This window comes from Brassica oleracea, chromosome C8 (assembly GCF_000695525.1).
Source record: "Brassica oleracea var. oleracea cultivar TO1000 chromosome C8, BOL, whole genome shotgun sequence".
Classification (NCBI taxonomy): Eukaryota; Viridiplantae; Streptophyta; class Magnoliopsida; order Brassicales; family Brassicaceae; genus Brassica; species Brassica oleracea.
In genome coordinates, this window is record NC_027755.1 from 37,932,620 (window position 1) to 38,057,556 (window position 124,937).

At 35.0% G+C, this 124,937-nt stretch overlaps 27 protein-coding genes, 3 non-coding genes and 3 pseudogenes across 35 annotated transcripts; 13 read left to right on the forward strand and 20 right to left on the reverse strand.

The window, feature by feature from the left end:
• Positions 1–1,223: 1,223 nt before the first annotated feature.
• LOC106308291 (fucosyltransferase 6-like) lies at positions 1,224–4,513 on the reverse strand. The gene is made up of 3 exons (XM_013745441.1): positions 4,413–4,513; positions 2,920–3,064; positions 1,224–2,833 (listed from the first exon to the last, which is right to left on the reverse strand). Exons 1-3 carry the CDS (start codon positions 4,503–4,505, stop codon positions 1,386–1,388), a joined length of 1,686 nt encoding a protein of 561 aa, XP_013600895.1. The 5' UTR covers positions 4,506–4,513; the 3' UTR covers positions 1,224–1,385.
• Positions 4,514–7,486: 2,973 nt separating this feature from the next.
• Positions 7,487–9,917, reverse strand: LOC106311028 (annotated as a pseudogene).
• A 4,748-nt stretch (positions 9,918–14,665) lies between these two features.
• LOC106311005 lies at positions 14,666–15,300 on the forward strand. The gene has a single exon (XM_013748232.1). The coding sequence runs from the start codon at positions 14,717–14,719 to the stop codon at positions 15,158–15,160; it is 444 nt and encodes a 147-aa protein (XP_013603686.1). The 5' UTR covers positions 14,666–14,716; the 3' UTR covers positions 15,161–15,300.
• Positions 15,301–16,167: 867 nt separating this feature from the next.
• Positions 16,168–20,478, reverse strand: LOC106307305 (phosphate transporter PHO1 homolog 3-like). Its single transcript, XM_013744222.1, has 11 exons — positions 19,721–20,478; positions 18,781–19,138; positions 18,654–18,702; positions 18,233–18,304; positions 18,016–18,145; positions 17,818–17,938; positions 17,461–17,719; positions 17,090–17,386; positions 16,736–17,017; positions 16,507–16,643; positions 16,168–16,415 (listed from the first exon to the last, which is right to left on the reverse strand). The coding sequence occupies exons 1-11, from the start codon at positions 20,349–20,351 to the stop codon at positions 16,316–16,318; spliced, it is 2,436 nt and encodes an 811-aa protein (XP_013599676.1). The 5' UTR covers positions 20,352–20,478; the 3' UTR covers positions 16,168–16,315.
• Positions 20,479–24,365: 3,887 nt separating this feature from the next.
• LOC106307424 (phosphate transporter PHO1 homolog 3-like) lies at positions 24,366–29,876 on the reverse strand. The gene is made up of 12 exons (XM_013744379.1): positions 29,193–29,876; positions 28,215–28,584; positions 28,089–28,137; positions 27,929–28,000; positions 27,703–27,832; positions 27,492–27,612; positions 27,118–27,376; positions 25,632–25,736; positions 25,339–25,530; positions 24,976–25,257; positions 24,759–24,895; positions 24,366–24,649 (listed from the first exon to the last, which is right to left on the reverse strand). Exons 1-12 carry the CDS (start codon positions 29,812–29,814, stop codon positions 24,550–24,552), a joined length of 2,439 nt encoding a protein of 812 aa, XP_013599833.1. The 5' UTR covers positions 29,815–29,876; the 3' UTR covers positions 24,366–24,549.
• Positions 29,877–32,572: 2,696 nt separating this feature from the next.
• LOC106310227 lies at positions 32,573–33,398 on the reverse strand (annotated as a pseudogene).
• Positions 33,399–38,122: 4,724 nt separating this feature from the next.
• On the forward strand, positions 38,123–40,267 carry LOC106307554 (fructose-bisphosphate aldolase-lysine N-methyltransferase, chloroplastic). The gene is made up of 6 exons (XM_013744539.1): positions 38,123–38,629; positions 38,714–38,742; positions 38,887–39,098; positions 39,183–39,305; positions 39,381–39,785; positions 39,878–40,267. The coding sequence occupies exons 1-6, from the start codon at positions 38,151–38,153 to the stop codon at positions 40,085–40,087; spliced, it is 1,458 nt and encodes a 485-aa protein (XP_013599993.1). The 5' UTR covers positions 38,123–38,150; the 3' UTR covers positions 40,088–40,267.
• Positions 40,268–40,544: 277 nt separating this feature from the next.
• On the forward strand, positions 40,545–41,551 carry LOC106312516 (transmembrane emp24 domain-containing protein p24delta7). The gene is made up of 4 exons (XM_013750071.1): positions 40,545–40,820; positions 40,908–41,117; positions 41,193–41,269; positions 41,341–41,551. Exons 1-4 carry the CDS (start codon positions 40,614–40,616, stop codon positions 41,483–41,485), a joined length of 639 nt encoding a protein of 212 aa, XP_013605525.1. The 5' UTR covers positions 40,545–40,613; the 3' UTR covers positions 41,486–41,551.
• A 32-nt stretch (positions 41,552–41,583) lies between these two features.
• LOC106312515 (probable serine/threonine-protein kinase drkD) lies at positions 41,584–44,438 on the reverse strand. The gene is made up of 11 exons (XM_013750070.1): positions 43,855–44,438; positions 43,689–43,763; positions 43,317–43,433; positions 43,084–43,178; positions 42,839–42,959; positions 42,666–42,745; positions 42,530–42,589; positions 42,326–42,447; positions 42,157–42,242; positions 41,962–42,077; positions 41,584–41,888 (listed from the first exon to the last, which is right to left on the reverse strand). Exons 1-11 carry the CDS (start codon positions 44,170–44,172, stop codon positions 41,762–41,764), a joined length of 1,317 nt encoding a protein of 438 aa, XP_013605524.1. The 5' UTR covers positions 44,173–44,438; the 3' UTR covers positions 41,584–41,761.
• Positions 44,439–51,474: 7,036 nt separating this feature from the next.
• On the forward strand, positions 51,475–54,357 carry LOC106311762. Its single transcript, XM_013749035.1, has 9 exons — positions 51,475–51,576; positions 51,764–51,875; positions 51,988–52,341; positions 52,415–52,501; positions 52,567–52,836; positions 52,930–53,047; positions 53,121–53,616; positions 53,712–53,834; positions 53,917–54,357. Exons 3-9 carry the CDS (start codon positions 52,068–52,070, stop codon positions 54,025–54,027), a joined length of 1,479 nt encoding a protein of 492 aa, XP_013604489.1. The 5' UTR covers positions 51,475–51,576; positions 51,764–51,875; positions 51,988–52,067; the 3' UTR covers positions 54,028–54,357.
• LOC106311763 (probable WRKY transcription factor 4) lies at positions 54,344–56,827 on the reverse strand. The gene is made up of 3 exons (XM_013749036.1): positions 56,192–56,827; positions 54,936–55,720; positions 54,344–54,866 (listed from the first exon to the last, which is right to left on the reverse strand). Exons 1-3 carry the CDS (start codon positions 56,615–56,617, stop codon positions 54,617–54,619), a joined length of 1,461 nt encoding a protein of 486 aa, XP_013604490.1. The 5' UTR covers positions 56,618–56,827; the 3' UTR covers positions 54,344–54,616.
• Positions 56,828–64,163: 7,336 nt separating this feature from the next.
• Positions 64,164–67,839, forward strand: LOC106311761. The gene is made up of 3 exons (XM_013749034.1): positions 64,164–64,612; positions 65,065–65,264; positions 65,357–67,839. Exons 2-3 carry the CDS (start codon positions 65,067–65,069, stop codon positions 67,634–67,636), a joined length of 2,478 nt encoding a protein of 825 aa, XP_013604488.1. The 5' UTR covers positions 64,164–64,612; positions 65,065–65,066; the 3' UTR covers positions 67,637–67,839.
• Positions 67,840–68,036: 197 nt separating this feature from the next.
• On the forward strand, positions 68,037–69,077 carry LOC106310529. The gene is made up of 2 exons (XM_013747761.1): positions 68,037–68,150; positions 68,241–69,077. The coding sequence occupies exons 1-2, from the start codon at positions 68,116–68,118 to the stop codon at positions 69,049–69,051; spliced, it is 846 nt and encodes a 281-aa protein (XP_013603215.1). The 5' UTR covers positions 68,037–68,115; the 3' UTR covers positions 69,052–69,077.
• A 1,988-nt stretch (positions 69,078–71,065) lies between these two features.
• Positions 71,066–73,878, forward strand: LOC106312155 (probable inactive purple acid phosphatase 2). The gene is made up of 2 exons (XM_013749558.1): positions 71,066–71,856; positions 72,411–73,878. Exons 1-2 carry the CDS (start codon positions 71,161–71,163, stop codon positions 73,668–73,670), a joined length of 1,956 nt encoding a protein of 651 aa, XP_013605012.1. The 5' UTR covers positions 71,066–71,160; the 3' UTR covers positions 73,671–73,878.
• An 87-nt stretch (positions 73,879–73,965) lies between these two features.
• Positions 73,966–75,450, reverse strand: LOC106311009 (putative SNAP25 homologous protein SNAP30). Its single transcript, XM_013748239.1, has 5 exons — positions 75,009–75,450; positions 74,833–74,926; positions 74,415–74,542; positions 74,231–74,328; positions 73,966–74,150 (listed from the first exon to the last, which is right to left on the reverse strand). The coding sequence occupies exons 1-5, from the start codon at positions 75,387–75,389 to the stop codon at positions 74,051–74,053; spliced, it is 801 nt and encodes a 266-aa protein (XP_013603693.1). The 5' UTR covers positions 75,390–75,450; the 3' UTR covers positions 73,966–74,050.
• A 1,168-nt stretch (positions 75,451–76,618) lies between these two features.
• Positions 76,619–78,796, reverse strand: LOC106307476. Of its 2 annotated transcripts, none has more exons than XM_013744446.1 (3): positions 78,695–78,796; positions 77,967–78,126; positions 76,619–77,870 (listed from the first exon to the last, which is right to left on the reverse strand). In XM_013744446.1, the coding sequence occupies exons 2-3, from the start codon at positions 78,112–78,114 to the stop codon at positions 76,861–76,863; spliced, it is 1,158 nt and encodes a 385-aa protein (XP_013599900.1). In that variant the 5' UTR covers positions 78,115–78,126; positions 78,695–78,796; the 3' UTR covers positions 76,619–76,860. The 2 variants fall into 2 exon arrangements, with proteins under 2 accessions (XP_013599900.1, XP_013599899.1); XM_013744445.1 differs by having other exon boundaries at positions 76,619–77,873; positions 78,695–78,786.
• Positions 78,797–78,959: 163 nt separating this feature from the next.
• On the forward strand, positions 78,960–80,526 carry LOC106307685 (protein KTI12 homolog). The gene is made up of 2 exons (XM_013744703.1): positions 78,960–79,140; positions 79,407–80,526. Exon 2 carries the CDS (start codon positions 79,429–79,431, stop codon positions 80,335–80,337), a length of 909 nt encoding a protein of 302 aa, XP_013600157.1. The 5' UTR covers positions 78,960–79,140; positions 79,407–79,428; the 3' UTR covers positions 80,338–80,526.
• A 361-nt stretch (positions 80,527–80,887) lies between these two features.
• Positions 80,888–80,960, reverse strand: TRNAA-UGC. Its single transcript has one exon. It is a non-coding gene; the product is annotated as a tRNA-Ala (tRNA).
• Positions 80,961–81,412: 452 nt separating this feature from the next.
• On the forward strand, positions 81,413–82,334 carry LOC106307849 (PLASMODESMATA CALLOSE-BINDING PROTEIN 1-like). Its single transcript, XM_013744922.1, has 4 exons — positions 81,413–81,514; positions 81,597–81,836; positions 81,902–81,938; positions 82,024–82,334. The coding sequence occupies exons 1-4, from the start codon at positions 81,463–81,465 to the stop codon at positions 82,145–82,147; spliced, it is 453 nt and encodes a 150-aa protein (XP_013600376.1). The 5' UTR covers positions 81,413–81,462; the 3' UTR covers positions 82,148–82,334.
• Positions 82,335–82,685: 351 nt separating this feature from the next.
• On the reverse strand, positions 82,686–82,758 carry TRNAA-UGC. The gene has a single exon. It is a non-coding gene; the product is annotated as a tRNA-Ala (tRNA).
• Positions 82,759–83,112: 354 nt separating this feature from the next.
• On the forward strand, positions 83,113–84,139 carry LOC106307848 (PLASMODESMATA CALLOSE-BINDING PROTEIN 1-like). Its single transcript, XM_013744921.1, has 4 exons — positions 83,113–83,278; positions 83,359–83,601; positions 83,668–83,704; positions 83,794–84,139. Exons 1-4 carry the CDS (start codon positions 83,227–83,229, stop codon positions 83,999–84,001), a joined length of 540 nt encoding a protein of 179 aa, XP_013600375.1. The 5' UTR covers positions 83,113–83,226; the 3' UTR covers positions 84,002–84,139.
• A 223-nt stretch (positions 84,140–84,362) lies between these two features.
• On the reverse strand, positions 84,363–85,579 carry LOC106307847. The gene is made up of 2 exons (XM_013744920.1): positions 85,461–85,579; positions 84,363–85,367 (listed from the first exon to the last, which is right to left on the reverse strand). The coding sequence occupies exons 1-2, from the start codon at positions 85,490–85,492 to the stop codon at positions 84,521–84,523; spliced, it is 879 nt and encodes a 292-aa protein (XP_013600374.1). The 5' UTR covers positions 85,493–85,579; the 3' UTR covers positions 84,363–84,520.
• Positions 85,580–85,892: 313 nt separating this feature from the next.
• On the forward strand, positions 85,893–88,815 carry LOC106311906 (pentatricopeptide repeat-containing protein At3g22470, mitochondrial-like). The gene is made up of 2 exons (XM_013749234.1): positions 85,893–87,917; positions 88,531–88,815. Exon 1 carries the CDS (start codon positions 85,948–85,950, stop codon positions 87,856–87,858), a length of 1,911 nt encoding a protein of 636 aa, XP_013604688.1. The 5' UTR covers positions 85,893–85,947; the 3' UTR covers positions 87,859–87,917; positions 88,531–88,815.
• A 62-nt stretch (positions 88,816–88,877) lies between these two features.
• Positions 88,878–92,444, reverse strand: LOC106311905 (factor of DNA methylation 4). 2 transcript variants are annotated; one of them, XM_013749231.1, is made up of 7 exons: positions 92,343–92,444; positions 90,451–91,657; positions 90,179–90,360; positions 90,019–90,087; positions 89,672–89,950; positions 89,380–89,589; positions 88,878–89,289 (listed from the first exon to the last, which is right to left on the reverse strand). In XM_013749231.1, the coding sequence occupies exons 2-7, from the start codon at positions 91,649–91,651 to the stop codon at positions 89,053–89,055; spliced, it is 2,178 nt and encodes a 725-aa protein (XP_013604685.1). In that variant the 5' UTR covers positions 91,652–91,657; positions 92,343–92,444; the 3' UTR covers positions 88,878–89,052. The 2 variants fall into 2 exon arrangements, with proteins under 2 accessions (XP_013604685.1, XP_013604686.1); XM_013749232.1 differs by lacking the exon at positions 92,343–92,444 and adding an exon at positions 91,734–91,995.
• Positions 92,445–93,402: 958 nt separating this feature from the next.
• On the reverse strand, positions 93,403–94,929 carry LOC106309341 (F-box/FBD/LRR-repeat protein At1g13780-like). The gene is made up of 3 exons (XM_013746375.1): positions 93,982–94,929; positions 93,759–93,899; positions 93,403–93,666 (listed from the first exon to the last, which is right to left on the reverse strand). The coding sequence occupies exons 1-3, from the start codon at positions 94,924–94,926 to the stop codon at positions 93,403–93,405; spliced, it is 1,350 nt and encodes a 449-aa protein (XP_013601829.1). The 5' UTR covers positions 94,927–94,929.
• A 1,362-nt stretch (positions 94,930–96,291) lies between these two features.
• On the reverse strand, positions 96,292–99,333 carry LOC106312584 (annotated as a pseudogene).
• Positions 99,334–102,790: 3,457 nt separating this feature from the next.
• LOC106312586 (cell death abnormality protein 1-like) lies at positions 102,791–104,992 on the forward strand. Of its 2 annotated transcripts, none has more exons than XM_013750155.1 (2): positions 102,791–102,895; positions 104,365–104,992. In XM_013750155.1, exons 1-2 carry the CDS (start codon positions 102,838–102,840, stop codon positions 104,919–104,921), a joined length of 615 nt encoding a protein of 204 aa, XP_013605609.1. In that variant the 5' UTR covers positions 102,791–102,837; the 3' UTR covers positions 104,922–104,992. The 2 variants fall into 2 exon arrangements, with proteins under 2 accessions (XP_013605609.1, XP_013605608.1); XM_013750154.1 differs by lacking the exon at positions 102,791–102,895 and adding an exon at positions 103,872–103,967.
• Positions 104,993–105,279: 287 nt separating this feature from the next.
• On the reverse strand, positions 105,280–107,108 carry LOC106312585 (F-box/FBD/LRR-repeat protein At1g13780-like). 2 transcript variants are annotated; one of them, XM_013750152.1, is made up of 4 exons: positions 106,969–107,108; positions 106,040–106,840; positions 105,829–105,969; positions 105,280–105,740 (listed from the first exon to the last, which is right to left on the reverse strand). In XM_013750152.1, the coding sequence occupies exons 2-4, from the start codon at positions 106,835–106,837 to the stop codon at positions 105,438–105,440; spliced, it is 1,242 nt and encodes a 413-aa protein (XP_013605606.1). In that variant the 5' UTR covers positions 106,838–106,840; positions 106,969–107,108; the 3' UTR covers positions 105,280–105,437. The 2 variants fall into 2 exon arrangements, with proteins under 2 accessions (XP_013605606.1, XP_013605605.1); XM_013750151.1 differs by having other exon boundaries at positions 105,280–105,743.
• A 1,145-nt stretch (positions 107,109–108,253) lies between these two features.
• LOC106312582 (F-box/FBD/LRR-repeat protein At1g13780-like) lies at positions 108,254–110,124 on the reverse strand. Its single transcript, XM_013750150.1, is given in 5 exon segments — positions 108,254–108,404; positions 108,406–108,708; positions 108,779–109,042; positions 109,044–109,876; positions 110,006–110,124. Coding segments are annotated over 4 exon segments (1,407 nt in total). The 5' UTR covers positions 109,863–109,876; positions 110,006–110,124; the 3' UTR covers positions 108,254–108,383.
• Positions 110,125–110,389: 265 nt separating this feature from the next.
• On the reverse strand, positions 110,390–112,371 carry LOC106307840 (F-box/FBD/LRR-repeat protein At1g13780-like). Of its 2 annotated transcripts, none has more exons than XM_013744911.1 (3): positions 112,233–112,371; positions 110,976–112,078; positions 110,390–110,876 (listed from the first exon to the last, which is right to left on the reverse strand). In XM_013744911.1, the coding sequence occupies exons 2-3, from the start codon at positions 112,062–112,064 to the stop codon at positions 110,574–110,576; spliced, it is 1,392 nt and encodes a 463-aa protein (XP_013600365.1). In that variant the 5' UTR covers positions 112,065–112,078; positions 112,233–112,371; the 3' UTR covers positions 110,390–110,573. The 2 variants fall into 2 exon arrangements, with proteins under 2 accessions (XP_013600365.1, XP_013600364.1); XM_013744910.1 differs by having other exon boundaries at positions 110,390–110,879.
• Positions 112,372–116,972: 4,601 nt separating this feature from the next.
• Positions 116,973–120,547, forward strand: LOC106312496 (probable inactive purple acid phosphatase 1). Its single transcript, XM_013750043.1, has 10 exons — positions 116,973–117,176; positions 117,265–117,467; positions 117,534–117,625; positions 117,704–117,770; positions 117,835–117,957; positions 118,036–118,128; positions 118,206–118,547; positions 118,624–118,829; positions 119,258–119,693; positions 120,124–120,547. Exons 2-10 carry the CDS (start codon positions 117,285–117,287, stop codon positions 120,427–120,429), a joined length of 1,848 nt encoding a protein of 615 aa, XP_013605497.1. The 5' UTR covers positions 116,973–117,176; positions 117,265–117,284; the 3' UTR covers positions 120,430–120,547.
• LOC106312498 (ninja-family protein AFP2-like) lies at positions 120,509–121,691 on the reverse strand. The gene is made up of 2 exons (XM_013750045.1): positions 121,112–121,691; positions 120,509–121,046 (listed from the first exon to the last, which is right to left on the reverse strand). The coding sequence occupies exons 1-2, from the start codon at positions 121,689–121,691 to the stop codon at positions 120,697–120,699; spliced, it is 930 nt and encodes a 309-aa protein (XP_013605499.1). The 3' UTR covers positions 120,509–120,696.
• Positions 121,692–123,694: 2,003 nt separating this feature from the next.
• TRNAT-CGU lies at positions 123,695–123,766 on the reverse strand. The gene has a single exon. It is a non-coding gene; the product is annotated as a tRNA-Thr (tRNA).
• Positions 123,767–124,937: the final 1,171 nt, after the last annotated feature.

Below are 124,937 nucleotides of genomic sequence, written 5' to 3' on the forward strand. Positions count from 1 at the left end.
TTTTCCAGAAAAACTTAATTTTACGTTTTCACGGGAAAATTCGATTTTGAGGTTTTGGGGAAATACTCGATTTTGATTTTTTGGCGGGAAAACTCGATTTCGAAGTTTTGACGAAAAACTCGATTTTGCGTTTTTGGAAGGAAAACTCGATTTTGTTGTTTTAGTTGAAAACTCGATTTTGCGGTTTCGACGGAAAATTTCGTTGTTCAGTTTTTGGCGAGAAAACTCGACTTTAAGTTTTTTTTGATGAAAAACATTATTAAATATTGTATAATAGTTGTGTGAATCAAAATAAAAAGGTTAGAATTTAAACCCTGGTCCTATTAGGGCCAACCCTATTTGAACCCTGTTTAAAAAATGAGGGTTAGGGTTACAAATGGGTTTGCAGGGTTAGGGCTAACCCTGTTAGGTTGAGCCCATATTAACATCCCTAGTCATATAGGAAGCTTATCATAAGTTTATAGAAATTAGAGACATGAACATTTCACTTGATAGGGTTTGCTACAACGTCGCATTTGATGCTTTGATTAAGCTTCACAAAGTCAAGGAAACTATAGAATTGTTGCTAGAGCCTAGGGATGAAGGGATGAAATAGTAGCTCCTGACTTTAACAGGTGGTTGCTATCTACAAGGTAGATGTGACCAAGCCCTTGATTTGACTATTGAAATGGAATAAAAATGTAAGACAAGTGATATTGTTACATACGACGTACTTCCCGGTGGATTAGCTAGGAATGGTTACGCAGAAAATGCTTCAAAATCCCAAAAGCAATGGAAGATCGACATGTAAAAGCCCACTCGTTACACACAACATGGTCACTGAAGACTGAAGAGACGGTCTACAGTACACCATGCTATATTACAGATCAAGAGATTCGAATCTCAACAATAATCTATGAAAAGCTCAGGTGACGATGTGGAGACACGGTTAGTTATAGGTACGTACACAGTATACTGAAAACAGAGTCCTCTGTTCATCAGTTGACAAGAAAATTTAAGATCTGCATGAGTGTAATGAGGATTTGTGCTCAATGTTCATGTAAATACACTTATTCATACAGTGATACAAGTATCATCAGTGCTTCACTTCTTAAGAACGAAACAGGTAGAGCCAGAGAGAGAAAAATACAAAAACAGAACCGCAGCTTTGCTATGCTTGAGAACAGAGGAGCCGCCATAAAGGTAGAAACTTTGTTTATAAGTTATCACAAAAAAATCTGGTTCTATGCATTAAAATATTGATACAGAGGATACAATTACGTAAAATATTCTATCAAACATTTAAATAATTATTAATAGACAAGAATCAAAAGATAGATAAACAATGATCCTCTGTTTCAGTAACTCAAAATAATCCAATGAAATAAAAGCTAAAGAACGAACTACTACAACTCATCAAACAGCTTGAGACCATCATTATCACGATCCTCACAATGCTTCACAAACGGAAGAACCTTCCCCGAGTCAGTTCCCCAATCAGCATCACACCCATGAGACGGTGAAGTAAGATGACAAGGCTCAATCGAAGTAGACCGAACACACGGCGGATCAGGAACCGAAGCATCCCTCGGCTGATACAGCAACCAAGGCTTTAACCCTCCGAGACTATGAGCAACGTATCCAAAAGTGGACCTCGCGCTCGTGACAACGTTATCAGTTAAACTCAGAAGATACATCTCCGTTAAAGCCTTTTGGTCGTGAATCTTCTTGTCTGTTTGTTGATACCTCTCTCCACTTGGCTGATAAACTTTGATGACCTCTCCTCTCGAACTATCTTTGTTCGAAAACATGTTCCTCAAACGATCAGAGTACTCTGGATACAGAGACGTGACAAGAACCGCTTTAACTTTCTGACTTTGAGTTACATTAACCTCTTGTGTAACCACTACTTGAGGTAGTAGCTTCTCTCTTTGCGTACAGGACAAGACCTGGTCCATGACGTTTTGTAAATACCCCGCGCCGCCGCTGAAGACACGTATCTGAATCCCGAGCCTCTCGTCAGCTCTAGCTAAGTGCGCCTTGTAGTAACTTGTGATCATACCCCAAACTTCATTCGTCGGGTGGTAAATATACTTAGCCAAGATATGAAACACTGCTTCTTTCCGCGGGAAGAGCTTCACCAGTTCTGTCTGAAAAGCTGGATTAAACCATAGAGATGGGACAAAGTAGACGTTGGCCTTAACAATCAACCAAGGGACTTTATCGATCAGTGTTTGGTCTTTCGGACAGAAGAACATCTTGTCTTCATCCCTTGAATCGTGTAGGATATGAAGATAGAGATGCGGCGGGGTGGAGTTCGCGGTAATGGCGTGATTGTTTAACATCGTTCCGTAACAACGAGAGTATCCCTTATTGTATCCATCGATCTGCCTCGTCAAGGGGAAGTCACGTGGGAGCAACCACGAAGTACCTGGAAACGGCTCGCAGAAGAGGTCGCTAATGTCTTTGCTTTGATCAACGAGAACGACTCTCTCTGTTAATAGCGCGTAGAGGAAGACGGATGCTAGAGTTAGTATTCTGTTTCCGAGACCGTAGACCGCGACCCACACGATGTATTTGCATTCACCTACGGTTTTGTTTGCGTAGTTCTTGTCGTTATGACCAATAAGATTCTTTGTTGCTTCTTTGTAAGCTTGTGTCCCAGGACCGCAACGCTTGTGGAGCTTCTCGTAGCTTCTTAGCTTGGAGATGAGATACTCGGAAGGCTTGTATGGAGATGGCTTGCGGTACAAGGATGATTTATAGTACCTACTCACGCAAGAGCGTTCGTCGAAATCCGATGTTAATAGCCCTCCTAACAACTTATCCTGAGGTGTTTTGGATTCTTTTGAACCTATTAATCACAAGAAAAATTAAAATAAATATAAGTTCAAGAAAAAAACATATTCAAAAGATTAAATTGTCTTCTTGTGTGTTTACCGTTGATTGTAGCGTAAAGAAGTTGGTCGTTGAAGTTGTTTGGGGGTGATAGTAAGAATATAGAACCAATGAGTACGCTGGTAAAGATGAATGTTATCATAAACTTCATCTTCAACCCCAAAGTTTTGAGAACATCGCTGGAGATCTGAAACAGGTGATACATTGTTGACTTTACTTTGATCAGTTATGGTCAGAGATGCTTCAAAAGGAGTTATATATATATATATGTGTGTGTGTGTGTGTGTGTGTGTATATCTTACGTCTACAACTCTTATTAGTGATCCAAAGTGGACGAAGCATGATATTTATTAATAAAAGTTTGAATATTCTAATGTGTCATTGTTATGTTGTGCCCATCAACAAACCCCGAACGTGACTCAAGTTTTGTTTAATGCATATAAAGTCTTCTTATTCGATCTATACGAATCATCAAGTTGTATAGTGGATTTAACAAACAAGGAAATGGCCAATGAGAGAATTGTTTTGAATAATCAACAAGAGCTGTAATTTATTTCAAAAACTTGGAATCTATACAATACATCACATGTCATGTATTATTATGTGATCTTTGATCTTTTCTGTAATCATGAATTATTGTTGAATTGACAAATCATATTCATTTACTTATTCAACTAATAATAATCTTTGGCTCAGATGCGCAAGTTCGCGTTGTTGACTGAGAGAATATAAAAAGTAAACAAACTTGATAGGCCAAAAACGAGTTTCGAAGAATTGCCTAACTTGAGCCTTCACATATCAATTCAATAGACCATGGTTTTTCTTAATGCTTTTACCATTTGACAACTAGTATTAGAAAAGAGATCCCTATTTTAAAATGATGACTTTTATATAGTATTTCTAGAGAAAACTTACCGCAACTACCGTAAAATAAAATAAAATTTATTACACATGAATTTTTAATTTGTGATGAAATCTTAATGCATGTACCATGCAAAACTTATATATTGGTTTTTTAGTAGATTTCGTTCTCTGAAAACAAACTACTCCTAAAACCAAAATAAATAAATAATTAACGACCTCAGCAGAGTCGTTACTCTGTAACCAACGGTTTGAAACAGAAAATCTGAAGCAGTCAATATAAAACAATTGTTGACACTGGGCCTTTAACAACTGGGCCCAAAATTAATAGGTACAAGCCTAGCCCTTCGTGCCATTTAACCAATCGAAATCAACAATTAAACCAGCCTCAAAACTAAGGTTTTCACTTCACCTAATAGATTATCACTTTTAAAAGGTAAAACATATTTCAATAAGTGAATAAAATTTTAATATTTAGACATCTAAACTAAGATATCACTTTTAATTCATATTTCATGCAGACTTTTATTAAAATAGATTTTTACTTTTTCTTAACTGATATTGTTTAAACGTATGTTTTAGGTATAAAGACAGTAATTATATATTGAATGTGAGATTAAATATGAACAGAGAACAAAAGGTATAAACGTTTAAATATTTCATAACGTACGTACCTTTATGAATTGATCATATGTTGTTGGTTGAATTGATCTTTGATAATATGTCCGTTCTCCATCATATGAACCAGATGATTGTTTGGAATCCATAGTGTTCATCAAACAACAAACAAATAGAAAAGGAATTTGTTCAAAAAGAAAATGTATTTTTTATTGAAAACACAAATAACTTAATAAACAATGATGAAGATAGTAAATCATGTGTTTAGTAAAAAACACTATTTAAAAAAACAAGAAAAACCAAGACAAAAGAAAAGAACAGAATACCAATAACAAAAAAGAACAAAGAGGTGAGTAAACAAAAGAGCAGAGAATTTTTTTTTGAAAAAATTTGGAAGAGCAGGAAGTTTTGGCTTAAACAAAGAGAGAGAGAGAGAGAGAGAGAGAGAGAGAGAGAGAGAGAGAGAGATTAAACTGAAACGCTCTTATATACATACACACGTATTAAGATTGATGTTAATTAGATCTCAATATGCTGTCGAAAAAAGAAAAAGATCTCAATTTGCTAAAACATGTTACTATATTTTAATAACGTCGATTAACAACAAGTAAGGTAATATTGACTATTTTCTAGGACCAATGTAATATGCCTATTTCCATATTTTTGTTAATATATATATACACACTATAATATGAATCAATATTCACTAATTAATATACCAATTGATTTCTATGGAATTGGAATCAAAATGTAGATTTAATGTTGTGACTGTTGACTATTTTTATAATGACTTTTCCGTATTTTTAGTAAATACAAAAATATCCACGCAATGCATGCAAGAAATTTAGTTATGAAGGGTCAGAAAGGGATATGTTGTTACTTGTTATAGAAAGCTACGCTTAAATTAATCGCGTCAAATAAGCGTTTACTCTATATCAAATATCAGTCAATTAGGGGGATGTATTCAACCGAGAATTTCAGGTGATTTGTATTAAAATGAAAAATCCACTGTTATTGAAACATGAATTTTAAAAACTCATTTAAAATTCACTGTTATTGAATTTGACATTTCTTAAAGTACTCTGAAATCCACTGTTATTGAAAATATTTTAAGTTGTGGAGTTTTAAAGTTTTCATGTGATTTTAGGGTGTTTGGGTATGATTTCTTAGTTAAAAAAATTAAAACTCAAATCTCATAGTTTTAAGTGATATTCTAGAGTAGTTTAACAAAAATCACTTAAATCTCTGCAACTTATTAAAATCATCCAAAACCCCATTAAAAATCAAATGTTAAATTGAATACACCCCCCTTAGTCTTTTAAAACCATACAATAAAACAAATAAAATCCCGATGATTCATGGGACTTTCCTATGAGACTCTGATTGTTTCCGCAGAAAGAACATCTTAGTATAATCCCCATGTCATGGAGAATATGAATATGAAGGTGCGATGGGATTGTAATGGAGTTTATAGCATGATTCTTCAACTCTGTTTCCCAGCCCACGCTGTGGCACTCACACCATGTATTTGTTGGGCCTAATTATTAAGCCTAATGGCTCAAATAATATATGGCAAAATGTGAAAATGAAATGGGTCTATGGATTCTTATAAAAAGCTTTGTTGGCTTTAATGAAATGAATTTAACAACATCCCACATTGGTTGGGAGAGTTGATTTTGAGGAGTATATATATGTCTCCATGACATGAGAGGTTAAACAGCTCAGAGGAAGAGAGCTCCCCACGCGCGCCGCCGCCGCCGTCCGGCTGGCTTGGGCTTGGGCTTGGGCTTGGGCTTGGGCCTTGGGCCTTGGGCCTTGGGCCTTGGGCCTTGGTGGAGGGTCTCCGGCCCGATAAGAATATTCTTTTTGGACCAAGTTAAGCTCAACGTTTTGCCATTTAATTCCCGAAAAACGACATGCATTTTATTTTAAACAACACGTAGTTCGTTTAAAAGCAACACGCTGTCTCTCTTCTTGACGATAAGTTTAAACGAGAAAAGATCTTGCGGAGGAAGTTTCGTAACGCCTCGTCTCCGAGATCCATGGCTCGTCTTTTCTTCTTTATAAACTCGTCTCCTCCTTCATTTTTCTTTAAGTTTTTACGCAACAAAAAATCACCAGATCCCTCAACGTAAGTCTAGAGAGTGTTTCGTAGAGTTTATAGTTCGATAGGGCGATCACGAGTGAGACGTGATTCGTCTGCCATGGTTGTATCCTGGGACTCTATATTCGTATAGTCCCGTCTCACTAACGGAGCGAATATTTTGAGTTAAGGAAAGAGATCATATCTCGACTCCATGTCTCTTGGCGAATACGATTTCTTATCGTTCTTGTATTCGTCTTTTACATTCGTTTATTTCCTTAACATCGCTTTTATTCTATCGTTTATGTCAGTCCGGTTTTCCGGCTTTTACAGTATTCGCATAATTCACCATTAGATCTGCTTGCATAATCCTCGTTGCCATTACCAAGATGCTCTTGTACTCTTTTGTAAGCATCTGTTCCTGGACCGGGCGCTTGTGAGTCAATATCAAATAGCTTATGAGAGATGAGATATTGAGAAGCATTGTATGGTGATGGCTTGCCATACAAGGAAGAATGGTTCCTACTTTGATTCAGTTAATATATGTAGGGGCCCATATATGTATGTGTGCTTAGATCTAAGTTGTGATTAAAGTTAACAAAACTTTGCTCTAGAAATCTTGTATTATTGTGACCATCAACGAACTCCAAAATATTTTTAAAATTCACTAATTAATTATTCTGATTACAAATACAAAATAAATTGTTATAAATCAATGATATTATTCGATTTGGAAGATCTTCTTTATCTGTAAATATAAGTTCCAGTCTGTCATAACTCATATCGAAAATGCTTTAAAATGACCAAATAAAAACAACTTAGACAGTGAAGCATCTTCATTTGTAATTGACACCATAGACTATTTAGACTTAACATAGACAAATTGTAAACATAGACAAAATCATTTACATTCTAAATGAAAAGCAAGCCAAGATATATGGTCAGTTTATTTATATATATATATATATATTACAAACTTTCCTCTGTTTTGTTTACTTGTGCATATGATATTGTGATCAGTCGCCTTTACATACAATCAATATTCATAAAAAACTCTCTGTTTCAACTTTCAATAGAATAAGATCTATAACTCATCTTTGGTACCATCAAATAGTTTAACCCCATCATGCCTAGTATCCTCACAATGTCTTACAAAGGGAAAGACTGTAGCCAAGTCAATTCTCTTTTTGTTCTCACATCCATGACTCGGAGAAGTAATGTAACAAGGCTCCATGGATACAGCACGAACACATGGTGGATCAGGAACTCTGCCACTAACTGGCCGATAAAGTAACCATGGCTTCAACCCTCCAAGACTATGAGCAACATATCCAAACGTTGACCCTGCGCTTATGACAATGTTATCAGTTAAACTCAAAAGATAAATCTCGGCGAGAGCCTTTTGGTCGTGTAGCTTCTTGTCTGTTTGCTGAAACCTTTCTCCACTTGGCCGATAAACTTGCACAATGTCTCCTGTAGAAGTTGGTATTTCCCAATACATGTTCTTTAGGTTGTTGGAGTACTCTGGATGCAGAGATGTGACAAGAACCGCGTTAAGTTTCTTGCTTCTTGATGTATTACTGACTTGTGTAGCTAATTCAGGCAACAGTTTCTCTCTTTGTGTGCATGCAACGATCTGGTCCATCAAGTGCTGTAAATAACTAGCTCGTCTGGTGAAAACACGTACTTGGATCCCTAGTGTTTGGTCTGCTCTTGATAAGTAAGCATCGTAGGATCTTGTGACCATACCCCAAACTTGATTCGTGGGGTGAAAAAGATACAGAGCCAAGTGGTAGAAGACGGTTTCTTTCTGCGGGAAGAGCTTCACTAGTTCGGTCTGAAAAGTTGGATTAAACCATAGAGATGGGACAAAGTAGACATTGGCGTTGACAATCAACCAAGGGACTTTATCGATCAACGTTTGATCCTTTGGACAGAAGAACATCTTATCTACATCCCTTGAATCATGTAGGATATGAAGATATAGATGTTGTGGAGTTGAGTTGGCACTAATGGCATGATTATTCAACATTGTTCCGTAACAACGAGAGTACCCCATATTGTAGCCATCAATATGCTTCATCAGTGGAAAGTCATGAGGGAGTAACCATGAAGTACCTGGAAACGGCTCGCAGAAAAGATCACTAATGTCTTTGCTTTGATCAACAAGAACGACTCAAGAGAGCATAGAGGAAAACCGAGGCAAGCGTTAGTATTCTGTTTCCAAGCCCGAAAGCCGCGACCCACACAATGTATCTGCATTCACCAACAGATTTGCTTGCATAGTTATCATCATCATGACCAAGATTCTTTGTTGCTTCCTTGTAAGCTCTTGTTCCTGGACCGCAACGCCTGTGAAGTATCTCATAGCTCCTTAGCTTAGAGATTAGGTATTCAGAAGGCTTGTAAGGCAAAGGCTTGCGATACAAGGAAGACTGATGCCTACTCAAGCAAGAATCCTCATCGAAATCAGCGGTTAAAATCCCTCTTAGTAGTTTATCCTTAGGTTCTTTGGAATCCACTATCACTACAACAACAAAATCGAAATATTTAAGTCCAAAGGAATCATTCTGTATAAGAAATCAAAACGATAAATGACCATATACCGTTGACTATAGTGCCAAGAAGCTGGTGTGTGAAGAAGAGGTCTGAGAATGATACTAACATCACCGACCAGAGTACTAAGCAAGTGAAGACTTCATTGGAGATCTGACATAGTTGATGATACATACTGACATTTCAATGGACTTTTAGTATCAATTGTTATAAATGAGTTATCCAAGAGTTCAAAACTCTTATTGTGAGTTAATTCAAAGAAACGTGTACGTCTATACATATTTTTAATGTTTCTGCTGTGAAAATCGACAAACCGTGAATACAACTTTTTTTTTTGAATGATTACTTCATGTACATGTTACGATAACATGATATGAACTAACAATTTGTTTGGTTGTCAAAAAAAAGGAAACAGTGTACTGTTGATATTTCCACTAGTTATAATCAAATTCAACCGACTCACAAACTGTCTAAATGAGAAAGCAAAGGGAAAACTTTTTAATTCTAGCTTTTAGCAAAAAATAAATAAATAATAATAAATAATTCTAACGAAATTGTAACTACCATGCATGCAATACAATGAAATTGTTGCGTAAGTTATAAATCTTTTTGATAATTGTATAAACATGACACCAAATTTGTTGTTCATCATCAAAACCTAGGGCTGAAGTTAAATTCAACTTAAACTAAAAACACTTTATTATTCTGTTAAATTTTTGTGAAAGTAAAATCAGGTTTTATAATTATCGCAGCAAATTAATAATGATGCAAAAATTGGAAAAAGGGAAATTGTTATAAAAAAAAAAATTTACTCAGATTAACTCTAATCTTTTACTTAATTACTAGTTTAACCTTGTGTAATCAATATAATCTAACACTAGGTAATAATCCGCGCAGCGCGGAATGTGATTATTAGTTTCATTATTTTTTAATAAGGAGACATTAATCTGTTTAATCTGGATATCAGTTCGGTTTTAGCTTGTTTTTAATCACATAACTATAACTATCATTTTAAATTAGTATTTATTTGGTTTGTTCGGTTAAAATGTTTGATGTTTTTGTTTTTTTTCTGTGATAATAAAAAATTATTATTATTTGTTTGTTTTCATGTTATGAATCTTACATAGTTGTGATGTCGAACCAATGGTTTCATATTATAGTTTCTAAACAGATAATAGTTAAAAAAAAGAAAAAAAAATTATTAAGACAAATCATTTTGCTACAGTTTGGTCGATAGTGAAAGAAGCATTAAAAATAATATTTTAACTTCCAAAAAATTAGATATTTCAGTTGTAGTAAATACTTAGTTATAACGTGTTCACCTCAATGTGCACATGTATGCGTATGTAAAAATATATAAAGATGGTTGATAAATATATAAAGATACTGTTAATTAATATTAAATGACTTTTTTTCAAAATAATACATGAAAAATAAAATTATTAAAATAAAATTATTTAAAAACAAAAATATTGTAAAATTTATATAAACTATAATATATAACTTATATATAATTCCTTAAATATATGTATATATATGTGCATATAACGGATCAAATTAGATATTCGTTCCTATAAATATTGATATTTGTGATTTGCTTTTTTTTTACGGATATTGCATTTTACTATTTGATTTGGTTCGTAGAGTAACAGATATCTGGATTTTTCGGTTCGAATCAAAACGAATAACGAATCGAATCAAAATTTATGAATAATTTGTCCAGCTCTATTCGTAGACGGTAAAAATAACGTAAAGAAGAACCAGTCATATGAGTTTTATATTAAAAAAACATAAAGTACATAATGTGAACATATTTATGTAGAGTTTGGCTGAGAAACTCTCTACATGGAACATATGTACATAAAGACAATTAACCCTAATAGTTCTTCTTTACTACAATTTTGCCATTATTCATTTAATTCCTTAGTAAATAAAAAATTAAAACGGTGAAAAATAATTGAAACCCTAGCCATAGTCGACCGGAATAAGAAAAACATTCTGAAAACAAAACCATTGTTTCGTCGAAGATGCTAATTTTTAAAATTGCCGGCAGTTTAATCTTCTTCCTCCGAGTAGTGTCGACTTCGCCAGTGGGAGGGCCTCTTGTTATCTCCGCTGTCAAACACTCCGACGACGAGAACCACCATCTCTTCACCCGTCAATTACGTCTGTCACTCCATGGTTTCGAATCTGTATTTCGTTTTCCTCCGATTAATAAATTTTGTTTTCTGGAATATTGAAATTTCCATGGAGTTTGGATAGCTTTTGATTTGGTGTTAAGTGTTATAGATCAGAATATTTGTTACAACAACGAATCATATGCATCTCATACTTGATTATGCATTGTTCAATGATAGGTACATGATAATTTTTGGATAGTTGCTTGTATAGAGTTGATGCTTGGTGGGTTCTTGTAAGAGAATGAGTGTAACAAGCACTTCTCAACTGTATAGTAGCTCAACTACCACTCGCTTTTGTACTAGAACTGCGTGGTAGCAATTTTTTTTTGTTTTTCATTGTTAGATATGGCTTCTTCTAGCAGTAAGAAAAAACTATCTGTTCCAGCCGTAAGAAAAACTATCCGCGTATATTCTACAGTAAATGAAAAGTTCCTAGGAACATGAGCTATTATAGCTATTTGTCATGATGATTCTGTCCATCATGAGTGATATGGTCCCTGGTACTGTTTAGAAAAAGAATGAAAAACAATTCAGATATGGTCCCTGGTACTGTAGTATTTAATACCATAAAATACATTGATTGTCTTGCGATTGGTTGCACATTTAAAGGGTTACGTGACGAAACCATTCAGGATCTTCGACGGAAGCTAGCTGCTGAGATTTAAGACGCTGTTAGAGAACCTCGAATCATTCATTTATTTCTTGATTCACCAAAGTATTACGTTCAGTTTTAGATTCTCTTAGTGAATGTATAGTCTTATTTGCGCAACGTGAATTTTATTAGTGAATGTGTCTTATTGCGTAAATTGAACGTTTAGTATCAAAATGTGTTTCAGCTACAATTTGAAGTTGGAAAAATGATTGCTGACTCCATGAAGTATTGGCATCACATGGCTAATCATGCAAACTAAACAAATGTATATCTAGCTATGCGAAGTATATGTTATGCATGACAACATCCATCAATTTAATGATGTTATCTGGTTAACATCACGAGTTTAATTTCATTCATCCAAAAACTGATGTAACTGTCAGAAACCGTTTAAATATCTCGTTTCATCAATTAAAACATGATCAATCGGACCGTAATTTAACTAAAATTAGATTTTATCCAACGTTTTAAAGCATAGGAATATTTTTAACAAAATCTAATTTACAAAATCAATATGTTTAAACACTTTTTGATAAGTAGTGTTTTATATTTTAGTGTATTTGAAAACTATATAATTAAATTATTTTTATTTATATTAACTATATTCTTATTTGACGTCAATTTATTAACTTTCACATTTTATTTGTTTAAAACTTATTTGATGTCAACTTAAACCAATCTCGCATATATAATTATTAATTATATACTTTTATGAATAAAAATAATCTAAGAATAAGAATCTAATATGAAAGTTTTACTAAGCTTAAATGAATGCAATTTTTGTTCATAAAAATATAAATAATATAATTCATTAATTTAATTGATTTATGTTAAACAAATAAAATGTTAGAATCAGTAAATTGACATAAAATAAGTTTTATAATAAAAAATTAATCAAATAAGTATATATCATACAACTAATCAAATGAATTACAGAAATATCTGTTAAAAGTTAATTAAAAAAAATAAATAATTAAAAAACAAAATTAAATAATATCTTATATAACTTTCATATTTAATATAAATAAAATAATACAATTATATAGTTTTCAAATGCACTAAAATAAAAATGTTAAAACACTATAACTACTTACCAAAATTTTATAAAACATAGTGATTTTGTAAATTAGATTTTGTTAAAAACATTCTTATACTTTTAAAACGCGGGTCAAAATCTAATTTTAGTTATATTACTGTCAGATACATCATATTTTAATTGATAAAACAGGAGATATAAATGGTGTCTCACATCCACATCACTTTTTAGATGAATGAAATTAAAATCGTGATGTTAACTACAGTGAAACCTCTATAAATTAATAATATTGAGACTACACCAAAACTATATTTTTTTATTAATTTATAGAGATATTAATTTATCGATATACTAACTGAACCAAAAACTCAATTTGTGACTATAAAATTATATTATTTTATAGAGATTTTTAGTGTATATTAATTTATAGAATATTAATTTAAAGAGGTTATACTGTACATAACTTCATCAAATTGAGGGATGTTGTCATGCATAACATATACTTTGTGTAGCTAGGTAACATTAGTTTAGTTTGCATGATTAATCATGTGATGGCCAATATTTCATGTAGTCATCAATCATTTTTCCTTTGAATTTCATCATTATCGTAAGGCCGTATGTTCTGATTTAGAATTTTTCCGATTTGGTTTATTGACTAGAGTTACTAATTATTGTTACATATAACCTCGTTCAATTATCTCTGATACTTGGAGTACCAATACCGAACAAAAGTTTTAACTCGCAAAGTATATAAAAACAGAAAGGCACGTGTGAGAAGAAGAGCTAGAAGAGAAACAAAGTAACTCTCAAGAAACAGAACATGAAAGACAGAGAAATGTTCATTATAGAAGTGGAACAAATCTTTGTTGTGATATTTCCTAGAACCGGTGAAGCTTAGCATTATAGAAGTGGAATAAGCGCTCCAGAAGTATGAGCTATAATAGTAGGGATGACAAAGAGATATGATGCATTGCTTACGTGCTTCCGGTGCTGCGATTGCTTAAGTTTTGGTTACAATTTGGTTTACTTATTTTATTTCGGTTTATTTAATTTAATTTGTTAGTTAGAAATATTTTGGTTTAATTCAATTGAAATATGTGTTTTAAAAAAAATCAGAATTTAATGGTTAAATCTGGTTTTCAATAACCAGTTCGGTTAAATAAAATTTAGTTAATTTGTGGCCAAAGAATTATTAGATCTAGCAAAAGTAAACAAAAATCTGTCAAATTGTAATTAAATCTGTGGTCAAAAGATAAACAAATCTATCAAATTCATATTAAATCTGTCAAAATTAAGTAAATTGGTGGTCAAAAGATAATATATCAGTTAAAACTCAAATAAATCTGTTAAAAATAGAAAAATCGGTGGTCAAAGAGAACAGATGTATCAAAGCTTACATAAATCTGTCAAAAATAAGTAAATCTGTGGTCAAAGAAATTAAATCTAATTAAATCTGTAAATATTTAATAAATTTGTGACCAAACATGGCAGATATATCAAAAAAAAATCTGTAGAAATCTAATTAAGTCTATAGAACTTAAGATAAATATGTCGCCAAAGAAAAATAAAAAATAAGTTTGTGGCTACCTAAAATGTGGACAAAATAAATCTGTGAATAATGTCATTTTCGTAATTATTATTTTTGATAATAAAAGATTTAGGGGTAAAATAGGTATAAAATTTAAACTAGTAATTAAAATAAAATTGGGGTCATTCTAGTGATGAACTGATGAATTAGGGTAATTCTAGTAATAAAAAAAAAATTAATTTAAAAGGGTTTTAGAGGGGATTTTAACGTAGAAGCTGCGTTGGCCACCAAATCGATTTCAGTTACGATCTCTGCTGAGGTAACAATGGTGATCACGTCATCAACGGAGAATGCAACCGATTCCAAGCCTCCATCAGAGAAACTCGGAGATTCGTCAACCGTTTGGATAGATCCGGTAGAATCCGGATCCCCAAAGGGAGAAGAATCGGATCAACCAAAGGAGGAAGGAGAGTGCGTGTTCTGCGTGTTCATGAAAGGAGGCGGCTGCAGAGAACCATTCACGGCGTGGGAAGTGTGCATGCAGGAAGCTGAGAAGAACAAGGAAGATATCTTCACCAAGTGTATGGAAGTCAATAGTGCCTTGTTTAAATGTATGGACGCTCACTCCGATTATTACAAGCCCATTCTCGCTAACAAAGCTGCTGCAGAACAGGTGAAGGAGGAGTTTGAAGCCGAGAAGAAGAACAAGGTCGACCAAGAGGAGATCTCTGAAGAGGAAGTGGCTGCGACGAAGCAAGCTCAGGGATAAAATTTGTAATGGCCCTTTTGTTAAAGTTTGTTTATTTAAGTGATTAAAGTTTAAGACCATTGATGGATGGTGATACTGATAATTTGATCTAAAGGTCATTACTTTTGTTAATGCCCATGAACATTCACTCCAGTTGACAACTTTGGTTCTTTTGTGGTTTACTATCATTTGAATGTGATTTGGTGCCTGATGAACCAGTCAAGGTCTGATATCTTTTTTGTTAAAGCTTACTTGTTTGATTATTTGTAATGGCCCTTTTGTTAAAGTTTGTTTATTTAAGTGATTAAAGTTTAAGACTGATAATTTGATCTAAAGGTCATTACTTTTGTTAATGCCCATGAACATTCATTCCAGTTGACAACTTTGGTTCTTTTGTGGTTTACTATCATTTGAATGTGATTTGGTGCCTGATGAACCAGTCAAGGTCTGATCGTTTTTGTTAAAGTTTTACTTGTTTGTTGTTTCACTTTGTCTCATCCGTAGCTGTTATCAGCCTCCATAGAATATGATTATTTGGTTACCTTGATTAGTCATGTTAACTCATATATTATTAGTTCAGCTTTGGACAATGATGTTTATGAGTTAGCTGTTAGCCGCCTAGAATAACTGACTTATTCTTTTGTTAGCTTTGATCTGAAGATTCTTTGATTTGAATGAGAGAATTCAAAGGCCAGCATTGTCTCTGGTTTACCTTTGTAACTATTTTTCATCAAAAATTAAACTAGGATCAAAGTCGGTTCAAATCAGATTAGAGCAAAAAATTGAGCATAAAGAATCTCATTCTCAAAAAAAAAATCTAGTTTGAAAACTCATCTCATTCTCTATATCTTTTCTATTTTCATGATTTTCTTGTTATTGTTATACGACTTCATGCAAACAAGTGTCAGAGTTGTTTTCAAAAATAAGGCGCAAAGGGGATTTGACCAAAAAATAGGCACAGAGGGGAATTGACCAAAATAAAATAAAAAATAAGGCTCAAAGAGGCAAGTTGAATATAAAGAAAATAATCAGGTGCAACTGAACTAAATAGTAAATAGTTTGAACTTTGACAAATAGTCTAATACTATTATGTTTTTAATACGATTTAAAAGATGAGATTGTGTAAACAGCTTGATGGACTTTGGTGGCTAAAGAGTATATATACTCAATGAAACTTTAATCATCTTTGTCTTCATCTTCATCGTAGTTGAATGGTAGTGGAACAGACTTAAAGGCTCTGTATTTCCCAACATTGTTCAAATGCTCATTTTCTAATCTGTTTTCCACAAACAAACAAAAAAAAAAACAAAGTGTTACTAACACAATCTGTAGGATCAGTGATATGAGTTTTGAAGTATTTTTCCGACCTGAAGAAACTCCATATACCACGACGAATAATCTCAAGACTAGCAACAGTGGTAACCATCGTCTGTCTATGCATGAAGGAGAAGTTGAAATCAAGAACCGTCTGAATCCACGCAAATCTCAGCAGGACATTCAAAATCTAAATACATACATGTTCTTAAAACATCAGTTGCTATGAAACAGTTTTGATGGAATGAATATTCTTTTTTTTTTTTTGGTTTTGAGACTCACCATGGCGATGAAGTATACTTTCTTTTGAGGAATGATGAGCTTATCTCGAAGCCAGCGGTTTTTCGATGTCCGGTTAAGAAGACCCCAGTCATGAACAAAGTCCCAGTAAGTAGAGAATATAGCAGCTGCAGCTGAGGAGATAGCGGCTACCATCCTCCAAGCGATATCACCTTTATGGAAACTGTAAGCAGTTCTCAAGCAAACGGCTACTATAGTTAATAAGTACTTAAGTCCATTGTACCCTTGCTCCGGGTTCTTCTCCTCAAACAGCCGTCGCAGGCACTGCATTGAGTACATGTTCAGCTATTGAATGAATGCTTAGAGATGTTGAACTTTAATTTCCTTTGGAGATACCTGAAGGAGGCGGGAGACATAAGGGAGGACAGCAACAATGAACAAGAAACTGTTGTACAAACTAGTGTTACAAGTGTTCTTTCTGTGTCTGAAGTCTCCCCAACCATAGTAACAAACATAGAACTCGATGCTTCTAAGAGCTTGAACTTGGCTAGTAAACTGATCCGCCAAGAAGAAATCAGGCAATGTTACCTTGTAAAGAGGAGCGGCGAGGCAACGAAACACACAAGCGAGGAAGAAGTAGCGACTTGATCGGTAAAAGAAGTTGAATGGCAAGACTAGAACCAAAAACATGGCCTGCCAAAGTGGAAAATATTATTATGCCATTTTGTTAGTACAAACTCCACATTATCCAAGGTTTTAGAACTTACAATAAGTAGGAAAAGAGGAAGAAGTTCAGTTAATGTTTGATAGCCTTTGGTTTTGGGGTCTGCCTCCATGTCAAGATTGGCAAGAACACAAAGCAATGCAAAGACACCAATGGTGAAACCCACAAGCAGGACTTGTATGTAACCAAGTTCAGTGCCTTGCTTGAACCCAAATATGAAAGAATAGTTTACTTTGTAACGCCTCCAATAGTATATATTAGCAGCATACATTATTATGTGCAGCACGATAAACCCGAACAAGCTGCAAAAAACATCAGAGAAGACAACAACAATAACAACAACTAAGCAAACATCGTTCCATTTTTTTTTTTTGAAAAGCAAGTTTACTAAACTTGTTACCTATAAAGAGGGAACATAGTATTCATGTACTGCTTCTGGCCATCCCCCTGCAAGAGATTTCGGGTGCGGATGATCGCGACAAGAGCCACTATAAGAGAGAATACGCATCCAGCAGAGAAACCTGAAAACAGTATTCTCATAAGCAAATCACAAAGTTTGAACTCCAAAATCAAATGATGCCATATTCTGTTTTTTTACCAGTGGCGAATGTAATTCTGTGTCTCTCTCGTTTCGCTTTAGGCCGTAGAATGTTCATTCCTTTGGTTCGATTAGCATTTGCAAAATGCTTTATGAATGTGGCTTCAACACGCTCCATGAGTCGCACAACCTGAAATGAACAGAGGATGATCCAGAGAAGATCAATACCTAGAGAACAGAAACAAGAGGACTTGAGAGAACTAAGTAAACCTCTTACATCATCAGAGCTTCCAAGGTATGAACTATCAACCATTTTCATGTAATGCTTCGTTGCTTCCCTTGAAGTTATCTATTAAACACATTTCAGTTATATAGTACTCCCTCAGTTTTTTTGTTTTTTTTATTTGATGTTTTGGCTTAGTGCAAGAAGATTAAAAAATATATATTCTTTTAAAAAATATTTTTTTAAAATATAATTTTGAAATCATTTAACCAATTATAAAAAGATAGTCAAATTTTATTGGTTTGACAGTTTCCAATAAAGTTAAAAAATTAACCTTAAAAAGTCAAAATATCATATATTTTGAAACAACTAAAACGATCATATAATATGAAACTAACTGAGGAAATATATAAAAACCCTTCTTTTTTTTGATCAAAAACCCTTCAAGAACTCAAGTCAAAGTCTCAAATCTTACCTTATCATACTTCTTCAATACCTTCAAAAATGCCAATACATTCAAGAAACTGCATATACATAAATTCAAAACCAATCAATCAAAAATAAAAAGAAAATCTTAGTCTTACAAATAAACATATACGCACCTATAACTCTTGAGAAGCCTCAGCTTCTGATAAAACACGATGAAAGCGTGCCTCAGCTTCTCCTCGACTTTCATCAGATTCTCTCTGCTGAACTTTAAGTCGGTCTGCTTCGGAACCTGGAGAACTCCTTTGATGGTGGAACGAGGCGTCTCTATGGTGTTGTTGATACTCACTCGATCAAGAATATCTAACGGAGCTGGTCTCACTGCTCTCATCCTGGTCGTCTTCACTTCATTGACTGATTCTCTGGCTGCATTGTCTTCTCCTTGTTCTTCTTCTACATCATCTTCTAGTTGTTCAGCTCTGCTCGACGCTCCTTCCTGTATTGCCTCCATATGAGCTTGACTTCGAACTTTCACTACAAATTTGAATGTCGGTCTGGTAAGTTAGGTGACAATACGATTTAATGAACCGGAGCTTAATCAGAACCAATTATAATCCGCTTTGGATGTAGTGGTTTACGCTGACCGGTACAGTACAAAGCTAAGAGTAAAGTTATAGTACTCCTTATTTTTTTTCACACATATTAATATTTTTATTTATATTTGATAATTAATGAAAAATAGAAAACTAAAAAAATTGATAAATATATGCATTAAATTTAGAATGACACTTAAAATAAAATAAAATAAAATTTAAAATCAAAATGAATTTTAATAGGAAACAAAGTATTTAAGTAGTCCAAAAATGAAACTAACAGAATTCAGTAGATCAATTAATTCGTGGTTTACTGCTCGAACCGGGGAAAATTGAACCAATTCAAGTCCGGTTTTGTAGCAGATTGGGACGAAAATAAAATAACCGGTTTAGTACTATCAGATTTGATGTGACCGGACATAAAGAAACCTTTAAATTTTTGTCGTTTTCTGTCGGGAAGTGAGTGAATGAGTGAGTGAGTTAGGTGGAATAGTAGAAAGGTGAGTTGTGTATGATTGCTTACTGGACTTAGCTCCGGCCGGAGTAGAAGCGGAGAGAGTAGCGGCGGAAGTAGCGATATCGGAAGCCAAACGGCTGATCTCCACCGTCCGTTCATCCCATCCCCACCCTTCTGGATTCTCAACTTTGACACGAAACGCTATCAAAGCGTCCATCTGTTTGTTAAGCACCACCGCTTCTTTCAACACTTCTTCAACTTTCTCTTTGTAAAACTTACTCACTTTGTTGAACTCGTCGTCTAGTCTCCGGAAAAACACCAGCTCGTACTCTCCTCCTTCCTCCGCGGCCATCAGAAACGTCGTCTCGCAACCGCGATCCGCCGTGGTGTTCACAAGAATCGGCCCCGTAGTTGTAGTCGTCGTTAACTGCACCCCTTCCTCGACGTCGTGAGAGTTGCCGTGTCTTTGTCTTCTTGAAATTGAGACTAAGCCGCTAAACGCGCGGTAAAGTGTCATATTCCGGTTTAGTCCTTCACCGCCGAGGTGATTCTTGGCGCCACCACGTGGAGCTGCATTGTTGGTTCTGCGTTTGAACCGGATGATTTCTTTGAGCAGGGTTTTGAGAAAGCCGTAATCCATGTAAGCTTGTTGCCACTCTGGCACCATCTGAGATGAAAACTCCTTCCCGAACTTCATTTCGCTTCTTGTCGCTAATCTATGTACTTAGTTTTTTGTTTAATGTTTGGTTTATGTCTTGTGTTTCTCTGATGAGGACCAGAGCACTCATGTTCGTTTATATATACACCTAGGTCAAGGAGAGAGACTGAGACAACGAGAGTTGTTATGATTAATTTAACATTTGTGTAATTTAATTATGACTCTTTTTTTTTTTTGCAAAACACGATTTAGTTATGATTAAAAAAGTTTTATCATAATAAGAGTGCTTTATAGCTTTTCATCATCTTTATTGAATTCTTGTTAACGTGTATTCAACTTTAGAGCGCGTGAGGAATTATATGTTCATATATAGGTAAATAATATTCGATTTTTATTTTTACCATCAGTTATATATTTAAGTTGTCAGGAATACGAAGCCGAGCATTTCGTTTAACAAGTTTTCTTTACAGTATAATTGCACCATCGTATTTTCGGTTAAAAAATCACGTTGATCTTGAAAAAGTAGCACAAAAATTCAAAATTTTTTAACATATTCGATTTTAGCTGAATCCATTAACCACTATCGTCTCTTTATTTATATATTCATAGTGGACGACCCTAGTCTCATTCTTTCAAGACCCATATCATATACCGGCTAGAGGTCAATGTTTAATGTCTTTTATTTGGTAATTGTCATTTCAAAAGCAGAGAAATCAATTTGAATAAGTCCTTGATGAAAATGATTACATGCAAGTAATTCATTGTGGAACATCGAACATATCTAATTATTTCATATAACTCTTTGTAACAAAAACAAATTAGTTACTTGATATCACTCAAATAACGTTGTACGTTTTACCAAAAAATAATGTTGCACGTTTTACCAAAAATTAAGGTTGCACTGATCTTTTCTACGTAAAAACGTACGTACGTGCAAAGAAAAGAAGAAAAAAAATCATGTGATACAATACGACCCGGGAGTTACAATTCATAGAATCACTCTGAGATTTTTTTTGGTTAAAACCTCTGATATATGCGACAAGAATAGTTATCTGTAAGACTGTAAGATCAACACTGATTGTAGTCCTCGAGTGATGGATATTCATCGACGGTAAAGCCAACTCACAATGTCCATCATCTTTAGTTGCTTATCCCTTTGAACCTATAATCTAGTTTCATTGTATATTGAACCATTGGTTTCAGTATAAATGATGAACGTACGAGAGATGTAGTTTGTGTTCGTAAACATCTCTATATATATATATCTATAATACTATTTGAGAAATTACTTTCTCATGTGGCGCATTCACGTTAATTTTCACGGTAGTTAATTACCATGATATCTTTAATGAATTTTTAAGCACATTGTTATCAAAAGAGAACTATCTATAATAAAGCCATATTTTTATATTTATAACTATTTTATATATTTATAACATGTGATTTAATAGATTTTCCTCACGTAAATTACATATTAACTTAATTATTATATTATAATGTGGGTGACCTATAAGCAATTTACATATTTCCTCATACATTAAACAATTTGTTTATTTTAGTTATTTTCTTAATAGAAAAGGAAACTATGTTTAGTTAGTAAGGTTTATAAGGAAGCTAGAATTATACAAATTATCATTTTTTCTTATTTAATTACCTTTTTGTTATTTTCTGATATTCAATTTTGATATATTTTTATAAACCTAAGGTGATAACCATACAATTTTCTACGATACTATACTTCTTCCTTTTATCAAAAAAAAAACTTCTTCCCTTTCTAATCAATTTTGATATATATTTTATAAACTTAAGGTGATAACTATAAAATTTTCTACGATACTATCTACTTCTTCCTTTTATCAAAAAAAACTTCTTCCCTTTCTAATCAAACTTTATATATGTATATATATATCTATATGTAAAATACTGTTTGAGATATTATTATTAATTATTTTTATTTAAATTTTTGTTATATTTGTTTCCAATTCACCTTATCATCAAAAAAGCAATATCTTTATAAATATGTAAATAATACTTTATATTTAAAACATATATTTAGTAAAAACGAATTTTCTATTATATTGCTCAACAAAAAATTTAATAGAAAAGGTTAATATCTTCAAAAACGAATTTCCTTTTATATAACTCAAAATGAATTTTCTACATCAATTTTTATTATTTAAGGTATGTAAATGATAAAAAACGATTTTTCTATAAATCAAAAGAAATATAATATAAAAGATAATATCTTTAGTATGAAAATTATATCTAAACCCTATAATTTAATATAAAAATATATTTTATATTATATATAAAAAATGTATTATTCAAAAGGAAATGTATTTAATTATGAATTAATATCAATGTATAACATGTTTAATGGAAAAAAATCCTAAATCACGTTGGTTAAATTAGTTTTCTAATTATGATAAAAAATATCTATATCATTAATAAAATAAATATATCAAATCAGTCGGAAATTGTTTTAAGATATTAAAAAATATAGATGTACAATATCTAAAATTTAACTTTATCCACTAAAAATCATGTTTTACTCTGTAAAAACCACATTCATCGTCTTTGTTGTAGAAATCTACTCATCTTTGAATCGATGAAAATCAAAGTGAATATCATAAACAACTATATAACTGAAGAAGATTTCAAATAACTCAGTTAGCTACACATTTTATCAAGTCATAACTTTTGACTTGTAACATCGTCATTTAAGGGTTTTAATACTTATAATGTTTTTTACTCCGTCAAAAATAAGACTTCAGTTTAGTATGCGGTGCATACAATTTTCACTTAGTGTTGTCTTCACCAAAAAAACAAATATGTTGTTTACAAAGAAGTTTTCTTAAATATTAAGTAGATTTAATTGAGTTTATGTTAATGTGTAACTTTTTTATTGTAAGGTTATATTTTAAATAATGCAGTTTCAGACTGGTCTTAAATAATATTTTTTTATTTTTGGAATTTTATTAGTTAGAAATTTTATAAGTGATTATAAAATTTCAACTATTCAAAAACTCCAATATAAACCCAAAATTAAAAACCATATAAACAATAAGAAACTAATTGCACTAGATTAAAATCAAACTAGAATTTTAGAAACAAATATCATCGCAAAGTTAAATATTCTTTAAAATCAAACACATCAAAACATCACAACTTAATAACTCAAAAAATATGTAAAACTAAACAAAACAAAATTAAATATTAATAATTGTTGCAATTTAGTTTTTTCATAAATATTCATTCGGCGTATATACGCGGGTGAATCACCTAGTATATATATATAGATGAATCATAAACTATAAGTGCACAAAAAAAGATGAATCATAAACTATGATGTTTAGTTTTGCTGAACAATCGTGAGGTAGATAGCTATTTGTTATTCAAAATATTGGAGTGATCAGAATCAGTACAGCAGTCATCTAGAAACAAAGAATTATCGGGGGATCTTTCATATGTAAATAAATACATAAAATATGGATGTGTGTAAAATATTCGAGTTGACCGTTAATATATAGACTATTAGCATAAGATTTGACTATTCGAGTTTCATCAACCATTCAAACACGTATATGTTCGTGGGAAATAGTTCTTGAATAAATTTAGAAAAGACTATTAATTAATTGAATAGTAACCCTGTTAATTTGACTATTTAATGGTAATAGAAAAATATTGAAAGTCTAAGGGTAATTAGTTAATCGTTAATAAAAAAGGTTTTGTTGATCCACTTTGACCATATTTATTAATTGAACATTCAAACACGCATATGTTCATGGGAAAAAAATAAGAAAGAAAAACTGAAAAATCAGGAATTTTGTTGACTAATTCCATTCCAGGATCACCCATAGTATTGGGTGGACTATGTGAACTACCACGACGAATGATCTCAATACTCAGACTAGAGGTAGAACCTTATGTTTATATGTTTAGAAAAAAAAATATATATTCCTCTGTTTCAAATTAGTTGATCTTTAAGGTTTATGCACACATTAAAAATTGTTGACTTTTATTCATTTTGCCTAAAATTACATTAACTAAAACTAATCAAACCAACAATTTTTTTTATTATAGAATATAAATAGTCGAAACCACCAAATAACATAAAAATTTGCATAGAATTTTGAAAACATCACTTAAATTAATACACAACTAAAATCCCAAAACATCAACAAAAATGAAACAGTTTGATGGACTTTGGTGGCTAAAGAGTATACTCAATGAAACTCTAATCATCTTTATCTTCATCTTCATCGTAGTTGAATGGTAATGGGACAGACTTGAAGGCTCTGTATTTCCCAACATTGTTCAAATGCTCATTCTCTAATCTGTTTTCCACGAACCAGACCAAGAAACAAAACCACAGAGAGTCACTAAAGACAGAAGACAGCCTCCTGTCCAAAAAAATGATATGAGTTTTGAAGTATTTTTTTTTACCTGAAAAAATTCCATATACCACGACGAATGATCTCAAGACTAGCAACAACGGTAATCATCGTCTCCCTATGCATGAAGGAGAATTTGAAATCCAGAACCGTTTGGATCCACGCAAATCTCAGCAGGACATTCAAGATCTGAATACATGTTCTTAAAACATCAGTTGCTATGAAACATGTTTTGATGTAATATTTTTTTTAATGGTTTTGAGACTCACCATGGCGATAAAGTATACTTTCTTTTGAGGTATGAGAAGTTTATCCCGAAGCCAGCGGTTTTTGGATGTTCGGTTTAGAAGACCCCAATCATGAACAAAGTCCCACCAAGTAGAGAATATTGCAGCTATAACTGAGAAGATAGCGGCTAAGACCCTCCAAGCGACTTGATGTTTCTGGATACTGTAAGCAGTTCTCAAGCAAACCGCCACTATAGTTAAGAAGTACTTGAGTCCATTCCACCCTTGCTCCGGATTTTTCTCCTCAAACAGCCGTCGCATGCACTGCATTGAGTACAAGTTTAGTTATTGAATGAATGCTTAGAGATGTTGAACTTTTTCTTTTGGAGAGAAGAAACTATGTACCTGAAGGAGGCGAGAGAGATAAGGGATAACAGCAACAATGAAGATGAAAGCCTTGTAGCTACCAGTATTACAAGTGTTCTTTCTGTGTCTGAAGTCTCCCCAACCATAGTAACAGATGTAGAACTCGATGCTTCTAAGAGCTTGAACTTGGCTAGTTAATTGATCTCCCAAGAAGAAATCAGGCAATGTTACCTGCAGGAGAAAAAAGACGAGAAGTGGAGGGTTGGTTGAAGCCCTACTACAATAGGAATTTACAACAGTCTCTTTGGTCAATGACATTTTTCGATCTTTACCTTGTAAAGAGGAGCGGCTAGGCAATGAAACAAACTGGTGAGAAAGAAAAGGCGAGTTGAGCCGTAAAAGAACTTGAATGGCAGGACAAGAACCACAAACATAGCCTGTAAAAGTGGAAGACAAATGTACCACAGCTATTATTATGACATTGTGTTTAATGACTGATTTTTTTATATTTATATCACATATATGTCTTTTTGGTTTAATTATAAGAATCAAGTTCACACTAAAATTAAGGATTCTGCTATAAAAGCCGATACCATAATGACTCGGTTTCGATTAATATATTAGAATTGTAGTGTATTATTAATGATAATTTTCTGGGCTTCCAACTTAAAACCAATTGGTAATTAGTGGATTGGCTCAAGTCCCTTATATATTACTCAAGTCCCTTTCATATTTCCGATGTGGGATCTTCTCTCCAATACCCTCCCTCGAGATAATGGTACGTATAACCATTAATCTCGCAGAATCCATCATACCCCCTCCGAAATCATGCTTTATTTTCTACCGATCTCGGCGGAACTGAGCCTTCTATAGACCATCAGTTAATGGGATGATCGAGCCACTGTTCGGACCGGATTAATGGGTCAGGGTATTGGGCCGGCTCTGATACCAAGATAAGTTTCCTGGGCTTCCAACTTAAAACCAATTGGCAATTAGTGGATTGGCTCAAGTCCCTTATATATTACTCAAGTCCCTTTCATATTTCCGATGTGGGATCTTCTCTCCAATACCCTCCCTCGAGATAATGGTACGTATAACCATTAATCTCGCAGAATCCATCATACCCCCTCCGAAATCATGCTTTATTTTCTACCGATCTCGGCGGAACTGAGCCTTCTATAGACCATCAGTTAATGGGATGATCGAGCCACTGTTCGGGCCGGATTAATGGGTCAGGGTATTGGACCGACTTTGATACCATGATAAGTTTCCTGGGCTTCCAACTTAAAACCTATTGGCAATTAGTGGATTGACCCAAGTCCCTTATATATTACTCGAGTCCTTTTCATATTTTCGATGTGGTATCTTCTCTCCAATAATTAACCATGTTTCCTTGCCATTTAATAAAGTATTTACTTCAATAAAATTATGGACAAAACTACAAAAACATAACTATAAAAAATATATAATCCATATAGGCATATGAAGTGGTGGTTACAAAATGAGAAAAGGTGTGATTGTTAATGTGATGTCTTCTATAGAATAAAAACAAGAATCATTAACATCTCTGAGAAAAAAACAAAAAAAAATTCTAACATCCACATAAAATAGTTAAATAAAAATTTGTAATATTCTCCATCAAAATTCATTTCTAAGGAATTAAAGGTATAAGGGGAGAAAAATCAATTGGTGAATGGATCTAATACCAAACCGATTTGATCATTGGATCAAGGTTAGTTTTTCTTTATTTTTTTAAAGATATATTATGATTAAATAAAACCAAACCTATATGAAATTATAAAAGGGGTTTACACTTACAATAAATAGGAAAAGAGGAAGAAGTTCGGTTAATGCTTGATAGTCTTTCGTTTCGGGATCTGCCTCCATGTCAAGATTGGCAAGAACACAGAGCAATGCAAGGACTCCGATACTGAAACCCACAAGCAGGACTTGTCTGTATCCAAGTTCAGTTCCTTGCTTGAACCCAAATATGAAGGAATAGTTTACTTTGTATCTCTTCCAGTAGTATATATTAGCAGCATACATTATTATGTGCAGCACTATAAACCCGAACAAGCTGCAAGAAACATCAGAGAAGACAACAACAACAGCAACAACAAAGCAACATTGTAACAACACAAATGCTCGATATAAATACTTAAGAAGAATGGACAAGAATACTAAGTTGTTACCTATAAAGAGGGAACATAGTATTCATGTATTGCTCTTGGTCTTCCTGCTGCAAGAGGTCTCGAGTGCGGATAATCGCTGCAAGAGCCACGATAAGAGAGAAAATGCATCCACCCAAGAAACCTGGAACCAATATCCTCATAAGCACCAAAAAGTTTGAACTTCAATTTTTTTTCTTTTTCTGATGCGAGTTAATGACTTTATATTTTATACCAGTGGAGAATGTAAGTCTGTGTCGCTCTCGTTTCGCTTTAGGCCTTAAAATATTCATTCCTTTTGTTCGATTAGCATTTGCAAAATGCTTTATGAAAGTAGCTTCAACACGCTCCATGAGTCGCACAACCTGTCACAACAGAGAATCAAGAGAAGTTCAATACTGGAGAGAATAAAAACAGAGGATTTTTTTTCCTATTGGATCAAAATTTAATAAACATCTTACTTCATCAGAGCTTCCAAGGTGTGAAGTTTCTACCATTTTCATGTAAGGCTTCATTGCATCCCTAGAAGTTATCTATACATAACACACATTTTCAGTCATATAAATTATATAAAATATAACGCCAAGTCAAAGTCTATAATCTTCTTTCTTTTTTTTTTACCTTATCGTACTTCTTCAATATCTTCGAGAACGCCAATACATTCAAAAAGCTGCATATACATGATTTAAAACTCATTAAACATATTAAAAAGAAAATCAAAATCCTACAAGTACACACCATACGCACCTGTAGCTCTTGAGAAGCCTCAGCTTCTGATAAAACACGAATAAAGCTTGCCGCAGCTTCGCCTCTACCATCATCAGATTTTCTCTGCTGAATTTTAAATCGGTCTGCTTCGTTATCTGGAGAAATCCTTTGATGGTGGAACGAGGCGTCTCTTTGGTGTCGTTTAACCACACTCGATCAAGAATATCTAGCGGAGCTGGTCTCATTGCTCTCATCTTGGTCGTATTCACGTCTCTAGCTGCGGTACACGCCGAGGCTCCATTTGATTCTTCTTCTTCTTCTTCTTCTTCTTGAACAACATCTTCCGTTCGTCCAGTTCTGCTTGACCCTCCTTCCTGTATAGCCTCCAGATGAGCTTTACTAACGTTTACTACAAATTTGAAATATCGGTTTGGTAAGATTAAGAATAAGAAAACATTTATGAATAAAAGAAATTAAGTGATGCACGCGTTAAAAACACCTAGTATTATAGTAAATTTAGTCCATGAATCTCAATCTAGGTCTAACAGCAAAACAAAATTTGAGACCAAATAACCCTTTTCAACTCCAATTTTATTTCTTCATTTTTTAAAATTAATAAATAGTAAGTTCACAGATTCATAAACTTGGCCATCTTTTGGAATATGGAAATGGAGTGGTCGAACATGATCGAAATTTAAAAATTTAGATTTATAAATGCAGTATCTACAACTTAAAATTTAAAATATACTTCTTAATTTTATGCTTATAACTACAACTTAAAATCTTATTATATACTTCTTAATTTTATGCTTATAACTACAAAAAATGTTAAATATATAAAGACTGAGCAGTAAATTTTTAAAAGTAATCATTGTTTCATTAAACATATCGATAATATTTTTTTGAACAGAGTCCCAAAATAATTTAAGAGGGCCCTGTTAATAAAATAATGAGTTCATAGATTAACAAAAAAATTGTAGGAAATTAAAGTAGATAGGCATGTGTATGATTGCTTACTAGATCTAGCTCCGGCGGGAGAAGAAGCGGAGATAGCCGCCGCGGAAGAAGCTATATCGGAAGCCAGTTGAGTGATCTCCACCGCACGTTCATCCTCTTCCCACCCTTCTGGATTCTCAACTTTGACACGAAACGCTATCAAAGCGTCCATCTGTTTGTTGAGCACCACCGCTTCTTTCAGCACTTCCGCCACTTTCCCTTTGTAAAACTTACTCACTTTGTTGAACTCGTCGTCTAGTCTCCGGAAAAACACAAGCTCGTACTCTCCTCCTTCCTCCGTCGTCATCAGAAACGTCGTAACGCAACCGTGATCCACGGTGGTGTTCACTAGAATGGGACCCGACGTCGCCGTCAATGGTACACCTTCCTCTAGGTCGTCAGAATTACCGCGTCTATGTCTTCCCGGAGTTGAGACTAAGCCGCTAAACGTCCGGTACAACGTCATTTTGCGGCTTAATCCTCCGCCGTGTTGATTCTTGGCGCCACCACGAGGAGCTGCATGCTTGCTTCTGAGCTTGAATGCCATGATATCTTTGAGACACTTTTTGAGAGAACCGTAGTTCATGTAAGCTTGTTGCCACTCTGGCACCATTTGAGACGAGAACTCCTTCCCGAACTTCATTTCGGTTCTTGATATCTAATTATGTTTCTGTTTATTTTTGTTGGATTCTATATTTTATGTTTCCATAATGAGACCAGAGGACTCGTATTTATAAGGGTAAGTTGGTTGATACCAGTTCAGTGGGTCGAGTTAAGAATATAGAAAATGTAAGGGCATCATGAACTTCACAAAATATTTTTTTATTTTTTTTTTTTGTTTGTTTTTTGTTTAAAAAAAAAAAATTAATTAATCGGACCAATCGCGGGCCGTCACGTGCCGTGGGGCCCGCGCTACAGTGATGCCCCGGGTTCAGTGCAGTGACCCTGCAGGAAACAGGTTCACTTCTTTTGTTTATTTTAATTTTTTTTTTCGAAAACTGTGTGAACTCTCCATGGAGTTCACTGATGCAGATGCTATCATACGTGGATGTTCATATCTTTCAGCTAAGGGTGGACAAAAAAACCGGAACCCAAGTACCGAACCGAACAGATCCAAACCAAATTTAGGAATCACCTAACCGGATACTGAAATTTTATACTTGAAGAACCGGAACCGAACCTCTACTGAACCGAGAACCGAATAAAACCCATATAGAACCGGATGAAAAATTCTTATACACTTACCTTATACATTTATATCTTTATAGTTTATACTTTATACACTTACCTTTTTTATTGATCAACACTTAGCTTATACGAGAACCTCGTGTTTTTTGGATGTTTTATTCTCACAGTTTTGATTTTGGTTTCTTAATGAGGAAATCGTTTGAATGTTATTTTTGTATTGGTTTTGATTCATTTATTTGCAATTACATCAGATTAATTTGGGTAATATGGCTACAACGTAACTATTTAGAACCGAATCCGATTGGAACTTTTTCTGGTTCTAATATGGTTACTAAACTTCAGAAACCGAAAGAACAGAAAACCGAAAGAACCGAAAACTGAAAGGACCGACCTGATCTGACTCGAGATTTTCATGGTTCCTTAATGGTTACCAAACTTCGAGAACCGAAAGAACCGATACGAACCGAACCGAACGTCCACACACAGTTTCAACCATGATTAACCCGAGGTTTTTAGAGTTGGGTTCTTAGCGGAAGTTAAGAAACTGTTTCTTAACTTTTAACTAAAAAAGCTAAGAACCGGTTCTTAAAGTCCTTATTTAAGAACCGGTTCTTAGTTTTTTTAGTTAAAAGTTAAGAAACAGTTTTTTAACTTCCGCTAAGAACCTCATCCTAAGAATCCGGATTAATCATGCTCTCAGGAAATTGCATGGGAACTTCTGTTATTTGGAACTATTTTAAAATCTGTAAAAATCTATATAACTATTAATTAGAATGATCTGATGGGTTTTTTTTGTCGGCTGATGTGATGGTTTAGCTACAGGCCTTCAACATACAATTACATATTTCATTTACATTTTTATCATTTCCTCCAATTTTATATGTAACCACAAGTAAAGTTAATCTGTAATATATGTATATTCCATTTTCATTCAGCTAATTAAAGACATTTTATAACAAAATAAAAAGGTCTTATTTGTGAATTAATCATATTTGAAGAAGAAATTAAATAAATATCACTGATTTTGACATAAGGTAAGAATTAACATTTAATATATTTTTGATCCGGTTATATCCTTAATAGTAGCGAATAGAAGGTTACATATGTATAGAGTGGATGACGTTGATGTATTTTTGTTATGAACAAAAATGAATGTATATTACTTAATAGCACATCGCATAAAAAACCAACATCACAATATTATTTACCTCATACTTAGTCACTATAAATAGTAAAATAAATAGATAACATAGAATGTTTTTGTGGGAAATTTGGAAATAAGGAACAAAAAAACTTAGCTATTGTCCCCTTAGTACAAAATCAAAATTTGTCACTTTTGGACTTTCACTACCCTTCTTGTAAATAAAGATTATTTTAATATATTTACAATACAAAAAAATAAATAAAAAAAATAAAACATGAAGTTATCAAGCATGTGCATATATGAAAAATATTTTTGGATTAAAAAAATATTTATAATAGTAACTTTAAAAATGGACTAAATGTGTTAGAATATCAAATCTACCGTCTACGACGACTTAGAATATGCATTCTACCTAAGACAAAATGATCTACTATACGTAGAAGGCACAATACACCTAAAACATTTTGACCTACTAAAATAACAAATCTACATTTTCTTCTATGTTTTGTATATTTGGTAGATTATACGACATAATAAAAGTTCTCATATCTGTCCTGACAGAACATATTTTTTTTCCCACTTTTTCTTTATTTACGATCTCAGTTTTTTGCATCTACCAGTTCTTCTCTTTTCTAATTTTGGTAGAATGTAAGTTGTACTAGATTTGTAAACAAAATCTGAAAATTCAGGAAAAAAACGGTTCCCAAATATTCCCTAAATCTTTTTTTATTTCCTTTTTTAAATGTTTATCATTAGTTTTTGGCTGTTTTGTAAGATCATATGTAAACTAGCAGAAGTATGGCTAATATTTAGCTGCTTAAAGCCAAGGGAGTTTTAGCCAGACACAATCTTCCATGTCTTTTCTGAATAGTGGACGGGTTGTGATGCATTTCACAATCCATCAGCCTCCGTTACGCAAGTAACCATACGTCATTATATGTGCATCACGTACGCATACGCCTTATCCTAGTCTTCTTTGTTTCTTTCTCTTTTTCAAATTTTGAAAATGACTTGGAAAGGAATACTCTTGTTGAAAAGTCAGGTTTTAAAATTTGTGGTAGTGTTCAGCAAGACCAAAGTTGGATAATAATTTTTTTTCCTCAGTTTGAAGGGAAAACAAACATACAGTCTGAAAGCAAATCCTTAACAAGCTAGATTGGGCTCACTAGAGCTTTATTGAAAGTAGATATAAATAGCTCATAAAAATGTTCCTAGTTTCAATCTCTTACTCAGAGAGACATCTTGATCGTTCCTGCCTCCCCCTTGAGCCTTCTTCAGTCATGTGGTCTTTTAATTTGCAGTTCCGTATTTGTAAAACTCCATCCAACATCTCTTCTTCCACGGGATGTGTCTTGCCTACTATCACAAGACAATGCAACGGTGCTCCACAATCAACACTCTCCAATTGCTTCATCGTCCCCGAAAGTATCTTCTGGTCCTCAGCGCCAAGCCTCGCAAAACCCACACACTCTGTCTCTTCAGAGTACACAGAATCTCCACGCTTCTGCTCAACTTCCAGCAGCTGCTCATACTGTTTCTTCCCTCCTCTGCAAAGAGACTCGAAAGTAGGCTCCTTCACTCGGAGAGCGTGTGCAGTCCAAGAGCACGGATCTTCTCGTAAAAGCTATCAGGTCTCCAAGTCTCGGTAAAGAAAGGGGTCGAAACCGTCTCTCCGTAATGGTAAAGCTGCAGACGACAAATCCCAACATCGTTCATCACAGATGCGTTGTGCACCACCCTCTACGTGTACACCGAGTTTCTTAGCTCTAACAACAAGATCGCTATGCGTTGTAGCTCTGCAACAAACACACAAAAACAAAACAATTCAGACAGTATCTAACTAACTAAACGACACCGTCTAACTAGATTCAACATTACCCAAAGGGATCACCGATTCACCAACAACGAGAAAAGCGATATTTTCTGAGATTTCTTGACGGCCTCGAGTCCTCTCAGGGTTATGTCGCTTTCGTCTCCTAAAAGCTTAATTGAGGAAGAGTTGAGCTTTATAAGATTAAAAGCTTAACAATTGATCAACTAAATCTAACACAAAGACAAATCTATCAGCAACATAAGTGAGTTTAGGTTTACCTGGTGATGTTCGCAGAGAGCCTGGGTTGGAGACGATTGGATTTTGGACCTTTTTAACTTCATTTACTTTTTACTATACTCTAAAACTTACTAATATCATATTATAACTATATTTAATTAGTACTTATGTTTTTATTATATTTATAAATCTAAATAGTAAACACCAAGGACTAAAGTGGGTTTTCCTTATAGTTTGTAGGACAAAGATTAGTAAAATTATTCTAAGGGACAATAGCTAAATTTTTTTTGTTCCTTATTTCCATATTTTCCTTCTTCTTTTTAAAGGTATTTCTTATCACCTAAATAGTATAGAATATTCCATTCACAGCTACTAAATACTAAACTCAACCCAAACTTTTAAATACTAAACCCTAAATTGTAATCACTAAACTCAAATCCAAATATAAATTATAATATATATTTATAATGTTTAACTCATCCACAACTCATTAATAAAAAGGGCAATTCTCTCACATGGATCTTTTTAAGTTTTTGTCACAAAAATAGACCTCAAAAACTAAAGTGACCAAAATAGCATTTTTTATTTTGAAAATTTTAAATTTTATTTTATTTTTAACATTTGAAATCCTACCCCCTAAACCCCGCTCCTCAACTCTAAACCATAAACCTTAAACTCTAAACCCTAAATCTTAAACCCTAAATTTCACCCCTTAACTCTAAACCCTAATGTCTAGATTAATTAACCCTAAGGATATTAGTGTATATTTACTTCTTTTGATAAAACATTTAAGTCTATTTTACTCATTTTTATTTTTAAAATCTATATTTATGACAAAAACTTTTTAGGTTCTATCCTAGAAAAAAATTCTAATAAAAAACTCACCCCAAATTTTAAATACTAAACTCACCCAAAATGTTCTATTCCATTTTGTGATAAGTAAATATTATATTCGATGTATCCAAAGTAGTATAATATTATAACAATTAACATAATCCTTAAATACTAAACAGTATTTCAATCCTCCTAGATATTAAATCCTAAACTCCAAAGTTTAAATCCAAACCCAAATGTAAAATATGATTTATAGTTATAATATTTTAAATAAAATTAAAATATGAAAATAGTATATAATATTTTGTACTATTAAATTATACTATCTAAAATGGAAAGAAGAATATACTTCTGAACTAAATACATTTGTGTGGTTGAAAATGAGATGAAGTCAACAACTTCAGATAGATACATAATTTAATTTGTTTTACTTTGAAGGTTCTGCCGGTTACGAATAAGGATAATATGGTAATATTATATAAAATGCATGTGATACAGTGAAAAGATAGGATTTTTGTCCATAGAGTGAATTATAATTTTATTGAACGTGATACGATGCAATTTCCCAAATAAAATCAATTACTTTATATTCTAATAATTATATATTATTCAGTACTCTATACAATTCAAATATAAATAGATGCTTCTTATATTGGTTCTTTTTTACTACATTTCTTCATGACGAAACTGAACAATGCCTAAATTTAGGCTTAAATAATTCGTCGCAATTGTATGCAAAAATTCCCCTTTTTTTTTGAGAAAGAGCTTCAAGAATTTAAAATTTCGTTGAGGGATATATCTAATTAGTAGGAGTAAATATACTATTATTTTATAAGTAAATTTTCTTATTTGTCATACTCTTTATAACTTTAATGAATTTGTTTACTTGTCATCTTTTCCATAATTTGAATTTGGTTATTTGTCTTCTTCTCCATAGTTTTAGTGAATTTTATTACTTGTCATCTTCTATATTATTTTAGAATAAATTACTAGTTTAATTAATATTATTATTTAAAATTTTATTTTAACATATATATTTATCATGATATTTAAGATAATTAATAAATATTAATCTATTCTACAGATTTATATATTATTGTTTAAGAAATAATAATATGTAATCATCATGATATTTAGAACATTCAATTAATAAATAAATATTAACAATTGATATTAACAATATATACCAATAATATCATCTAATATTTAGTGACTAGTAATATAACCAGTTTCTCTGATTCTTATTGAAAATATTGATCCAAATACAAATTAAAAATTATATATAAGTATACTAATTTATTTTAATTAATCGGTTTCTCCGGTTCATTCAGTTAATATACTGAATCATATCCATATACTGCAGTTTTTTAAAATAATATTCATTCAGTTTATTTGATACTACCAAATCTAAACTATTTTTTCTATTTTGGTTCCGTTTGGTTTTAAATGGTTTGAGTTTACCGGATTGAACATTCCACTATTGTTATTTTGTTGACGTTTTATGGGTTCTAATTTTTTATAATCCTTTCAATGGATAAATAAATTGTTACAAGTTATTAAATATGTTAGTCGTGTAATAATAAATTTTAGCGGTTAATTTTTAAATACACAAAAACTAATTGTTACAACATTACAATCTTTAAAAATATTTCACAATAGATATGGCGGATAAATTAATTATTATACAACATTATATATATATATTAGCCGTTGAATACTGAATTTAAAAGACTAAACCAAAAAATAAATTGTTATAAAATATTAGATATGCCAGATAAATATTTTTTATATATAGTTAAATATGTTAGCCATATAACAATGAAGTTAAAAATTAATTCAAAATTACATGTAAAATATATAAAATGTTAAATGATATTAAATATGTTATCGGGTTAAAAATTGAAAAGACTGTTATATGCTATTAGATATATTTCCGTTTTTTAGAGAAATGTAAAACTTATTTAAAATACATTTGGCTAGAATCTGTGTGTTAATCCACTTGATTTTGTTATGAGTCATTAAAGCAGATGTACAAAGATTGATTACATAGCCAAAAAAATGAAGGCGATTTATGATGGTGCATATAAGTACATGTGCTGAAAATAGTTGTGATGTGGTCCATGCGACTGGAAACTAGAGAACTTTTTGGTTTCTCTGCCTTCCAACTGTGCAAGAGAGAGAAATTAGTGTTTCATATTTAATTTAAGCAATAGAGACAACATAGTAATTGCAACTTAAAAAAATTTTGGGGAACAATTAAAATGTGTATATACCTAAATACATGCTTGTGTGTGCAGATACTCTTTTTAATTTGGGTTTGTGAAGAAAGATAATAATGAATAGATACATATATATTTGGCAAAAGAAGAAAAGTAAGAAAATTAATTGGAAAATCATGATTTTGTTGACCAATCCCTGAAGTTGTGTTGGGTGGATTTTGTTGTTTTCATGAGAAAAGTTGTCAGACTTTTTTTTTATTTCAATCATATAATGTTGGGGGAACAAAAACATGTACTTAAGATTTTTCTTCTTGAACTTTGAGAAGTATAAATTGAATTTTCTTTATTGGGGTCACATATATAAAGTTAATATTTCCATTAAATAATACAGTATATAGTATTATAACAAAAAAAATTATATGAATTAGCGGGGTTTATGAAAATTTAAACACAAACTAGTGAGGTCAAAAACTGATTTAAACCCATTATTTTGTTAATTTTAAACAACCATACAGTAGAAATAATTTATTTATCAAATTCATAAGAATCAGGTGATCTTACTGTACTTTTCTTGCCTTCATCCCTGAGTATAAGTCAATCATAAATATTTAAATTTAGCATCGAACTATATAAACTTGCAGTTTTTAATAACTTGCCATTGCTTTTAGAGCATTACTGAATTATCACTTATCAATTATAACGTCAATAGTAATACAATTTTCAGCTAAGTATCTTAGACATATAATGCTAACAGTTTAACTAAATTTTAATTATAGAAGCTAAATTAGTTATATAATAAAAAGTTATTTAAATTGTTATACTTCTTAAAACATCTAAAAGAGAGTTGATCTCTTTTTTCTTCTTTTCGTATATTCTAATAACAATATTTTTTATTTTAAAAAAAACAATATTCATAAAAAAACACTCTCAGTTATCATGTTTTACCCACGTACGTCTTCTTTATCTTTTGTTGTTTTGTATTTCCAAAATTTTAAGTCAAAATTATAAATTTAAGAAACTAAGGGATGATTGGTATCTTTCGAAATCAATAAATCTCTATCACTTGGGATGTTGAAAATTACGATCATTGTGCACAGTGGTCAACTTTCTACATCTGTAGCACAAAAATCTACATCTTAAATTTTACAATAAACAAATAAAATCTACAATAAAATGAAAACTATAACAGCAACCAAGTCATGGCCTAATTAACAGGTGAAACAGTCACGTTGTCTAAATTTGACGATTTTTTTAATATAAAGAAAACAAGTATTGATCCACTGTCAACATTACCACACAAACAAACACACTTGGAAAAAGGGATAATATTCAAATGTGTTTGTAATTTCGAGTTGTATGACTAAAGTTGACTTGGGATTTTGGACTTGTCAATCAATTAACAATATTTACTTGTCGAGTACATCTTTAAAATATCTGTACAGAACTTGGGCCTCATTAATGGGCTTTTTATATTAGATTTTCCTATCTGTGATATAATTATTATTATCCACTCAACACTCTCTACCCGCCAATAGAAAACAACAATGACAGCCTCCGTCACCGTCGCGACGGGTTTTCTCCGTTCACCGTCAGTCTCAAAGTCTCAAAACACTTCCTTTCTCTTCACTCGTCAGAGAATCCTCCTGCCGAAGAAATCTTCGGTGAGACCCATTTCAGCTTCGACCTCAGAGCTGCCGGAGAACGTTCGGAGCTTCTGGAAGTGGCTCGGAGACCAAGGAGTGGTCTCCGCCAAATCCGCCGCGGAGCCCGCGGTGGTGCCGGAAGGTCTGGGACTTGTGGCCCGGCGCGATATCGGGAGAAACGAGGTCGTTCTGGAGATTCCCAAGCGGCTGTGGATAAGCCCGGAGACCGCGGCGGCTTCAAAGATCGGAGCTTTATGCAGCGGGTTGAAGCCGTGGGTTTCGGTTGCTCTGTTTTTGATCAGAGAGAAGTATGATGAAGATTCTGCATGGAGAGTTTATCTTGACGTCCTTCCTGAGTCTACTGACTCCACCATCTTCTGGTGGGTTTTGTCCTTTTCTGAACTATTATCATTAGCTTTCTTTATAGCTATCTAAACTTGTCTGATGAAATGTCTCCAGTACAGGTCAGAAGAGGAGCTTGCCGAGCTCAAAGGTTCCATCTTTTTAGTCCTTTCTCTTCTTCTTTCATTAGACAGCTCATTTGAATTTGTTTAGATTCATAACTATTTGTTTGTATCACTAGTAGTGTATGATAAGCAAATACATTGTTAACCTAGTAGTGTATCTTTTGGCTTAGGGACTCAACTGTTGAGCAACACACTGGGTGCGAAAGAGTATCTGGAGGATGAGTTCTCAAAACTGGAACAAGAGATACTACTTCCCAACAAAGACATGTTCCCATCCGGCATAACACTTGATGACTTCATGTGGGCGTTTGGGATTCTCAGGTCGAGAGCTTTTTCTCGCCTCCGTGGCCAAGACCTTGTCTTGATCCCTCTTGCAGATTTGGTAAAGCCTCCCCCCCTTGTATACAACTAACCAAAGACAATGATGCTTCTTCATCCACTTACTATAATGTTTTCTTTTGAACAGATAAACCATAACCCTGAGATAAAGACAGAAGACTATGCATATGAGATCAAAGGAGCTGGCCTCTTCTCTAGGGATCTCTTGTTCTCCTTGAAATCCCCTGTTTATGTCAAAGCAGGTGGGCAGGTAAGCTTCAACCACTCTTACTTATATACTTTAACCCGTCAAAGAGCGTACCATCTGGACCATCTCTTTCCACAGGTGTACATTCAGTATGATGTGAACAAAAGCAATGCAGAACTTGCTCTGGACTACGGTTTTGTGGAATCAAACCCAAACCGGAACTCATACACTTTAACAATCGAGATACCAGAGTCAGACCCATTCTTTGGGGATAAGTTGGACATCGCTGAGACTAACGGGATGGGTGAGACCGGTTACTTTGACATAGTAGAAGGCCAGTCTCTTCCCGCTGGGATGCTTCAGTACATTCGCCTTGTGGCGCTTGGCGGTTCAGATGCGTTCTTGTTGGAGTCTATCTTCAGTAACACCATATGGGGCCATCTTGAGTTGCCTGTAAGCCGTTCCAACGAGGAACTTATATGCCGTGTTGTCAGAGATGCCTGCAAGTCTGCCTTGTCTGGTTTTACTACCACCATTGAAGAGGTAGTATATATATGTTTGGACTCTTAACTTCTCATGTCTTTGTAAGCTACTTAGCATCATTTCTTGATTTGTCTTTTGTTGCCTTTTTGCAGGATGAGAAGCTTCTGGAAGAAGGGAAGCTTGATCCGAGGATGGAATTGGCTCTCAAGGTAAGGATTGGTGAGAAGAAGGTGCTTCAGCAAATCGACCAAATCTTCAAGGATAGGGAGCTTGAGCTTGATCTGCTAGAGTATTACCAAGAGAGACGGCTCAAAGACCTTGGTTTGGTTGGCGAGCAAGGGGAGATCATCTTCTGGGAATGAGAATTAGCGTATGTCTCGTATAGCTTACAGAACAAAACTCAGGGACAGAAAGAAAATCTTTAGTGAATCAGCATTGAGACATAAGAGTAGAGAAAGACCACCCATCTGTATGTTAGGCTATTGCCAAAACCGCCCTTTTTTGTGAAATTTCTGCAAGATGAGATACATAATCTTGTTTTACTTGCATCTTAACTCAAGTAAAAAAAATTGATCAAAAAATTTTTATTGATAAAAAAAAAAAACTTAAGTAAAAACAAATAAATCAAGATCAGCAACTATGCAGTAAAAATTTAGCAAAAATATTACAAAATTTATCTGAAGATAAAGTCCAACATTATTATTGGGCCTTAATTATATAAGCCCACTGTTGTTTAGGCCTAAAGCTAACCCACGTGTTACGACGAATTAAAAACTTACGCGTGGCACTGCACGTATTGACTTTCTTTGTCTTCTTCATTAGCCAGAGACAACGAACACATTGAAACTCGTCAAATCGATCTCTCCGTCTCTCAACATCATAGAAGCCATGGATCATCGTCGGAGCTCAATTGTACTAATAATCCTCTCAATCCTATCTCCAGCGACTCTCTCCATGCGCTACGAGCTACTCTCGGGCCACACGAAATGCATCTCCGAGGAGATTCACGCCAACGCAATGTCCGTCGGCAAGTACAGCATCGTAAACCCTAACGAAGATCATCCTCTCCCCGATTCCCACAAGATCACCGTCAGGGTAACAACACACACATTCCGAATAATCTCATCGTTCAGTTTCTCTTCCGGTGATTTTTAAGTATTATAATGCAAAATGTGTGTGTAGGTGACGTCACCGCAAGGAACGGCGTACCACGAGGCTGACGGAGTGAGTACGGGACAGTTCTCGTTAACGGCTGTTGAAACGGGAGATTACATAACTTGCATCTCAGCCGTTGATCACAAACCGGAGACGATGATGACCATTGATTTTGATTGGAGGTCGGGGATTCATACCAAGGACTGGTCTAATGTGGCTAAGAAGAGCCAAGTCGAAGTAAAGTCAAACTAAACTCATTACAGAGTGTTCTTAAAGATTGTTTCTTTTAATCTTTTGATTTTATTTGGGTAGATGATGGAGTTTGAGGTTAAGAAGCTATTCGACACTGTTACATCCATCCATGATGAAATGTTTTATCTCCGCGACAGGTAAACTTTACACGAACCAATAGAATGGTTCAAAACTCAAAGTCACACATCGTGTTGTGGTATGTTTGCAGGGAAGAAGAGATGCAGGAACTGAACAGAGCCACAAACACGAAGATGGCATGGTTTAGTTTTCTGTCGCTTGGAGTTTGTTTATCAGTCGCTGGACTTCAGTTTTGGCACTTGAAGACTTTCTTCCAGAAGAAGAAGCTCATCTGAAGACTCATTACCATCTAATATACACAACTGTATTCATTTTTGTTAAAGCATTATATGATCTTAACATCTCAGTGACCTGCAAAACTCAATCCAGCCCATGGAAAAAACCAAAGCCCCTTTTTTGTTGTTTTTTTTTCGTCACACCCTTTCTAGTCGTGTAATGTGAAACAAATGAAAAGAGGAAAACAAATAAACAATCTTTACAAAAGAGACAAGAAACATAGAATGGTAATAAGCAAACATAATGTTAAATCTCATGTTTTTGATTTGGTGTATTTATGAAGTGAATAAGCCCCAGTGGTGATCAGAAGGAAGAGTTTCCTTGATCTTTTCAAGTCTCTTGAGGATGTCCAGAAACGATGGTCTCTGGTTCATGTCTGCGTCCCAGCATTTCACTATCAACCTGTCAGAAAAATTAACTGGTTAGGTTTATATCGGTAAGACTATAACCGGTGTGCATAGGTTGTTTTGCTTACTCTCTTAAATCAGGTGTGCATCCTTTGGAACGGAAAGTAGGTCTGTGTCCATCTGATACATGTTTAGCTGCTTCATACGGCTCGTAGTTCGCAAACGGTGGCTCTCCTTCAAGCATCTGGAGACAATGTGGTAATGAAATTAAGGTTAAGAGTGTAGCGAGACAGAGATTTTCTTGTAGTCAGAGATGTTAGTACCTCGTAGAGTATCATTGCAAAGGAGAAGACATCGACTTTCTTGTCGTATTTTCTATGCTTGAATACTTCAGGAGCCATATACCGGTCTGGTTTGTTGCAGGTAACAAAGGGGATGAAGCTAGAGTAAAAAAGAAACACAATGTAGGTTTTAATATAGAACAACACTTACAGCTTCCGGTTTCGCCAGTCATTTTGTAAACATCATGAGAGTTTTGAACCTTTATGAGCTTACTAAGACCAAAGTCTCCAACTTTCAAGTGGTCTGCACTCGAATTAACCAGAAGAACGTTCCTGCAAAATATAACATGCAAGAACCGGTTTTACAAATTAGCAAATTTAAAATACAACCGAGGAGCTATGCAATTTTAGTTACCTTGGTTTAAGATCTCGGTGAATGATAACATTAGGCTCATTGTGAAGATATGTCATTCCTCTGTTAGCAACAAGTTAAAAAGAAAATAAAAAAACAAATTTTCACATAATATCTCAAATGGTAAGATTCAAAGTACCTAGCGATATCCAAGGCAAAGTTGACAGCAATAGCTGGAGTAAGACCACCCTTTTCTTTGAGGTACTGATGAAGATCTCCCTGTGACAAAAATAGATTTTAATCATATCTAGTTTTAACCATGGTGAAAACATTGCAGAGATAAAAAAAACAGAGGATAGTGGAAAGAGTTACCCCGCGTAAGTATTCAGTTATTAACATAAGAGGCTTTCTTTCGGTTACAGCTCCTAAGAACTGCACTATATTGGGATGGCGAAGCTTAACTAGCAAATCAACCTCATGCCTGAAGTCCTGACTGTATCAAAGCAAATACGAAACACAAGAATCTTAGGAGAGACTGTTACCATGGTGTGGGCTAAAATCCGTTGACGAAACTCATCTGCTAATAGCAAAAGAGAGAGAGAGAGATAACAACTTACATAACAAGTCTATCATCTGACAGAGACGGAAGAATACGTTTCACAGCTACTGGTGTTCCTCTCCAATAAGCTTTCACAATCTCACCAAAGGAACCCTGACATAAAAAAAAAATGTGACCAACCTCCCAATTAGTCCAAAGAAAGCCACTACATGAGCTCCATTGCATTGAACTAAACACGGATGACACTAAACTCAAAACTAAGATCAGAACTTGGTTTCAAATTAAACAAACCTTTCCAATCATGGCGGCATTAGAGAAATCCAGCTCAGCAGGTTCAATTTCCCAGTCACATTTCTTTGGAATTGGTGGTTGCACAGGCTTTGGTTCAAAATGACTCCCGTTTTGACCCTGCATACAGAATCCAATCAGCCACGTTCAAAGACTAACAGATCCACACACACACACACACAGAAAGTGTCTCTTTAAATCTCTGAACACAAGTACACCAAACAACACTGCATTTAAACAGCTGCTTCACAGGGAGACGGAATTTTCTAAATTTTGCAGTAATCTTTTAATATTCCATACCAATTAGTACATTAAGAATAAAATCTCTAAATAATCTGAAGCTAAAGAAGATCACAGAGAAATTCAAGAACTCACATAAGATAAACCGCCATGAGATTTCAGCAGCTCGATCATTTTCTGCTTCCTAGCACCTTCTGCATCAGCCAGAGGCTTCAAACAAACAACCAACACAACATTCAGATCAAAGGTTCCCAAAAACAAAGAATTACAATAAAGAAAAAAGAAGAAAAAAAACACTCACAGTGTTCTTCCACCTGTCCTGAGCGTTAACATCAGCACCAAACTCAATCAGACAATTAACAACGTCGATCCACCCATGAAGCGACGCCACGTGGAGAGGCGTCCGCTTATCGTAGTCTCTAGCGTGAACCAGAGACGGATCCTCCTCCAGTAACTTCCTAACTGCAGCCGCGTCGTTCTGGTGCGCGTGCCACAGGATCAGAGACGTTCTGCTCACGCGCGCCTTCTCCTTCTGTTTGTCGTACCCAGCGCTCGTTCCCGCAGCGGAAACGGCTTGTTCGCCGCCGTCTCCAGCCGCCGACGACGAATCGGAGCTCATCTGAAGCGTAAAGATGAGATTTTCTGGAAAAAGGGTTTCGATTAAAGTGGCTTGATTGCTTGAATTCTGGATTTTTTTTAATGGATTTTGCTTCTTTGGGTAATTGAGGAATCGATTCTTTTACAGTGGAGATGATGAAGAAGCTTGTAGCTTGTTCTCTTGTGTGAACGTCACCGTTAACTTAGCCGTCAAGTTGGAGACTTTTTCCTCCGTCTATTTTAGTGAGTTTGTTAACTCTGTCACCGTTATCTCAGACTTTTTCTTTTGGTCTTTATATTTTAGTGGCAGACTCATTTCACATTTATTTATTCCCACTGGATTTTCATGTTTGTTGAGATATTTTTTTGAGTTTTATGAAAAGTATATATTTGATAAAAAAAATGAACAATATATGTTTAAATTATCTGTGTTTCAAAATATACATATCTAAATTTATCTAGATTTTTTGTTTCTTATAGCTTTATATTATTGCCTACAAACTACAGTAGAATCTGATGTTAATACTTACAAAGAACTATTCATATTTTGTCACAGTCACTTAAAACTGAAATGAAGAACTATTATGAATCATATTAATAAATGTTATGGTTCTTGGGTGTGAAGGGGACTAAGTCAACGATCCGGATAACATGGCTCACATCTATCACATGACTGCTATAAATATACACGCATATGCCTTTAGCATCTACTTTCATGTGATTAAAAAAGTCATTCATGTTGATATAAAATCAATGCACTAGATATAGCTTTTTAATTTGTTTTAATCAACTAATCATGTATAGACAACTATAAACACTCGTAAATGTTTGGCCAACTAGGTCTTGAAAAACAACTAAATTTTAATCTCTGAATTAGGAACACGTATATATTGCAAAAACGTATAGAGATTATACAAAAACTCACCTAATGATCGTTACTGACACTAACTAAGCAATTGTGTTTGCTCCAGCTTAGGGATAAGGTAAGCCATTCCAAGGGTTTAAGACGGGTTGGTCATCACCAAGCTGTGTGGATTCTTGTCCAGTGAACAGCTCGAGCAGCCTAGCTACAACTGTACAAGGCTCAGTGTTATTAACGTGAAGCCATGACTAGTTCATGCATCGTTTAGCGAGCAACGCGTTGCAATAAGTCACCTTTTTCCTGCTTGGTGAACAACACGAAAACAAGTGTTGACGACAGTGCATACAAGCTGGTTGCTTAATTAGCATAACTGATGCTCTATTTTTCATGCATGCCAGAAGACCTGAAGTATCTTCATTAGCACAACCTCTTCTGTTGCAAGACTTGTCACCTCAAATCGGCAGATTGTCACAGAATCAACTACCAAGTGCATGGCGTCTTCAATATTTGTAGTATTTTGACCAACTACATTCAGACTAATTAGGATCTTGAAAATTGATGAGAAAGCAATGCTGGTAGATATATGGGCCACTATTTCAGTGGGCCTGTAGCAGGCTTGTAATTAAATGTCGCACAGTCCTTACCTTACTATATAAATTGCTTTGTATTCATAATAACACTTTTCTCATTTCAAAACAAGATGGAAAACTAGGCCTGGATGTTCGGATACCCGTTGGTATTCGGATCAGGTTTTTCGGGTTATCGAATTTTCGGGTTTACGCTTCTAGGTCTCATACTAAAATTTTATTAGTACAGATTGGGTTCGGATAATAACACTTCGGGTTCGGTTCAAAATTGTATTGCATCATAAAACCCATAAAGTAATCATATATCGTACGGATTCGGGTTATATCGGTCATTTATTAGAATTTTTATACTTATTATTATATATAATATTACCACAAATATTGAATTTAATAATTGGAATACTTATATATATTTCAAAATATTTATATTGACTATTAATTTCGGATTTTTTGGGTTATCGTTCGGTTTCGGTTAATAACACTTCGGGTTCGGATATTTTTTGTACCACCCTACAAGACCCGTTCGGGTATTTTTACGTTTCGGGTCGGATAACGGGTCGGGTTTTTCGGTTCGGGTTCGGTTCAGATTTCGGGTTCCGGATTTTATGTCCATGCCTATGGAAAACTAAAAGGAAATCGTATTAAATTCTACTATTAAAGAGTGTATGTCACAGAGTCACAGACAACTTGAACACACTTAGTATATATGCATTTAAATTCAGGCACAGTTGATTAGTTGAATGATTTTTTTTTCTTTGCTGTTGTTGAGTGAGTTGGTTGCCTTCGCTCCTCCGGTTAGTGGGAGACAATACTTTCCAGAATCTTATATCCCAAATAATGATTAAATTTTAATTAATATGAAATTTTTCGACATAAACTATGTAAGGAAATAGTATACAATGAACTTTTTATATATCTCTACATTTATATAATCATAATATATTATGACTTATATTGGCTTGTCTGATTAGGTATTCTTGCAGCCGAATGACATGTCTCTTTCATGTTTAATTAGTGTCAAAAAATTGAAGAACCATTTAATAAAGTATAGCATGTAAAGTTATCAGTCTATGATTTACAATATTCATGATATAACTACATAGCTACTTGCTAGATATATGAGTTGTGGAAATGGGTAAATGTTTAATGAGAAGTGATCATGTAGTCAGGTGAAAAACGAATGAGAAAAGTTTTGTAAACCAAAATTTATGTAATTTAGATATTCATATGATTCAGATCTGTAAAAGAACTTCGTATAGAGAGACTTTTGTTTTCATTTGACATACATCTAGGTATTTGGTATTTGAAAATGAAATTCAATATCAAACCAATAATCGTTAGACATCCACCCCTAGATTTATAGACATTTAAATAATGTGGACTACAGTTGGCAAATGGCAATGTTCTCTGAGGTCTACACACGTTCAAGTATTTGTCTGGAACGTATCTGCTCTTGTATTTTTATATACAGAAACTTATATGATATATTTGGTATCCACCCAACTGCACCGTTTCTGTTTTAAGAAGTATTCAGAATATTATGTAAACTAATTAGACAATAATCGAGATTTATAGTTTAGTTTTCTCTACTGTAGTATACTTGTTGTGTTACTGTTACTGTCTAAAGTTAATCGCGTGTATAGGAGGTAAAAATGATTAATATCTAAATCATATTTAATATTTCCTCTGTTTCAAAATACATGAAAGTTTTAAGATTGTTCACAATTATTAAAAAACTTATTTTTTATTTAAAAATATCATTAAAATATAAATTAAAAGTTATTCAAACAATCACAAAACATATTACAAAATATCATTGGTTACATAGTTTTTGATAAAGTAAAAAAATGCATTGATATATGAAAACATCATCTATTTTGAAACATCAAAAACTCCCTAAAATATCATCTATTTTGAAACAGAGGGAGTATTAATTATCTGAACTTTTATGAAAAAATTTCATGTTTACCACTTTCATGGTATCATTTTTCATCTTTACCACCACTAAAATGACATTTTCAAAAATATCTTATTCATTAAGTGGCAAAAAACTCTTATACCCGTGTTCTCTATATATATAATAAATCACTTTTTAAATAAAAATAAAAAAATCATTTTTTATGTTTTCAAATTATACTTTTTTAAATTTGAATTTTTTATAAATTTTTTTTTGATTTTTTTTAATTTTTTTCAAAATTTATTTTTGAAAATCGAAAATTATGTTTGAAACTACTTTTTTAAAAAAAATATTTTTAAGTATTTATTTATATATTTATTAGAATCCTAAATTTCACATTCCAAAACCCTACCCCACCCCTCAACTCTAAACCGGTCTAGATTAGTTAACCCTATAAATATAAGTGTTTTTTACCCTTCATTAAAAGTGAGGATAAAAAAGATTAGTATAAACATAAAAAATGGTAATATAAATGTGGTATTTTTGGCAATTTTCTGATTTTTATTCTATTTCACTTCAGTTTTTCTTCCAGACGAATAAAAGAGCAAATAAATTGAAGTTAAGTGTAAATCCGTTTAGTACAGTTCGAGTTGTCATCAAACAAACTTTTTATTCCAGTCATTCAAGTAGATTATGCTTCTAACTCGATACAAGAGAAAGGTACATATATTACTATTATTCAAAAAAAAATTTGACATCGTGCAAGCAGGACAGACTCAGCAGTGCTAAGGATCCTAAGACCAAAAAAAATTATCCTCTAAAATTTATAGATAAATAATGTTTAAAATATTCTTAAAATTTAATGAGTAATATTTTATATATTTTGTAATGAAAATAAAACTATATACATATCAAATAATTTTGGATCCTTTTCAATTTTATTTATTATATTTATAATTTTTTATATAAAAATATAGATTTATAAAAAATTGGACCCTTAATTATTAGGGTAATTGCATTGTATAGCGTACAAAAAAATTATAATTCACTCTATAACTAATTACCCTAACTTATCGATATACCATGTGACGTTTATATAATATTGTTATTTTGTCCTTCTATCCTACCGGCAAAACCTGCAAACAAAAACAGTTTCCATTAATAATTATTAACAACAAAAGTAACTCGTGGCCTTCAACATTCACGCACGTTTTGCAAATTATTTTTATTTGGTAAATCCATAATAGTTTTGTGAAAGGGAAGATTGTTTGCAAAGTCTTTGGCGGTGATGAAAGGGAAGCATCGAAGATTCGAAAATCTACATATGCGACGAATCATTCTAAGCGCGGCGCCGATATGACTGAACTCTTGCCGATTCGATTTCACATGTACGTTTTGCGAGAGATACTCTTAACTACTGTACGTCACGGTTGCAATTCTTTTCCATTCCATTTGACGATTTTATCATGTTCCATTCCATTTGACAATACTATTTTAGCATGTTCCATTCCACTTGACGATTACTAAAGAGTGTTCTATTTGTTTATAAATATAGTTCGTAATTTTCTTAAGTTGATATTTGGGTTTAGGATTTATATGTGGGTTTAGGGTTTAGTGATTAGGGTTTAGGTTTTAGTATTTAGAAGGTGAAGGGGTATGGTTGGAGTCAGCATTAACTTATTTCATGGAATTATAGACATTTCATAATTTTATCAATATGTACTATGCTATTTATTTTGTTCTATTCTATTTGGGTTTATGGTTTATATGTGGGTTTATGGTTTATATTTGGGTTTAGAGTTTATATTTGGGTTTATGGCTTATATTTGGATTTAGGGTTTATTGATTAGGGTTTTAGGTTTAGTATTTAGGGGTTGGGATAAAGTTTAGTACATAGGGGTTAGATTCATATATTACATGAGTGATATAGAATACACTCTTTATTAAAAAAAATTCTATTTATACGAGGTAAAGAAGTGTTTGACGTATCTGATTTATGTAAGGTGAAATAGTGGTGCTTCACTCTTATCCATAATACCAAGTGATGACGTCATGCACTCTCTCTTTTTTTTTTACCGGAGACTTGCTAGTGAAAAGGATATAATCGGATAAAATATGAGACAAAAGCTAGTTACTTAATAACATCAAAATCAATGTTATTTTCATAATTTTCATTCAGAATTTGGCTACTGAGCAAATTCTCCCTAATTATTATTACACGGGAGACACATACTTGGGTCCGGGACGATCGCACCGCTTGTCCCCCAGTGAGCCGGCCCCTGCCAACCACACTTGCAGCTGTTCAAGCCTCTTAACTGGACTCCAAAGATTCTAATAAATAAAGAAAAATCATAACCTTTAAGAATAAATAATATTTATTATATTTATAATTTTTTATATAAAAATATAGATTTATAAAAAATTAGACCCTTAATTATTATTACACGGGAGACACATACTTGGGTCCGGGACGGTCGCACCGCTTGTCCCCAGTGAACCGGCCCCTGCCAACCACACTTGCAGCTGTTCAAGCCTCTTAACTGGACTCCAAAGATTCTTATAAATCAAGAAAAATCATAACCTTTAAGAATAAATAATATGAGCCGTCAATAGAACAGATGAAATATATTGGAGAATCCATTGTTATATCTTTTTCTTTTAAATGACATATATCATTAACAACTAAAAGATCTTATACTATATGTATGAAAAGAATGGGTGCAAGAGAATATGTGCAAATGGAATTTTAAGTCATTTGTAGCTTCTTACTATTCAGTATAGCCGGAAGATTACATGTATGAACAGCTGTGAGCCTGTAACGATTAACAAGTAAGAAAATAAATTATACTCTCCTACGAAAAGGACTTTGAACTAACTAATAGGATTATATTCACTTCTTAGCTCAATAATACTTCTTAAGAAAGTAGTTTATTATATTCTTGGACGGATTTAGCTAAACAATCTATGAATGACAAAAGTAAAAATTATTGTAAAATTACATAATGATACAACTTCCTATCAACGTACGTAATAATTGGACATAAGACATGATTCTATAAACAAACAATGTTCCTTGGATATATAAGTTATGTGTATATATATTATACAAACGTTAATTAATATTTTGACACTTTTATGCAAATTAATTCACACCATATTTATTGTAAAAATGAGAAGGTATATATGATCTAGAGCTCTGTGCATAGTTACTTATAGATACAAATTGATGGTGTATATATAGTACTAGGTATGAAGTGTGCATCTAATTGAAAAAAGATCCAAAAAAATATGGTCAGTGTATTTAATTATCAACATGCATTAATAAGCATTATAGGTCGATGATAGATGAATGCAGCTTATAGCAGTAAAGCACGTGGTCCTCATCGAGAACTTCACATAATACGAATCTCTTTTGAAACTATGCTATTTCAAATGTCTCGACGATCTTGATTAGACATTTTCTATCAAAAACTGCATATGTAATAGGTTATGCCTTACTTCCACACTCCACATTGACGAACTAGAATACGAATATATTTTCGCCTTTATACGTTTTATTCCTCATACCATTTTCCAGTCTTCTCGTCAAGAATAACCAAACTTGAAGATGGATGTGGATGTTTTGTTGACATCGATGACAAAGAAGACAAAAAATATCAAACGAGGTTAAGAAATTTGCCTTAAATGGAGACACATGCTGTAAAATAACTCAAGACTTCTGTAATTAAAAACGGTTGCTTCTTACCCGCGCGCGAAGATCATGGGGTCAACCCCTAAAACAGACTCACTTTCTCTGTAATAAAAATATCATTAAAATGTACAAGAAATACAAAAAAAAAAAAGAATTAAAAAGCATATAGAGATTGAAACGAGGAACAAGATTTGGGAAGGATCCGAAGAAAACGGGTTACTTAAGAATCAGTGGTGTCAAGATCTCTCTCTTATTTATTTAATGAGATTAAATTTTTACTTTTTATTGACACGAAAAGACAGAGAAACAACAGAAGAAAGAAAGACGGAACAGAACAGAGGATTTTCCAAAGATCCTCTTCTTCCTCTGTTCTTCTCATTCTTCTCCTGGTTTGTTTTCTTGATTTCAAACATAAATTTTACATTTTAAACATTATTGGTTCATTCTTTTTTACTGGGTCTCAAGTATATTCACGTCTCTCCTAAGAAATGATATTGTATTCAAGATTTTCTTGTCTTTCACGTTTCAAATGCTGCATTCTTAGGGTTTGATTTTGTCTTTTTCTCTTTGATGAAGGTCTTGAAGATATACATGAATCAACATCCCATTGTTATGAATGTTGATTCACTCTCTTATGTATACATAAGCTTTTACAGGTGACCTCTCTGAAAAGATTTTTTTTTAAAAGGTACAAGATTCTCTCTTGCATTTGTTTTTTTTTTTAATTTCGGACAAGAACATATATACATATTTGGTGTGTGATAGTCTTATCATTTATTTCTTTTCATGTCTTGATTCAGATTCCTCAAAAAGAATTTGATTTCTTTGAGCTATTATTAGCCGGTGAGTGTAGTAGAAACCCTCCAAAGCAAAAAAAAAGATGGGTGGGTGCGTTTCTTCACAGAGAAAAATCAGCAACAAGCTTCATCAGAAGAAGCATAAACATGGTGGCAGACCTGGCAAAAGCCGGTCCAAAATCTCGACTTCAATGCCTGATGTTCCCATGAAACGCATGAGCAATGCGAGCGTCAGGGATTTTGTTCATCTTGATTTTGAAAAAGGTGCAGCCAAGATGATGTGTAAGAGAGCTGAGATGACAAATGCTAATTTCCATTTAACTCAGCTTCAATGGAACTGCCAATTTGATGGAAACCGTAAGAACATCATTTAAAAAAAAAACTCTCAAAGATCTTGAATATGTTTTATTGAATCTGGTTCTATTTCCAGGAGTCTCACATGAGGAAGCTTGGTATGATTCCTTTAGTTACATTGACTCTGAGTCTGATGATGGATCAAACAGTAGTGTTTTTGAAGGTAAAACATCAAAGCTTGAGACATTGGTTTGTGAATGAAGATGGTAACATGTATCTTTCTTGCAGATGCAAACCCTTCTGCGATGGGACAAGTGATTCAGTATGAAGAGTTCTACGAGAGTTACCTCAAAATAGATGGGAACAAAGCTGAGACATATTCAAGCAAGAATGAAGTCAGCATAAAGAGAAACCAAATTGCTGATGAATCTCACCAAGAAACCATCAAGACTACCACTTGTGAAGAACATCAAGATCACAATAAGAGATCATCAAAAGTTGTTATGGTTTCGGTTCGAAGAACATCTATTGATAGAAAATCAACATCATCTGAATTATGTAAGAAAAAGGATCAAATTATCTTAGAGTTTCCATCCTTTTTTTGAAGTTTTCTTTCTCATGATTATTTATGTCTTTATAACTTTTCATCAGACCGACCAAAAGCTGGTTCTGTGATTCAACGTTCTTTGGGAGAGAAGCTGACCAACCAAGGAAGCTGGTTAGAACTTTCTCCATCGAGTTTCAAGCTCCGTGGATTGAACTTCTTCAGGTTAGGATTCAAGAAAGTAGACTACACAGTTTTGTTTGATCAATCTAAATTGTATTGTCTGTGTCATTTCCAGAGATAAACAAAAGAGTCCAGCACCAAACTGTAGTCCTTACACTCCTATTGGAGTCGATCTTTTCGCGTGTCCTAAGAAGATAAACCACATTGCTCAGCACATTGAGCTCCCTAATTTGAAACCGGTGTCATCACAAGAGTGTTATGTCCCCAGTCTCTTGATTGTGAACATCCAGCTTCCAATGTATCAAACATCTATGTTTGGTGACTATGATGGTGAAGGACTTAGCTTAGTCTTATACTTCAAACTGAATGAGAATTATCACAAAGAGATCTCACCTCACTTTCAAGAAACCATCAAGAGATTTATGGATGATGAGATGGAGAAAGTCAAAGGATTCACAAGAGAATCAACAGTGCCATTCAGAGAGAGGTTGAAGATCATGGCCGGTTTGGTGAATCCTGAGGATCTTCAGCTAAGTTCTACCGAGAGAAAACTTATCACAGCTTACAATGATAGACCTGTTCTTTCTCGTCCCCAGCATGATTTCTTTAAGGTTAAATCACATATCTTAGCTATTTTTGAGACTTCATTGCAAGAGCTTTGTGGTGACGTTATGTTCTTGTGTGTATGTTTATTATTTGGACACAGGGACCAAACTACTTTGAGATCGATTTGGATATACACAGGTTCAGTTACATATCGAGGAAAGGACTCGAATCTTTCAGGGATAGGATCAAGAATGGGGTTCTTGATCTTGGTTTAACTATTCAGGTAAATTGAAATCAATCTCTAGGTCTTTTTGCTTTGGAGTGTTGCTCAAGTAAACCTTTTTGTTCCTTTTTTTCTGACACAGGCTCAATCACCAGAGGAACTTCCAGAGCAAGTACTGTGTTGTGTCAGGCTGAACAAGATTGATTTCGTGAATCACGGACAGATCCCAACGCTTTTAACTAACAAACAATGATGAGTTTCCACATCTAAAGAGACAAAAGCAAAACAAAGAACCTTTCACATATTTGTATTAAAAAGACATTTAAGTACAAATCAGTGTCTTTTTTTTTTTGGAAACCATAGAAACAAGATTTGCTCTGATATATTTAATCTCATGAAAAATATTCATTTGTACAGACGTCACAAGTTCTTACTCCATTATTCAAAACCCATGAAAATAACAATGAGATTGCTTTGTAAATTTCATTCAAGCAATGACTATGAGAGACAAACCAAAGCAAGTAGATCAATAATGTAAATATAATAAACAAAAGAAAAACACACAACAGTTCAGTCGTTACAACAGGTAAATTTCATCCACAAATTGTATAACAACCTATGCACTACAATAACACAAGAGCTTCCTCATGTACAAAAGAATTCACTTACAGAAAATCTGAAAAATCCTAAAAAGCTTTTAAGTTTTACTCTTTTTCTTTCATGTAAACTTCTAGATTTTCTCAGACAAGTGTAAACAGAAAGAGACCTGTTCAACTTCAACCAAAAGATTCCATTAAGGTTGCAAGCTTTTTCATGAAAAAAAGGATCAGAGTTCTCATCTCTTAAACTATGTGCTCTTCTTTGAGCCTTAGACGCGCAACAGGCTGCTGATTAGCCAAACCGCCATGTCGATTTTCTGGCCTTAACTGTGCTGCTGCTGCTGCTGCTGCAGCATGGCTTCTTGATTTAGACGCAGGAAGGTCATGGTTATGTTTACCTTCATATGTTGTCACTACAGCTTTTGGATCTGCTGCTGCTCTCTCTACATGTTTCCTCACTCCACATCCCTGTGTTGTGCACTTGTAGTAACTCCTGTGGATCAAAAAGAGAACATTAACAAGAATGTTTTAAAGAAATAAAACTAATGTTTTCGTTTATTACCTAGGATAAGGATTCCCTTTGACCACTTTCTGTCCATACTTGCGCCACCTATACCCATCATCTAACAGATCAACTTCACTTGTCGTTTGGACGATGATCTTAGGCTCTGTCACAGTTCTATGTGAAGTAGAAACAACAGCAGCTGGTTCCGAAACTCGAACTTTCTTGGCGTCAGGCTCGTCTTCAGCTTTCTCTCTGACACCACTTTCTCCATTACCAACTTCTTCGCTGTCACTAGCCTCAGACATTTGCTCTGTAGTAGTAGCTTGACTCGCTGCTTCATGTTGTTCCCTCTTACTCTTATTGTTATTAACCGAACTCCCGTTTAGATTACTATCTTTGTTGTTGTTGTTGCCTCGCTTAGTGTTCTGAGGAGGCTCATGATTGTGCTGGCCCTTGTAGATGATTTCAGTTACTTGTCCATCAAGTGATCTCTCGACCTTCTTCTTGACAGGACATCCTGGATTGGTGCACTTGTAATAGCTTCGAGGAAACTCGCTGCCTTTAACTTGCTTTTGTCCGTACTTTCGCCAGTTATAGCCATCATCAGCTGGTTTGTCAACGTTTAGAGGCTGTTGTTGTGACCTCTGCTCAATGATGGTTGTAATTGAGGTTTCTCTTGGAGCTGGTAATGATGAATCTGTAGCTGTGGTCGGTCCAGATGAAAATGATTGAACCTGAGAGGAAGAAGGGTACTCGGTTTGTGGTTGCATATTAGCATTGGCTTGAACTGCTTGTGCTGTTACTTGGGCTAGAGCTTGCTGATGTGTCATTCCATATGATCCCTGCACATTGTTACACGGTTAGATTCTAAATCACCCTACTAATAGGAAGAATCACTTACATATGGTACCAATTAATCTTGATGAAGATTTATATAAATATATATAACCTATGAGCAAGTCAAAATCTTGATGAGTATTTTGATTCCTTATCTGAAAGTTTATATACGTTTTAATACAGTTGGGCTGCAAAGTTTCCAAACTGTCTCTAATAAACCTTTTAATTCAAACCTATAATCTGATTTAAATGTTTTTTCTCTCTATATCTATCTACCAGCAAAATGGTAATTACAAGTCTATGATCTGTTGGAAATGGAATTTGCATAGATTTGCTAACAAAAAAACATGCAAACAAGCAAAAACAGCTTAATAAAGAAAGTCCTAAACTTTCAGTTTCCATAAATAGATTTTTAAACTTTTTAAGAAGCCCCAAAAAAAAAACAGATTAAAATTTATGTTGATGGAATCTTGAACCTGAATGGGAGAGAAAAGACCCAAGAAGCTCGGTGAATCCAGCCGCATCGCCGGACTTAGCCCTGGCGGTACGGTGAACATCGACGGTGACTGAGAAATCATCAAACCGGTGGGTCTGCTCTGCTTGAATCTCGGGTCAACATCACCACCGCTCGAGCTATTATTCCCTTCTTCACTAGCCGCCCCGGCTGATGCAGCAGCTGCAGCCGCGGGAGAAGCCATGGCGCCGGCGAGGAGCTGAGAGAAAGACCTAAACTCATCGGACTCGGGGAACATGTTTGAGACCAGAGTCATCGGACCAGGGCTGAATCCAACGCCAGCGTTGAAGAACATCTCACTAAACGGCCGTGGAGGAAGAGATAAAGTCGGTCGTGACGGAGCTCCGGTGGACTTAGATGTCGACGGGAGTTCTTCCTTCTCCGACATCGATCCCCAAAATAATCAGACAGAAAAAAAGGTTTAAAACTTTTGTTTTCTCGCAGTATAAAAAAGTCCACGCTGCAGATATGTAAAACAATCTCTCTCTCTCTACTCTTTTCTTTTTACTTGTGTAAAGTGAAATTCATTTTTTAATTAAAACTAATTAAATGGATTTCTTTATTTGAGTAGTGCGCAGAAATGTAGAACAAGTTTCGAAGTTGTCCCAGTTACCAAATTGATCTTTTGATTTGAGTTTAGGTTACACCTTTTTTACAAAAGCGTCGGTATTGGATTGTACGATGAACCTGGAGTGAAGAGGCAAAGGACAAGGCCACAGCTACTCCACGTTGTCTGAACTCTGAAATGACAGCTGGCATTCTGTTTCGATAGCCCATTCTGTGTCTTAATGGGCTGTCGTTTAAAAGCCTACTAATCATATGATATGTCTGCGATAAGTAATAATACTAGTAATATTATTACCTTATAATTAATTTCTTTAGCCGATACAAATATAGATGGTTACATATTATTTCTTTAAAAAAATCATTTGAAAAGCAAATGATTTTGTAAATCACTTTATTTAGGTGGACTTTTGGGTATATGTTTGTAATAGGAGGAAACGTGAGGTAAAAGTAAATAAAGCAATCTAGCAACATGACTTTTGAATAGACGACATTTGACTTTAGAAGAGCAAGAGATATTATTATAAACATTCTTATGAAGTATATGGGACACACGTAGGCCGTAGAGGTACTAATCTTTTCTTATTTTTTACCACAATACAATACATTACGTAAGTTTCTAAAACTATACGCACGAGCCACGACTTCGCTCGTAAAGACAATAATCATGGTGGGAGAGGTTGACATTTGAGGAGCCAAAAAAATCAAACAAAAAGAAGAAACGTCTCAGGAAAAAGTTGATGACGATGACTCGATGAGACATTAGTAACAAAAGTATTAAATTCCAAATTTCCAAAGTAGAGTAATCACAAAACAACAGTCACACAGAAGGTTCATAAAACAGGTGACTTCCTCGAATCAAAAAGAAGCTATCAACAACATACATCACAACTGTTAGAAGAAAGAACAATATCTTGAAGCTTCTTGCTGGTGAAGATGTCAATAGTGTTGTGACAGACCAGATGCATTCCTGGGCCAGATGTTCTACCAGAGCCAGACCAGATGTCCGTGATGGAGGCCAAACGCTCAACTAGAGCAAATATCCGTCACCAGATGTCTAATCCCTCGCTTAGTATGATATTGTCCGCTTTGGGCCTAAGCCCTCACGGATTTGTTCTTGGGTCGTTACTCTCAAAAGACCTCAAACTAAGTGGGATTAGACAAGCTATATATACTAGACTTTATTCTGTCTAATATCCGATGAGGGACTTGGATAGCCTTTTTATTTATTCTGACAATCCTCCCCTCAAACCAAGAACCACAAAAACTTGGCTCTGATACCAATCTGTTGTGACGGACCAGATGCACTCCTGGGCCAGATGCTCTACTAGAGCCAGACCGGATGCCTGTGCTGGAGGCCAGACGCTCAACTAGAGCAGATGTCCGTCACCAGATGTCCAATCCCTCGTTTAGTATGATATTGTCCGCTTTGGGCCTAGCCCTCACGAATTTGTTTTTGGGTCGTTACTCCCAAAAGGCCTCATAGTAAGTGGAATTGGACCAGCTATATATATTAGACTTTATTCTGTCTAATATCCGATGTGGGACTTGGATTGCGTTTTTATTTATTCTGACAATCCTCCCCTCAAACCAAGAACCGCAGAACCTTGGCTTTGATACCAATCTGTTGTGACGGACCAGATGCACTCCTGGGCCAGATGCTCTACTAGAGCCAGACCGGATGCCCGTGCTGGAGGCCAGACGCTCAACTAGAGCAAATGTCTGCCACCAGATGTCCAATCCCTTGCTTAGTATGATATTTTCCGCTTTGGGAGTAAGCCCTCACGGATTTGTTTTTGGGTCGTTACTCCCAAAAAAACTTTAAATTAAGTGAGATTGGACCAGTTATATATATTAGACTTGTCTAATATCCGATGTGGGACTTCGATAGCCTTTTCATTTATTCTGACAAATAGCAACAAAGCGACATTTCACATGACCATGCTTCCCAGTCTTTGACGTTGAAACCTCAACAACCTGCAACACAATCGAAACGGATCCAAGTTAGTTACTAGTTACTACGATCAAGAAGGCTCGAGGGTGGCGGCGCGCTTTCTTCTGGGCTTTTATAACGAAGGCCTTTATAGAGATTGAGATGGGCTTAAAGCCTTAGAGATAACAGAGCTCTTTTTCTACCGTTGGATTACATGATCTGACTTGATTAATTACTTCTTCTAGTAAATCTAAATTTAATCTAATCCTAATAGTTTTGATATTATAATAAGTCTTCTCTGTCAATACGCATACGTTATAAGAAAAGATATTGTATGTTAATTATTAACGGATTTTTATATCAAAAGCATATAACCTAAGGTTTGCTACCATGTAGAAACCATACACTTCAAGCTTTTCATTTCGGTTTAGATGGTTTTTTTCTACGAGATTTTGCTCTTATACCGACTCTGAACATAGCTCGCAACCGAACACACACGTTGAAGTTGAAAAAAACTTTGACGCATCCACCGTTCATGTCTTTTCATATCATACTAACAATCTAGGGTTCCGTCTCCCACTTTCAAATCTTCAATACATGTGTGATGTGGAATAAACCACGTACTTACACGTTAATTACATCATTTGATATTTAAGTGATCGAAATTATCTTTCCTCATGGTTACTGAGAGAATGAGAGCATCTTTTCCACTTTTCACTCGTCTTTGTCGACAACATTCGGTGATTGGTCCTTTCAATTTCGAAATAATAGCATCACGAATAAGCCGTACACGAGCCAGTGAAAACGATGGAATATAATAATCAGAACTAAATATAATAATCAGAACTAACCTAATTCAAACAGAATGAACCCAAATGAATATCACGTTTATTATAAAATGATCAAAATGAACTTTGGTTCTAAATATATATTTTAGACTATCGAAACATATTTTTGTTTTCATGACAAAACCTTGTGCCGTTAAGAATATTTAGGGAAAAAAACTAATTAAATATAGTAGAAATTCTATAAATTAATATTCGATAAATAAATAAAGACTATAAATTAATAAATTTGTCGGTCTCGAGTTGGGCTGGTTCAAAATATAATACAAATCGATAAAATACTAAAATAATATTTTTTTTGAAATTTTTATGCAAATATATGGTCCCAATAAAATCATAAATTAATAATATATCTAGATATACATTTTATTTAAATACAAACTAAACATTATATTATTGGTTTTATATTCACAATGAAAATATCTCTTTTTTTTAATATTTTAATATATTTTGATAATATTTAGTAAAATTAAATCGAAAACCACATTTAGATTCTATGAAACATAAAAATCTACACCAAATAATATATTAAAGCAAAAATTCAAATTCTTAAATTTTAATTAATGTATAAATGGTAAAATAAATATTTTTATATTTTATAAACAAAATATTCAAAAATATTAAAATTTAAATAATTTTTTTTATAAATTAATAACTCTATAAATTAATAAAATATATAGTTTCAATATTATTAATTTATAAAAAAATTACTGTATATAATATGATTTCGCGTTGCATATAGCATAAATAAATCACCAGCACCATGCATCATCGTCTCTGGTTATTCCTTAAACAACGTCTCTTTGGTTTATGTATGAACATTTTGTATCTATATAATTATGCGAACATTATCAAAAAATCGAAAGCTAAAAAAGCAAATGTTTTTTCGGTGATCAAGGCCGAATATATATTAGGCAATGGGCTTATTATCATCAATCTTACTACAATGAGAAAAAGAAAAAGGAAAAAAAAAGTCAGGGAAAGAAACACACAGAATCATGTGGATTGTATGCTAAGAAGTTTACCAAGAATCCATCAATAATAAAATTGTTATATAATCATCTACATAATCAATAAAACAATAACTCACTCTACATTTCATGGGATTGGAAAGCATTCAAGATGATTTTTAGATTGGATTTATTTTTGTTGTTGTTTGTAAACAACGCTTTTCATATCAATTAAAATTTTACACTAATTCCACAATAATATGTAAGAAACATTGATTATTATTAGTTTTGTATAACACATCCACAATACTAAAATACGGTTGGAAAACTCGAACACTGGTCACTAGCCTACATGTTTTACCAAAAAAAAAAAAAAAGACTACATGTACAGTTGTTATTTATGTCCAGTTTAATTGCATATTTTTGTTCTACTGAACACTAATGGTTCGCATAACATTCTGAGATGGATCACCTTGAATCAGTTTACCCTTAATATAGGCTTTCGTGAAAACGTTTGTATATCAACTATCAATTGCACAACCCATTTTGATTGACTCATGTTTGATTTTCTCAAATATTTGGCCTATAATAAAAGAAGAAAAAACAAATTGTTACGGATCTCGATTAGCTATAGATTTTATTGGAATTTACTTTTTCAGGCTATAATAGGATAATTAATTGTTTAGGTCATTGCTTTGTGTGGACAAGCATGGTTTGTCTACGTTCTAGATGCTTTTCAAAAATTGATGCAAACTTTTCGAAAGGGACTATCTTTATGTAACTAAGGAATTATTTAACCAGCGTCTAATAAAATAATGTAGACTAAAAATTGACGTTAAAGACGAGAGCGGATTTTAAATAGTTTTTTTTTTTTGTAAAAGGGGATGCAGAGGAGCTAGTGGGAGACGAGTGGCAAATAATTTACCTTTCAAACACCTTTTTTTTTTTTTTAATATTCAAGTGATCAAATATTTTCCGATTAATGATATGCGTAATGACCAACGATAAAGTAACATATAATTTTATAGTTTCAAGTTTCAAAAACCATATTTCTGTAAATCATGTTTTATGAATTATTTTTGTATTTTAAAAATAAAGGTTCATATCACTTTATATTAAATTTCGATTCACCAGTGTTCTCACTTAAATTTAATTCAAAGACTTCTATAGTAAGAAATTTATTTTGACAGGAAAATATAATTTAGTTTAATAGAAATATGTATTTTTTTTTAATGGAATTTTGTTTTCTTTCTGATTCTTAGTGAGATCAATTTAGTGGGACACACCAGAAGAACTATGATAGGACCCTTGACTAATACTCAGCTAATAAATCTTAATTTATTTTTCTGATGAGAGTGACATTTCCGAAAGCATACTTTGGACCACTTTTAAGGTCTATTCCCAACTTATCTTGAATCCAATAAAAGCATTATAACTATATATATGTATATATATCTTACAAATAAAATAATACATTGCCTTGGTCTACTATTTGAGTCTTCGAATTATTTTTAAGAGTTTTAAAAAAAAATTAATCTAGTAACTTTTTTTTTTTTGAAAGACTCCTAGTAACTTTATATATATAGATATTTTGTATCGTGTTGTTGAATCTTTAACAATCCACTAATTATCATGCTATTTAAATTCGTTTATTCTTTCGTAATTCTTTAATTATGCGTTTAAGATTTATTTAAAGTAATAAAAAATATAGCAAAAAGTTAAAAGAACAATTTAAAAAAAACTATAATAGAAGAATTATACTGATATCATCAAGTAATACTTAATTAACTTGTTGAGAAAAAATATAGTTAACTTTTTTCTTTTCTTTTCATAAATATATAGTTAATTTTTTGTTTGACTATATATTGTTAACTTAAACAGATAGATCTAGCATATGATATTGTATCCCTGTATTTTTTTTTTTTTGCGTTTGGTATTGTTCTTGGATTCCAAAACTTTTAATTGAGAGGAAAATATGCAATTGTTTGTCAAAAAAAAAAAAAGAAAATATGCAATTAACCATGTGATTTTGTGACATAAGAGACAGAACAAAATGATGCCATGCCTCAGACACAAGAGCCCAAGAGGGTAGCTTAGTTTTTTTTTTTGCCGAACACAAATGAACTTTTTTCGGAAGAGATATTTTTGAAGATTTTCATTTTTTTTTTGTAAGAGAGGAAGAAAATTATAAGGAATTTATACTGTCTTGCATATATTTACACCCTTTTTAAAAGAGGTTCGGTCACGTCGATCGTAAAAGTGTAATGATTTTGTCACTCAAAATTAGCTAATTTATATGCAACAACATCACAAGACCTTTTAACTAAAGATAAACCTTGTTGTATATTTTCTAAAAGAAATTTAAGAATAAAATAATAAAAAGGAAAAGAATGAGAAAATATAAAAACATGTTCTCGTAAAAAAAAACTAAAAAGGTTAAGATAACACCAATGGACCCGTAAATCATGTATCTTTTTTTAGGTAGTCCAAAAATTCAAGTTTAAATACATAGCTAAATGGTGTTACAAAAAAAAAAAATACATAGCTAAATAATTCTTAAATATTAATATAATAATTATGAAAACCCCCCAGAATTCCATGGAAATTAATGCTCGAAGGGCCTCATGATTAAAAACATGTTTTTGCTTAATCACTATATGATGAGTTAAGAATTAAGATGGATAACAAAATATAATTGTAAAAATATTATGAATAATTTATGTATTTATTTTGAGTTTTTTTATCAAAGCTTTGTGTTTTAATTTTGAGTAGATAACATGACATAATAAAAATAGCTTATAATGGAGTAAAAATAAAATGACACTCCTATATGTTAAAATACACAAGAATCTATGCTATAAATTCAATATGTGAGAACAACATAATTTTGATATCTCTATTCTGTAAATATATAAACTAATGTATGGGTATTCGTTGCAATATTACTCTAGAAATAAAATAAACAAATCTTTATTCCCTTATAATTCTTTGAAACTCCAGAGCGATGCTCCTGGATTCCATCAGTATCCCAGCCTTCCTTTCAAATTCTTATAATCAAAAATTAATTCCGATCACCAATAAAACTTCTTCTTTTGGTAAAAAAAAAACTTCTGATAATCTAATAAAACTTCTGATAATCTAATAAAACTTCTGGTATGTAAATCAAAAATTGATTCCACAGTAGCCAACGCGAGTAGAGGTACAGATTTTAGGTGGGACCTACGATTTGTTTGCTGTCAATAGTATAGTATTAATTACAGCTTTTTATATTAGCATATATTTGAAAAATATTGACGCTAACAACAAAATAGAAAAACAAAGGATTGCGTAATTAATGGACCAAGGATTTAGAAAATTTATCCACGACGACATGTCCGTTTTGGATTTACAATTTAGTATTTACCTATTTTATTATACCATATGGTAAACAGCATTTAAATACAACATACATAAAAATATAAAATTTATATAGTTTTCAAAAGTCGAAACCAACTAGATCACTTATTCTAGACATATGTCACCATAAACCCATTTCTTTTTTATTTCCTTAAATGTATAGATTATGTTAAAAAAGGACGAGAGTTATTACATATTATAATTTATAAACAAAGTATACAAGAAAAATAAAAATAAAAAGGAGAACGAAAAAGCAGAGAGAATAAAAAGGTAAGGGAAGAGAAGAGAAGAGGGGGATGTTGACAAATAAATTCAGGTCTCGTTTGTTTATGTGATTTTTCGGATCTTTCCTTTTCTCTCTATAAACACAACCAAAAGAAGCAGACGAAGAAGAAGAAGAAGAAAAACAAAGGAGAGTTCTTTTTTTTTTTTTTTGTTTGGTGAGACAGGGAGAGAGAGAAGAGTGGCCCAGTAGATCGAAGATGACGATGATCTATTTTATTTTCTTCCATTAATAGTGTTTTCGCTATAACCATTATATACACAGAGAATATATAGACTCCAAAATTTTCTTACTTTGCCTTTTGATTCAGAGCCTTTATTTTCCTTCTAATTTCACTTTGTTGAAACCTCGTAAAGTCTTCATTTTTTGATCTTCTGAAGACGAGTTGGCGATAAGAGGATGTGCGTTTGAGGTAAAAAAAAAATACTCTTTTTTTTTTTTTACTTTTGTCTGATGATTTGGAGATGTTCAATTTAGAATCTGCTCAATTCTCAATTTAGTACAATCAATGTCCTTATATTTTTTTTTTTTGCAGATTCTTTGTCTTGGTTATTTTTGTTTTATTTGTTTCCGAGATCCTATAATTGACTCGTCTGCGTAAGAACTATCTATCAACGACCTTTAGTTATCACCGAGTCAAGACCCTTGTCTGAAAAGTCTCATCATCACTTGTTTCTTCTGATGTATATGTGTTTGACTTTTGAGCTACTGTCTGAAAAAGGCTAATCTGATTGAGCTCATGGAGTTGTAAAGTTTTTGTTTTTACTGAGTAAAATGTGGTGGTTAATGCTAGTTGTGATGATTTTGGATTTGGGGATGTTTCAATGCTAAACGTTTATTTTTAATTGTTTTGTGTGTGAGCAGGAATGGGAACAAAGATTCACTGTGAAGGCTTATTCCCTGGACATCATCACTCTATGAGAGATCCCAACAACGAATCCAACGGTTGTAGATGGCCATTGTTCTATGCTGACAATAAAGCCTCTGCGAATGATCAATTCTACAATGACAAAGATGTGGTGAGAAGGACAATGCTCGAACACGAAGCTGTTTTTAAGGCTCAGGTTAGCTATTTAGTAGATGATTAATTTTCTCCAGACTTTTGAGCTTTTGGTTGATTTAATATGTTTGTGAATTTTTCATCTTTAAACTACAGGTTATGGAACTTCACCGGGTATACAGGATACAGAGAGATATGATGGATGAACTGAAAAGGAAACAGTTTAACAAAGAATTCGAGGCATCATGCTCATCTCAACCTACCAATGATGATCTCCGTAAATGGAAAATGCCTAGTTTCCCTTTGGCAAACTCGGTTTACGATAGACCATCCATGTCGGTAGTGGATGATAATGGCCATTCTCCCATGAAAGGAAGCTATTCTCAAGGTGTTGTTGGTCCGGTTCCATGGCAAAACGGAGCTAGTTCTAAAAATGTTGAAACGTTGGAGGTTAGACCGACGAAAATCAGGAGAAGGATGATAGATCTTTGCCTTCCTGCTGATGACAATGAGGAAGTTGTTGAGTTGAAAGATGATAGAGTTTGTGGAAAGCTTCCTAATGGAGATGTGAGGACTGAAACTCGTGGAGAGAGTTTGAGAGTTGGGTATGGGTCAAGTAGTAGAAGCAATGGCTTGGCTGATTTGAATGAACCATTTAAGCAGGCTCAAGAAACAAATGATCATTACAGTGGCACACATAAGTTTGCTACTCCATCCCTTCAACCGTCCAAGCCATTTGTTTCATCATCTCAGGCTATGCAAGTGTTTGCGAACAGTTCACAAAGAGGAATGGGTTTACCTAACTCTGGTCCTCCTCCAAGCAAGGCAGTCTTGTGGAGAGAAAGGACGTTTATTGACCTAGAAGCTGATACTGATACTAACACTAGCCATGAAGTTGCTTCTCATCAACCGCAACGCCACTTGTATCCTCCATATAACACTCCAGCTTCTGCTTTCCATATGCATTCCTCTTGGCAAAACCCTGGCTTTGGCTTCCCTCAGAGAGTTGTTGCTTCAGAGCAGAAACAAGGGTGTCTGGGAGATAGATTACAGTTTGAAAGCAACGCTAGATATAGCAACCACAACATGGTTTACAATGAGTGTTCTTCTTCTTCGTCGAAATCGAAATTCTCTGGGAGTGGATATAGTTATCCTAACGGAGGAAGAAGTGATTACAAGCCGGGGAATAGATTATTGGATTCAAATGGCTCAGAGGTGAAGTTTGTGAGAGATTTGAACTTGAATGTGACACTTCCATCAAACACTTGTGTTGTTGAAGTTAGAAAGGATGAAGCTACTTTACCATGGCTTGTTAAACCCCCCAAGTCTGCTTCTAACACTGATGTGGCTGATGGGAGATGGAATCTGAAGAGTAATGATGCTGTGGAGACTGAGAAGATCAACATTAACTCCAACATTCCTAGAGATGAATGCAATGCAGAAAGAGATAAAGTCCATAACGTTAGGATGATGCTAGACATCAACGAACCTTGTGAGCCACTTTCAGATGAAGATCAGCAAACGGAGGAGGAACAAACAGGGACAAAGGTTTCGGTTAGTAACAAGTGTCATATTGATTTGAACATGTCGGTCAGCGAAGAAGAAGATGATGAGAACTGGTCTGTTCCTCCCACCAGTTCAAGACTGAGCTCAAAGAGAATCATGATAGATTTGGAAACTGTTCCTGCGTCTGATGTTGAAGAAGACGACAATGTCTCTGGAGAAAAACCTCCAGAAGAGTCAGAAACAGAAACAACAGCAGCAGAAACAATAGTTGCCATCTCTTTAGCTTGCCTAGATAGAGAGGTTGAAGTTGTTGTTGCTCCAGAAACAATGATCCTTCACTGGTTTGCAGAAACAGTAGAGAACCTGGACCAAAAGCTCGCTTCTGTCTCAAGGAACCAAGCGCGTTCTATAGAAGAGATAGATTACTTCGAGTCAATGATCCTGCAACTACCTGAGACCACAGAAGAAGAGTACACGCCTAAGCCATTAGTCCCTGAAGACCTCGTATTGGAGGAAACCTGTGCGGTCATCACGAGCCAAAGACCAAGAAGAGGAAACGCTAGAAAGGGAAAGCAAAGACGAGACTTCCAAAGAGACATCCTCCCCGGACTCGTGTCTCTTTCGAAACACGAAGTGACAGAAGACATTCACATGTTTGACGGGTTCATGAGAGCAGCAACGGGAAGCTCCTGGACTCCAGCCGGTTTAGCGAGGAAGAAAACCGGGTCAAGAGGTAGACCGAGACGGGTCGTTACAATCCCCGAACCGGTTTATTATCCTTCGGTTCAACAGCATGTGGGGAACAACAATGGTGAGATTGAAGATAGAAGCTTTGCAGGTTGGGGTAAAATGACAAGAAGGCCGAGGAGACAACGTTGTCCTTCTTCTGTAACTACTACTAGTAACCAACGTCACGCGCCTTTCACGTGATATATTTGTAACCATAATATATCATTCCTGTCCCATTTTTTTTTTTTTCCTATAGAGAGATATAATATCAAGACTGTGATTTTCATAGGGGAGTTTTTTAATTTCCGGTTGGTGATATTAGATGAAGATATTTTATTCAAATAATCACATTTTCATTATTTTTAAGGTCAAACCAAGTTCTAAATTGGTTTATATACAAAAAAAATTCCAATTCGGTTTGGTTCGGTTCACGTATATAATGTATGGGCCAATGTAAACAAACAATGTATAGGCCTATTTGGATAACTTTGCAAATATAAGGCCCAACGTTGTTGCGTCGCGTTCCGTAGCATAGGGTCAAGTCATCTCTTAGTTACCTTTTTGCTTTTGCGTCCTCCAATTGATCAATAATAGTAATAAGTGCCCATAAATTCTCAGTCGCTTCGAAAACCCCTAAACCGTAGGCATCGTCCTCCGTCTCCTTTCGTTCCGGAACAACCATGTTTCGTCGTACCCCCTGCAGGCGGCTTTCACGGTCAAATTTTCAGTCTCACCTTTCTTCTAACTTTAATTCGTAAAGATTTTAATTTTCGAAATTTCTTAATTGAATTAATCAAATTTGCAGTTGGGGAAAAAGAAGATTCAGCAGCAAGTCGGAGGAGACGATGAGCACGAGCTCGAGCTATTCATTTACAGAGGCATCTTGTATGCAACATTGGCGTAAAAACTGGGACCCCCAAAGAAAGAACCGATTAACATCGAGCACATTCGCTCAAGCCATCGGGTTCTGGCCAAACCGTAGAGTCCAGCTCTGGTTAGAGAAAATCGGAGCGATAGAGCCGTTCTCAGGCAACGCAGCCACGTGCTGGACCAAGATCAAAGAGCTCGAAGCGCTCAATCGTTACCACGTTCTAACGGGACACGACTTTGTCTTTCCCGAGTTCGTTACTTTAACAGAAGACGAAAACTGGTTAGGAGCTTCTCCCGATGGAGACATGTACGGTTTGGTCAGCGAGGGGTCGAAAGGTATGCTCGAAGTGAAGTGTCCGTACGGAGAGGGTTGTCCGTGGAAGAAAGTGCCGTGGCATTACGTGCCGCAGGCTCAGGGTTTGATGGAGATTGTGGGGAGAGATTGGTTGGATTTGTATTGTTGGACTGTTAACGGGAGTAGTCTGTTTAGGATCGAGAGAGATTCTGTGTTTTGGGGAGAGATGAAACCGACGCTTGTTGATTTTTGGGAGAGGCATGTTGTTCCTGGGAGAGACAGGTTTTGTGATAGCTCTCTTGTGATAACAGATCCTTTGGTGGAGCTGGTGGAGTTTGTGCCTGAATCTAGACATGAACGGTGTAATCAGATTTTGCGTGGGACTGAGAGGGTCATGGATAACTCTTGTAAGCGTCTGTTTTATGAAATTAATGGTCAAATATTAGATTGATACTAACCAAACTCTCTCTGAACTGTTTTCGTGTATTTCATTCACTAATCATTTTAATTTGTTTTATAAACATTTAAAAGTTTATAGCATAGTCAGACACAAAAAAAGTGGATTCTTTTATTTTGTTGACAGTATAAAGACACAATGATCTTTGAAAGTTGTTACAGTCACTGCTCATACTTAACCGATACGACATAGTTTCTAACATACCTACTTATCCCCTATATATTAATTGAGGAACATTTGAAAAGATGTAACCTCAATTTTGTATTAATTAAAATAGGCCCCAATGCATAGGTGGCACTCAATTAGTTAGTCAATTACATTCAATTGAAAAATAAGTAGATCCACATTCGATTTTTATATGTTGTTAGATACATAAGTTGGTCAAACTATATGATATAATGATATGATATGTTATTTTCTTTCCTTAAATCAAACCTACGGAATTACCATAAATGACTAATATATATATGACAATTAATGATTTTAATAAGAAAGATTTGATAACAATTTATATCTCCTCCATCATTTTTTGTTTAATTTTATATTATTAAAATAAATTAAACAATCAAATTAGCTATAAAAGTAAAATTTAGATTTTTTCGTATATGTTATATTTTGAATTTTTAAAAACGACAATAAATGACTAAAACTATTAAAATTATTATGTTAAAAATTAATGATCAATGGTTTAACATTTTTATTATAAGAAGATACACATGATTTTAAAACCATATGAGTAAAAAATATCATTTAATAATAAAATAAATATATATATATAGATTAAACACTATATACAATAGGATTACATAAATATTTTAATATTAAAAGTTTCAATGAATTTTCAAGAACATTTATAAATTATAAACTTATTAAAGATTCAGATTGAAAATTTTGTTATCGATGATTTAAATATTTTGTTATAAAATGATATGAATGATCATAGAACCGTATGATTATAAATTCTTATTTAATAAATAACTATATAAAATATACTATTCTTAGAAAAATAGGTTGGTCCATCTTAACTTATATTACACTTTTTATTAAACTAACTATCGAATTGATAAATAACGTACCAAAAAATGTTTTCCACTTTTCTTAAATAAAAGCTACGAAATTACCTAATATGATTAACATATATGTGAAAATTAATTATTATGAATAATAAATATTTGATAACAATTTTTGTATCTTAGTACTTTTTAAAAATTTTATATTATTAAAAGATATTAAAAATCACATTAAATATATAATAAAAAACATTTATATTTTTTTATATGTTATATTTTGAATTTTTCAAAACGTCTATAAATTATTAGAAATTTGAAGATCACCACTCTTAAAATTTTGTGATCAATAGATTATTTTTTTTTTATAATAAGTTACAAATGATCATAAAATATAACGCATATGAATTTTTATTTAATAAATATTCAAACTAAATAATATATATATATATATATACTAATGATTTAAAGCAACAAGATTGGCTGATCAATTTAGTTGTCCAGTTGAAATCTTTCAAAAGTATGTGAAAGACTAAAGTCAAAGTAAATATGGATTTAGAATAGTAGTTATATTTTACTAACCAAAATACCGAAAAAAACCGAACCGAATCGAAACCAACCCGATATCTGGATTGAACACCCCTAATCCAAATGAAGCCAAACTATTGTTTCATTCTCCAAAATATAATAAAAATAATAACTTAATTCCACGCAAGGCGCGGGTCTTATCCTAGTTATTATTATTTTCCTACATGTATATGTGGTTGAATAGGAAAGATGAATTTTGAGATTTTATCATCGCTATGGCAAAAAAAAAAGCAAGCAAAGCTCAGCATGAACAAAATCAGTTAAACTTCCTCTAAAATTTATTTATCCTATTTAAATTAATCTTTAAATAGGCTGAATAAGCCCATTTGTATGGGCTTAAGGTAGTTGAACAGGCCCATATAGAGAGAAGGTGATACGTCATTAATCCTATCCAACAAACACATCGAACGATAAAACGCTGTCGTACTATTGTGTTTATATCTTCGTCTCCGACTCTCCGGCGACAATATTTTTAAACTTTCCTCCGTCGCCGTCGCATTTAATCGCCATGATCGTCGACTTCTCTACCTTCATCCTATTCGTCTCTATCTTCGTTTCCTCAGCTAACGCCAAAGCAACCTTATCAATCTCCCCCAAAAATCTAAACCGATCCGGCGATTCCGTCATCATAAAATGGTCCCACGTCGACTCTCCCTCCGATCTCGACTGGCTAGGCATCTACTCACCCCCAGACTCTCCCCACGACCACTTCATCGGCTACAAGTTCCTCAACGCCTCCCCCACGTGGCAATCCGGCTCCGGCGCGATCTCCCTCCCCCTCACCAACCTCCGATCGAACTACACGTTCCGTATCTTCCGATGGACGCAATCCGAGATCAATCCGAAGCACAAGGACCACGACCATAATCCCTTACCGGGAACGAAGCACCTCCTGGCGGAATCGGAGCAGGTGGGGTTCGGATCCGCCGGCGTTGGGATGCCGGAGCAGATCCATCTGGCGTTCGAGGACAAGGTTAACAGGATGCAGGTCACGTTCGTAGCTGGGGACGGTGAAGAAAGGTTCGTGAGATACGGAGAGGGGAAGGATGCGTTGGCGAACTCCGCGGCGGCGCGCGGGATTAGGTACGAGAGGGAGCATATGTGTAATGCTCCGGCTAATTCCACTATAGGATGGAGAGATCCCGGGTGGATTTTTCATACCGTTATGAAGAATTTGAACGGTGGCGTTAGGTACTTCTATCAGGTAAAAGCTAAATCTGAATCAAAAGGTTATGTCTTTAATTTAATTTAAAGTAGTTGTAAGAACATCAAAGGTTATGTCTTTATTTTAAAGTAGTTGTAAGAACTAAGAACATCAAAGGTTATGTCTTTATGACAGATGAACATCAAAGGTTATATCCAAGGTTTAGGAAATTGCTACGCGGTAGCTAGGCACTGGACTGGTCGGATTATTTGGTTCTAGGCAGAGTTTAGTTTAGGTGTTAACTAATTATTAGATATTTTGCATTTATATTAGATATTTTAGTTTTTGGGTTTAATTATAATTATTAGATATACTAAACAATTTGACCCAAAAAAATATACTAAACAAAAGAAATTAGATAACTTTGTTGTTTTTACTATTATCCGATTTTGATCGATTTAATCCGATTTCAACTGATTTCTCAAAAATCGGATGTTAAGAAAATTGTTTCGGCTATGATAGCGCTTAGACAGAGCCTAAGTGTTTCTGTCTAGACCGATTTATAGAACATTGGTTATCTCTTTATGACATTTTATGTTATGTCTTTGTATCAGGTTGGGAGTGATTCAAAGGGATGGAGTGAGATCCACAGCTTCATCGCTCGAGATATCTACTCCGAAGAAACCATAGCTTTCATGTTTGGAGACATGGGTTGCGCTACACCTTACACTACCTTTATCCGGACGCAGGACGAGAGTATCTCCACAGTGAAGTGGATACTCCGCGACATCGAAGCTCTCGGTGACAAGCCAGCTCTCGTTTCGCACATTGGTGATATAAGCTACGCACGTGGCTACTCGTGGGTGTGGGATGAGTTCTTCGCTCAGATCGAGCCTATTGCCTCGAGGGTTCCTTACCACGTCTGCATCGGTAACCACGAGTATGACTTCCCTACTCAGCCTTGGAAACCTGATTGGGGAACTTACGGTAATGACGGTGGGGGCGAGTGCGGTGTGCCGTATAGTCTCAAGTTCAACATGCCTGGAAACTCGTCAGAACCAACGGGAACGAAAGCTCCTCCGACGAGGCATCTTTACTATTCTTACGACATGGGGTCGGTTCATTTTCTTTACATCTCCACTGAGACGAACTTTCTCAAAGGAGGGAGTCAGTACGAGTTCGTAAAGCGAGATCTCGAGTCTGTCAACAGGGAGAAAACACCGTTTGTTGTAGTGCAAGGACACAGGCCGATGTACACCACGAGCAACGAGGTGAGAGACGCGATGATTAGGCAAAAGATGGTGGAGCATTTGGAGCCGCTGTTTGTGGAGAACAACGTGACGCTTGCTCTGTGGGGACATGTTCATAGATACGAGAGGTTTTGTCCGATAAGCAACAACACTTGTGGCAAACAGTGGAGAGGAAGCCCGGTTCATCTTGTGATCGGTATGGGCGGTCAAGATTGGCAACCGATTTGGCAGCCGAGACCGAACCATCCGGGTCTTCCTATATTCCCTCAGCCTGAACAGTCGATGTACAGGACGGGTGAGTTTGGGTACACTCGTTTGGTTGCGAACAAAGAGAAGCTCACTGTTTCGTTTGTGGGTAACCATGATGGAGAAGTTCATGATATGGTTGAGATGTTAGCATCCGGGGAAGTAATCAGTGGGAGCAAAGAGGATAGTGTTAAGACAGTTCCTGTATCTGCAACACTTGTGGGGAAACCTGAGTCTAATGTCTTATGGTATGTTAAAGGAGCAGGCTTGATGGTTATGGGTGTGCTTTTAGGGTTCGTTATAGGTTTTTTTACAAGGGGCAAGAAAGGATCTGCATCTGATAACCGTTGGATCCCAGTGAAGAACGAGGAGACATGATATTAAAGAAGTGAATCTATTAAGGTGTATGATTTGTATAGTATTGTATCTTCTTTCCTACAGTAAGAACCATGTTTTGTACACTGTAATAAATAATAATTCCATCTGAAGAGTTTGTCTGAAAATCACTTTACTATGTTTCGTGTAAATACATACTGTATGTATTAATATTTTACATTGGTTTATCTTGATTGGGTTGGTTATAGTATATGATTTGGATTAACAACAGAAAACTGCTTTTATTGAATAAAATTAGATAATATTTACAACTTATATAGCAAACAATGACGCAAAGAATATAGTTTCAGAGCTGTACGAACGTAAAGAGAAAAAAATACGTATAGGAGAATAGTACGTTTTTGTTTTGTTTGGGAAGGTGTTTATTTGGAAAGCAAGTGACGTGCCCGTTGATTAGCTCCTTGAACACGGTTGTTAAGCTCATCAATATCGCCGTCCAGATGATCCAGAGCCTTGTTTTGCCTGCAATAATAATGACAATAAGTACTCATAAGTATAAAAAATGTGTGAAAATACGTATGTATGCAAGTGTGTTATCTGACTTGTCGAGCTCAGATCCCATGTCAAGGGCCATGCCCTTAAGATCACCCAAAATGTCACTTAAATCTGAAAGTCCATCGTCTTGCTTTGCCTTCTCTTGCTGCACACATCAAAACATACCATTTTTTTGAGATTCTCAAATTAATACCAAGTTAAGAATTTGAAGAATAAGAAGAAGACAAACACCTCCACTTTCTGCATAGCGTTTGTTGGTTGGTCTGATGGTATCGGTTGGCTGCTTGATCGTCCTTTCGCAGCCAAACCAAGTTTCTCTCGCTCTTCTTTGTTATTCGCGCTCTTCTTCGACGCTTTATCTAAACCATTCAACCAAACACATGATCTTAATCAAGAATCAAGAATCAATTATCAATGATCAAGAATCATTTGAGAGTCTCCGGAAAAGTTAACGCAATAAGAAGCACATATATTTCCATAATTTGACGTATACAAATTTTTTGATGTTCAGCATAAACATTAACTTATCATGGTGATGTTTAAATTAATAATGCAAATATCTAATGATTATTCCCGCATTTGTGGATTGAACACCTAGTTAAATAATATGAAGATTGAGATGATACAATATGTGAATTATAGTCTCTACCTGGTGTGATCATAGGTCCTGCGATCTCTTTACCCTTCTTAGGTTTCCATGGCTTAGAAAACATTCCTCCTAAACTGTTCAAAAGCTTCTCTCCCTGCTCTCAAACAACATTTATCAACAATCATAAAAGAGAAACAGAACATCTATGTAAAAAAAAGTTAAGAAACGGCAATTACCCGACCGAGATCTTTATCCATTTCAACAGCCATAACATGAGTCCTGTTAATCTGTTCACCTTGCGCGTGCAACATATCAAGCGTCCTCGTAGCGTCCGATCTTATATCTTCAGCGATCTTAAGACAGTTGTTGACACCTTTGGTTGTTTCTTCGGCTTTATAAACCGCGTACTTCTCTAAATCCTCCGTCGTCTGGCTCTGCAGATCACCAGAGTTGCTGAAACCCTTCTTGTACTTGTCGTCATCTTCGTCGAAATCTGGTGTTATGAGGACTGGTTCCGAAGAAGTTCTTCTTCCTCCATTGATTGTTCCTCCTCCTTTGTTGTTTGATGATTCGTTGGGAACTTTGTTGTTCCCCGGAGATTTTAAGAATCCAAACATTTATTCGACAATGAGAGAAAGACTATTGATTGAGATGTCGTCTCCAAAGAGAAGATTCAGATTAAAGAAAAATCTAGAGAAAGGAAAAGGAAAATGGTTATCCAAAAATAGAAACATGTGAATTTCAAGAACGGATCAAAAGAATTGTTTAGATTCTCTCTCTGTTTGTAAGCCAATGAAAGGAACCAGAGATGAAGGGGAGACATCACGACAAGTCCTTTGTTTCTCTCCTACTTTCAGACCGTTAAGAGTGTCTCTGTTCTGTTAATGACCAAAACATGTTGCTACGTTTTGATTTGAGTAAGTCTCCTTGGTTCTGGTACGGTAATGCCAAAGTCCAAAGGCTTGGATCGTTTAAAACCTCTGCTCTATCATCGCATCTCATCATATTCAGCGTTTCTGCGAAGGTGAACTCGACTTCAAAGTCAAAATTGTCAATCGATTCTGCCATCGTTGCACATCAGCCAAAGGTCCAATTCATACACTTATCTATGCTTGTCATTGTTTGTTTGGGGAAGTCGATGCTCGTCATCACTTCCAACGAGCCAATAACTGTCACGATGAGCCTCTTCTTTTCGGTTATGGCATCCCTTGCTATTCCGGATGAGGTCTCTAGAACCGGAATTTATGGTTCAACTCTCTCTGACCAGGCTACTCTAATGAAGTCTCTGACTTCAGCTGCTCAAGCTCCGACAATGGCAACCATGCTGTTTGTTTCACTGTTAAATTCACCAATGGAATCGGAGAAGAAAAGAATTTCAACTGCCTCACCATCTCGCTTATCGATCTTTTTGCTACTCTGATGTGTTGAGATTCACATAGTCTCCCGGGGCAACATAGACGGGAGCTGTTCTCTTTCGTTTGACGGGTGCGCTAGCCTCTGTTGGTTTCCCACCTCCCACCCCTCTTCAAACCCCTTTCACTAGGGTATTTCAACGTCTTTTCAGACTATTTAAAGCTCTTTCGAGCTGTGATTTCAAGGATTCAAGTGAAGATTATCCGTGGATCTCTCTACTTCGAACTAGTCTCTCTTTGTAACACTTCTATCTTAGGTTTTATTATTGTTGTTCATCTTACCGTCGAGCATACCTCCGGTTATAAATGTTGTAGCGCCTTAAGTTTGAATTAATGAAATTTGTAACAAAAAAAAAGAGGCGGTCGCAAGATCTAAGTGAGTGTTTATAACATTAAAAGAGTTAATAAAAAGATATGAAAATCTGTACTACAGATGAAAAGGTTAGTTTATTAAACAGTTTCTGAAGATTTTTTTTCTTCTTCTTACAAGAAACTCTAATCCTGATTTACAAAAGGTAATTATAAAATACAAAAAGAAAAAGACTCAAGGTCTTGAACTATACAGAGAACACAACATATACACAACATCCAGCTTTGGATTTTCTTAAATAATGCATTTACACATACACAAGATCCTAGAGCAGAGTAACAATGGAGATTGGAGACCATTATTCATTTACTTCCTCCTAGAGAACTCATCCCATGGGTCTTCTTGACCAAAGATCTCGTCGATAATGTTGGAAGTTGGAAGAAAATCAATCTTCTTAGTCCAACAATGATCAAATGAATAAAAATGATCCTCCACAAGATCATTGCAGTGGCGCCAGTAGTTCCCAACGTTAGATTCCTCTCTGTTTACGTTGGACTGGAAGTCATCGGACATGCACGAATCTTCTTCTGCATCTCCTGAGAGGCCGTTTCCGGTTTTTTTCTCATCTGGAGTTTCAGGACCATAAAAAGTGTTGTCATACTCTACTTGCCACTCATCATCGTCACTATCGATGTCCAAGCTTCTAGAACGATTCTGAACAGCTCGTCTTCGCAGGATGAAGACGTTGAAATAGTAGCTCACAATCTCCTTCATGGTTCGCGAAGGAAACGCAGACTTTAAGTGCTTCCATAAATCCCGGTCAAGTGAAACCGGGTTGGAGTAAACAACCTCGTGGAATAGATCTTCCTCGTCCTCGGTTAGTTTACCAGCGACTTCCTCTCCCATTTCACCGAGACCTATGCTTAGACATCTTTCGTATCCGATAGTTTCGAATAAGCCCTCTCTGTTCTCAATGATATGCTGCTGCACGCACCTGATGGAGCCTTTATCCACGCAAATGCATTCTTTTCTTCCTTTACCGATTTCAAAGAACTCGGTTTCACGGTCAGGCATTGGAATGACGCACTTCCCCATCAGTTGCTCTTCGTTGTGATTAGCATCACGGACTTCTTCCTTGACACATTCAGGAATATCAGCCTGGTAATCCGACCCAATTGGAACTTGTTTTCTAGGAGAACTCTGACACCAATCAACATCGTCTGCCGGGTAATCTGACTCAGGAGATTCGTGAGAAAGGGTAGACTGAGTCGTAGCATCCTCCTCGGATGTGATCCAAGAGAAAGGTGCGTTGGTCTCAAACCCCTCCTCAACATTATCCTCACATTTAACACTGTAGAGATCACTCAGATCCTCTCCTGCTAATAAAACACAGCGCAAGACAAACAAGAATTAAGCAGCATGCTTAACTTTATCATGTTAACCCATCTGCAACTGCTGCATACTATTATTACCTATGACAAGACCAGACTTCTCCGGTGAAACACGATATGGAACTCCATCATCTAGTTTGGGAAGCTTGTTGCAATAACTAATCTCTCTTGCATGCTTCATGTTGAGCTCTTGCACATCCTCAGCTTCAAAAGTGCGCTTAACACCCATATTTTTTTGTACCTGTAAAATGAAAAACCAAAAGCAAATTTAGTTACTTGGCGTGGAGGTTATCTTATGTCAACTGCTACTTATATAACATCCACACACTAACATGTAACAAACAACAAGTCTATAACGCTGAGAGCTCTAAGTCCCATGTTAAGTTAAGTACTGAGGGGAATTTAATTAAAAGTACAAAACCCCCAAATGAATATGAGTAAATTAAAAAATCCCCAAATCTGAACGAAACCCTAACCCTAGATTTCAATTCACGGCGTAGATCAACAAATCAGGAATCAAAAATCAAAGAATTGGCTAATTCTCGGAATAACAGACACAAGCCCTCTGTTAATTAACAGATTTGACAAACCCTAGAAAATCGAAATCTAAAACAATTGGGGAAAACTAGAAATTAAGAATGAATCCGATAAGAATAACAAAATGAATTAAACACCTAAACGAAAAATTGATCAGATCTGTTGTTTACAGATCTAGATCTAGCTCAAACCCTAGATTTGACCACAACCAATGGATGATATCAAAACAGGTATCAATCGAAAGATGGAATCAAGAGGAAAACGAAAATTACAATTGATTCGAAGATAGATCTGGAAGAAGGAAGAGATCTGAACACGAATTCAAGAAAAAATAAATTTGGGGGAAGACCCGGCCCGGATTAAATTCGGATACCGAGACAGCACCGAATGAGCTGTACCTTATAAAAACACTTTAAACGATTTGAAATTACAAAATTATCCTCGCCGTTTACCAGCACGTGCCCAACTTGCTTTGGCATATCCGCGTCTCTCTTTGTAAACCGAAACGTAATTCGTATTCAATTTGAACAAACCGGACCAAGCAAACTCAACCGGTTATAATCTAATCCTCTCTCATAAACCCTAAATTCCCAAATCAGATTCTCACGCGACCTTTCTCTCGACAACACTCTCGACTTTTTGCTTCCGGTTTCGATCTTTCGCTGATTGTATACAGATTCCGTACATCTACAGTTCGTTGCATCTGCTCGTGATCTGAGTAAGTATAGCTTATCTCTTTTGATTCATGAAAAGCCCACTTTCGTGGATCAATTTACTCGAATTATACTTTTACTTGCTTGATTTCTTAATGATCCATTGATCCCTAATGTTACTTATTGATATAGCTATAGAAAGTTGGATGCTTTGAATCTGGGGTCTTTGCCTATCCCTTAGTTATGTGTTTGATGTCCTTTAGCTGTTAGAAACGATTGTTATCATCATATTAGCTTTGGATCTCAAGTTCTATGTTGTTCCATTTTGTAGGTAGTGTGACAAGTTCAGACCAATGGCGCTTGTTGTGATTTGTGGGCAACCTTGCAGTGGGAAGTCAACAGCTGCAGTAGCCTTATCCGAAGCACTGAAAGAATCTGAAACGAAGCAGAACGTTAGAATCATCGACGAGGCTTCGTTTCATCTAGACCGCAACCAGAACTATGCCAACATGCCCGCAGAGAAGATGCTTAGAGGAAAGCTTAGGTCGGATGTCGATAGATCTGTTTCGAGAGGAGACATTGTTATCGTAGATTCCTTGAACAGCATCAAAGGTTACAGATACGAGCTGTGGTGTATTGCGCGTGCCGCTGGGATTAGGTACTGTGTTCTCTTCTGTGATGTGGATGAAGATCGTTGCAGGGAGTGGAATAAGGAACGTGAGGGTAGAGGCGAGGCTTCGTATGACGATGGTATATTCGAAGATCTGGTGAGAAGGTTCGAGAAACCTGAGAGGAGAAACCGATGGGATTCGCCTCTCTTTGAGCTGTACCCTTCTAGAGATGGGATAGAGAAATCATCTCCTGTGGTTTTAGAAGCTGTGACCTATCTGACCAAGACTGTTGATTCCAAAACTCAAGACGTGAGGATACTCCAACCGAGTATCGCGACTCAGTCTGCGAGATTCTCAGAAGCGAATTCTCTTTACGAGTTGGACAGAGCGACACAAGAAGTTATTAATGCGATCGTGGAACAACAAGCGCTTGGTGGGGCTATAAGCAGAGTTACTCTTGGTAATGATCTTCCTCCAATCGAAATCTCCAGACCAATTGGACTACCGGAGCTTGGTAGGCTTCGGAGAACGTTTGTTAAGTTGATGGGTCAATCGAGTCTGAGCGGGCCACCGGTACCAACTGACGCAAACAGTGGAAAGAGACGGTTTGTGGATTACTTGAACAGAGAGTTTGGAGGTAATAACGCTTGAAATTGGTGGGTGAAGAAACATTTTACAGTTTGTTTTTTCATCTTCTCAACACAAGTCAAGTTTACACTCTGTGCTCTTGAGTGAAAAGTTGTGGACAAATTGATGTATTTTTCTTATGCAAACATATAATTATCATTTATCAAGTTAAACAGTTTTTTTTTGTGTAATAATATCTTTCCAGTTCTTGAATGACTCTGTCTTTGAACATGGGTACGACTAAAAGGGGCTAAAAGGTATTTTATTGGCCCATAAAGTTATAAAGTTGCGCAGTTTCAGCTAGTGTTGTACCATACCAGCATGTCTACTCAAAAACTATCTTCATTTCAGGCTAATGTTGATAGAAGAGAAACAAATTACTTTTCACTTTCACTCTGACGATATCTTGAAACTGCCTTTTGTTTAGTGTCAGCTAGTGTTGTACCAGTTCGGTTTTACATTGTCTTTTGCATCTTGCAGATACTGTGTTAGACATCGCTTGCGCTCTAAGTAGATAAAAGTATCTCCAAAAATAATTTGACTGTACATTAAAACGGAAAAGGCAAACCAATTTTGGAGATGCGGGGGATCGAACCCCGTGCCTCTCGCATGCAAAGCGAGCGCTCTACCATTTGAGCTACATCCCCATATGACTAAAGCTTCAATTACGTTAAATAAATACGGTTTTCGACTAAAAAGTCTATCATAACAACAAACTACGAAGAAGTAGAAAGTACAACTAACAAAACTGAAATAGCTACGAATAAGTAGTAAGTACAACTAACAAAACTGAGATGATTAATGAGATAACAGGTTAACCACACAATTATCTTAGATGCTGCGTGCAACAACCCGAGAGGGCCCCCGCATAGTTTGTCAGTTTCTTTTTCTTATTGTACGTTACAAATCCAACTTACTAAATATACTTTTATTTTTCTCTAAAAATGTTCACACTTAAATACAATCAGTTTTTATTCACACTACAAACCATATATCGTATTTGGAACTTTGTAACCAACTGATTGGCTTACAAGTTTCTTTACACTATATATATATTTATCAAATCAACTTTCATTTTCCAAGTTCTCTACATCATATCCTGTCTATTTCGTGCTTCTCCTAAAAGAGTGATCTTAAGACCCAATCATCATGAGAATGTTTCTAGCTCTCTTCCTTCTCTTGGCCTTGACCACATCTTCAAGTAAGTACCTTTCTTCTCTTCTTGGTATACGGTCCAATAACAGTATTTAAGATTTTCTTGCTGTGTCTCTCTTTCTCTATAGGTGCAACTTACTGTCTCTGCAAAGAAGGGACAGTAGACAACGCACTTCAAGCATCAATAGACTATGCTTGTGGAAAATTAGATTGTAACCCAATCCTTGACAAGGGTGCTTGTTATCAACCAAACACCATCAAAAGCCACTGTGATTGGGCTGTTAACAGCTACTTCCAGAATCAAGATCAAGCCCCTGGAAGCTGCGACTTCACTGGAACTGCCACTACCAGTCAAAACCCACCTTCAAGTAAGTAAAAAAAATCTACATTTTGATGAGAAAAGTTGTGGTCTTGATGAGGTTCTTTTGTGCAGATTTGGTTACCGGATGTGTCTATCCTTCAAGCCCTAGGTAACTAATGATCACTAACACAAACCTAAGCCTGTCTCATTTACATGGATATGACTTATAGAAAGTTTGGTGTGTGTATTAACAGCTCTCCAGGATCGCTTCCTTCAACTACACCATCACCGGGAACAAACAAGACAAACAGTGCTGCCAGTTTGGTCATTTCCCCTGCTTTCGCAATCTGTTTATCAACACTTGCGTTTCTGATGTAACGTTCGTGTGGAGACAAAGACATCCACATGGGTCCGTCTTTGGTTCCCTTTTGGGTGGAAAAGGAAGCTTCAGTCGTCATTGTGGTTTATATTTCTGTTGTTGCATTTATGTGAAAGTTGCTCTAATTAGAATCTTGAGTAAATAAATAAAATAAAACAGAGCATCATGATAAAGACTTGTCAATAAAAAGATACCATATTTTTATAATTTCTAATGATTAATCATAGACTAAAGCAAAATTTATTCACCATTTTAGTAGCTTCAACATCCAATTTAGATTATTGTTCTACAACTTCAGCAACGCAAGTGCCACCAGACATCATTTGTAGTAATCTACCAGTTGTTATTCAGTTAAAACTAAGGTTTCTCTCTTTAGGTGTGGTGTTATTCAGTTAAAAAAATATACTCTGTGGCAAAGAAAGAGAAACCTATGTTCCTCGTTATAACATGCCAGAGAGTATACTTGCTAATACTGAGAATAAGTATCTTGAGAAATCATTCGACTGTAACATTAAAAGGAAAAAGGTAAAATCAATGTGGAGATGCGGGGCATCGAACCCCGTGCCTCTCGCATGCAAAGCGAGCGCTCTACCATTTGAGCTACATCCCCAATTGTTAATACGCACACTACAATAAATAAAAATAAAATGTCAGACCAAAAGTTCTAACAACAATCTACGAATAAGTACAATTAACAGAACATTAATTGTATGATAGTGAAACAAACAAGCCAAAGAGAAATGCGTGAAGCATATAATTAATCAATTATCAAAGATGCGTTATGCAACAACCCGAGTGGGCCCCGAATAGTTTGTCAATTTCTGTTTCTTATTCAACGTTATAAATCAACTTACCAAAATATATACATAATAATCGTAGTTAGACTTGGAACTTTGTTACCAAAAGACTGACTCACAAGTTATATATATATATACTACTAAATCAACAAGTATCATTTTCCAATGCTCTAAACTTTCTCTACATCTTCTCTCTCTAAAGCCATCATCTTGGTTTTGGTGTGTGCCTTGCTGTCTATTTTGGTGCTTCCCCTAGATAAGTGACCTTAAGACTAATCATCATGAGAATGTTTCTAGGTGTCTTGCTTCTCTTGGCCTTGACCACATCTTCAAGTAAGTCTTTCTTCTCTTCTTCCTAAAGGGTCCATAACATTTACTTAAAATTTTCTTGCTCTGTTTCTCTTTCTCTCTAGGTGCTATTTACTGTCTCTGCAAAGATGGGATAGGAGACAACCAGCTTCAAACATCGATAGACTATGCTTGTGGAACCTTAGCAGATTGTAACCCAATCCATGACAAGGGTGCTTGTTATCAACCAAACACCATCAAAAACCACTGTGATTGGTCTGTTAACAGCTACTTCCAGAAAGCAGCTCAGGCCCCTGGAAGCTGTAATTTCTCTGGAACTGCCACTACCAGTCAAAACCCACCTTCAAGTAAGTCAATCAACTTATAGATTTGATGAGAAAAGTTATGATCTTGATGACGTTCTTTTGTTGTAGATTTGGTTACTGGATGTATATATCCTTCAAGCGCTAGGTGATGATCACTTCCATTAACCTTAACCTGTCTCATATTCATAAACATGACTTAGAGAAAGTTTGGTGCGTGTGTGTGTGTATTAACAGCTCTGCAGGGTCGCCTCCTTCAACTACACCACCAACGGGAACAACTCCAACAACAAACGGAACCGGAGGCTTTACTCCATTTCCGGGAACTCCTCCTGCTTTTGGTCCAACCGGAACCGGAGGCTTTACCCCAAGCAAAGCTGCTTCAAGTTTGGTCATTTCCTCTGTTTTCACGCTCTGTTTCTCATCACTAGCGTTTCTGATGTAAGGTCCGTGTAGAGACAAAAGACATCCACATGGGTCCGTCTTTTGATTCCCTTTTGGGTAGAAAAGGAAGCTTCAGTGGTCATTGTGGTTTATATTTCTGTTTTTTCCCATTTATGTGAAAGATGCTCTAATTAGAATCTTGAGTAAATAATTGCCAAAAAAAAAAACAGAACATCATGATAAAGACTTGTCAACAACAACGTTAGGAACTCGTGGGTTGTGTAAGAAGATACCATTTTTAATTTCTAATGACCAATCATAGACTCACAGAAAATTTATTCAACTAAAAAGACCAACCAACAATAAAACGAAGTGAAGTGCCACTGCCAACTACTACTTTAAGGTAAGAAACACACCTTCAATAATTGATCAAGCCTCTCTAATTAACACAAAGGCAAGTCTCACCAACAAACTCTGTGATCTGGCAATAAACAAGAATCACAGCCCCATATTATTCCGAACAAGAAACAGATAAGTACACAATGTAAACACTGAACTTAACAAAAAGATAAAAACAAAATCAATCTACAAGATTCCCATCGATTTCATAGAACAAACGGTTACAGCTCTCACTAAGAATCTCAGCTCTACGCATAATCTTCTTGCAATCTCCATGCCTTCGCTTAGGGCTAAACTCTCTCAGCCTCACATGAGGATCCTTGATACCCACGTCATTGTATATCTCCCTCGCAGGAACCACATGCTTCTCCCAAAACTCAACGAGCGCAGGCCTCATCTCCTCCCAAAACGCGTTGTCTCTCCAAACTCTAAACAGACTGCTCCCGTTACGAGTCCAGCAGTAAAGATCCAACCACTCCGTATCCACAATCTCCATCAAACCCTGAAGCTGCGGAACACAATGATAAGGAACCTTCTTCCACGGATACGCTCCTCTCGGCTTCTCACCTTCACCACCATCACCACCTCCTTTGTAAAACGGACACTTCACTTCTACAACAGAAGTCGAACTCGCTCCATTGATCAATCCATCAGGAGAAGCTCCTAGCCAGTTTGTTTCTTCGCCGTTCTTGTTATAGACAACGAATCCAGGTCTAGCGATGACTTCGTTCCCTGTTAACAGTTTATATCTCTCGAGCGCTTCGGTTTCGTTATCAGCGTCCCAGAACGTGGCTTCGTTTCCGGAGAACTGTTTGGCTACACCGACTTTCTCTAGCCAAAGCTCGCGTCTACCTTCGGGCCAGAACCCGATGGCGCGTGAGAAGTTGCTAGCTGTCAGCCTGTTCTTCCTCAGATCTTGCCAGTCTTTGGTCTCGTTCTGAGGCTCTGGTGCTTCTTTCTTACTAATGATCTCAGAGTCGGGTTCTGCTTGAACGTGCAAGAAGCGATGACAGAAAGCTATCTCATCACTGCCAAAGAAACATCGAAACATGTGTAAGAATAAGAATCAAAAGTAAATATTAGAGAACTAATGAGCTTGATCAGATAGAGACAAGACTGACCGTGCGCGTTTGTAAAAGGTACGACGAAGCATATCGGCGGCGACTCGACGACGGCGGTAAGTAGATAAGATCGATTCTGAATTTTGACTTTTGAGGGTTTAAGGAAGCGACTCTGGTAGGACTCGTAACCAATGGGCCTTATCTAAACTCGGAACTAATGGGCCTCAGAGTTATAAAACATAATCCGGTTGGGTTTTAGTTGATTAAAACTTTGGAATCGGTTTGGTTCGGTGAAGCAAGAGTAACGAGGATTCACTGAAAACGAACCTTTCATGATCTGGTTTTGTGGCGGTTTAGTGAGATGCTAAAAGTTGGTATGGTATATTGATTTCTCATTATTTCTATAACAAACCGGTTTTTGGTCTGGTTCAACCTAAATGAACCGAGGTTAAGATATATGATTATCGAACCGAGTCTTCTATTGTTGTCTCCTCCGAAGAGAAAGGGAAAGAAAGCTGCCTTGATCGTATGCCCTAAGGAAAAAGGAATGATTCATCTGAAGAAGAAGAAGAAGATGGTGATACGAAGAACATGTATTCCTCTCCATCGGAAAGCTTTGGCATTGGTTCAGCCTCGTTTCTCTGGAACAGGTACTTCGATTGGTTCTAGCAGCGACAGAAATCTCTCTTATAGAGAGAAACTGAGGAGTGGACTCGTTGATATCAAGAAAGATGATGCTGTTGATCTCTTCCAATCTATGATTCAGTCTCGTCCACTCCCTATGGTCATAGATTTCAACAGATTGTTTGGTTCAGTTGCCAAAACAAAACAGCACGATCTCGTGTTAGCTCTCTGCAAGCAAATGGAAATGCAAGGGATTGCTTATGATCTCTACACTCTCAACATTATGATCAATTGCTTCTGCCGTCGTCAGAAACTCGGGTTTGCTTTTTCTGTGATGGGAAAGATGTTGAAGCTTGGGTACGAGCCCGACGCAGTCACATTCTCTACTTTGATAAATGGTTTATGTCTCAAGGGTCTAGTTTCCCAAGCTGTGGAGTTAGTTGATCGTATGGTGGAAATGAAGGTTATTCCAAATCTCATCATACTTAACACTCTTGTCAATGGCCTTTGTCTCCAAGATAGACTCTCTGAAGCAGTGGCTTTGATTGATCGAATGATGGAAAACGGATGTCAACCCGATCAGTTTACCTATGGTCCGATTTTGAACAGAATGTGCAAGTCAGGTAACACTGCCTCGGCCTTGGATCTCCTCAGGAAGATGGAACATAGAAAGATCAAGCCTCACGTAGTCACATACAATATTATTATTGACACTCTTTGCAAAGATGGGAACCTTGACGATGCCCTCAACCTTTTCAATGAAATGGAAACCAAAGGGATCAAAGCAGATGTCTTTACCTACAACTCTCTCATAGGGGGCTTCTGTAGTGCCGGCAGATGGGATAACGGCGCACAGTGGCTGAGTGATATGATCACAAGGGACATCACCCCGAACATCGTCACTTTCAATGCGTTGATTGATTGTTTTGTGAAAGAGGGAAAGCTTAGCGAGGCTCAAGAATTGTACAATGAGATGATCACAAGAGGCATAGATCCTGATACAATTACATATAGTACTTTGATATATGGGTTGTGCAACGAAAAGCGCTTAGATGAAGCCAACCAGATGATGGACCTGATGGTTAGCAAGGGTTGCGATCCGAGTATCGTGACTTATAGTATCCTTATAAACGGCTATTGCAAGGCTAAACGGGTTGATGAAGGTATGAGACTTTTCCGTAATATGTCTGTGAGGGGAGTGATTGCCAATACAGTCACTTATAGCACTCTCATCCAAGGCTTTTGTCAATCTGGGCAACTTAATGTGGCCAAGGAACTCTTCCAAGAGCTGGTTTCTGAAGGTGTTCATCCTAGTATTATGACTTACGGTATTTTGCTGGATGGGTTGTGTGACAATGGAGAACTAGAAGAGGCTTTGGGAATACTTGATCAAATGCACAATTGTAAGATGGATCCTGGTATTGGTATCTATACCATCATCATTCACGGGATGTGCAATGCTAGTAAGATCGATGATGCTTGGGATCTATTTTGTAGCCTCTCTTTCAAAGGAGTGAAGCCTGATGTTAAGATGTACACCGTAATGATTTCGGGATTGTGTAAGAAAGGCTCATTGTCCGAAGCTGATGCATTGTTTAGAAAACTGAAGGAAGATAGGTGTGAGCCAGGTGATTGTACGTACAACACACTAATCCGAGCACATCTTCGAGGCAGAGACATAAGCACGTCAGCTAAACTCATTGAAGAAATGAAGAGGTGTCGGTTCTCTGCTGATGCTTCCACTATAAAGTTGGTTATGGATATGTTAGTGGATGGTAGATTGGACAAAAGCTTTTTGGATATGCTTTCTGGTCCTTTTCAAGACAAATCATAAATCGTTGGGTTGAATCACCAAGATTCTGACGCTGGTTGCTCCTCTTTCCTCCGTGGCTGGTTCGTCCCGCTTCGCTTCCCGCCATTACTTTACATTGAGAATCTATGTTTCCTGAAAACTTGCTTGTTTCTGGTCAATATTGGTTGACTCATTGTGTCGGTATAAAGCTATCATTAAGAGTTTGAGCTTTATGTCTTCTTTTTCGATTCTCTTGGCCAATTGATTGATCTGTGACACTTTTGGAGCTAACTGTCTGTGGGTTTAAAGGGTCACTCACTAGTCACTAACTAATCTTTTTGGGTTCATTGAACCAACCAGTGTTTTTGTTTTCTGATATTTGGGAATCTTAGGATCAGAACCAGATGCCTTGAGTTGATGTTTGGATAAGTGAGTTGACTTCGTATTGATCCTTAGTTTTGAGTTCTTTGAGTGCTCTTTTGATCTTCTAAGGAAGGTTCTTGGCATCTATGAGGACTGATGGTTTTAGAGCTATTTCATAATAGCCCCGCTCTTTTGGACATGATCTTTCATCTACAACTTCTGTTATGTTCACTCTATTGTTAATCCAAGATACAACCTTAAGCATATTGTTCCTTCTACTTATTTATTCTCGTGTTCCGACTAGCTAATCGTGTCTTTTTTTGCCGGTGGGTTGCAATTTGCAAATTCCAGTCTTGCTGCTCTCTGCCGTTGCTGCGTGTTGGAGGAAGGCTGCTTCTGAGCCTTTTTTCTCTGCGGATCTCTTGTTTTTTTTTTTTTTTTGTCATTTTCAGTCACATTATATGTTCAACCCAAGACATACGCTTATAGCTCATGTCTCCTGTACTGTGAAATGTTTCATTGTCTGTTAATGCTGTGTCCTCTTTGTTTGAGAGTGGACTAATCCACACATGGATGAGAAAAAAAAAAACAGGTTTCTCGTGTATCTTCTTTGTAATTTCTATGAAATATCGATTCTGAATTTTGAGGGTTTAAGGAAGCGACTGTTGTCTAAACGAGTAATATGTAATTCAGGGGAATGAAGTCATAAACTAAGCACATAGATTAAATATCTTCGTCCAAGATCTCACTTTAACAACTGTCTCTCACTCTCTACTCTTGTGGAATATAAATCATAAAAACTCACAAGTCTTAATATAGGAGTATCAACTTATTAGCTAGCAACAAACTCGGTTTCAGATTCTTTTTTGCTTGTTACTTACGCTTGGGCTTTGGCTTGAGGTGCGTCCACAACTTCATCAGATAAACCACACCTTCTTTGAGAGTAGCTTTTCTTCCTTCTTTGAAGTTCCATAGCTCAGGCACTATGTACCTTCCACTTCCGTTATACTCGTTCCTCTCCATCAGCGCTTGTGTCACAGCTTCAAACACTTCGTCACCCAGCTCTTTCTTCAGTTCCTGCAGCTTCTCATCCTCTTCATTCAGCACCTCCTGCCAAAAATAAATTGTACACATTCTAAGAGCATTGTTTAAGAGAGAAGAGAAGAAAAGAAGAGGTGTATCGAATTGTATTGTTGTTACCTTGTGGATTCCGTCTATTTGGATAACCTTAATCGGATGCCAAGCCGAGTCTCTCAAGTGGTTGTCCCACAAGGAACAGAGCGTTGCTGCTTCAACATCAGCTTCTTCAGCTGGATATCTCTCTTTAGCTAGTTTCTGGAACGGTTTCTCATCCAATGCTCCCATTCTCTTCACAGATATCTGACCACGTAATGTCAACTCTTGCATTGACTGCACACATAGCTTAACCATGGTTACTATCCTAACATCAAATGGAGAGAGGGAAAAGGGAGAGGGAGAGACTGTTGCTTACTCTGATCAAAGCCTTGCGAGCATCCTGAAGCTCATCGTTAGTGTAGCCATGTTTAACAACAAGAGCTTGATAGAGTGACTCTTGGTATTCAGACTCCTCCTCTTTCTCCTTTAGTTTTTCTTTAGTCTTTTCTATCTCTTCCTTCATATCAGGATCTTCCATGTGTCCCATCACCTGCAGCCCACCCCTCATTCTCTCTATCTCCAGCTCCCGTGCCAGCTCATCATCCAGTTTCTTCTCCAGCTTTTTGACTCTCTCACGTAACTCATCTTTCTCCCTCTGTAAAACAAACAGCCCAGCAAATCAAAACAGACACTGCAACTTAGCATTAGCCTTAAAGCTTATACCTGTTGCTGTTTAGCCAATCTCGTCATTTCTTCATCCGCTTTGTTTTGCTCTTCAGTAGCCATTATGTTCTGACAAACAAATTAAAAGATTTCATCACAAATCATTGCGCAAACTTTTAACAAAAAAAAAAGGATTTGTACAAAGGATGTTGAACATTACCTTCTGTTTTTGCCATTGAAGCTTTCGTCGCTCAGTTTTGTTCAGCGTTTGACATTTATCAAGATATCTCTCCCTCTCTTCAAACTCTTTCCTTTGAGCTTCCAGATGCTGAGCTGCCTTCTCATGTTCATTTTTCACACTCGCCAAATAATCACGCGCCTTTTGCTGCATGCTACTCATCTCTAAACATTGAAAAATTAGTTAAAAAACAAATTAAGCTTCAGAATACTAATTTAATTTCATCAGTAAGTAAGAGAGAACAAAAACATTACTTTCATTATGAGCGTTGATCATTTCGTCCTTCTCTTTCATACTCCTCTGAAGCTCTGTACTGGTTTCTTTGTACTTGCTCTCTATCTCCTCAAGGTTAGTGCTTTTGGTCTCTAGTGTGTTTTCCAAGTTAGAGACAAGCGTGAACGCCCTTCTTTGCTGCTCTGCCTCTTTACCAGAAACAGTCACCAAGTCCCCTTGCTTCCTGAGGTGGTCTCCAACTACAGTTCTCGAGTAGTAGTCCTCCCTTTTCGCTATCCAACCGTAAAGCTCTTCGCCACGATCGCGTGCATAATCATAGTCTCTCTTCCCACACTGATTGACTTCAAAGTGCTTCTCAAACATGGTGGCGTTTCTGTAAGCTTCCCAGTCTTTGCCGAAGTAAACAATCGCAAAACCTGTGAAACCAACTCTGCCGTTCCACAGCGGCTCCACTTTGTGGGGGTTAAACCCTTTGCTAACAAACTCTTCCCTAATTTTGCTTCCACTCTCGCCAGCGAACTTGCCTGTTTTCTCATTATAAATTCTACTGATGTTGGCCAAGATCCCTTTCCATGGATGCACAAACATCAGACCATCATTACGAGCAGCCAAAGTATCACGCCTCTGAGGATATCTTGGAGAACCATGGCTGAGACCACTCTGTTGGACAGGTTCTTCCCCCTCTTTAGCACCAGCAGTGAGGCAAGCTCTCTTGGAAGGGTATGTACTGTCTTGGTTGCTCAAAGAGGAGTTAGGAGAAAACATCTGTCTTTCTTCACCACTTGGTACAGGATCATCTTCTCCTGAGACAGACATAGGTTCAGCTTCAGCGATACGTTGTGAACTGGATTTGACAAGGCTGCTATTCACTTCCCCTGCAGCAGAACTTGATGAGCCTGCTGTTATCCAGCTTCCGGTTAACACCTCTGTAGGAAGAGAAGAGACATCTGATGATGGTCTTTCCAGAGGGCGGAGATACTTCTTCATGTATCTCTCAAGCGCGAGATGTCTAGCTATCTCTCGGCCATCCTTAGCGCGGGAACTACCGCTGATGTTGTAAGCATGGCGAAGCAAGTCGTCAAAGTTGTAGTCACGCTTGCGGTGTAAGTAGCAGAAGGGACACCTGAAGAGAGAGTCAGAGATCTTGACCTTGCGAGTGCCGTCTTTCATTTCAGAGTAGTATCTGTACTCCAAATCATCCAGCTCTCTTCTTGAATACATCTCAACCTGCAACCACAAAGAAGCAAAGGAACTTGGTATAAATACATAATTAAACACTAATCACTGGGGTTGAACCTTATACCTGAAATTCACAGAAACCTACTAAAAGTTTACATCTTTTGAAAGCTTAGACGAAGAAGAACCACACAGGGAAGTTACAAACACACAAAATTTAGTAGAGACTGAGCTCAGAGACAACCCTAACTCAAATCCAAACGACATTTTCGTCGCCCAAAAGAGAAGATCATGAAAAAGTTGACCTTTTTACTCTTCTACAAAGATCAGAGTAGAAACATCATAAAGACACGAACTTTAGTGAGACTGAGCTACAGAACACACAAAACCCGTTCAGAACAGGAACTTACTAAAAGTTGACATCTTTGGAAAGATCAGAGTAAGAAACAACCCAGGAGATCATAAAGACACCAACTTTAGTGAGACTGAGCTACAGAACACAAAACCCTAACTCAATTCCAACGACATTTCGCTAACTAAAAGAAGATGAGAAAAAGTTGAGGTCTTTACTCTTCTACAGAGCTTAAAACACGAAGAAAGAGAGACCCAGAACTGTAAACGCGTAAAGAAACGAAACGAAATGAAACCCATTCGAAAATTTCAGGAAAAAAAAAAACACAAAATTTTGCAAATGTCTGTAGATACAAGTGAGCTGTAAGGGAAAAAGTTGCGAAACCTTTAGAGAGCGAAGAGAAGGGCGACGAGTCTCCTTGTAGGAGCAGGTGGGTAGGGACTAGGGAGCTTTATACATACATATATAACTTTCTATCAACAGACTCGGATTCGATAAAGACCAATCCAAGTAATCAGATTTAGTGAAAACCGATTAAAACCCAACTTGGAAATTTGATTGCTCAGGACTGTGTTTTTTTTTTTTTTAAATGTTTCTATTTATTGTTTAGTTTTTTTTTTTTATAATCCAAGTAATCCGGACACCCCGGATAGAACCCGACCAGCAGTATTTAAAGTTTAGTTGTAGTTATTTTTCTCTGTTTCAGATTAATTATCGTTCTAGAACTTAAAATTTATTTCATTTTAAATGTTGTTTTCAATGCATTTATTTACTAGTTTTTTCAATTTTGTCAATACTATTTAAGCTCATTAAATTATATCCAAATAAAATAATATATTAAATATGGATAAAACATGAAATTTAATGTTTTTTTTATAATTTGTGCGAAAAAGTCAAACGACAAATAATCTGAAACGGGGAATATCCGCGAACTTTATTTTTCTTAACATTTACAAATATTAAATTTGAAATGAAAAATGTTTGTTACAGCGATTTTTGATTTTTTTTAAAATTTTAGATATATAGGTCAAAGAAATTAAAAACTGAACTTAAGGAAAACATTATCGGAAAATGAGGAGGAATTTTTAACTATTATTATATTATTAAAAAGAAAAAATAAAAGAGATGAAGCAAGAGAATCTTAAAATCAAACTTTCCAAAATCTGTTTAGAACTGTAATTGCTTACTTGTTGTTCTTCATTAGCTTCATTTTCTAGTTTCAGTTAAGTTATAATTATCTAATAAAGTAATAATAAAATATTAATATTTTTAGCTCAGATAACCAATTCGATTTCTATCCGATAATGTTGCTCTAATAATACTTAATTTTCTTTAAATATTTATAGGAATAAGACATATATCCAAGAAGATTTAACAACAATGGTCAAGGAAGCCAACCATAACTAAAAAAAAAGAAGAGTTATACAGTGATAATGAAACTCATTCATTCATGGATAATTTGACATACTGGAGAACGTTTTGGGAGTTTATTAACTTTCTCGTATATGTTCTGATTATAAGCTGTAGGGCTCAGAATGAGTTTCTTCAGTACTACTGAGTTTTCAAGAAAGTAACTGGCTACTTTCATCTTCCCTTCCTCCCATTCAAACTTATCTTTAATCTCAACACACTCAAGAGTCGTTGAGACACACCGTGGCACATCTGTGAGTTCCAATCCCTCATTCATCTCCTCTGAATGAGCAACCTTCTGCAAACACATACACACACAAAAAGAAGGGGCTAAGTTTTCAATAGTACGCATCCATAACACCACAGTATTATAAGAAAAACATGATTTACCAAGACTAGGTGTTTGAGATTTGGGCAACACTCAAGAAAGGCTGGCAGAAACTGTAACAAGGCGCTAGGGAACACTGCTTCTAAACGAGATAAGTTGTTGAATTTAGGAATCATTCCTCCTTTTGAGTAAAGATCAAGGGCCTGCAGCACGAATATAGAATACAAGTGAGAGGTTTTGTCTTAGACAAAGTCCATGAACTGTTGTATGAATATATATATGTACCTTCACTGTTTTCTCAGAGATGATAATATGTCTTACACTCGATATCCCATTGAGAAAACCACGGATTTCATTCCTCTTTGATGCATCCCATGGATCAAAAAATCCGTACAAGTTGATAACAAACTTGATATCAAGGTTAACCATGATCATAGAAGTCAGGTTCTTCACCACAATGCTATCAAATTGATCTTCTCCTAGACTCATATACTCTAGCCCAGGAGCATCAATCTCAAGTGTGCATTCCACTCTCGAATGGTAATCCCTTACCTCCCTAAGCGGCAGCACACTAAACCTCTTCAAGCTTCGAGACCTCACTCGCATAACCCCAAATTCATCATTCCGAAGTGCATAATCATCATCCGTATCCCTCGCCAAAGTCAGCTCCTCAAGAACAGGACACCCTGAGAGGACTTTCTCCAGATGCACACGCCATTTAACTTCTTCAAGATGCATGAATCTTAGACAAGGCATGAAAACCAAACCAGGATCCATAAGTCCAGAAGAAGAGAGCTTTAAGTAAACCAATGTCTTGCTCGTGTAGAGATTCATAGGCATGAACTCGACACAAGCATAGTAAATACCGCGCTCTTCTAAATAACAGTTTCTGCTCACAACATCGAGATGTTGTGTTCCACGGCTAATCATTGTACCGACCCGGTCCATGAAACCATCTATCATGCGGGGCCTGCACCTAACCTTGACTTTTAAAAGACTTGACTCGGGGCTAAACTCGAGAAATCTTTCAACGAAGGTGAAGAGCACTTCTTCGTCGTCTTCATAAGCAATAAGAAAGCAGTTTAAGTCAAGAGCGGGAACGCTTAGCCAGAGATTCTTCCATCTCTTAGACAATATACCTGTCTGCACCGAATCTCCTGTCGGAAGGTATGAGAGTATTTGAGTGAGCAAAGAGTCCGGCAACTCGCTGATCATATCGCACCCAGGCATCACTAAACGAAACCCTAAGAGGGGAACAAACAACAAACAACATAAAAATAATAATATATCGTTTAGTATTTATACGTTTAAAGTTGTTCCGGGTTCCTCCTTTAGTAAAGTTAACTTTTTTATTGGTTATATGCCATTCGAAATTTTATGAAAATCAATTGTAATAACAGAGTATTTAAGGAAAAGTGCATATTTTCCATTATCACTATTGATTAATGTATTTGGGAGATTTGATATATAAATAATCTTCCAAAAATCAATTACAAAAGCGAATGAAAAAAGAAAATATAATAACAAATGATCAGTTTACAAATTGCATTTAGTAATACGATGCATATGATTTGACTTGGTATCATCACCATTCTAAGGAGCTCATATACAATCTTTTTTTTTTTTTTTGAACAAAGGGAGCTCATATACAATCTACAAGCCCCTTTTATACATGAGAAAACTAAACTACAAAGATTCATTAAAATTGATGATCATAATATAAGAAATCATCTCTTAACTTTTAACTAAAAAAATAAGAACTGGTTCTTAAACAAGATATTTAAAAACCAATTCTTAGTTTTTTAGTTAAAAGTTAAGATACGGTTTCTTATATTCCAATAAGAACATCACCCTAAGATACTGTTTCTTATATTCTCTACCGGCTACGAACGTCCAAAAACTCGGATACTCTCGATTCGTGCGCATCCTTATTTGGTAGGCTCTTATGATGAAACATTCTTGTCAGCTGACATGACCCGGTTGCAGCAGCCATAGCTGAATCGTGAATAGTAAACCACGTTCATGAATGACATAACCAAACTAAAAAATAATGAGAAGTCTATCACAACATTCTGCCAAATCGCATGCATGTTGGTAAAATATATACAAAGATATAATTTGTAATCATGATAGTAAAAGCGACTCCCTCTCTCATTGTAAAAACACACATTTTTCTCTCGTCTTCTTCTTTCTTTCTTTAAGTTTTGACTAAGAACATTTCTAACGTACTTCTGTTTTCCTCTACAATAGCATGTTTAACTTATAGTATTCATATCATTTTCCGGAATTTATATTTTAGTTTTTTTTGACATCATATTTTAATTTTATAGTTCAGGTAAAGAACTTTTTTATCTAAAAAATGATTCAGATGAAAAGAATTAAAATTGAACCGAATAATACTTAATTTTTTGGAATATTAATTAAAGGTATAAAACATACAAAACCAAACTTAAGAGAATGCAAGATCATCATTATCTAAAAGACATCCAATAAACTGAGATTGGGACTTCTGAAAAAAGGAAAAGAAGATTCGCAGGCATACTGACAATGAAGAACTTGTATCAGCACCAATGGTCAAAAAGAATCCAAACAGAACTAAGAAGAAGACTCATCAATGTCAACGACCTCCTCCATGCGCTCGAATGATAAATTCACATCTTGTAGACCGTTTTGTGAGTTTATTAACCTTCTCCCATATTTCTGATTCCGCAACATTTCGAGGATCATAAGCTGTGGGGCTCAGAATGAGTTTCTTCAGCACTGCTGAGTTTCCAAGAAAGTAACTTGTTGCTTTCATCTTCCCTTCCTCCAATTCAAGTTTTTCTTGAATCTCAACACACTCAAGAGTCGATGACACACACTGTGGCACATCCGTGCGTTCCAATCCTTCCTCAATCTCCTCTGGATGAAGAACCTTCTGCAAACACACACACACAACACACAAAAAAAAGCTGAGTTTTCAATAATACACATATCCATAAAAAAAACATAAGGAGAATAATGGTTTTACCAAGATTAGGTGTTTCAGATTTGGGCAACACTCAAGAAAGGCTGGGAGAAACTGCACTAACTTGCTACGGAACACGGCTTGTAAACGGGATAAGTTATTGAATTTAGGAATCATTCCTAACTGTGAGTAGCGAGCAAGGGCCTGCACTGTTTTGGCAGAGATGATCATATCCAACACACGATATCCCATTGAGAAAATCACGGATCACATTGATCTTTGATACGTTCCAAGTATTAACAAGCACGCGAAACTTGACATCAAGCTCAACCACCAACAAAGAAGTCAGGTTCTTTACCACAATTCTACAAATCTGATCATCACATAGACTCAAATGCTCTAGCCCTGGAGCATCAATCTTAAGCGTGCATTTCACTCTCGAACGGACATATCCATTCCTAAGCGGCAGCACACGAAACCTCTTCAAGCTCCGAGTCCTAACAAGCAAAGCCTTATATTCATCCTACGGATCCCTCAACAAGGTCAGCTCCTCAAGAACAGGACACCCTGAGATAAGCTTAGCCAGATGCACGCGCCATTTAATTTGTTCGAGATGAATACAAGGCATGAAAGCAACACCAGGATCCCTAAGACCAGAAGACTTGAGCTTCAAGTAAACCAATGTCTTGCTCGTGTAGAGATTCTCATAGGCATCATGTCAAAAGGAGAATAGTGAAGACTGTCCTCCTTTAAATAATAGATACGGATCCAACCTCTGAACCCATCTATAAAACGAATACATTTGCTGCTATCAATATCAAGATGCTGTGTCCCCCGGTCAATCATTATACCGATCCGATCGCTGAACCCATCTATCTTCGTGTCTCTGTACTTAACCTTGACTTTAAATAGATTTGACTCAGGGCTAAACTCGAGAAGCTTGTCGACGAAGCTTAAGAACACTTTGTCTGCATCGTACGGAACAGAAGAGCAGTCTAAGTCAAGACCAGGAACGCTTAGATACAGATTCTCCCATCTCTTGGACAAAACATTCCGGCAGTTCGCTGATCCTATCTCTCCCAGACATCACGAGACGAAACCCTAAGAGCATCAACAAACAATAACAAACAGCATAAGAAAAAAAAAAAAAAAAAGATCTTGACCGAACCCTAGGCGTTGAGTTTTCTCTAATCTGAAGAAACTCACCTGGGATTCGGTTTGATTCGCCGGCGGACTATATCGGCCCGGAGTTATCAATTGTGTAGAGAGAAAAGTTGTAACTTTGGGTGTGGATCGAAGTACTCGCGAGCGTTTAGTATTTATAGGGATTCCTTTTCTTCAGAGATCTTTTCAAAAATAAAGGCCGTCGTTAAACCAAGTTGCTTTCGTCTAGTGTCTAGTGGTATAGGAGCTCCAGCTGGAGTGTCCGCCCCTGGGTTCGAGCCTTGGCCACTGCGGAATTTACATGTGGGCTGCAGCACCCGAGACCGAAGACCGTTACACGGTGAGCCACATGGTGACGTCCTGGCAGCGTCCATGCTCACTTCGGTCTCTAGTTTGGACCACCTCGGTGGGGCCAGGATACTCGGGTTATAAAAAAAAAAAAAAAAGGCTGTCGTTATTGTACAATTAATTAATAAATAATTATTTTAGTAAAATAAACTTTTTATTGGTTATTTTCATGTTATATGCCATTGGAAAATAGAGATATCGTAAAATAGCATTACAAATGTTTTTGTCATAAAAAATAGTTTCTAACAGCCGTCCGCCGAGATGTCAAAAAAAAAACAGTCAGTCCATCAATCTAAATCATCTATATTATTAAAAGGTTTTCTTCGAAAAAATCTTCAATTCATTTTTTTTTTTGCAAATTAATCCGTGAATTCAAAAACTCATAGTTCAACCATACAAGTGTCAATCAAACTGCAATATAATGCCCAGGGTTCGAACCTTAAACTTTAAACACTATGCACATGTTATATAACCATCTCGGCTAACAGATATATTTGTTTACTTAACAAACGCAATGACCTTGTTTCTTCGGAGCTTGCGTAATGAAGAAGGTGGGGTGATCCTTCAACAAGGTCAGCTCCTCAAGAACAGGACACCCTGAGAGTACTTTCTCCAGATGCACACGCCATTTAACTTCTTCAAGATGCATGAATTTAAGACAAGGCATGTAAACAAAACCAGGATCCCTAAGACCAGAAGACGTGAGCTTCAAGTAAACCAATTTCTTGCTCGTGTAGAGATTCATAGGCATGAACTCGACACAAGGTAAGGTAACAGAATTAGTGTAATCATCTATATAATCAGTACTGCTCTCAACATCTAGATGTTGTGTTCCATGGCTAATCACTGTACCGAGACGTTCCATGTCTAATCACTGTACCGAGACGTTCCATGAACCCATCTATCATCATGTCTCTGCACTTAACCTTGACTTTTAAGAGACTTAACTCAGGGCTAAAATTGAGTAGATTGTCAAGGAAGGTGAAGAGCACTTGGTTGTCATGGTAAGGAACAACAGAGGAGTGTAAGTCAAAGTCGAGACAGGGAACACTTAGCCACACATTCTCCCATCTTTTGGACAAAACACTTGTCTGCACCGATTGATTTGTCGGAAGGTATGAGAGTATTTGAGTAAGCAAAGATTCCGGCAATTCGCTGATTCTATCGAGCCCAGACATCACGAAACGAAACCCTAACAGCATTAACAAACAACATATAAAAGAGAGTTCTTTGATGGAATCATAGGAGTATGGATTCTCTAATCAATCACACAACGAAAGACTCGATGGATGTAGTATATGGGTTTCTGAAGAACTCACTGTGGATTGGGTTTGAGTCGCCGGCGGGAGTGATCGAAAGCTGACAACTTTTTGTCTGAAAACTAAACTGATTGTTTAGAATTTATATGTTCCTAAGCCAAGTTACGAAAAAAAAAAATTATATGTTCCTGTTCCATGAGAGCGTTTCAAAAATAAAGGCCGTCTTTATTTTCTATTAATAAATATTATATTTCTTTTATTTTTTTTGTCAGCTAATAAGTATGCCATTGGAAAAAATGATTTGTAAATAATCGAGTATTTTCATTTTTCAGGAAAATTGCATAGTTTCAATTGCCAATATTGATTTTTATATTTGGGAGATTTGATATGTAAACAATCTTTCTAAAAATCAGTTTTTGTTAACAGTTACAAAAGCAAAATGAAAAGGAAAATATAATAACAAATTATCGGTTTACATATTGCATTCTTTATATATTAATTTAGAAACATTACAACATTATTTTGTAGCCATGTGTCACCATAAGGATGATATTCAGAATTGTTAGAGAAATAAGTTGGTTCATCTTAACTTATATTATACTTTTTATTAAACTAACTATTAAATTGATAAATAGTGTACAAAATAATATTCTTGCACTTTCCTTGAATAAAAGCTATGGAATTATCTAATATGATTAACATATATATGACAATTAATGATTATGAATAATAAATATTTGATAACAATTTTTGTATCTTAGCTCTTTTTGTTTAACTTTATATTATTAAAAGATATTAAACAACCACATTAACCATATAATTAAAAATTCAATATTTTATTATAAGTTATATTTTGAATTTTTAAAACGACTATAAATTACTAAAAACGTTAAATGTCTCACACTAAAATTTTGTGATCAATGGCTTAACTTTTTTTGTAATAACAAGATACAAATTATCATAAATCGTATAAATATGAAGTCTCATTTACTAGACATTCATATTATATACTAATATAGTTTAAAATTAAACTATATAACATAGAAAAATACTGAAATATGATAAAACTGATAAATAGTGTACAAAAGAATATTTTCGCACTTTACTTAAATAAAAGCTACAGAATTGTCTAATATGATTAACGTATATATGACAATTAATGATTATGAATAATAAATATTTGATAACATTTTTTGTATCTTAGCTCCTTTTTTTGTTTAATTTTATATTATTAAGAGATATTAAACCACCACATTAACCATATAACAAAAAAAAATAAAATAAAAATTTATATGCTATATTTTGAATATTTAAAACGACTATAAATTACTAAAAACGTTAAATATCTCACATTTTGTGATCAATGTTTTAATGTTTTTGGTAATAACAAGATAAAAATTATCATAAATCGTATGAATATGAAGTCTCATTTACTAGACATTTATATTATATATTAATATAGTTTAAAATTAAACTATATAACATAGAAAAATACTGAAATATGATAAAACTGATAAATAGTGTACAAAAGAATATTTTCGCACTTTACTTAAATAAAAGCTACAGAATTGTCTAATATGATTAACGTATATATGACAATTAATGATTATGAATAATAAATATTTGATAACATTTTTTGTATCTTAGCTCCTTTTTTTGTTTAATTTTATATTATTAAGAGATATTAAACCACCACATTAACCATATAACAAAAAAAAATAAAATAAAAATTTATATGCTATATTTTGAATATTTAAAACGACTATAAATTACTAAAAACGTTAAATATCTCACATTTTGTGATCAATGTTTTAATGTTTTTGGTAATAACAAGATAAAAATTATCATAAATCGTATGAATATGAAGTCTCATTTACTAGACATTTATATTATATATTAATATAGTTTAAAATTAAACTATATAACATAGAAAAATACTTAAATATGATAATTTCTAAATTTGTATTGAAAAAGTATTAAAACCTTAATATTTTAATTTTGAAATTTGCGTTCAAAAAATCGTCCATTAGAAATTTTGTGTTTATTATATGAGTATGAATTATTAATAATAAATATTTATATTAAAATATATTATATCTTTATGTCCATGTCATTTGAAATTTAGTTATATACCATATAAAATAAATAAAATGGTTGTTTTGATTTATTTACCAAAAAAGCATCGTAAATAAACAAGATGTATTGTTTTGATTTATGTGATTACTATAATTTAGTTATATACATAATACATAAATGAATACAAATAAATAATAATATATAAAAATTATTTACAATATAATATTTATCGTGCGCAATTCTTAAGCTAGTTTAATAATAAGGAAGCTGCACTATACAAGCTACATCCCTTTGTACATGAGAAAACCAATTACAATGGTCCATTATTCACGTCGTTGACAGAGGTCGACGAGCTACAAAGGTCCTCCACTACACGAAACAGATATTTTAGTATCTATGTACGTTTGAAGTGGTTCAGAGATTCTATGTTCATGATGTATTTCAAAGAAAAATGTATTTTATATTTTATACTACAGTTTGCACTACAATTTTGGACCTTTTGGTTATAAAAAAAAAAGTAAAAGAAATTTAGATCCATTCATCTATTACCAAAATCCATTAGTATTTATTACATATATCATTTTTAATCGAATTTTTTGGATTCCTTTAGAAACTTTTACACAACATGGACTCACGGATGACACGAGTCCTGCAGCTTTTAGTATGTAAACGAATAATGGTGAAAAATGTAACGATTCCGTCAACTTAGCTAAAAACTAGACGTTGCAACAATTACCACCCATCCATGTTAATCTAAAACGCATTATAAATTCCAATGAGGCATAGCGTAGTTTCCACTACATTCAAAATATTATACCTACAAAATTTATCAAAGAACAGAAGCGTTAATTTGGAGATGAAGCAAGTCTCTTCCAAGCTTGTATTGATGGTTTCTCATATTGTCAGTGTCTTCCGTAAGTAAACTAAGTATATGTCAACTATAGTTTCATCCTTTTGAGCAAAAGCATATGTCAACTATAGTTTAATACTGTCTTCCAAGAATATTTCTAAAGTTTTTATTTCGATGGACTTTCCATGGTCTCGACCGCCAATAACCTGTTTAGCACTCAGTTATTAAGAAGAATGACAATAATTAGACTAACTAATTAATGATTAAATGCAGTCAGTGGATGAAAGTACTGACTCAGTTTAGTTGGAAAGTTTTGTGTCCATTGACCGCATTTAGTTATTGTACATCCGTTTTTTTGACCTTAACGATTGTAGACCAAAACGTTCAACCTATATATTAATAACCTTACCAAAAATCACTACTTCAAATACATTATAAAAAGCTAGGAAGAATTGATTAGCTTCACAACTGATAAACACAAAAACTTCTACCCAAAAATGAAGAAAGTGTTCCTTAACATTGTTCTATTGTCTTTTCTTCTCGGTGTTGCCTTCCGTAAGTATACTACTTATCATTCATTTCATAATATGATACATGCAATCGTATATATGTTTATACATGAATATATAATTAGAATATACATAAATGATTACTCCTGTCATTATACTATTCAGATATTAATGCTTGATTTTCCTCTCTTCATGGAATTTCAAGTTTGGCTATTCTGTTACATTGATGATTTTTTATTTCAAATTATTACATTCAGTTTTGAAAAAAAAAAGAAGTTTTAGAGGCGTATTAAGGTTTATGTGAGAATTATAGTTTCCGCACAAAAAAAATGTTAGAAGTAAAAGTATATATTATTGACGTGAACCTTTTGCAAGATGACAAATGTTTTATTTTGAATGGATAAATAATTTTCATTAAAGAAAATAAAATAAAACTTAAGATTTCATTAAATAATAATATGTCATTAATATAATTTTTGATTCTTTAAAAATCATAAAATAAATGATATATCTAACAAGATCCATTATGGATGAATTAAAATTGTATAGTAATATCAATTTAAATTGATGCTATTTAAGATTAATAAATAATAGTATATTAACGTTCAATTAATAGAAAGTATCAAGTAATAGAAAAAAATCTTAAAGATTTGATTTTTAATAAAAAAATATTGTAACTATTGATTTCTCCCATATATGTATACTTATCAAATACCATAACATATTATATTTATTTTCTTTTGATTGTATAAAATTTATTGCATTATTAATATTTTATTATAATAATTAATAGTTTGATCATTTATGAATAAATATGTTCTACCCGTAAATTAATGACATTTAGAATATAATTTAATACCATTGAGATATTCTAATATATCAAATTACACTAATAACATTGAATTACTAAAAGAAAATTAATATTACAATATATAATACTATTATAATATTGGTAAGATATTTAGTGAATATTTTCTTCATCTAAACTACATTATAAAAGCTAGCTATGAAGAAAACATTAGCTTCACAATTGAGAAACACAAAAACGTCTACCCCAAAAATGAAGAAAATGTTCCTTAGCTTTGTTCTATTGTCTTTTCTTATTGGTGTTACCTTCCGTAAGTATACTCCTTATCGTTCAAGTATACTCCTTATCGTTCATTTCACAATACGATACATGCAATCGTATGTATGTTTATACACGAATATATAATTAGAATTTACATAATTAATTATTAATTTAGGCTATCAAAATCTATCTTCTAGAGGCGTTTAAGGTTTATGTCATGTGGAAATTATAGTTTTCGTATGAAAGAAAAGTTGGTAGTGAAAGTAGAGAAACTTTTATTATTAATACTTATTTTTACTAATTTTTTTAAGTTCCACTTTCCTTCTCAAACTAGATTTGACCCAAAACGTGCAAACTAGTGGTATAAACTAAACTTTATAAATCATTTCGTTTTGTTGACAAAACAACCATGTTTGGACTAACACATTATTCGTATGCATGACAAGATCTTGCAAATGGAGGCGACGTGAATCATCAAGGGCAATGTGATTCAGACCTTGAGTGTTATACCATGCGTAGTTGTCAGAGAGGTCCAGGATATTGCGATCAGAAAGACGGAAAGTGCAAGTGTCCTAAATTACAATATGTGGATACAAATGGGGCGGACGTGAATCATCAAGGGCAATGTGATTCAGACCTTGAGTGTTATACCATGCGTAGTTGTCAGAGAGGTCCAGGATATTGCGATCAGAAAGACGGAAAGTGCAAGTGTCCTAAATTACAATATGTGGATACAAATGGGGCGGACGTGAATCATCAAGGACAATGTGACTCAGATCTTGAGTGTTACACCATGCGTAGTTGTCAGAGAGGTCCAGGATATTGCGATCAGAAAGACGGAAAGTGTAAGTGTCCTAAATTACAAGCTGTGGATACAAATGGGGCGGACGTGAATCATCAAGGGCAATGTGACTCAGACCTTGAATGTTATACCATGCGTAGTTGTCAGAGAGGTCCAGGATATTGCGATCAGAAAGACGGAAAGTGTAAGTGTCCTAACTAGAGAAACAAATAAACATGACTAGAACATATATGAGTCTTATGTACCCGACTTAAACATGGGCAAATAAAATATGTATCCCAAAAATAAATAAATATATTATTAAAAGACTAATCATGTCTGTTAACTTTCAAATCATTTTTATAGTTTTTACTTTTATTGCAATTCTTGTTGTACCAAGACATTCCCTGGACATAATGGTCACACACGATTTTACTTAACACTAAAGTATTTTGTTTGTGACTTGGGTATACTAGATGAAAACAATCTAAAGACTAAATTCAATACCGTAACCACTTTTCCATTTAAACTATCAAAAATTCGAAATTCTAAATCATTAAAACCCAATTCAAACTTAAGAGAATGTAAAATCATCATTTATATAAGAGATATATCCAAGAAACTGGGATTGGGACTTTCAAAAGAGAAAAAAAGGAAAACAAGATTCGCAAGTCATGAAGAACTTGTATCAGCACCAATGGTCAAAATGAATCCAACCAGAACTAAGAAGAAGACTCATCAAATGATAACGACCTCCTTCATGGCTCGAATGATAATTTCACATCCTGTAGAACGTTTTGTGAGTTTATTAACCTTCTCCCATATTTCTGATTCCAGAACATCTCGAGGATCATAAGCTGTGGGGCTCAGAATGAGTTTCTTTAGCACTGCTGAATTTCCAAGAAAGTAACTTGTTGCTTTCATCTTCCCTTCCTCCAATTCAAGTTTTTCTTGTATCTCAACACACTCAAGAGTCGATGACACACACCGTGGCACATCTGTGAGTTCCAATCCCTCCTTCATCTCCTCTGAGTGAACAACCTTCTGCAAACACACACACACACACAAAAAGGGTCTAAGTTTTTAATAATACACATATCCATAAAACATAAAGAAAAAATGGCTTTACCAAGACTAGGTGTTTCAGATTGGGGCAATACTCAAGAAAGGCTGGCAAAAACTGCAATAAATTGCTATGGAACATTGCTTGTAAACGGGACAAGTTGTTGAACTTGGGAATCATTTCTGCTTGTGAGTAATACTCAAGGGCCTGCAACACGAATATATTTAATATACAAGTGAAAGGTATTAAATAAGTCCATGAATATATAAATATGCACCTTAACTGTTTTGGCAGAGATGATCATATGCCTAACACTCGATATCCCATTGAGAAAATCACGGATCTCATCAATGTCAAGCGTGCAATACACTCTCGACCTGCAATCCCTAACCTGCCTAAGCGGCAGCACACGGAACCTCGTCAAACTCTGAGACCTCGCACGCATAACCGTAAATTCATCATAGGCAACTGCATAATCATCATCCAGATCTCTCAACAAGGCCAGCTCCTCAAGGACAGGACACCCTGAGAGAAGCTTCTCCAGATGCACGCGCCATTTAACCTCTTCGAGATGCATGAATTTAAGACAAGGCATGAAAACAAAACCAGGATCATCAAGACCAGAAGACGTGAGCTTCAAGTAAACCAATGTCTTGCTCGTGTAGAGATTCATAGGCATGAAGTCGACACAAGGATGGTGAAAAGAGTCGTCCTCTATATCATAGGTACTACTCTCAACATCGAGATGCTGCGTCCCCCGGTTAATCATTATACCGATCCGATCCCTGAACCCGTCTATCATCGTGTCTCTGCACTTAACCTTGACTTTAAACAGCTTTGACTCAGGGCTAGACTCGAGAAGCTTGTCAATGAAGCTTAAGAAGCTTAAGAGCATTTCATCAGCATCATAAGGAATGGCAGATAAGTTTAAGTCAAGACCGGGAACGTTTAGATACAGATTCTTCCATCTTGTTGACAAAACACTTGTCTGCACCGATTGTTTTGTCGGAAGGAAAGAGAGTATTTGAGTAAGCAATGATTCCGGCAATTCGCTAATCCTATCGATCCCAGACATCACCTTAAGAGCATCAAAAAACAACATATAAAAAAGAGATCTTGATCGAATCCTAGGCGTTGAAGAGTTTCTCTAATCAATCACAATACAAATGAAAAGAAAGACTCGATGGGGGTTTCTGAGGAACTCACCGTGGATTGGGTTTGAGTCGCCGGCGGATTCTATCGGCGGGAGTGATCGAAAGCGAGAGAGAAAAGTGATAACTTTTCTTTGTCTGAAGACGGAACTGTCGAACTGATTGTTCAGAATTTATACGGAACTGATTGTTCCGGTTCCATGAGAGCGTTTTAAAAAATGAAGGCTGTCTTTATTGTCTATATATTATATATATTTCTTTTATTTTTTTGACAAAAAAAAAACAATATTTATTTTATTCGTTATATTTTCATGTTGAATGTCATTGTAAAATTCATGGAAATCGATTGTAATAGTAGAGTATTTTCAGGAAAATTGCATATTTTCCATTATCAGCATTAATTTTTATATTTAGGAGATTTTATATCTAACCAATCTTCCCAAAAATCAATTTTTGTGGCTAATTAGAAAAGCAAATGAAAAAGAAATATAATAACAAGGGATCTGTTTACAAATTGCATTTAATAAATCATAAATACTAATATTTTTAAGAATGAATATTCGATCTGATCCGGTATATGTATATATACATATATTCAAAGAATTATATATTTATATAATATAATTATTATATTTTATGTAATTTTACAATTTTTATTTATTAAATTGATTATTTTAGCTATTAGAGTGTTAAAAATATATAAATGTTTATTTTTAATAGTGATTTAAACATTGTAATAAGGTTTTATTATTTTAAAATTTTATTTGTTTCTGTTGTTTTTAAATTTTTATTTCTTATACACGAATCGAATCATATATCTAATTAAAATATATTTTTTATGGACATTCGAGCACAGAAAATTCGGGATAAATGTGAATCAAATCGAATTGTATAATTAATTTATTCGGACAGATCAGATCACAAAATCCTTTAAAACTCTTAATATTCGATTCATGTCCACTCCTACCTGGTAGCTAGACAACTCCTATGATGAAGCATTCTTTTCAGCTGACATGTTCCGGCTGCAGCAGCAGCCATACCTGAATCGTGAATTAACCTAACCACATTCAGGAATGACAGAACCAAACTCAAAAAAAAAAAAATTGCCATCTCAATATAAAGAGTAAAAGACTTCTCAATGTAGAAAACACATTTTCTCTCGACTTCTTCTTTCTTTCACTCTGTTTTTTCTCTACAATAGCATGTTTAACTTGTAGTATTTTATACCATTTTCAGGAATTTATATTTTATAGTTCATATAAAGTATTTTCTTATCGATAAATGATTCAGATGAAAAGAATTAAAATCGAGAAAATTTGATATTTAAAAGTATAAAACATGTAAAACCAAATTTAAGAGGCAATATCATCATTATCAAAACATCCAAGAAACTGAGATTGGGACTTTTGGAAGAAAAAAAGAAGAAGATTCGCAGTCATACTGACGATGGTCAATGGAATCCAACCAGAACTAAGAAGAAGACTCATCAAGTGATAACAACCTCCTCCTTCATGGCTCGAATGATAATTTCACATCCTGTGGAACGTTTTGTGAGTTTATTAACCTTCTCCCATATCTCTGATTCCACAACATTTCGAGGATCATAAGCTGTGGGACTCAGGATGAGTTTCTTCAGCACTGCCGAGTTTGCAAGAAAGTAACTGGTTGCTTTCATCTTCCCTTCCCCCAATTCAAGTTTCTCTTGTATCTCAACACACTCTAGAGTCGATGAGACACACCGTGGCACATCTGTGAGTTCCAATCCCTCCTCCATCTCCTCTGAATGAACAATCTTCTTCAAACACAAAAAGGCTAAGTTTTCAATAATACACATATCCATAAAACATAAAGAAAAAGTGTTTTACCAAGACTAGGTGTTTGAGATTGGGGCAACACTCAAGAAAGGCTGGAAGAAACTGCAATAACTTGCCATGGAACACTACTTGTAAACGGGATAAGTTGTTGAACTTGGGGATGATTCCTGCTTTTGAGTAATGTTCAAAGGCATGCACTGTCATCCCAAAGATGATCATATCTCTTACACTCAATATCCCATTGAGAAACTCGCGGATCTCGTTGCTCTTTGATACGTTCCATGTATTAAAAAGCACGCCAACCTTGACAAAAAAACTTGATATCGAGCTCAACCACCAACAGAGAACTCAGGTTCTTTACCACAATGCTATCAAACTGATCATCTCCGAGACTCATATGCTCAAGCCCCGGAGCATCAATCTCAAGCGTGCATTCCACTCTGGAATGGTAATCCCCAACCTGCCTAAGCGGCAGCACACTAAACCTCTTCAAGCTCTGAGACCTCACAAGCATAACCCCAAATTCATCATTCCCAATTGCATAATCATCATCCATATCCCTCAACAAGGTCAGCTCCTCAAGAACAGGACACCCTGAGAGAAGCTTCTCCAGATGCACACGCCATTTGACTTCTTCAGGATGCATGAATTTAAGACAAGGCATGTAAACAAAACCAGGATCCATAAGACCAGAAGAGGAGAGCTTTAAGTAAACCAATGTCCTGCTCGTGAGGAGATTCATAGGCATCATGTCAACAATAGGATAGAGAGAATTGTCGTCCTCGAAATAATAGATACTGCTCTCAACATCGAGATGTTGTGTCCCCCGGTTAATCATTGTACCGATCCGGTCCTTGAACCCATCTATCATTGTGTCTCTGCACTTAACCTTGACTGTAAACAGACTTGACTCAGGGCTAAACTCGAGAAGCTTGTCAATGAAGGTTAAGAACACTTCGTCAGCATCATAACGAATAAAAGAGCAGTTTAAGTCAAGACCAGGAACACTTAGATACAGATTCTTCCATCTTGTCGACAAAACACTTGTCTGGACCGATTGATTTGTCGGAAGGTATGAGAGTATTTGAGTTAACAGTGACTCCGGCAACTCGCTGATCCTATCTCGCCCAGACATCACGAAAGAAGACCCTAACAGTATAATAATTAAAAAAAAAAGAGATCTTGATCGAATCCTAGGCGTTGAGTTTTTCTAATCAATCACAAAACTTAAAGACTACAAATGAAACGAAAGTGATCTAAAGTTTCTGAAGAACTCACCGTGGATTGGATTTGCGTCACCGGCGGGAGTGATCTAAAGTGAGAGAGAAAAGTGGTAACCTTTTTGTCTGAAACGGTACCGATATCGTTTAGTACTTGTACGTTTGAAGCAGTTACGGTTCCATCTTCAAAAGAGCGTTTCAAAAGTAAAGTGTATTTATTGTATATTTATAAATATCTACTAGACTAAATAATAATCCGGCCTAATTATTAGTTTCGTTATTTTTAATAAAAACACATTAATGTACTTCTGTTTTTTCTCTACAATAGCATGTTGAACTTGTAGTATTTATACCATTTTCAAGAATTTATATTTTATAGTTCATATAAAGTATTTTTTTATCGATAAATGATTCAGATGAAAAGGATTAAAATCGAGCTGAATAAACTCAAAAAAAAATTGATATTTAAAAGTATAAAACATATAAAACCAAACTTAAGAGAATGCAAGATCATCATTATCAAAACATCCAAGAAACTGAGATTGGGACTGTTGGAAGAAAAGAAAAAAGATTCGCAGTCATACTGACAATGGTCAATGGAATCCAACCAGAACTACGAAGACTCATCAAATGACAACGACCTCCTCCATGGCTCGAATGACAATTTCACATCTTGTGGAACGTATTGTCAGTTTATTAACCTTCTCCCATATTTCTGATTCCGCAACATTTCGAGGATCATAAGCTGTTGGGCTCAGGATGAGTTTCTTCAGCACTGCCGAGTTTCCAAGAAAGTAACTGGTTGCTTTCATCTTCCCTTCTTCCAATTCAAGTTTCTCTTGTATCTCAACACACTCAAGACTCGATGAGACACACTGTGGCACATCTGCGAGTTCCAATCCCTCATCCATCTCCTCTGAATGAACAACCTTCTGCAACCAACACAAAACAAAAAAAAAAAGAGCTGGGTTTTCAAAAAACACACATCCATAAAAAAAAAAACATAAGGACAAGAGTAATGGTTTTACCAAGATTAGGTGTTTCAGATTGGGGCAACACTCAAGAAAGGCTGGCAGAAACTGCAATAACTTGCCATGGAACACTGCTTCTAAACGGGACAAGTTGTTGAACTTGGGGATAATTCCTGCTTTTGAGTAATGTTCAAAGGCATGCACTGTCATCCCAGAGATGATCATATGTCCAACACTCGATATCCCATCGAGAAACTCGCGGATCTCATTGCTCTTTGATACGTCCAAAGTATTAAAAAGCACGCCAACCTTGACAAAGAACTTGATATCAAGCTCAACCACCAACAAAGAAGACAGGTTCTTTACCACAATGCTATCAAACTGATCATCTCCGAGACTCATATGCTCTAGCCCCGGAGCATCAATCTCAAGTGTGCATTCCACTCTGGAATGGTAATCCCTTACCTGCCTAAGCGGCAGCACACTAAACCTCTTCAAGCTCTGAGACCTCACACGCATAACCATAAATTCTTCATCGGTACGTGCATAGTCATCATCATCCAAATCCCTCACCAAAGTCAGCTTCTCAAGAACAGGACACCCTGAGAGGACTTTCTCCAGATGCACACGCCATTTAATTTCTTCAAGATGCAAGAACCTAAGACAAGGCATGAAAACAAAACCAGGATCACCAAGACCAGAAGAGGAGAGCTTCAAGTAAACCAATGCCTTGCTCGTGTAGAGATTCATAGGCATGAAGTCTACACCAGGTAAGGCATGACCAAAAGAGTCCTCGTAATAACCTGTACTGCTCACAACATCAAGATGCTGTGTCCCGCGGTCAATCACTGTACCGATCCGGTCGCTGAACCCGTCTATCAACATGCCCCTGCACTGAACCTTGACTTTAAACAGACTTGACTCAGGGCTAAACTCGAGAAGCTTGTCAATGAAGCTTAAGAAGCTTAAGATCACTTCGTCGCGAATAACAGAGCAGTTTAAGTCAAGACCGGGAACGCTTAGATACACATTCTCCCATCTTTTAGACAAAACACTTGTCTGCACCGATTGTTCTGTCGGAAGGTATGAGAGTATTTGAGTTAACAATGATTCCGGCAACTCGCTGATCCTATCTCGCCCAGACATCACGAAACGAAACCCTAACAGCATCGACAAACAACAAACAGCATTACAAAAAAAAAAAAAGAGAGATCTTTGATCGAACCCTAGGCGTTGAAGAGTTTCTCTAATCAATCATAAGACTTGAGACTACAAATGAAACGAAAAGATTCGAAGGGTTTCTGAGGAACTCACCGTGGATTGGATTTGAGTCGCCGGAGGATTATATTGGCCGGAGTGATCGAAAGTGAGAGAGAAAAGTGGCAAAACAAGCGGTTACGGTTCCATCTTCAAAAGATCGTTTCGAAACTAAAGGCTTGTCTTTATTGGAGTATTGAATATTTCTTTTAGTAAAATATTCTTTTTATTATTGCCATTGGAAAATTCATGAAAATCGGTTGTAGTAATCGAGTATTTTCAGGAAAATTGCATATTCTCCGTTATAAATGTTGTGATTTTTTTTTTTTTTTTTTGTATTTTGTGAGATTTGATATCTAAACAACCTTTCCAAAATTCAGTTTTGGTTGTCAATTAGAAAAGGAAATGAAAAAGGAAAATATAATAACAAAGGATCGGTTTACAATTATTGTATTTTTGCTTCTACAATTTTGGATTTTTGGGTTATAAAAAAATTAAAAGAGATTCAGATCCATTCATTTATCACCCAAGTTACCCTCCAACTGTTTTATTACGTAAACGTATAGCTCGGCCAGTAGTGATGAACAGGTTGAGGAATCCGTTAACGTAGCTAACAAGTAGATGTTTCAAACAATTACCACCATCCATGTTAACTTTTTTTTTTTTTGATAATCCAGGTATCCGGACCTCTCACTTAATCCGACTATCCCACCGCGTCCAACCGAAACTGGCGAGAAAGGTCCTGGAGGCCAAACGAAAACCATGTTAAATCCGCTGTAGTCGGGACTCGAACTCGTGATGGCGGGCACCTCAGCCGAGGTTCCTTTACCACCAGACCACGAGGCCCGGTTTTGCATTTCATAGTTTCCACTACATTCAAAATCTTACAACCGTAAAATTGATCAAGAATCGTTATCGTGGAGAATGAAACAAGTTTCTTTCAAGCATGTGTTGCTCGTTTCTCTTCTTGTCACTATTTTCCGTAAGTAAACCAAGTATATGTCAACCATAGTTTAATACTGTTTTCCAAGAATCTTTCAAAAGTTTTATTTTGGATGGACTTTGCATATTTTCGACCGTCAATAACCTGTTTTTTTTGGTGGAGCACTCGGTTATTGAGAAGTTTCACAACAATTAGACTAACTAATTAATGAGAAGTTGAGAACATTCCCAATGATAAAAATGCAGTCAGTGAATGAAAGTATTGACTCAGTTTAGTTGGAAAGTTTCGTGTCCATTGACTGCATTTAGTTATTGTACATCCGTTTTTATTTTGACCTTGACGATGGTAGACCAAAAATTTCAACCTAATTATTAATAAGCTTACCAAAAACACTACTTGAAATACATTATAAAAAGCTAGGAAGAATAGATTAGCTTAACAATAGAAAAACACAAAAAAAAAGCTACCCAAAAATGAAGAGAGTTTTCCTTAACTTTGTCCTATTGTCTTTTCTTCTTGGTGTTGCCTTCGGTAAGTATAACTTATCGTTCATTTTCTAATTTGATACATGAAATAGTACATATGAATACACGAATTTATAACTAGAATATACAGAAATAATTACTCCTGACATTATACTATTCAGATATTAATGCTTGCTTTCCTCTCTTCATGGAATTTCAAGTTTGACTATTCAGTTAAGTTGATGATTATTTTATTTTTTGAAAGTGGTAAACATGTAATTTTTCCATTATTATATTCAATTAATATATATATATAAATAAATATATACTATGTTTTAGAAGCGTATTAAAGTTTATGTGGGAATTAGTTTCCGTACATAAAAAATGTTAGCAAGAAAAGGAGATATTGTGAACCTTTTGCAAGATGACAAATGTTTTATTTTGAATGGAGAAATAATTTTCATTAAATCAAATAAACTAAAACTTAAGATTTTCATTAAATAATTATATGTTAGTAATATTATTTTTGATTTTTTCTGATATTATAAAATAAATTATATATCTAACAAGATCCATTATGTATGCATTAAAATTGTATAGTAATATCAATTTAATCTGATACTATTTAAGATCAATAAATAATATATTAACTTTCAATTAATAGAAAATATCAAGTAATAGAAAAAACTTAAAATTTTGAAATCTTAATAAAATTATCTGTGACTATTGATTTCTTCCTTATATGTATATTTATCAAATACCAACATTTTGTATTTATTTTCTTTTGATTATATAAAATGTATTGCATTATTAATATTTTATTAAAAGTATTAATAATTTGATCATTTGTATTTATTACTATTTTATTGATTATATAAATAAATATGTTTAACTCATAAATTAGTTACATTTAGAATATAATTTAATACTATGATATATTCTTTACTTAAAAATGAATTTAGTAAAAGAATTCTAATATATCAAATTACACTAATAACATTGAATTACAAAAGAAAATTAATATTACAATATATATTAGTGAATATGTTCATCATCTAAAATACATTATAAAAGCTAGCTATGAATAATAAATTAGCTTCACAATTGAGAAACACAAAAACTTCTACCCCAGAAATGAAGAAAGTGAACCTTAACTTTGTTTTATTATCTTTTTTTTCTTGGTGTTGCCTTCCGTAAGTATACTACTTATACTACTTATTACACCAAAAAAAAAGGTATACCACTTATTGTTTTTTTTTGGTGTAAATGTTAAGTTAATTTTTTTTTTAAATCAAAAAAAAAAAGTATACTACTTATTGTTCATTACACAATATGATATATGAAATCGTATATCTGTTTATACATGAATATACATAAACTTATGCTATCGAAATCTCTGTTCTAGAGGCGTTTGAGGTTTGTCATGTGGGAATTATAGTTTTCGAATGAAAGAAAAGTGGTAGTAAAAGTAGAGACTTTTATTATTAATACTTATTTTTACTAATTTTTTCAAACGATATATTTGACCCAAAACATGAAAACTAGTGGTGTAAACTAATCTTTATAAATCATTTTGTTTTGTTGACAATCCATGTTTGGACTAACACATTATTCATATGCATGACAAGATCTTGCAAATGGAGCGGACATGAATCATTTAGGGAAATGTAAAATTGACGTTGAGTGCTATCACATACCTAGTTGTCAATAGGTCAAGGATATTGCGACAACAACGGAGTTTGTAAGTGTCCTATATTACAATGTCACGCAAACCCTGACTGCCTTGGCATGCGTTGTTTTCCCAGAGCTCCACCATATTGCAACAACGGAGTTTGTAGGTGTCCTAAATTACAAGCGGTGGAGACGAAGAAACGCACAAATGGAGTCGACCTGAATCATCTAGGGGAATGTGACACTGACCTTGAGTGCTATACTATGCCTAGTTGTAACAGAGGTAATGGTTATTGCGATCAGAAAGACGGAAAGTGTAAGTGTCCTAAATAGAGACACAAATATAAATAGAGACACAAATAAACATGAGTAGAGCATATATGAGTATTATGTTCCCGACTTGAAGCAATTTGTATCAAACTGCCCAAGTATGATATATGTATCCAAGAAGATAATAAATCTCCTATATATTATTTGTGAAACGTTACAACTTCTTTTTGTATCCACATGTCATCACTAGGATGATTCTTAGAATTGTTAGAGAAATAGGTTGGTCCATCTAATTATATAATAAACTTTTTATTAAACTAACCATAAATTCATTATTAATGTCATTTATTATTTCCTTAAATAAAGATTACGGAATTGCCTAATGTGGGTAAAGTATATATGACAATTAATGATTTTGAATAATAAAGATCTGATAAAAACAAATGTATCTTCTATCAATTTCGTTTAATTTAAAACTATTAAAATAATTTTTAAAAAAACACAATAACCTATTATAAAAATTTAGATTTTTCTGTATATTTTATATTTTGAATTTTAAAAAATGACTATAAATTACTAAAACTGTTAAAAGTCTCACATTATATTGAATAAATAAATATTTTAGTTTCAAAATTTACTTTGAATAATTTTTTTTGATAAAAGTTTTGAACTAACATTGATAAATTTTTTTAAATTATCAATTACTAAAATTATTGATCCCACAATGAAAATTTTGTTATCAGTAATTTAAAGTTTTTGCTATTAAAAATACACATGATAAAAAAAACATATGAGTAGAAAGCATCATTTTAAAAAAATAAAAAAAAAATAAAATAGACATTAATATTAAAAATATATTGTGTATGTTAATATCATTTAAATTTAATTACATATCCTACCAAATTTTTTAAAAAATGTTTGGATTAATAAAATTGATTTATACGTTCGCACCAATTTAATTATATATGTAATAGTTACTGACTTTTAATTATTTAATATATATTTATTATTTCATAATATGTAAGAATATATAATACATAAAATAATTTATATATATAATGTTTATTCCGCGCAAGGCGCGGATCTTAATCTAGTATATTATTAAAAGACTAATCATGACTGTTATCTTTAGAATCAATTTTAGTTTTTATTGCAGTTCTTGTTGTACCAATACATTCTCTAGACATAATGGTCAACACGATTTTACTTGACACTAAAGTTCTTGTCTCCTATAGTGTTGTGTTTGTGACGTTGGTTAGATTATCTGGGTTTGGGCCCGGTTTTGGGCAAAAAGAAAATCCGACCCGACGTTAAACCAGAAGAATCTTTTCAGTAGTACATTGTTTTTAGCAAAGACATTGTTAGATGGGATTAGATTCGCACTCTTCTATTTACGGCAATAAAAAACTAAGAGTTTCCTGACATAGAAGCAAGTTAAAATCCAAAAGTCAAAACAAAAGAGTACGAATCTAATTTAAATTTCTAGTGTGAATTCTACTCTAATGTCATGAAAGCTGGCCGTTGACGAGTAAAGTCTTGATAAGCGAATCTCAATACTGGATATTCTCCAAAATCTTAAACTCCTCCCATTTTTCATTTTTCTCCGATTGCTTCGATTTCGTTTTTGATTAAAAGACAAAACGGAAGTCACTGGTAATGTCCTCATTCTGCTTTGTCCGAATCCAATTACTTGAAATTCGATTCTTGTCAATTCACTAAGTGTTTCTTTTTTGAGTTTCAGAATCTTTCCCTCTTGTAGACATGAGAAACCACCAACCATCCGTTGCAGTCCTGGTGACTCTTGTAGTAGTATTATCTCTTTGTGGAGGAACAGTGGAATCTCATAAAGACCAACCTTTATCAGGAATTGCTATCCATGAAACAACATTCCATCTCAATGACAAAGCTCATGTCAAAGCCTCTCCAACACTTCTTGGATCTAATGTAATAACCATTTAGATCCTTTCATACTCTTTGATGAAAAATTCCTAAACTTCAATAATCTGGCAGGGTCAACATAGTGAATTGGTGTTGGTGGAGTTTAGCTCTCCACACCCATCAGATGAAGATTGGATTGGAGTGTTCTCTCCTGCAGATTTCAAGTATATACTATTATATTAAAACATTCCTTCTCATGAACTAGAGTTGTATGTTTTTAAACACTTTTGTTGTTCCTACAGTGTTTCCACTTGTCCAGGAGATAACAAAATGGTGAGCCCACCTAGGCTTTGTTCAGCTCCTATCAAGGTTTGTCTTCTTCTCTCATAACATTGTTTCTGCTTTTTATCATTATCTCATTATCTCTTTACAGTTTCAATATGCAAACTTTAGTAATCCAAGATACAACACTACTGGAACCGGTTCCTTAAAGCTTCAAATCATCAACCAGAGATCAGATTTTTCATTTGCGCTCTTCTCTGGCGGCTTGCTGAATGTAAACACTCATCCACTTACAATTTTCTCTAGTTTTAAAGTTTTTTTGAAGCTAACCCTTTACTTGGTATTGTGTTAGCCCAAGCTTGTGGCAGTCTCAAACAAAGTAGCCTTTGAGAATCCAAATGCACCAGTTTACCCTCGCTTAGCGCTAGGCAAAGAATGGGATGAAGTAAGATCCTCTAAAACCCTTTTTGATTGCTCAATGTTCACTTAAAAGAAGTTGAAATGAGTTTTGTCTTTTAACAGATGACAGTGACATGGACTAGTGGTTATGGACTCAAGATAGCTGAACCTGTTGTCGAGTGGGGGGTTAAAGGAGAACGTAAACTCTCACCCGCTGGAACATTGACCTTTGCGCGCAACACCATGTGCGGTGCACCTGCAAGAACCGTGGGATGGCGTGATCCTGGTTACATACACACAGCTTTTCTCAAAGAGCTGTGGCCTAATGCCAAGTATACTTATAGAGTTGGGCATAGATTGTCCAATGATGCATTTGTGTGGAGTAAAGTGTATCAGTTCAAATCCTCTCCATTTCCAGGACAAAACTCTCTCCAACAAGTTGTAATCTTTGGAGACATGGGAAAGGTTTGGTACTTTGGTCTAAAAAACCATATAAGATTGTTTTATTGTTATGGTAGCCTGAATACCACTTTTGTTGCAGGCTGAGGTTGATGGCACAAACGAGTATAATGATTTCCAACGAGCTTCTCTCAACACCACAAATCAGCTTATTAAAGATCTAAAGAAGACAGATGCAGTGTTCCACATTGGAGATATCTGTTATGCTAATGGATACCTCTCACAGTGGGATCAGTTCACAGCTCAGATTGAGCCTATTGCTTCCACTGTTCCATACATGATTGCAAGGTTTTGCAATTTTCATTACTTTCTAATTGGCTTTCTTGTAGGCATGCGGTTTCGGTTTATTCGGTTATTTCGGTTCGGGTATTTCAGTTTCTATTTATTCTTTGGCGACAATTCCACCAAAGTGAACAAAAAAAATTCGGTTCGTTTTTGGTTAATATTGGTTTTTAATTTTATTTCCGAAAAACCATTTTTTTGGTTTTTAGTTAGAATTTGGTATAATTTTCTAAAAACGAATATTTATTTGTAAAATTTGGTTATTTCGATTAAATTCGGTTATTATTTAAAAAAATTGAAATTCGAACCAAAAACCGAATCACTTTTCAAAACCCTATGGAACCGAAAGCTAAAAAATTTGGTTTGACTGGTTCAGACAAAATCCGCATGCCTACTTTCTTGTTTATGAAGTCCTGAAAATAGACTCTATACAGTGGAAACCATGAGCGTGACTGGCCAGACTCAGGATCGTTTTACCAAGGTTTAGACTCTGGAGGAGAATGTGGTGTACCAGCTGAGACAATATTCTATGTACCTGCTCAAAACAGAGCTAAGTTCTGGTACTCAAGTGACTATGGGATGTTTAGGTTCTGTGTGGCTGACACAGAACATGACTGGAGAGAAGGAACAGAGCAATACAAGTTCATCGAGCAGTGCTTAGCATCAGTAGACAGAAAAACACAGCCGTGGCTGATATTCTTAGCTCATCGCGTGCTCGGTTACTCCTCCACGTCTTTCTACGCGGAAGAAGGCTCTTTTGGAGAACCAATGGGGAGAGATAGTCTACAGAAGCTATGGCAGAAGTACAAAGTAGACATTGCAATCTACGGACATGCACATAACTACGAGAGAACATGCCCGGTTTACCAGGTAAACATACTGAACTATTTGAATAATTCTGATATTTCTGTTTATAAATAGTATTTTTAGGATATTTCGTTACGTGAAACTAAATATAACTCAATTTTTTTAAGTATATATAATATTTATTTAAAAAGTTCTAGTACTGGTTTTGGTTCGGTCTTTTTATTTCCAGAGATATAGAATCCATATAGTTACTTATAAAATTCAGTTCGGTGTCGGTTATGTACGGTTTGGTTCTTCGGTTTTGGATGGTTTGGTTCTTTGGTTTTGGATAAATGTGTGGTGTCAGACAGTTATGTACGGTTTGGTTCTTCGGTTTTGGATGGTTTGGTTTTTTGGTTTTGGATAAATGTGTCTAGGCCTATAGTGAACGGTGGTGATTCTTTAGAAAAACAGAACCTTTTAATCTTTATGTTGCTTGTTTTGTGTGTGTTAGAGTGTATGCACGAGTGATGAGAAAACCAATTACAAGGGTACATTCAATGGGACGATCCATATCGTTGCTGGAGGTGCAGGAGCTGGTCTTGCTGAGTTCTCTGATCTCCAACCGAACTGGAGTCTGGTCAGAGATTATGACTATGGATTCCTTAAACTAACAGCGGTTGATTACTCTAATCTTCTGTTTGAGTACAAGAAGAGCAGTGACGGAAGTGTCCATGATTCGTTCAAGATATCAAGAGATTATAGAGACGTCTTGGCTTGTGCTGTTGATAGTTGCCCTGCAACTACACTTGCCTCATAAACAAGAGAATCTTGTAACTCTTTGGTTACATTTGTTTCCATTGTTAAACTGTTGTAGTGATAACTCACATCAATTATAGTTACTGGCAAAATAAGAATCATTTAATCATTTAATGATTCTTGATGTTCTCAAGTATTACACATGAGAATCTTGATCTTCATCAAGGTTTGAGATTTGGCAATTCATTCTTAAAGCCAAACCAAGCAGAAGAAAATTAAAAACATAAGACAACTAGAAGATGAAACAAGAAGACAAGATCCTTTCATGTCAAAACGTTGAAGGAGAAGTATTGACGACGATATGCCGAAGAGGACGATCAACATCACCACCACCACCGTGTTTAACAAACTCAGCAGGCGTCAAGAAACTACCATGGCAAATGCACATGATCCTAACCTCCTCTCCTTTACCATACTTGTATAGAATCCCATCGACACGTCTTCCGTTTGGACCGTGACCTTTGGTGAACACACACGGCATGTCGAACAAACCGGTAGACGAAGCCGTCCCTTTGCCTTTAGCATTCTCGTTCTCATTCCCGTGGCTTTCGCTGTTATTAGATGAACATCTTGTCACGATCTTGGGGCTTATTTGGTCACCACAACTGTTTGATGAACCTACAAGACATCAAACATAAAGTCTCAACACCAAAGCAATGTTACGACTAATCTTGAAAACCTACCTTGTTGATGATTCTTGTTGTCCAGCTCCGACAAGCTCGACGAGCTACCTCCTCCTCCATGGGAATCAACACACACTTGTCTAGGAGAAACCAAATGTCTCTGTAGAAACCCGCTTTTACTAGCGTTGACCCATCTCTCAGACTCAAACGACGCCGTTTGGGAGCTCTGTTTCTCGCATCTCCTCCTCTTGGCTTCCATTCTCCTAAGCGATTGCATCTCTTTCCTCTTCCTCCATTCCTCCTCCATCTCCGCCGGCAGCGACGTCGTTCTCGCTAAACCCACCGTGTAATTCTCCGGCTCGACCGCCTCCTTGTCAGCTACGATAGAGCTCTCAAACGGCATAGTGCTCAAAACAGAAGAAGATCGTTTAAGCTTCCTCGGAGCCTTGTCTACTCCGAACCGACCTCCTAAGGACAAACCAAGATTCAGCTCAACCGCTGTCTCATCTTCGCAGTCGGAAGTTTCATCTCTTCCGTCAACGTTTTCAGACATGAAGCCTCGTAACAGATCTCTCGGGAACTTGTTCATGTCAAGAGAAAGATTTGTTCCTCTGTTCCATTCCCTTGCTTCTTCCCCCATTAGATTACAAAACAACACAACACAAAGCAAATAAATAATAAAGTTTTTTTTTTCGTTTTATTTCTCAGATGATGAAGGAATGAAGAACTTAACAGAGACGGTGAAGAAGATGAAAAGCTTTATTTTGAAATTGACTAGAAGAAAAAAACCCTTTCGGACATTAGAGAAAATGAGAAAGAGAGACGGACGACAACCCCCTTGACTGAGAGGAGGCAAGTGGCCGCCGAGTGAACTGTCTCAACGACACGTGGCCGGTGGATTACGTCGGCGTTCCATAATGCTGCTTCAAGAAACGTGTCTTAAAGCAACTGAGTTCGCCAGTGTCGCGACACGTGTCCGCCAGTTAAAAAAGATCCGTCTTCTCTTTTGTCTTTATGGCTATAACATAAAGTTAATGAACTTAAGAAATATTACAGATTAATTAACACAAATTCAACTTGATTCCATATCTTAAAACAAGATTATTATTTATTGCCGATGATAATAATAGAATTTTAAAATGAGATTTTGTCTGCTAAAAAATTAATCAAAATTGCCTTAAACTTTTTGATTATGAAGGAATGATTAGAAAAAAAAAACATAGTATAATTGAAACATTGATAATTCTAGCGACTCGACAACGTCACTCACGTGGGACGGTCTGTAGGTCCCATGAGGAAGCAAGTTGATTGTGAAAAAGTGACGGAGAATAACACTTCCATTGTTTATAAGTAATTTAACTACTATAAAAAGGTGAAATCAATAATTTAGTAAACTAGAAGACTAATTGTAAAGTATTAAGCTAAAAAGTTTGATTATTGACTAATCTTTTGATGGAGAAGTGATTAATAACATAATAAGGTGATTAAGTCAAAAATGTCTTGAGAGTTTCAGTTTACTGAATCAGTGATAGTTAGCTGCTGGAGAATGAAATCTTATAAATTGAAAAAGAAGATTTGTAGAATCTTTTGGTGTGTCACTTTATTGAGTCAAGTGGGGACTGAAGGAGAAGATCTTTAGACATTAACCATATAAACCAAAAATGTCGCGTGTCATTCACCTGTTGGTTTGTGTCATTATAATGCAACTGAAGAAACTACTACATGATACGAGTGAAGAAGACCCCTTATCCACTTACCCATATCCAAGCCCATAAGGTTAAAGGCTTTGCCCATTTTTGTTTTTAAACTTTAGATTATTTTTTTTTTTTTGAACAAAAAAACTTTAGATTTTATAAATTGCATTATTTGGGGGTAATTTAAAAATGTTTATTGATTTGAGCCTACAGTTGTGCAACAGAACATCAGAAGAAAAAAATCTAGTATTACAATCAAATGATGAGTTCATGGATGTTTGAAACATACCTGGAGGACTAGTTTAAAAGTGTCAGCAGATCGAATGTCACAAACCTGATAACAGTTTCCCTTTAACTGTAAAATACTATAAAAAAATTGAGTATGTTCATATATAACACATAAATGAGGATACGTCTTAGAGATACATTTAATAACAGAACTCACCCTGTAACTTCTAACTTGGATAGCATCTTTCTTAATGGCACCAAAACCTTTGAATGTTTCATTTAGCTGCTCTGGTGTCATTCCAATCTACACGACATGCATTAATTCACAAATCTCAGTGTGTCTTACAGCTTAACTATCAAGAGTTGATTGCATAACTTAAATTTATTGAAATGAGTCCAAGAGAAGCAGAGAGTCAAAGTCAATACCTTGGAAGGATGGTAAGAGAAGCACAGAGTCAAAATCTCAGATCAGAGTGAGAAAAGGACACACACGAGTGATGACCATACAAGTGGCTCTTCTAGGGTTTTACTTTAGAAATCTCCGACGAGATTTGAGATTCTTGTAGGCCTTTTCTACAGTTATTTTTCTATATTGCTTGAAATGTTTTTGAGTACGTAATAGAAAATTGTGGCTAAGAATTCAAAATGTAGTTATTTATAAAATCAAAACGAGTTAAAAAAAGGGGAAGCCTAATTACAAAATGGGTAGAAGACCTCTATAAGCCCCCGGCGAGGATCAAACTCGCGGCCTTTTGCTTACGAAGCGAACGCAATACCACTATGCTACGGAGGCTTTTGGCACACACGATCATTTGTAATTAATTTATAAACTATGATTAAAACAAAGATGATTTATCGCTAATTTGAGTATTGTATTCAGTGACAAAAAAAATGTTTAAAAAAAAAACCAGTGACAAAAAAGGAGAGTATTATATTCAAATACATTATGTGCATCTACAGTTAAATAATGTCTCTGCATATTATACATTTCTTTGCTTTTATAAATATCTCAACATTTTTTTTTTCAGATCTCAAAATATTGAGGCACACATTTAAAATTTGTAACTAAAAGTGGACAGTTGGTTAATGTTTATTTAAAAAAAAAAAAAATGGACAGTGTGGTTTTTTATAAAGACGATAAAAGCGAACATACGTCAAAAAAGTATAGAAATACAAATCAATTCAAAAGAGAGTGAAATTTATGTTTCATTTCTATAAACTTTTTACATATGTCAAATGCAGATTGTGTTTTTCCTCCACAAAACGTCAAATGTGTTGATGTTTTATTATATTGTTTAACCTCTTTTCTCTTTTTACAATAATTTTACATATCTTTCTTCCAATTGCATTTGATTTTTCCTATATTTTTTCGAGTTGTTAATTTGTAAGGTAATTAAATCAAAATTTTCAAGATAATGTTGCTAATAATTATTTTAATCCAAAATTTTAAACTACACTATAAATAGCAATGATTACTAGCTTAACTACATTATCTTAAAACTTGATGATATTAATCAATCGTAAAGTTGAGATCGAAGTTGTCATACGTCTGAGAGATCTAAATGAATAAAGTTTCTTTCTAACTCGTGCTATTGTTTTTCAGTTCTTCTTACCTTCTTCCCTAAATATATCTACATTGCATTTCCTATATAGTTTGATATATAATACACGTGAATGCCGTACGTTTTTATATACCTGATTTCTTTCAATTGAAAAACGTAAAAGAGGTATTATGCATTACTTTTATGGGAAATGGAAAATAGTCTCGTTAAAATTGTAGCCACATTTAACCAGCGGCATTGGGCTAGTGGTACTTGAGGGGAAAACCCCCAATACGGTACCCGCAGTTCGAGTCCCGCTAGCCACTCGGACTAGGGTTAAATCCCAAGAATACGTGGAGTGCCGTGGGCCTCGCGGGAATAGTCGGTTGACCACGGTCGCCGAAAACCCGCGGTTACCAAAAA

Coding starts and splice junctions, on each gene's coding strand:
- LOC106311763 (XM_013749036.1), bottom strand. CDS start 56,617: ATGTCGGAGAAGGAAGAACTCCCGTCGACATCTAAGTCCACCGGAGCT. Junction 55,721..56,191: donor GTCTTTTCTCTCCCATTCAG/GTTCAAGATTCC, acceptor AACAATGTGCAG/GGATCATATGGAATGACACA. Junction 54,867..54,935: donor AAAGGGAATCCTTATCCTAG/GTAATAAACGAA, acceptor TTTGATCCACAG/GAGTTACTACAAGTGCACAA.
- LOC106307476 (XM_013744445.1), bottom strand. CDS start 78,114: ATGGGTGTTAAGCGCACTTTTGAAGCTGAGGATGTGCAAGAGCTCAAC. Junction 77,874..77,966: donor GAAGTCTGGTCTTGTCATAG/GTAATAATAGTA, acceptor GTGTTTTATTAG/CAGGAGAGGATCTGAGTGAT.
- LOC106312498 (XM_013750045.1), bottom strand. CDS start 121,691: ATGGGGGAAGAAGCAAGGGAATGGAACAGAGGAACAAATCTTTCTCTT. Junction 121,047..121,111: donor CAACAAGAATCATCAACAAG/GTAGGTTTTCAA, acceptor GATGTCTTGTAG/GTTCATCAAACAGTTGTGGT.
- LOC106312515 (XM_013750070.1), bottom strand. CDS start 44,172: ATGAGCTCCGATTCGTCGTCGGCGGCTGGAGACGGCGGCGAACAAGCC. Junction 43,764..43,854: donor AGGACAGGTGGAAGAACACT/GTGAGTGTTTTT, acceptor GTTTGTTTGAAG/CCTCTGGCTGATGCAGAAGG. Junction 42,243..42,325: donor GACTGGCGAAACCGGAAGCT/GTAAGTGTTGTT, acceptor GCAACAAACCAG/ACCGGTATATGGCTCCTGAA.
- LOC106307424 (XM_013744379.1), bottom strand. CDS start 29,814: ATGAAGTTCGGGAAGGAGTTCTCGTCTCAAATGGTGCCAGAGTGGCAA. Junction 25,737..27,117: donor TTCCTCTTTTCCTATTTATT/GTAAGTGTAAAC, acceptor CCACTTTTACAG/GCTATGTTTGTGGTTCTTGT. Junction 24,896..24,975: donor AAGTATACTTTATCGCCATG/GTGAGTCTCAAA, acceptor ACATGTATTCAG/ATCTTGAATGTCCTGCTGAG.
- LOC106312585 (XM_013750151.1), bottom strand. CDS start 106,837: ATGTCTGGGATCGATAGGATTAGCGAATTGCCGGAATCATTGCTTACT. Junction 105,970..106,039: donor TCTCTGCCAAAACAGTTAAG/GTGCATATTTAT, acceptor TTCGTGTTGCAG/GCCCTTGAGTATTACTCACA. Junction 105,744..105,828: donor ATCTGAAACACCTAGTCTTG/GTAAAGCCATTT, acceptor GTGTGTTTGCAG/AAGGTTGTTCACTCAGAGGA.
- LOC106311761 (XM_013749034.1), top strand. CDS start 65,067: ATGGGAACAAAGATTCACTGTGAAGGCTTATTCCCTGGACATCATCAC. Junction 65,265..65,356: donor AAGCTGTTTTTAAGGCTCAG/GTTAGCTATTTA, acceptor TTTAAACTACAG/GTTATGGAACTTCACCGGGT.
- LOC106312155 (XM_013749558.1), top strand. CDS start 71,161: ATGATCGTCGACTTCTCTACCTTCATCCTATTCGTCTCTATCTTCGTT. Junction 71,857..72,410: donor GCGTTAGGTACTTCTATCAG/GTAAAAGCTAAA, acceptor TCTTTGTATCAG/GTTGGGAGTGATTCAAAGGG.
- LOC106307848 (XM_013744921.1), top strand. CDS start 83,227: ATGAGAATGTTTCTAGGTGTCTTGCTTCTCTTGGCCTTGACCACATCT. Junction 83,279..83,358: donor GGCCTTGACCACATCTTCAA/GTAAGTCTTTCT, acceptor CTTTCTCTCTAG/GTGCTATTTACTGTCTCTGC. Junction 83,705..83,793: donor ATATATCCTTCAAGCGCTAG/GTGATGATCACT, acceptor GTGTATTAACAG/CTCTGCAGGGTCGCCTCCTT.
- LOC106312496 (XM_013750043.1), top strand. CDS start 117,285: ATGAGAAACCACCAACCATCCGTTGCAGTCCTGGTGACTCTTGTAGTA. Junction 118,129..118,205: donor TAGGCAAAGAATGGGATGAA/GTAAGATCCTCT, acceptor GTCTTTTAACAG/ATGACAGTGACATGGACTAG. Junction 118,548..118,623: donor TCTTTGGAGACATGGGAAAG/GTTTGGTACTTT, acceptor CTTTTGTTGCAG/GCTGAGGTTGATGGCACAAA.
- LOC106311005 (XM_013748232.1), top strand. CDS start 14,717: ATGGTGATCACGTCATCAACGGAGAATGCAACCGATTCCAAGCCTCCA.
- LOC106307849 (XM_013744922.1), top strand. CDS start 81,463: ATGAGAATGTTTCTAGCTCTCTTCCTTCTCTTGGCCTTGACCACATCT. Junction 81,837..81,901: donor CAGTCAAAACCCACCTTCAA/GTAAGTAAAAAA, acceptor TCTTTTGTGCAG/ATTTGGTTACCGGATGTGTC. Junction 81,939..82,023: donor GTCTATCCTTCAAGCCCTAG/GTAACTAATGAT, acceptor GTGTATTAACAG/CTCTCCAGGATCGCTTCCTT.
- LOC106310529 (XM_013747761.1), top strand. CDS start 68,116: ATGTTTCGTCGTACCCCCTGCAGGCGGCTTTCACG. Junction 68,151..68,240: donor CCCTGCAGGCGGCTTTCACG/GTCAAATTTTCA, acceptor TCAAATTTGCAG/TTGGGGAAAAAGAAGATTCA.
- LOC106311905 (XM_013749231.1), bottom strand. CDS start 91,651: ATGTATTCAAGAAGAGAGCTGGATGATTTGGAGTACAGATACTACTCT. Junction 89,590..89,671: donor CTCGCAAGGCTTTGATCAGA/GTAAGCAACAGT, acceptor CTATGTGTGCAG/TCAATGCAAGAGTTGACATT. Junction 89,290..89,379: donor AAATAGACGGAATCCACAAG/GTAACAACAATA, acceptor TATTTTTGGCAG/GAGGTGCTGAATGAAGAGGA.
- LOC106307847 (XM_013744920.1), bottom strand. CDS start 85,492: ATGCTTCGTCGTACCTTTTACAAACGCGCACG. Junction 85,368..85,460: donor ACCTTTTACAAACGCGCACG/GTCAGTCTTGTC, acceptor TTTCTTTGGCAG/TGATGAGATAGCTTTCTGTC.
- LOC106308291 (XM_013745441.1), bottom strand. CDS start 4,505: ATGGATTCCAAACAATCATCTGGTTCATATGATGGAGAACGGACATAT. Junction 3,065..4,412: donor CATATGATCAATTCATAAAG/GTACGTACGTTA, acceptor CACCTGTTTCAG/ATCTCCAGCGATGTTCTCAA. Junction 2,834..2,919: donor TCTTTACGCTACAATCAACG/GTAAACACACAA, acceptor TGTGATTAATAG/GTTCAAAAGAATCCAAAACA.
- LOC106311906 (XM_013749234.1), top strand. CDS start 85,948: ATGATTCATCTGAAGAAGAAGAAGAAGATGGTGATACGAAGAACATGT.
- LOC106311009 (XM_013748239.1), bottom strand. CDS start 75,389: ATGTTTGGATTCTTAAAATCTCCGGGGAACAACAAAGTTCCCAACGAA. Junction 74,927..75,008: donor TGGATAAAGATCTCGGTCGG/GTAATTGCCGTT, acceptor GTTTGAGAGCAG/GGAGAGAAGCTTTTGAACAG. Junction 74,151..74,230: donor ATGGGATCTGAGCTCGACAA/GTCAGATAACAC, acceptor TTATTATTGCAG/GCAAAACAAGGCTCTGGATC.
- LOC106309341 (XM_013746375.1), bottom strand. CDS start 94,926: ATGCCTGGGTGCGATATGATCAGCGAGTTGCCGGACTCTTTGCTCACT. Junction 93,900..93,981: donor TCTCTGAGAAAACAGTGAAG/GTACATATATAT, acceptor TTCGTGCTGCAG/GCCCTTGATCTTTACTCAAA. Junction 93,667..93,758: donor ATCTCAAACACCTAGTCTTG/GTAAATCATGTT, acceptor ATGTGTTTGCAG/AAGGTTGCTCATTCAGAGGA.
- LOC106312586 (XM_013750155.1), top strand. CDS start 102,838: ATGAAGAAAGTGTTCCTTAACATTGTTCTATTGTCTTTTCTTCTCGGT. Junction 102,896..104,364: donor TCTTCTCGGTGTTGCCTTCC/GTAAGTATACTA, acceptor ATGCATGACAAG/ATCTTGCAAATGGAGGCGAC.
- LOC106312516 (XM_013750071.1), top strand. CDS start 40,614: ATGGATCATCGTCGGAGCTCAATTGTACTAATAATCCTCTCAATCCTA. Junction 40,821..40,907: donor CCCACAAGATCACCGTCAGG/GTAACAACACAC, acceptor ATGTGTGTGTAG/GTGACGTCACCGCAAGGAAC. Junction 41,118..41,192: donor CTAAGAAGAGCCAAGTCGAA/GTAAAGTCAAAC, acceptor TTATTTGGGTAG/ATGATGGAGTTTGAGGTTAA.
- LOC106307305 (XM_013744222.1), bottom strand. CDS start 20,351: ATGAAGTTCGGGAAGGAGTTTTCATCTCAGATGGTGCCAGAGTGGCAA. Junction 19,139..19,720: donor TCCGGCCGGAGCTAAGTCCA/GTAAGCAATCAT, acceptor TCAAATTTGTAG/TGAAAGTTCGAAGTCAAGCT. Junction 18,146..18,232: donor ACCTTGGAAGCTCTGATGAT/GTAAGAGGTTTA, acceptor TGTTCATTTCAG/GTTGTGCGACTCATGGAGCG.
- LOC106307840 (XM_013744910.1), bottom strand. CDS start 112,064: ATGTCTGGGCGAGATAGGATCAGCGAGTTGCCGGAATCATTGTTAACT. Junction 110,880..110,975: donor ATCTGAAACACCTAATCTTG/GTAAAACCATTA, acceptor TGTTGGTTGCAG/AAGGTTGTTCATTCAGAGGA.
- LOC106311762 (XM_013749035.1), top strand. CDS start 52,068: ATGGGTGGGTGCGTTTCTTCACAGAGAAAAATCAGCAACAAGCTTCAT. Junction 53,048..53,120: donor CGTGGATTGAACTTCTTCAG/GTTAGGATTCAA, acceptor TGTCATTTCCAG/AGATAAACAAAAGAGTCCAG. Junction 53,835..53,916: donor ATCTTGGTTTAACTATTCAG/GTAAATTGAAAT, acceptor TTTCTGACACAG/GCTCAATCACCAGAGGAACT.
- LOC106307685 (XM_013744703.1), top strand. CDS start 79,429: ATGGCGCTTGTTGTGATTTGTGGGCAACCTTGCAGTGGGAAGTCAACA.
- LOC106307554 (XM_013744539.1), top strand. CDS start 38,151: ATGACAGCCTCCGTCACCGTCGCGACGGGTTTTCTCCGTTCACCGTCA. Junction 38,743..38,886: donor GGAGCTTGCCGAGCTCAAAG/GTTCCATCTTTT, acceptor CTTTTGGCTTAG/GGACTCAACTGTTGAGCAAC. Junction 39,099..39,182: donor TGATCCCTCTTGCAGATTTG/GTAAAGCCTCCC, acceptor TCTTTTGAACAG/ATAAACCATAACCCTGAGAT.